Source organism: Ranitomeya variabilis, chromosome 1 (assembly GCF_051348905.1).
Source record: "Ranitomeya variabilis isolate aRanVar5 chromosome 1, aRanVar5.hap1, whole genome shotgun sequence".
NCBI lineage: Eukaryota > Metazoa > Chordata > Amphibia > Anura > Dendrobatidae > Ranitomeya > Ranitomeya variabilis.
In genome coordinates this window covers 726,349,538-726,465,946 of record NC_135232.1, presented here as the reverse complement: position 1 = coordinate 726,465,946, position 116,409 = coordinate 726,349,538, and the positions used below count along the sequence as shown (strand labels likewise).

At 47.0% G+C, this 116,409-nt stretch overlaps 2 protein-coding genes across 8 annotated transcripts; one reads left to right on the top strand and one right to left on the bottom strand.

Moving 5' to 3' along the window:
• The first annotated feature begins 8,641 nt into the window (after positions 1-8,641).
• Positions 8,642-13,810, top strand: SERPINA10 (serpin family A member 10). Its single transcript, XM_077268420.1, has 5 exons — positions 8,642-8,780; positions 9,076-9,951; positions 10,720-10,993; positions 11,437-11,584; positions 12,268-13,810. Exons 1-5 carry the CDS (start codon positions 8,774-8,776, stop codon positions 12,457-12,459), a joined length of 1,497 nt encoding a protein of 498 aa, XP_077124535.1. The 5' UTR covers positions 8,642-8,773; the 3' UTR covers positions 12,460-13,810.
• Positions 13,687-111,343, bottom strand: PPP4R4 (protein phosphatase 4 regulatory subunit 4). 7 transcript variants are annotated; one of them, XM_077268365.1, is made up of 25 exons: positions 111,129-111,343; positions 108,921-108,994; positions 66,581-66,683; positions 65,959-66,106; positions 61,346-61,419; positions 51,567-51,673; positions 51,186-51,293; positions 49,011-49,132; positions 44,969-45,091; positions 38,169-38,332; positions 27,766-27,885; positions 27,467-27,544; positions 27,123-27,203; positions 22,903-23,085; positions 22,621-22,726; positions 22,308-22,455; positions 21,991-22,135; positions 21,679-21,720; positions 20,993-21,067; positions 20,652-20,721; positions 20,352-20,432; positions 18,341-18,440; positions 18,088-18,137; positions 15,355-15,499; positions 13,687-14,359 (listed from the first exon to the last, which is right to left on the bottom strand). In XM_077268365.1, exons 1-25 carry the CDS (start codon positions 111,207-111,209, stop codon positions 14,335-14,337), a joined length of 2,553 nt encoding a protein of 850 aa, XP_077124480.1. In that variant the 5' UTR covers positions 111,210-111,343; the 3' UTR covers positions 13,687-14,334. The 7 variants fall into 7 exon arrangements, with proteins under 7 accessions (XP_077124480.1, XP_077124483.1, XP_077124518.1 ...); XM_077268368.1 differs by having other exon boundaries at positions 18,341-18,437; XM_077268403.1 differs by having other exon boundaries at positions 18,341-18,437; positions 65,959-66,087; positions 111,129-111,284.
• Between the last annotated feature and the right edge of the window lie 5,066 nt (positions 111,344-116,409).

Below are 116,409 nucleotides of genomic sequence, written 5' to 3'. Positions count from 1 at the left end.
ATAGGGCCTGAGCTGTGCATTACAACAGTGTATTTTGTGGACCCCGATTCCCCACCTATGCTGCCGAAATACGTTACCAAAGTAGTCGTTTTCGCCTGTCAATAAGGCAGGTCTGGTCAAAAGGGCGTGGTGTCTTCCCCCAGATCTTGCTTAGTTTTCCGTTGGTGGCGTAGTGGTGTGCGCATGCCCAAGGTCCCGAATCCTCTGCCAGGGGATTGAAAAGAGCGTGATGTTCGTTATTTCATTGGTGATCGGTGGGCGCGGCCATCTTCCTTTGGCCGCGCGTGCGCAGAAGCGGCGCTCTGCTGGCCGCGGCTTCAGGAAAATGGCCGCGCCCACCGATCACCAATGAAATAACGAACATCGCGCTCTTTTCAATCCCCTGGCAGAGGATTCGGGACCTTGGGCATGCGCACACCACTACGCCACCAACGGAAAACTAAGCAAGATCTGGGGGAAGACACCACGCCCTTTTGACCAGACCTGCCTTATTGACAGGCGAAAACGACTACTTTGGTAACGTATTTCGGCAGCATAGGTGGGGAATCGGGGTCCACAAAATACACTGTTGTAATGCACAGCTCAGGCCCTATTTAACAGTATTTTTACCTCATACCGAAAAAACGGGGTGACAGGTGCCCTTTAAGATAGTTGATATATAGATAGTAGATAGATAGTTGATAGATAGTAGTTATTAGATAGATGATAGAGAAATAGTTTAAGAAATAGTGTATAGATAGTTGAGAGTTGAGAGATAGATAGTAGACAATTTAACATCACCAATATTTACCAATTTTTTTCTTTGAGGTTGACGACTTCTCCATGTATCGGGGATCGAAGTGACAGATAATTTTATCCCACAACTTGCGGTTCTTCACGATGTCATGGTGGGAGCTGTCACTTTGGTCCCATATTGAGGGGTTGGCTTCCACAAGGTTGATCAGTGTCTCGTTGTGAATTGTCATCGGCTCTTCGTCAACCACAATCCTTTTTTTTGGGTCGCTGACTTGGACTATGTAAACACAAAACGTTATGTTGAAAGGTTCAATTTCACTTTATTGGTAGACTGATAGATACATAAATAGATAGATAGATAGATAGATACATAGATAGAGCGACAGATAGATACATAGATATATAGATACATAGATAGAGCGAAAGATAGAGAGAGCGAGATATAGTGGATAGATAGTTTATAGATATAGTAGATAGAAAGTGAATAGATACATTGTAGATAAATATTGGATAGAAAATTTCTCGTTTTATATTTACCACTGGCAGTTGTGGCGACGACAGACGGCGAGGAACCTTCTTTCTCTTGTGTCCTCCATGTGCCACAACCTATTGTGTATTTAAATGAAAAAAAAAAAAAATTAAATTTCTTGGATCAATACATTGATGCCTGCAAAAATAAAAATGTGTGCCATGTACCTTTGTGGGTTTTGCCTGTTTTTCTTTGGGGGGCCTAGCAGCCTCGGGCTCTGAAGACTCCTATTTGCAATAAAAACATGATTATAAACGTGCACTGGAGTTTCACACAACATTATTGTGGTTTTTTAAAGTGCAAGCCTACCGATTGAGAAGAAAAAAACGCAGACACGATGCTGCTGCTGCTTCCTTCACTAGCCGACATCTGCAACAAAGCAATACATTTTTAGTACACACACATCCGACGGACAATACAGACTCCCATGATGTATACAGAGATATATAATATACAGAAATGTACTTACATTTCCTGTGATCTCTTGCAAGACACTTTCTCTCTCAGGTGCAGCAGGCCTCAGGAAAAATGTGTGCTATGGACATTCATCCTTTAATGGCCGAAATCGTATTTCCTGTCACATGACCACATGGACCACCCTCAAACGCTATTAAAACGTATGGTTCTATTTGGAAATTTTTCATGATTTGCGTCTGGCTGCATTTGCCATAGCCTTCAATGGCAGAATTAACGCTTCTGTTAGTATTGCATTAGCTTGGCCGAACCCGAAAACGCTGCAAGCCGCGTTCCAAGGTCCGTCAGAAAAAAACGTTATGTGACAAACGCATGCCAATTTTGGCATGCGTCACGATGCGTCAGCAATACAAGTCTATGGGCGCGTTAGTATGTGCGTTATATTGCGTTTTCAGTACTTAAAAACGTGTCCGTTAGACGGACTCACCTAGCACAATGTGAACCTAGCCTAACACCTGCACAGACTCATGCTGTAAGTCTGCAGCAGGGCTCTTGACATTATCACTGACCTAAACATTTAAACGAGATTTTGCACCTTTTTTTTTTTCCTTGGTCATGGATCCGCCGCATGCTTTATCTGAGCAAGTGAATAACATCATTCAAAATATGCAAAAACTATCTGTGGAGCATTGAACCATGGCTCAGTCACATCAACAGGTTCAGAGGGAGGTTGCTGACATCATGCGGGGTTCTTCGCCTTCTGGGGGTCGGGGTGAGGGTGCCACAGATGTTTCCCTAATCTCCCCAGAATCACCTGACACCTTTTCTGGGGATAAAAAATTATTCAGGGTGTTCAAAGAGGGGTGTAAATTGTTTTTCTCTCTGCGTCCGCATGCGTCTGGGAATGAAAGCCAGAGAGTGGGAATTATTATTTCTTTATTAAGGGGCTCAACAGGCTTGGGCTTTTTCTCTCTCTCCCTCCGCTCCAGAACTTATGTCTGTGGATTTTTTTTTGAGGCTCTAGGACACATTTATGATGAGCCTGATAGAGTGCCCTGGCTGAGGATATGGTGATGTGACACAGGGGAAGCACTCAGCAGAGTGGTTTTGTTCCTAGTTCAGACTTTGGGCAGCTGAGATATCCTTGAATGATGCCGCCTTAAGAGGGCTGTTCCACAGAGGCCCGTCCAACCATTTTCAGGATGCTTTGGACTTGTCCGTATGGACCGTAGGCTCTGTGCCAGAGCGGTGATGCAGCAGGAAACCCCTTTAATACTCCAGCACAGGGGACACCACTTCGCCAACAGAATCGAGGTGGGAGTCATCTCGGTCAAAGAGACAATGCAGAAATAATCAGCTGTGCTTTTACTGCGGAGCCTCGGACACTGGAAAAAGGACTGTCCTTCCTGTCCCTCCTCATCTAAGATGTAGTAAAACGCATAAGTCTGGGTAATGATCGAGGAGGTTGCCCAGACTCCCAGGTACAATTTTCCTCATTTGCTACAATCCTCCTCCAGGTGGAGTTGGAGATTGTTGGTGGTCCCGATTTGACTACTGCTTTCGTGGACTGTGGATCCACCATAAGTTTAATTGACTCATCTTGTGACTCTTTATAAGATAGGGACAATAAGGGTATGTGTCCACGGTCAGGTTTGCTTCAGGCTTTGGTCAGGATTTTATGCAGGTAAAATCCTGACCAAAAATGCACCTGAGGTCACTGGCAGGTCACCTGCGGTGTTCCTGCGTGTTTTGCTCATTGTAGCAACATGCTGCGTTCTGAAAAAACGTACCGCATGTGCGTTTTTGCGGGAAAAACGCATGCGTTTTTTAATGCACAGTGGAGATGGGATTTCATTAAATCCCCTCCACTATGCTGTAACATCTGGACGCTGCATTTTAGACGCTGCGGCTCAGCGCTGCGTCAAAAACACAGCGTTTCCTGAACGTGGACACATACCCTTAGGCTTGAATCCCCCGTCAAGGTGGTGGCTATCAACTCCTCTCCTGTCACCCGAGAGGGAATCTATTTTGTGTCTGAGTTTTTTTTCACTAAGAGTGGGTCCTGCTCATGTGGAAAACATAAGCTGTTTTGAATAATTTGCCTGCGGGTCTAGTTCTAGGTATGCCTTGGCTTCAACGCCATAACCCCGTTACTGATTGGGTATCTGGGGAAATTGTCCAATGGGGGCCAATTGTACCAGTCTGTGTTGCAATTCTGTGCCAATGTCCACCCCTTTAAAATCTTTATCTGTGTCGTCTGTCGGTCTGGAGGGTATTCCGGAGTACCTAAAAGACTTTGAAGACGTGTTTTCCGAAAGCGAGGCTGAGGCGCTACCACCACATAGACCTAAGTGCCATTGACTTAGTTCCTGGGGCTAAACTTCCCAAGGCTCATTTGTTTAATCTGTCCGGGCCCGAGCGCCAGTCCATGAAGGAGTATATTACGGAGAGTCTCCGCAAAGGATATATTCGCCCTTCTGTCTCACCTGTAGCTGCTGGGGTTTTTTTTTTGTTAATAAAAAAGATGGTGGTTTGTGGCCGTGCTTCGACTTTCAGGAACTCAACAAGACTACTGAGAGAAACACATATCCACTCCCCCTCTTTCCGGATCTGTGTAACCAACTCTTGGGGGCCAAATGATTTTCCAAGCTTGATTTACAGGGGGACCTATAACCTGCTAAGAGTCCGTGAAGGGGATGAGTGGAAAACAGCGTTTCTCACGTTTGAAGGACTGTTTGAGAACCTGGTCATGCCCTTTGGTCTGACTAACGCTCCTGCGGTCTTTTAAAAAATTTTTATCATTTTTTCTGATCTAGTTGAGCATTTTGTGGTCATTTATCTTGTTGACATTTTAGTGTACTCACCTGATAGTCAATCCCACTTGTACCACCTGCGAACTGTTATTCTTAGACTTAGGGTACCGTCACACAGTGCCATTTTCATCGCTACGACGGCACGATTCGTGACGTTCTAGCGATATCGTTACGATATCGTTGTGTCTGACACGCTACTGCGATCAGACATCACGCTGAGAATCGTACGTCGTAGCAGATCGTTTGGAACTTTCTTTCGACGCTTGATCACCCGCTGACATCGCTGGATCGTTGTGTGTGACACCGATCCAGCGATGTGTTCGCTTGTAACCAGGGTAAACATCGGGTAACTAAGCGCAGGGCCGCGCTTAGTAATCCAATGTTTACCCTGGTTACCAGCGTAAACGTAAAAAAAACAAACAGTACATACTTACATTCCGGTGTCTGTCCTCCGGCGTCTCAGCTTCTCTGCACTGTGAGCGCCTGCCGGCCGCAAAGTGAGCACAGCGGTGACGTCACCGCTCTGCTTTCCGGCTATGGTGCTTACACAGTGCAGAGAAGCAGAACGCCGGGGGACAGACACCGGAATGTGAGTATGTACTGTTTGGTTTTTTTACGTTTACGCTGGTAACCAGGGTAAACATCGGGTTACTAAGCGCGGCCCTGCGCTTAGTAACCCGATGTTTACCCTGGTTACCCGGGGACTTCGGCATCGTTCCAGCGCCGTGATTGCAAAGTGTGACCGGCGACTGCAGTTTACGACGCTGGAGCGATAATCATACGACGCTGCGACGTCATGGATCGTGCCGTTGTAGCGATGAAAATGGCACTGTGTGACGGTACCCTTAAAGAAAACCATTTGTATGCTAAGTTGGAGAAGTGTTCATTCGTTGTACAAGAATTGTCTTTTTTGGGTTTGATTATTTCTTGTGAGGGATTTCGCATGGATCCGAAAAAAGTCCAGGCTATTACTGATTGGGTTCAACCTCATGATTTAAAGGGTTTGCAACGCTTTCTGGGCTTTACAAACTACTATCGAAAGTTTATTAAGGGTTTTTCGCAGGTGGTTAAGCCCCTGACTGATCTTACACTCAAGGGGGCTGATGTGAAGAATTGGTCAACTTCTGCGAAAAATTATTTTCTGACTTTAAAAGTGTTTTATTTCTGCCCCAGTGTTGATCCAGCCAGACCCGTCTAGACCTTTTATTGTGGAGGTCGACACTTCTGAGGTGAGAGTGGGGGCAGAGTTGTCCCAGGGTCCCGGTACTCTGACCAACCTCAAACCTTGCGCCTTCTTTTCCAGAAAGTTCTCGTCTGCCGAGAGAAATTACGATGTGGGTAATAGGGAACTTCTGGCGGTCAAGTTGGCCTTTGAAGAATGGAGGCATTTTTTGGACGGGGCTGGTCATCCGGTCACTGTGATTACCGATCACAAAAATTTAGCTTATATCGAATCTGTCAAAAGATTGACCCCCAGACAGGCCTGCTGGTCGCTTTTTTTTCCCGATTTCAATTTTCCATCACCTTCCTTCCAGGGTCTAAGAATGTTAAGGCAGATGCATTGTCCCGAAGCTTTGATTCAGTGTCTCCTCCCGTCCTCCATTCTTCAGCCCGGGGTGATGGTGGCCGAAACCTCCTCTGATTTGGAGAGAGAAATTTTTGAGGCCCAGGCTTTGGCTCCCAATAAAACCTGTGGGGAAATTGTTTGTACAGGAACAATTCCGTCTTAGACTCCTGCAGGAGGAGTTTCATGAGTCTGTATTGAGTGCTCATACTGGGATTTTGGCCACCTGGAAGGCAGTTGCTAGGGTTTTCTGGTGGCCCTCTTTGGTCGCGGATGTTAAAAGGTTTGTGTCTGCTTGTGATGTTTGTGCCCGTTCTAAAAATTCTCATTGCCGGCCGGGGAATTGGTGCCTTTACCAATTCCAGATAGACTATGGACACATTTGTCCATGGATTTAATCACTAATCTCCCTCCATCCAGGGTTAACTCCATTGTGTGGGTGGTGGTGGATAGAGTTTCCAAACAGGCTTATTTTGTACCACTTTACCGTCTACTGAAAACCTCGGCCAGGTTGTTTGTGCTGCATGTGGTCTGTCTGCATGGTGTGCCTACTAATGTGGTGTCTGACAGAGGTGTGCAGTTTGTGGCCAAGTTTTGGAGGGCTTTTTGTAAGAAGTTGGGAATCACTCTGTCTTTTTCCTCTGCCTATCATCTGGAGTCTAATGGGCAAACCGAACGCGCTAACCAGTCGTTGGAGCAAATTATGAGATGTTTGGCATCTTCCAGACAGGATGACTGGTGTGATACGTTACCCGTGGCAGAGTCTGCTTTCAACGGTCGCGTGAGTCAGTCCACGGGAATGTCTCCCTTCCTGGTCAACTATGGGTTTAACCCGCATTTTGGAGAGTTTTCCTCGCATGGACTCAGGTTGTCTGGGGGTGGAGTGTACTGAGCAACGCTTAAAAGCCCTGTGAGTGGAGGTTCAGCAAAACATCAACAAGGCCCAGGGAAGGTATACATTTTTTGCGGGCAAGAGGAGGGGGTCAGGTCCTGCGTTCCGAGTGGGCGAGAAGGTGTGGTTATCTACCCGCAATATTAAGCTTAAGGTCCCCTCGGCCAAACTGGGTCCTAAAGTTCATTGGCCCATATAAAATTATTGAGGTTGTCAAACCGGTGGCCTACAGGTTACAGCTTCCCGCCTCCTTCAAAATATCCAATGTTTTTCACAGGTCCCTTTTGAAACCATTCAGAGCGGTCGATTGAGTGTCCTCCCTTATTGAAAGTTTTTTGAGCCTCGTTTTCGCTGTTCCCTGTATTTATTGCTTTATCAGAGTGGATGTGTATTAATCACATGAACCCCCTTTGTTGTTGGACCCACCCCACTTGACACGCGACTTGTCAGGTGAGGGAAGGGCTACCTAGTTTAAACTGCCTGGATTCCTGATTACTTTTTATATCTTCTCATAAGTGAGAACAATAGCAATTATTATTTTTGAGGCCTTCTCCATTGTTAATTGATTGGTGGTGTTTTTCCATATGAGAAAACTTTCCCAGAAAGTCCAAATAGTTTCCAGGAAAAAAAATTTGGGGTCTGCAGTTTTCATAAATGAGATTTTGCTTAGACTGAAGCTTAGACTGGGTTCCGTATATATTGAGGGTCTGCTCTATTGCCTCTGTATTATTTCATTATTTAAAGGGAACCTGTCAACCCCCCCCCAGGCGTTTTTTACTAAAAGAGCCACCTTGTGCAGCAGTAATGCTGCATTCTGACAAGGTGGCTCTTTTAGTTCTGGGTGCTGTAATTGCCGTAATTGACTGTCTTCAGTCAAGGAGGCAGGCCTTTCCCCCCTGCTTCAGACGCCGCACAGCCGTCAGTCATGTCTTCTTGACGCAGCCTCCTCAGCGCTGTTTTGAAATCTGCCGGCGCCTTTCTTCTGCTTTGGGCAGGCGCAGTGAGCGCTGCCCGTCTTTCCTCATATGCAGTCTCGGTGACTGCGCCTGTGCGGCTGCCCTGCTTGTGAATCCCAGCCCCGCAGTGTGAATAAATCATAAGTCACTGCGGGGCTGGGATTCACAAGCAGGGCGGCCGCACAGGCAGCACTCACTGCGCCTGCCCAAAGCAGAAGAAAAGAGCGCAGGCAGATTTCAAAACAGCGGTGAAGAGGCGGCGCCCGGCGCCAAGAAGATTTGAGTGACTGCTGTGTGGCGTCTGCAGCAGGGGGGAAACGCCTGCCTCCTTGACTAAAGAAAAGGTATTTAGGACAAATTACAAAACTGATTATTTCGGCAATTACAGCACCCAGAACTAAAAGAGCCACCTCGTCAGAATGCAGCATTACTGCTGCACAAGGTGGCTCTTTTAGTTAAAAACGCCTGGGGAGGGGGGGGGGGATTGACAGGTTCCCTTTAAGCTTCATATTCTGTAAGCTGAGGTTATGACAAATTAATAGGATGGGCATAATACAAAAAATACCGCACTGCCTTGTACGCCCCTTTTCAGAGTCTTTCTGTTGTCAGTACGTTCTGATGTCACTTCCCGGATGTGGCCACAGTGTAGCGGATCTATAACATGGGAGTGATATTGTGTTACCCTTCCCACAACCAGAGGTTGGATCCACGATTACGGGAGGCTGCTGACATGGATGTGTGGGCATCAGTTAATAAGTACAGGAGCAGAAACCAGGACAGACTACACTTTGGATTGTCAAATATTGACCCTGGACACAGGACGTTGGTCTTTAGTCTCAGATTCTGGGGATTTGGGATCCGACAATTCAGATGACAGGTGAGATTTACATTTATACAGCAGAAACCTCTTTTTGGGACTGAATATGTAAAATGATTATTGACATTGGTTATTTTATGTTTATGTACATAACTGGTATCTGCTCCTTATAACGAGAAGTAACCGATGTGAATAGGTCTCCATGTATTGTTTGTAAACCATCATCTGCAGCCAACAGGAACACTACAATTCCCAACGTGACCCACTCGTATTATATGTAGAACACTACAATTCCCAGCATGCCCGACCACTGAACTTGATAAAAATAAAATGCATTTCTTGTATTTTGATTTAGGACACTCCGCGATGAGACGGGCACTGGTCTTCTTTCTTGTCGGGGTTTGCCTGGCTCATTGGGATCACAAGTCACAGAAGGACAATGAGGACTATGACAGATCACTTCGGATCACCGATCATCTTCAAAATAGAACTCCTCAGCACTTGAGTCATCTAGATAGATCTCAGAATCGCTCGGATCATCTTGATGGATCTCAGAGCCGCACAGATCATCTCGATAGATCTCAGAGCAGCACCGATCATCTCGATGGATTTCAGAGGCGCACGGATCATCTTGACAAATCTCAGAGGCACATGGATCATCTGAACAGTTCTCCTCCACGCTCAGATTATCTTCTGGACTCCTCCAATGGCACCAGTGAATTTTCTGCAATACAGATCTCAAAAATGAACAGTAACTTTGGATTCAACCTGTACCGAAAATTGGCCAACAAGCACGACCACAACATCTTCTTCTCCCCGCTCAGTGTCTCGTTCAATCTCGCTTCATTAATGGTTGGGAGTCGAGGAGATAGCTACGACGAGCTCCTGACTGGTCTGAACTGGGAAGCCCTCAAGACCAGTAAACACCCTGACCAGATACCAAACCTGCTGAAGGAGCTCAGAGATGGAATCAGGAGAAGTGATGGCTACGACCTGGAGCTGGGCAGTCTCTCCTTCGTCCACCATCTTTTTCCCCTCCATGATGAGTTCATCAATGAGACTAGGGACTATTTCGGCATGGAGTACCGGAGCCTCGACTTTCACAATGAAGATGCCAAAAACATCATCAAAGACTTCATAATCAAAAAGTCAAAGGGGAAAGTGACTGAACTCATGGACGATATCGACCCGCAGACCAAGATGATCCTTCTCGACTTCATCTCATTTAAAGGTATTGACTGATTATTTAAGTCTAGGGGTTGTTGTCCCACAGGTGGTCTGCCGGACCCTTATTAAACAAAGTCTGAAACTTTTTACCCCTTTACCCAGTAATAATGGCATTCTGAGTAGAGCATCTGGAGCCATGTTCCTCAGAGGCTTAGTGTGATTTGGAGGACACTTGCCCAAGCTAAGATCTGGTTCCTATAACAATAAGCTAGTGGACTTTGGGGCCAGAAGTGTTGTCATAGGATCATATTTATAGATTCTTATCTACATATCATTATGATTTATCAGTGATGGATGGTGCATATTAAAGCCTCTTCAGCCTTAAGGAACTTTTAACAGTAAGCTGTTCACAGACTTTCACACTATCATGGGGGGACGTTGCCACTGGCCTAGAGGGTTTCCTCTCCGTACTCCCTCCACTATGACATTATTGTGACACTGCAAAAAATATGGAGTAGGATAGTTCTGGGATAGCCCCTTTAACAACCAATAGGTCTGTCCCAATGCCTGTCACGCTAGCCATTCACTTTTCTTAAAGTGATAGTCCACAATTTAAAAAAACAAAAAAACAAAACATCTCCAGCCCTTACCCAAGGTTGTGTCTGGTATTACAGCTCCATTGAAGGTGAGGTGAGGTCCAGGCTTGGAGTTGCAAAACTTTATAATAACCTGATTTGTAGGAAGGCAGACATTTTTTTTTATTTAGCACATCCCTTTCAAATTTCTCGTTTTTTATTCCTGTTCTCAATATCGGCTTTTCTTATTTTTCCAGGTAAATGGCAGGTTCCTTTTAATCCAGACTCGACCACGACCAATTCCTTCTTTGTGAACAAATACAATTCGGTGAAAGTGCCAATGATGTACAAGACAGATAAAGTGGCCTCCATGACTGACAAGTCACTGTCCTGTACGGTGCTGAACCTCCCATACAGAGGGGGCGCTCACATGCTGGTCGTCATGCCGGTAAAGGGAGGAGACTTCGACGTATTAGAAGACAAATTATCAATGAAGCTCATTACGTCTTGGCTGGAGAAAATGAAGACCAGGTAAAGAGTGCACCCTCCATTGTGTCCAGGATGCAGAGATCTAGAGTAGGATGCTGTATAATTAAAGTGGGTTTTCCAAAGTCAACTGGTGCCACCAATACTGGGAAGGATGGTCCCTGTGCCATTGATGTAGGTGTTTAGTGGTTTCCAAGACCCTGTCCAACACTTTGGAGGATGGCTAAGCCCTATGCGAAAATTTCTAGCCAAAATCGATGACTGGGGTGTCCCTCCTTTTTAGGTAAAATGGGGCCCCAAAGGTTCACATGTCCTTCTCCTATGACCTCGTTCAACCCTTGCTGTTCAGCATGAAGACTCTACCTACAGCAGCCTATATCTGTGGCCTCCACCACGAGCCCTTGCAGTCTTCCACTTTTAGTGATGTGCCATACAGCACATCGTAGCTGATCATCTGCCAGATAATAGTATTTCTCATTTGCCACCAGGAAAACCGATGTTTTCTTTCCAAAATTCCGAATGGACCTGAAGTATAAGCTGAGGTCCACCCTGGAGGAGATGGGCATCAGGGACGTCTTTACTGGGAAGGCGAATTTCACCGGTATGACCGACGAGAGGAACCTGAAACTTTCTGAGGTATGTACCATACAACATACAAATCTGTCTAAAACTGCTACCAGCCTCACTGGATATCCCTTACCTGCTTTTAGGAATGGTATTGTACCCCACTACTCCTAATTAGTGATGAGCGAGCATGCTCCGAGTATCTTGGGCGCGCTTGGATACTATGTTTGAGTCCCTGTGGCTGCATGTCTTGCGGCTGTTAAGACAGCCCGATTGTTAGACAGCCTCAACACTTGCGGGGATTGCCTAACAGTCACAAAACATGCAGACGTGGGGACTCAAACATATTACTCCCAAGATACTTGGATAACACCTGAGCATGCTCGCTCATTACTACTGTGATTCCACCCATGTTAAACCCTCTTTGATAATAGCCCCCAATATTAATGGACCTCCTCTTTTCGTATTTTTTCTTTAGCTTTTTGAAGCCCCAAGCCATTTTCAATGACCCAAAAATAAAGTGCCATGTAGACCCTTCTGTTCCCTTGGTAAGATGTCAGGTAGGGTCCCATATCCTGGCTTGATCCTTACAAGTTCCCACTAACAGTCCTATGAACCGAAACACGACAGAGATCGCCACTGCTGTCCAGTGACGTGAAGAGCTTCAGGCTGTGGGAACAGTTGACATCACCCATAGTCATCCGCCAAACATGGTGTAAAGCAGTGTGATTGATTTCCTTTCACGTTATTTCTAGATCACCCAGAGAGCCGTGATAGATGTAGACGAGATCGGGACGGAATCTGTGGCCTTCACTGGAACGGAAATGGTGGCCTACTCCCTGCCCTACACAATCCGCGTGAACCATCCCTTCATGTTCATGATCTTCAACGAAAACTACAAATCGCTGCTGTTTATCGGAAGAGTGAACAACCCCTCCGAATCCTAACAAATGGAAGGACTCTGCCCAAAGAAAGAGAAGGCTTACTTCTTCTTAATGTTTCCTCTTAAAAGGCATGAATACTTTTGCAACCAACTTTTTCACATCTAAAATACAGAAGGAAACAACTTAGTAAATAGTTTGAATTAAAATTCACTTTTTTTTTTTTTTATCTAGAGCTCCTATGCAAAATTATGTGTATCCATGGTAACAAGCAACAAACAAGCCTTATGTAGTCTGATCCTGCAGCTAAGTAGAGGAGGCAGAGGGGGTCGACTGCACATGATCACCTACAAACAGTGAAGCGGTGAGTATAAGGGAAGAGTCAGATGGCCGTGTTGCTCAGACAGGGATAGCAACGCATTGCACGGACCGGCCGGCGGCTCTCCCGACCCGAGCATGACAGCATGTATTTCTATGGAGCTGTCACGCTCGGGTTAGGAAAGCCGACGGCCAGTCTGAGCGGTGCGATCCTCATCCAAGTCATATGGCCATCTGACTCTTCCCTAACACAGGATTGCAGGATCCGACCACACAGGGCAGGTTTGTCATCTGTAACCATTGGGACGCAGAGGAGCTGTGGACCCAAAACGGAAAAACGTTTTGTAATTATAACTGTTTGCAAAGTTGCTGCTTTTTAGGATTTTTGGAGTAAAAAATATGAAGTTAGTTGCAAAAGTGCACACACCCTTTAAGAGGAAACAATGGAAGACACTTTATTTTGTATATATCTTTAATCAGGTTTCTTTTTCCAAAGTTGCTTCATTTTATACGTGCTGCGCCATTCTTCATAGATGCAAAAGTTCTCATACCCTTTTAAGAAGCACAGTTCTGTATGGAATGGGACAGATTCTAGACTTGACATGAAATATAAGAAAACTGCCAAAATAGCAAATTCTTATTTTATTTTTTATTCTTTTCCGGTCGGCAAAACATCGATAACTCCATTAATTCTTCTAAAAATATATATTAAACCCGGGAATATTTTTTAATAGCGATTTTCTTCAAAATTTGTCCTTTATTGTACTGGATGTGGAGGAGGATGCACGAGTAGCTCGTGAGTGGAATTAGTGACCTCTAATGATACTAATGACAACTTTGTGTAGTTTTGTTTTCTCATAAATTATCCAAGACCTAAAGGTTTGTAGCAACATGTTTATTAGCAATGATGCATGCACGGCGCCGTCTCAGGAATCACTAAATCATGGACCTCGTAAAAAGCGCACATGTAAAAACATCCAGGGGCCCCGGTGACTTTTTTGTTTTCTTCTTCTTTTTTTTTTTTTATAGAATTTTCATACAATGAATAAAAATACTTCTTTGATAAATTTACATTTTCTCATCGCAAACGTAAAAGAAGCTGACAATAGCTCCATACTGTCGCAGACATCTCTCAGGGACAGGGGGTGGCGGGAATCAGTCACGGTCATAGAGGCGGAGGTGTTTGGCGCGAGGGGCGGAGCATAGTACAGTAGCGGTAGTAACGCGCAGAACTGGTGGTCACTGGGCAAAGAAAAAAAACTATTAAAATACTCTAAAATATCAACTCAAGTATTTACACCACTGGAGAACACAGGACTGTAGAAAAGGTCGCAGCGGCGGTCTGTGATTCCGCTCTCGGATCTGCCTGCAGAGGGCGATGTGGCCTCCAATACCGGTAAATAGCGCTTGGCTCCTTTAAGATAATAGGTTTGCGGGAGGCTTATAGGGAGATAAGCGGCGCCCAGGTCAGCTAATAAACGCGTCCACCGTGCAGCGATAATCTTGCGGAGCAGATGTCTTCTTCTGGATTCGGATCGGCCGGAGTATAAATACATATTTTTCAGCGCGCGGTTCACCACTTCTCTGTGACTTCTTTGGTTTATTTCTTCCTGGACCCTGGAGCTAAGATTTGGGTTTTTTGTTTTTCCTTAGTGAGAGACAAAAAAATGAAGAATTTTTAACTATTGAATATAAAGGGACAACCCCTTTAAGGTGTGGGGAGGGATAACTGTAGTATGGAGACCCCCGCCCCATTGTGTCTGGATTTCCTAGAGGATTACTCGCAGGTACAATCATCCAGGCTCAACATACAAAGTAATTATACTCAAGAGCTGCATTCATAATCCTGCCGACTTCTGTAAAGCTACGGAAACCACTATATCCAACTACTAATTCTCCAGCTACAGGCATGCTGGGAGGAGCTGTAGTTTTACAACAGCCGGTCCCTGCTCTACATAATATATTGTGGGAGATTTTATATTCTAGAGTACTTTGTGCAAACTCTACGTCTCCCACAATGCATTGCAGAAGTAAGGTCCTGCACCCTATCAAGAACCCAGGAGAACTATGAGTGCAGCTCTGACTTCAAGATCAAAATGATGAATGCCAACCACTAAAAGCCAGTCAAACACTCCATGTAAAGTTCATCCAGCGCTGTAGTCTTAGGCTGCCTTTTCACACTAGCGTTTTTGGCTGCACGTCGCAATGCGTCGTTTAGGAGAAAAAAACGCATCCTGCAAAGTTGTCTGCAGGATGCGTTTTTTCCCCATAGACCAACATTACCGACGCATTGCGACGTATTGCCACACATCGCAACCGTCGTGCGACGGTTGCGTCATGTTTTGGCGCACCGCCGCCACAAAAAAAGTTACATGTAACTTTTTTTTTGCGAGTCTAGTCCGCCATTTTCGACCGCGCATGCTCGGATGAAACTCCGCCCCCTCCTCCCGGACATTACAATGAAGCAGCGGAAGCATCTTAAGACTGCTTCCGCTGCCCACGTCGGGCATTTTTTTCACAGTATGGGTCGGTACGTCGGGTCGACGCAGCGCGACGGCCCTGTACCGACGCTAGTGTGAAAACAGCCTTAATGAGGCATGCTAGGCATTTAAAGGGCCCCGGTATCGGTGGGTGACGACTCACAGGCTAAGCTTCCTGGTTTGTGCCTCTTTGCTGCCATTACTCTTCTGGTCGCTCGTGCTCCCCGGACTTCGGGATGACGCTGCTGTGGCGGTGGAGAAGCTCACAGAGGCGCTGGCGCTGCCTGTCCTGGCTTTAAGGGAATCTTCTAAGAGAGACAGAAAGTGAAGCTGGATGAAGGATGATCAGATTGTGAGCTGACGGATTAATAAGGATGATGTGCCCTGCACATGGGGAAAGTGACATATAGCTAATTAGAAGAACTATACCGCATTTCTAATTGGAGTTATTTGCTAATATTGTTATTACACCTACTACAGATTGGGATAAGATCTTGCAGATGAGAATATCCCTGTAAATAAAGACCAGAAAAGAGTTGAAACTCAAAAGTGGCTTTTTCTCTCACTTGCTGTACTCTCCACAAACAATGTGATGCAAAGCAATCAAACTGGCATGTCTCCAAGTTCGATGAAAAAGAAGAATGGCTGGAACGGCTCACCTGGACCTGTTGAAGTGTTCAGTCACGAAACGGCTGTCGTCCACCTTTCCTCCCCCTGCACGCCTCTTTGAACCTACACGTCCACATGTCTCTTGAACACACCGTGAAGGGTGTAATAAAGGACTGAGTATTTGCATTCAAACTGGTGAGTGCCGCTGTTTTTCTTCTTTTTCATCGAACTTGGATGTATATGATTTTTTCTTCAGCTGAAGCACCATCCATTGTTTGAATATAGGCTGTGATATTTCTGTTATTAAGTGCTTGAAGCTATTGCTCTGGTGCGGTTCTGCTGTTTTCCTATGCCTGCATTTGTGAACAAATTGGCATGTCTACCTTCAAGTCCTGAATTTTTTATTGACCGCCAATATACATTTTTCTAGCACAATGACTGTTGCAAAACCAAAATGAAAAAAAACCACAAAAAAACCCCGCAGAATTGCTATTTTTATCCTTTATTGATAAATTATAATTATTATATTATTCATAATTATATTAATATTAATTGTAACACTTAATATTCAGCAGAATTAAGTATGTGGATAACCCCCTATATATCATTTGAACCCAAGTTCTGTATATCGTATGAGCCCCCCAACAACCCCTTATAAGCAGCACGAGCCCAACACAGCCTCCCCCATATACACTACATGAGCCCCACACAGCCTCCCCATATACTGCATGAGCCCCACACAGCCTCCCCCATATGCGGCATTAGCCCCACACAGCCTCCCCCATAAGTGGCATGAGCCCCACATAGCCTCCCCATATGCGGCTTGAGCGCCACACAGCCTCCCATATGCGGCTTGAGCCCCACACAGCCCCCCCAATATGCGGCATGAGCCCCACACAGCCTCCCCCATTTGTGGCATGAGCCCCACACAGCCTCCCCCATTTGCGGCATGAGCCCCACACAGTCTCCCCCATATACGGCAGAAGCCCCACACAGCCCCCCAATATGCGGCATGAGCCCCACACAGCCTCCCCCATATGCGGCATGGGCCCCACACAGCCTCCCCCATATGCGGCATGAGCCCCACACATCCTCCCCAATAAGCAGCAAGAGCTGTAAACAGCCTCCCTATATGCAGCATGAGCCTCAGAGCCTCCCCATATACAGCATGAGCCCCACACAACCTCCCTATATACACTGCATGTTGCCCCCATAGCCTCCCCAAATGCAGCATGACGCCCCCATAACATCCCCAAATGCAGCATAATGCCGCCATAGCCTTCCCATGTGCAGCATGATGCTCCCCATAGCCTCCCATGTGCAGTATGTCGCCCCCTTGCCTCCCCATGTGCAGCATGTCACCCCATAGCCTCCCATGTGCAGTATGTCACCCCATAGCCTCCCATGTGCAGTATGTCACCCCATAGCCTCCCATGTGCAGTATGTCGCCCCCTTGCCTCCCCATGTGCAGCATGTCACCCCATAGCCTCCCATGTGCAGTATGTCACCCCCTTGCCTTCCCATGAGCAGCATGTCACCCCATAGCCTCCCATGTGCAGTATGTCACCCCATAGCCTCCCATGTGCAGTATGTCACCCCATAGCCTCCCATGTGCAGTATGTCGCCCCCTTGCCTCCCCATGTGCAGCATGTCACCCCATAGCCTCCCATGTGCAGTATGTCGCCCCCCTTGCCTCCCCATGTGCAGCATGTCACCCCATAGCCTCCCATGTGCAGTATGTCGCCCCCTTGCCTCCCCATGTGCAGCATGTCACCCCATAGCCTCTCCATGACCACCCAAACATCCCATACACATGAAAGAAAAAAAAAAAAAAAGAAAAGAACACCACATATTCACCTCGGTCCTGTTCCCCGGCTCTCTGCCTACGGTGCGCTGACTTTGTCACGCCAATTGGTGAAGGAAGTGTCTGGAGGCCACTCCTCAACCAAAGACGTCAGCACAGATGGAGACAGCGATCGGACGGGCACGGTGCGGCCCGTGGACCTCGGGTTTCCAGCCCCTCGGCTGTCTCGTTCCGCACTTTGCCCAGGTCTGCTCTACATCATACGGTAAAATTAATGTGTCAATTAAAACTAGATATGTGTCCTAAAGAACAAGCCCCGACAGGGCAGTGGGGATGGAAACAAAAGTTGTATCTCGTGGAACAAGGGGAAGAAAAAAATCCGGCTCATGAAGGGGTCAAAATAAAAATAATTGGCACATCACTCAAGGGGACTTTCAACATTTTTAAGGGTCACTTTAATCTTTAGTTTGGGAAACCACCTACCGACAAACGGCAGCAGAACGTTCTTCCCGACTCCGATCACAGAATTGCTCCTGTGGAAAAAATGGAAACGCTAAATTAACTGTGTGCAGAGAAAGAGACACTTAAAGGGTTATTCCAGGATGACAGTCAGTGTATGATGGGCCAAACCCCAGGTCAATCTGCAGTGACCCTCTACTGCAGTGCCATCCATGCAGTGTGGCTGGGTCAGGTACTGCACAGAGGGGCAATGTCCATGTAAATTAAATCTTCTTACTTGCCGCCTTTCTCCAGGGAGCTGTGTTTGGGGTGGATGGCTTGGCTGCTGAAGGACTGGCTCCGGATCAATTTACTCTTCTTGCTTTCTCTGCTAACTACTGAAAACAGACAAACATCAGAACAGAAGCGACGAGGGGCAGAGGCTGTGGGTCTGTGTGTCAGGTTTAATCCAGACATATGCGCGGAAGGGTTATCCAGGGAGGGCTGCTGAGCTCACACTCGGGGGGGCAGGGTTATCCAGGGAGGGCTGCTGAGCTCACACTCGGGGGGGCAGGGTTATCCAGGGAGGGCTGCTGAGCTCACACTCGGGGGGGGGGGGGCAGGGTTATCCAGGGAGGGCTGCTGAGCTCACACTCGGGGGGGGGGGGGGGCAGGGTTATCCAGGGAGGGCTGCTGAGCTCACACTCGGGGGGGGGGGGGGCAGGGTTATCCAGGGAGGGCTGCTGAGCTCACACTCGGGGGGGGCAGGGTTATCCAGGGAGGGCTGCTGAGCTCACACTCGGGGGGGGGGGGGGGGGGCAGGGTTATCCAGGGAGGGCTGCTGAACTCACACTTGGGGGGGCAGGGTTATCCAGGGAGGGCTGGTGATGTCACACTCAGGGGGGCAGGGTTATCCAGGGAGGGCTGGTGATGTCACACTCAGGGGGGTAGGGTTATCCAGGGAGGGCTGGTGAGCTCACACTCAGGGGGGCAGGGTTATCCAGGGAGGGCTGGTGATGTCACACTCAGGGGGGCAGGGTTATCCAGGGAGGGCTGGTGATGTCACACTCAGGGGGGGCAGGGTTATCCAGGGAGGGCTGGTGAGCTCACACTCAGGGGGGCAGGGTTATCCAGGGAGGGCTGGTGAGCTCACACTCAGGGGGGCCGGGTTATCCAGGGAGGGCTGGTGAGCTCACACTCAGGGGGGCAGGGTTATCCAGGGAGGGCTGGTGATGTCACACTCAGGGGGGGCAGGGTTATCCAGGGAGGGCTGGTGAGCTCACACTCAGGGGGGCAGGGTTATCCAGGGAGGGCTGGTGATGTCACACTCAGGGGGGGCAGGGTTATCCAGGGAGGGCTGGTGAGCTCACACTCAGGGGGGGCAGGGTTATCCAGGGAGGGCTGGTGAGCTCACACTCAGGGGGGCAGGGTTATCCAGGGAGGGCTGGTGATGTCACACTCAGGGGGGCAGGGTTATCCAGGGAGGGCTGGTTAAGCTCACACTCAGGAGGGCAGGGTTATCCAGGGAGGGCTGGTTAAGCTCACACTCAGCGGGGCAGGGTTATCCAGGGAGGGCTGGTGATGTCACGCTCAGGGGGGGTAGGGTTATCCAGGGAGGGCTGGTTAAGCTCACACTCAGGGGGGCAGGGTTATCCAGGGAGGGCTGGTGATGTCACACTCAGGGGGGGCAGGGTTATCCAGGGAGGGCTGCTGAGCTCACACTCAGCGAGGCAGGGTTATCCAGGGAGGGCTGGTTAAGCTCACACTCGGGGGGGGCAGGGTTATCCAGGGAGGGCTGCTGAGCTCACACTCAGGGGGGCAGGGTTATCCAGGGAGGGCTGGTGATGTCACACTCAGGGGGGCAGGGTTATCCAGGGAGGGCTGGTGATGTCACGCTCAGGGGGGGGCAGGGTTATCCAGGGAGGGCTGGTTAGCTCACACTCAGCGAGGCAGGGTTATCCAGGGAGGGCTGCTGAGCTCACACTCAGCGGGGCAGGGTTATCCAGGGAGGGCTGGCGATCTCACATTCGGGGGGGCCGGGTTATCCAGGAAGGGCTGCTGAGCTCAAACTCGGGGGGCAGAGTTATCCAGCGAGGGCTGGTGATGTCACACTCATGGGGGCAGAGTTATCTAGTTAGGGCTGGTGAGGTCACAGGGGGGGCAGGGATATCCAGGTGGGGCTGGTGAGGTCACACTCAGGGGGGCTACCCATTCTTTATTTCTTGTCCTTGGTGATGTGGACATGAAGCCTGAACACTAGGACATGATATAATATAATATCTCCGACAGCTGCTGGCGTTATCGTTTACCTGTCTGTGTGCCGGATGAACTGCCCGAAATCACCGTGGGGAGGCTTTTTGGCAACGCTGATCCCGTTTTACTGTCCCTACCTAAGACAAAAGGTGCAAGTCAAGAACAACTGTTACATGGGCGCATGACAAATGAAAAAGGGGTCTGCCTTTCTTAAAACCATCACTACCCATCTGCACGGACAGTGCCGGTGCTACAGTTAGACCCCGTTCACTGGTCATATCGCCCACATGGCTCCTGCGATGCTATATTCAGGGACACAGAACCGTCTGGGAGGCAGAGCGGTGACCGGAACTTACGCTTCCTCTCATAGCTCTTCTCATTACTGGATCTGGATTCGCTCTGCTGCTTCTCCTTTTCAATTTGCTCCTGAAAACACAAAATCGCAGCCAAAAATTTAGAAAAGTTTTAGTATTTCAATAACTAAACTATCTGCTCTTCTCCACAGATATAGAAGGGGGCTGGCTGGCTGACAACTCATGTCAATAGCTAAGCCAGCACCCTTATATATCTCTGGAGAACGGGCTGCAATATTGATTGAAAAATCAAAACTTTTATTTTAAATTTTTGTTAACACACAGAAGTGGTCAAGTACAGAACCGAAAGATGAAGCTGCCGCGAAGAGACCCCAGCGTCTCACCATCTCCAGCAGCAGATGCTCCTCTCGCTCCTTCTCCTGGTCAAGTAAATCCTTTTCAAAGAAACGTTTCTGGAACTATGAAAAAAAAAAAGTGATTCAGTACAAATGGAGGAAAGAGACGGGGATGGAGGAAAGAGACGGGGGACGGAGACAAATGAAAGGGACTGGTGAAGGGTACGGGGAAAGAGACGGGGGACGGAGACAAATGAAAGGGACTGGTGAAGGGTACGGGGAAAGAGACGGGGGACGGAGAACGGAGGATGGAAGAAGGAGAACGGGGACGGAGGAAGGAGACGGAGAACGGAGGATAGAAGAAGGAGACAGGGGACGGAGGATGGAGACGGGGACGGAGAACAGAAGGAGACAGGGGACGGAGGAAGGAGATGGGGACGGAGGAAGGAGATGGGGACGGAGGAAGGAGATGGGTGATGGTGTGAGGCAACAGGTGACAAATGATGGTAGAAAGTGACATCAGGTCAGATGATGGTGGAAGGAAACATGACGGTGGGAGGTTACAGGCAAGAGTGGGAGGCAACAGGCGAGGGTAGAAAGTGACATCAGCACAAGTGATGTAGAAAGAAGAGCGATGGCCGGAGGTGATATCAGGACAAGTGAGGAAGGAAGAAGATGGGCGATGGTGGGAGGCGGTAGTGACAGGCGATGGTGGTAATTGCTCCAGTACTTACTGCATCCATAGACATCTCCATCCGATCCAGCTCCAGCACAGTCTGCAAACAAATAAGAGAACCCCCATGTAATATCCACCTGCAATAAATCTCTCTCCGTAGCGGGTGGCTCCTTGCTGTCAGTGAATGCAAACCTCCTGATGAGAACCCAGGACGCTGACACACTGTAACGTGTCCTGCAGCTCTGTTCAGGATGGGTTTTCAGCCACTAAATACAATCAATGAATGTGTCACTTCATTGCCAGCAAGCAGAGATCCTCTTACTGCCATGACGGATCTGACTGTGACGTCTCGCCCTATGTACCCGCTCACCCGTTTCACCACGGCCAGCACGTCCTTGTCCTTCTCCTGGCACAGCAGTTTCCGGATGCACAGCTCCAGCTGCTGCAGTAAGTGTTTGTCCGCCGGCAGCTTCAGCGTGGACTTCAGCTTTGGTAACATGTAACAAACCTTCATTCTGTGGCGGAGAACACGTATGTTCATACAGACACAGTGCTGCTACATCACAATGAGGGGTCGCCAGTGCTTACACTGCTGCAGAGTGACCGGCATTTTATTTATCCCATACACATCTCTAGTGCACCAGTGTGTGTGACGGGCATCCCCAGGGGGCACAGGCTCAGCCTTACCTGACGTTGGCCACCGGGTCACCCGTCAGCTCCAGCACCGAGAGGTAAAAATATTTACAGAAGAAAGACTTGGAGAAGAACTCCATGACGTATTCGCACGTGTCCAGGAAGCGCTGCCGGTTCCAGTAGCTCTTTCCTTGGCAGAGTTCTGGAATAGAAGATGTCAGATCTTACACAGAGAGGATCAAGACCCCAGGAAGGCTCCACACCTCTGATCGGCCCCCCCATCTCTTGTGTGGTCGGATTTCTAGGACAATCTCAGCACAATCAGGACTGTTGGCCAGTAAACTACTGAACATAACGAGGCGCTTACGTTCCACCAACTTCTGGATGATTTCGTGCCTTTGCTCTTGCTTTCGGTTATAACGCAAAAATATACAGAGGGTCCGACTCGCTGCTTTCTGGACCGGCAGAACATTCTAAAAAAACAAGACAGGTGTCAAAATTTACACCATGGCTTTTGTCCTGGCTGCGGGGCTGTATAGGTGCGGCATGTCACCACTGTGCGAGTGCTGTATACCCCTCTTCCCCCGGGCACTGTGACACCCCCCATGTAACACCATCCGTGCAGGATCCAGGGGGTGATGGGACTTACATTAGTGAGGATGATAGAAAACATTCGGTGCAGGAAGCGGTAATAGATCTGGTCGCTGGATATGATGTGCGGCAGGCAGGAGAACTTCTGCAGGATTTTCTCGTGGCTCCTCCATTTCAGCGAGTTGGCCACTCTCTGCTCGGCGGAGGTCAGAGCCGGGACCAGGTCCGGGACAATCATGAGCTGCAGTGTAAAGTAATAACTCATCAGTGCAGGAAGGACACAATGCACAGACCTGGTCGCACCACTAGAGGGAGCAACAGGCTGCATAACCTCAGATTTTAGATGCATAGGAAATAAAAAGCACGATGGGCATTAAGCCAATCCTTAATACAGCGCCTTGCAAAAGTATTTGGCCCCCTGGCACTTTTCAACCTTTTCCCACATATCATGCTTCAAACATAAAGATACCAAATGTAAATTTTTGGTGAAGAATCAACAACAAGTGGAACACAATTGTGAAGTTGAACAAAAATTATTGGTTATTTTAAATTTTTGCGGAAATTCAAAAACTGAAAAGTGGGGCGTGCAATATTATTCGGCCCCTTTAACTTAATACTTTGTTGCGCCACCTTTTGCTGCGATTACAGCTACAAGTCACTTGGGGTATGTCTCTATCAGTTTTGTACATCGAGAGACTGAAATTCTTGCCCATTCTTCCTTGGCAAGCAGCTCGAGCTCAGTGAGGTTTGATGGAGATCGTTTGTGAACAGCAGTTTTCAGCTCTTTCCACAGATTCTCGATTGGATTGAGGTCTGGACTTTGACTTGGCCATTCTAACACCTGGATACGTTTATTTGTGAACCATTCCAGTGTAGATTTTGCTTTATGTTTGGGATCATTGTCTTGTTGGAAGACAAATCTCCATCCCAGTCTCAGGTCTTTTGCAGACTCCAACAGGTTTTCTTCATCAATGGTCCTGTATTTGGCTCCATCCATCTTCCCATCAATATTAACCATCTTCCCTGTCCCTGCTGAAGAAAAGCAGGCCCAAACCATGATGCTGCCACCACCATGTTTGACAGTGGGGATGGTGTGTTCAGGGTGATGAGCTGTGTTGCCTTTACGCCAACATATTGTTTGGCATTGTTGTCAAAAAGTTCGATTTTGGTTTCATCTGACCAGAACACCTTCTTCCACATGTTTGGTGTGTCTCCCAGGTGGCTTGTTGCAAACTTTAAACAACACTTTTTATGGATATCTTTGGGAAATGGCTTTCTTCTCGCCACTCTTCCATAAAGGCCAGATTTGTGCAGTGTACGACTGATTGTTGTCCTATGGACAGACTATTCCACCTCAGCTGTAGATCTCTGCAATTCATCCAGAGTGATCATGGGCCTCTTGGCTGCATCTCTGATCAGTCTTCTCCTTGTTTGAGATGAAAGTTTAGAGGGACGGACGGGTCTTGGTAGATTTGCAGTGGTATGATACTCCTTCCATTTCAATATGATCGCTTGCACAGTGCTCCTTGGGATGTTTAAAGTTTTGGAAATTATTTTGTATCCAAATCTGGCTTTAAACTTCTCCACAACAGTATCACGGACCTGGCTGTTGTGTTCCTTGGTCTTCATGATGCTCTCTGTGCTTCAAACAGAACCCTGAGACTATCACAGAGCAGGTGCATTTATATGGAGACTTGGTTACACACAGGTGGATTATATTTATCATCATTAGGCATTTAGGACAACATTGGATCATTCAGAGATCCACAATCAACGTCTGGAGTGAGTTTGCTGCACTGAAAGTAAAGGGGCCGAATAATATTGCACACCTCACTTTTCAGTTTTTGAATTTCCACAAAAATTTTAAACCACCAATAAATTTCGTTCAACTTCACAATTGTGTTCCTCTTGTTGTTGATTCTTCACCAAAAATTTACATTTGGTATCTTTATGTTTGAAGCATGATATGTGGGAAAAGGTTGCAAAGTTCCAGGGGGCCGAATACTTTTGCAAGGCACTGTAAAGGTACCTTCCCACGAAACGACTTTGTAACGATATCGCTAGCGATCCGTGACGTTGCAGCGTCCTGACTAGTGATATCGTTGAGTGTGACGGGCAGCAGCGATCAGGATCCCGCTGTGATGTCGCTGGTCGCTGAATAAAGTTCAGAACTTTATTTGGTCGTCCGATCGCCGTGTATCGTTGTGTTTGACAGCAAAAGCAACGATACCAGCGATATTTTACACTGGTAACCAGGGTAAACATCGGGTTACTAAGCGCAGGGCCGCGCTTAGTAACCCGATGTTTACCTTGGTTACCAGCGTAAAATGTAAAAAAAACAAACAGTACATACTTACATGCGTCCCCCGGCATCTGCTTCCCACACTGACTGAGCGCCGCAAAGTGAAAGTGAAAGCTCAGCACAGCGGTGACGTCACCGCTGTGCCCTGCTACTGCCGGCGCTCACACAGTGCAGGAAGCGGACGCCGGGGGACGCATGTAAGTATGTACTGTTTGTTTTTTTTACTTTTTACGCTGGTAACCAGGGTAAACATCGGGTTACTAAGCGCGGCCCTGCGCTTAGCAACCCGATGTTTACCCTGGTTACCCGGGGACCTCGGCATCGTTGGTCGCTGGAGAGCGGTCTGTGTGACAGCTCCCCAGCGATCAAACAGCGACGCTGCAGCGATCGGCATCGTTGTCGCTATCGCTGCAGCGTCGCTTCGTGTGAAGGCACTGTAAGTCTGATTATAATTGAACTCATCTAACAAAGGCGGCTACATGAACACTCCATGTAGAGATGCAATAGGCAGATGTAAAACACTTGCGATTGCCTCTGATGAAGCCGCATTGGTAGCGGCGATACGCTTGGGGAAGTCTCCTATACACATTTTATTTCCGATAGGATCCCTATTGTTGATATCCCTCTCAAAACATCTTGGTCATACTGGTATTGTATATGTATTTGAGGAATAGGTCGTACATAGTTCTACACTATATAATGGCACTGCGAGTGTTTTATATCTGCCTATTGCATCTATACATGGAGTGTTCACATAGCCGCCATTGTTAGATAAGGTCCATTAAAAACAGACTTGTTAGAGATTGGCTTAATGCACTCCTTGCTTTTTATGTCCTATGCATCTTAAATCTGAGGTTCTGACAATTCTGTTTACTATATGTCCATATTTTGAGGTTACAGCTGCACATTGCACTTAATTTTGTGTATCCAGTGCACTTAATGGTAATATACCAAATTGATTAGCCATGTATTAATACTTTGTTTTTTATCTGAAACCACAGGATAGGATCACGTGTCCAATACCTACACCAGATTGGGCGTTTGTGTACATATTGCCATCTTCTGAGCTTTTTAAATATTTTTAGAGATTCTTTGTGGCTTATTGTTATTGATAAATAAATGACAAAAAATTCTGAGATGATCACCATGGTCTACATATATACTTTGGTTTCCCTTTTTTCCAGCAGATATAGGCAGAGCAAGCCTCCGACAACTCCTACTGACTACAGACCCTAAACAGGAGGGGGGACGGGCTGTGAGATCTGGGGTCTGTAAAATGGGAGGGGTATGCAAGGGGAAAGAGCCTAGTCTGGGGTCTGTAAAGAGAAGAAGGGGACTGGTCTGGAGTCTGCAAAGGGAAGTAGCCTGGTTTGGGACCTGTAAGGAGAAGGGGCCTGGTCTGGGACCTGTAAGGAGAAGGGCCTTGGTCTGGGGTCTGTGAAAAGGAGAAGGGGCCTGGTCTGGGGTCTGCAAAGGGAAGTGGCCTGGTCTGGGACCTGTAAGGAGAAGGGGCCTGGTCTAGGGTCTCGGCGAAAATGAGAAGGGGTCTAATCTGGGGCCTGCAAGGAGAAGGGACCTGGTCTGGGGTCTATAAGGAGGAGAGATATGGTCCGAGGTCTGTGAAAAGCATGAGGTGTCTGGTTTGGGGTTTCTAAGTGGGATGTGTCTGATTTGGGGTCTGTATATTGGGGCCTACTGTGCATTTCTTAGGTGGTTAGGACATCTATAATTTCTAGGAGTCTGTTCTGTGGTCAGATGTATTTAGGAGGTTTGATCTTGGGTCTAAGTTTATTCAGGACTTTTTACAGTCGTATTGCAGAACCTGTATACATTTGCAGGTGTGTATTTGAGTAGGGCTCTGGCCTGGCCCCGTATTCATTTTGGGGTGATCATATGTCCTATTTGCTTGGGACATGACCTGTGTACAATGGGCGGGTGATAGAGCCTGCACCTTTAGCGAATGGCGCCATTCACACCTTGTTTTCCAGCCCGGAGTCCCCTCCGCTTGTCATCAGCTCCAGCGTTTCCGGGAGGTGATCTAACAGCGCGTCCACCACCTGTAAGCGGAGAGGAGATCGTCTGTCAGATAACATTGACCTGAACAAAAAGCTGCTGGCCTCCCGTCCTGAGCTCTGTTCATTTCAGTGTTGTCATAGGGACACATTTCGAGTCTGAATCTCGGTCCACATCGACATCTTAGGTTCTGCTATTGAAGTCATTGATGCAAATGGGGATTTATCATTTGTGCAAAAAAACTCAAAGCTGAATTGCCAGAGCTCAGGACAGGGAGTGTTGTCATGGGGGCATTGCAGCTTCTCACCTCTAGAGAGTCGTCCTGAAGTAAAGCGACCAGCTCCTTGTGTATTAAATACACATTAGACCCCAAGAGCTTACAGACCTGAAAAAAAAAAAAAGAAGCTGATGACGTCAGCCCAACAGTCTGGAAATTCCACTAATCCGACAACAGGTGCACATTCACTAGCGGGAGATCTGCGGATTAATCAGAATCATTAAGAGTTAACAATGTGCACAGAAATATCATTCGGCAGCTGCCGCCTTGCTTGTTGATGGTTTTCAGAAACATTAAGATGAGGCAGATATACACTGGTCCATACTTACTTCACAGAAGCCAAGAGCTATGGAGTATCGGACGGGCACATCAGGGTCGTGGCACAGGCAGAAGAACGTGGCATAAAGGTCGATGTGGAAGTTTTTTGCTGCCACAAATACAACCATGGCCTGAAGGATGAAAACATACATGAGAAATGGAGAGGTAGACACAGAGAGAGAGATGGAGAGACAGAGAGGGAGAGAGACAGAGACGGAGAGAGGGAAAGGGATGGAGAGGGAAAGGGATGGAGAGGGAAAGGGATGGAGAGGGAAAGGGATGGAGAGGGAAAGGGATGGAGAGGGAAAGGGATGGAGAGGGAAAGGGATGGAGAGGGAAAGGGATGGAGAGGGAAAGGGATGGAGAGGGAAAGGGATGGAGAGGGGAAGGGATGGAGAGGGGAAAGGATGGAGAGGGAAAGGGATGGAGAGGGAAAGGGATGGAGACGGAAAGGGGATGGAGAGGGAGAGCGAGGGAGGGAGAGGGAGCGTGAGGGGGAGGGAGCGCGAGGGGGATGGGGAGCAAAAGAGATGGGGAGAGAGAGACACAGAGAGATGGAGAGAGATAAAGAGATGGAGACAGGGAGAGAGAGAGCGAGACACAGAGAGAGAGATGGAGAGAGATAAAGAGAAATGGAGATAGAGACGGAGAGACAGAGAGTGACAGATGGAGGGACAGAGAGAGATGGAGAGACAAAGAGATAGAGAGACAGATATATAGATAGAGGAAAATAAGTATTTGATCCACTGCTGATTTTGCAAGTTTTCCCACCTACAGAGAATGGAGAGGTCTGTAATTTTTCTCGTAGTTACACTTCACCTGTGAGAGACAGAATGTATAAATAAAATCCAGAAAATCACATTGTATGATTTTTACATAATTAATTTGCATTTTATTGCAGGAAATAAGTATTTGATCACCGACCAACCAGCAAGAATTCTGACTCTCACAGACCTGTTAGTTTTTCTGTAAGAAGCCTCGTACGCTACACTCGTTACCTGTACTAGGCTATGTGCGCACGTTGCAGATTTGTTTGTGTAAAAATCTGCACGGTTTCTGCCTCTCTTGATAGAAAAAGCAGTTGAAAATCCACACTGTCTTTATGCGGATTTGATGCCTTTTTGTAACTCCACAGAGCTAAATAAAGATATATTATTAAAAAAAAATAATAATTGTGATGTAATTTCCTTGTTCAACCTCTTCAGCCAGACACCCTCATTAATATTAAATAAAGACACACACACACCAGCCTATGTAGGAGCATTAACAGAATTAACCTACTGCTGTAACCAAAAAGCAACTGTCAGAAATCTGTGTGAAACGCATTATCTGTTTATTTTTTAAAAATTAAAAAAAAATTGCCTGGGCTCCCGCATAATTTTAATAACCAGCAGAGGGAAAGCTGACGGCTGAGGGCAAATGTTAATATTCTGGGAAGGAGCCAATAGACATAAAGGTTCCCAGGTTATTAATATCAGCTCACAGCTGTTTGCTTAGCCTGGCTAGTTTACAGGGGAACCCCAGAAAAAATTTTAAATGGTGTCCACCTGTTGAGGGCAGAGCAAAGTACTGCAGTGCGCAGGCGACGGGAAAGGTCAGAGAGGCCCAGCGCCTGCGCACTGCAGTACTTTGCTCTGCCCTCAACAGGGCAGATAAAGAATGCCTACGCAGGAGCCACGGCAAGAAGAAAAGAAGAGGACGTCATCGTATGAAGATGGGAGGCGCCGGACCCGGAACGCACCTGGGTGAGTATAATATAACCTGTTTTTCTTATCTTTCAGGTGACATCGGGGGCTTATCTACAGAATTACAGAATGCTGCAGATAAGCCCCTGATGTCGGTGGTCTTAGCTTATAGGCGAATTTTGGAGTGACAGATTCCCTTTAAATGGACTATGGCAGAAAGGTGAGTATACGTTGGTTTATTATTTTTGATTGCTTGCAGGAGATGAGGGCGTCGGGGATTAGGTGTTCAGTGAGTATGTATATTGTGCAATTATGAAAATATTTTAATTTTTTTTTACAATTGAACACAGGTGCCCAGGTGCCGGATGATGGGACTACTATCCCATCATCGGCTCATGCTGTCACTGTTACATGTGGCACTAGACCTAGCCGGATGGGAGTAGCAGCCCCATCAGACGATGCCTGGGTACACACACATGCACAACACACGCAGACACCCGCAGACAGACACAGACAGACACTGACTTATTCTCCGCCCCACACACATTCTCCGCCCACACACTCTTCCTCCTTCAGACATAATTTCCTTTCTGCAGCGTTCAGCTCCTCCTCTGCTGTATACACCCTCGTGCTGGCTCCCAAAGAACCAGTTCAGTGCAAAAGCAGTAGGAACAAACAGTAACAACATAGAAGAGTACAACATAGCAACTAAAAAGAACAGGCAAAAGCCATATAAGCCATTAGGCTAACAGGGTGGGTGCTGTCTCCCCCAATGAGTGGCTCGGAGAAAAGGATTTTACGGTTAGTACACAAAAATCCCTGTTTCTCCTTCGCCTCATTGGGGGACACAGACCATGAGACATCCCAAAGCAGTCCCTGGGTGGGAAAACAACACAAAGTATTAGGCTTCATGCAACAACTGCCTAAATGTGCGAACAGAGCATCTGTTCTTCTGAAGGACGCCATCCTTGAGACGTACCTTCGCAGAGCTCTGACCAATTCCAGAGTGAAGAGAAATCTTTCAACCCTGTGAATAGGGGCCATACAAAAGGAAGGAAGTACAATGTCCTCGTTAAGATGGAAAGACGAAACGACCTTTGGCAAAAAGGACAGCGACGGCCTGAGGACAACCTTGTCCTGATGGAAATTAAGGAAAGGTGCCCGGCAGGATAAGGTGGCTAATTCCAAAACTGTTCTGATCGATGTGATCGCCACAAGGAAGGCAACCTTCCAGGACAGAAAAACCAACAAAATGTCCTGAAGCGGTTCAAAGGGAGGTACCTGAAAGGCACTTAGCAGCAAGTTGAGGTCCCAAGGCTCTAAAGGCATGCAATAGGGAGGAGCGACGTGTGACACCCCTTAAAGAAAGGTCTTAACCAGAAGTTTTGACGCGTTGCATCTCTGAAATAAGACCGATAAAGCGGAGATTTGGCCCTTGAGAGAGCTAAGTGCCAGGCCAGAGTCCAGACCGGCTTGTAGGTACTCTAAAATGGTGGGAACTGAGAAGAAGAAAGGGGAAAGACTGCGATCCTTGCACCAAGCAAAAAATGTCTTCCAGGTACGGTGATAGATACGGACCGATGTGGGTTTACGGGCATTAACCATAGTGGAAATGACCTGTTGAGAAAACCCAGCCTGGGTCAAGACCCAGGATTCATCGGCCACGCCGTTAAACACAGGGACCCTGAGTTCTGGAGGTAGATCGGAAGAGCCCTGGAAGAGCAGATCTGGCCGATCCAGCAGCCTCTAGGTTATGTCGGCGACGAGGAGTACCAACTCTGCGAACCATGAACGGCGTAGCAAATCGGAATCGGCCAGGATCACTGGGACTCCGGATTACTCTGGGGAGTAACGGTAAAGGGGAAAATGTACGGAAGCAGAATTAGCGCCACGAAAGAACCAGAGCATCCACTCCGATTGCTCTTGGATCTCGAGACCTCGCTATAAACTGGGGAACCTTGGCATTCAGTCTGGACACCATGAGGTCCACATCTGGGGTCCCCCAGCGAAGACAGATCTGGTTGAAGACTTCCAGATAAAGCTTCCACTCCCCCGAGGTGAGACCCTGACGGCTGAGGAAGTCCACCGTCAGTTTTCCATCCTGGAATGTGAATCGATGAGATCACCGAGTGGTTGTTCTCTGCCCATCGAAGGATGCAAGTTAAATCGGACATGGCCGCCCTGCTGTGGGTACCCCCTTGATGATTGATGTATGCCACAGCCGTGGCATTGTCTGATTGAATACAGATGGGGGTGACCCGTTAGAAGATGATGGAACTGTTGCAGGGCCAGCCGAATAGCACGGATCTCCAGAACGTTGATTGGTAGCTTCGATTCGTGAACTGACCAGTGGTCTTGAGCAGTGTGGTGGCGGAAGACTGCTCCCCAGAGGAAAGACTGGCATTGGTAGTCACTACCAGCCATTGAACGGGTAGGAAAGACTTCCCCCGGCTGAGGGAAGTGTTCAACGTCCGCCACCTGAGAGCCTGTCTGACCTGCAGGGACAAGTGGCACCTGCGGTCGAGAGAGAATGGGTTTCTGTCCCAAACTGCCAGAAGGGCATGTTGTAGGGGACGAAGGTGCAGTTGGGCAAAAGGGACAGCTTCCATTGCGGCCACCATCTTTCCTAGTACCCTCATTGCAAACTGGATGGAGTGAGGGGAACACTGACGAAGCGCTTAGGCTCCTTGTTGAAAGGCTAAGACCTTGTCTGGAGGGAGAATTACCAACCCCGGAGACAAGTCCAGGGACAGTCCTAGAAAGGAAATCTGTTGGGCTGGAACAGGAGAGGATTTGCTTAAGTTGGTCAGCCAGCCCAGGCGAGAAAGGTCATCCAAATAGGGCAGAACGATCACGCCCCAAGAGTGCAGGATGGACATGACAGCCGCCATGATCTTTGTGAATACTCTGGAGGCCGAAAGCAAGGCCGAAGGGCAGGGCCGTGAATTGAAAATGCTGGTCGTGTATGGCAAAGCGCTGGAATCTCTGGTGAGGGGGAAAAAAAAAAATCAGAATATGTAAGTAAGCGTGTCACGGGGCAATAATGGGAAAACAGGAGATGAGGAATCTGGGTCCCTGAACTGCCCCTCAGGCTAGGGGGAGCCCTGTTTTTCCTTAAATTGGGGGTACCCTTGAAGGTAGGGAGGCCCAAGTCATCTACCTGTCCCTATCTCCTGTTAAACCCGGAGCTAAACCCCCAACCCCCACCCAAGAGGTGAACAATGTAAACAGCACCACAAAGCAAATAAACAGGACAGTGAGGGGAACACAACACCAAAAGGGGAATGCACAAACAACAAAGGGACAAGGTAACAAAAACTCAGCACACCGATTCTAAGGCTACTTTCACACTAGCGTTATCAGGAGTACGTTGCAATGCGTCGTTTTGGAGAAAAAACACATCCTGCAAAGTTGCCCGCAGGATGCGTTTTTTCTCCATACACTTGCATTAGCGACGCATTGCGACGGATTGCCACACGTCGCATCCGTCGTGTGACGGATGCGTCATGTTTTGGCGGACCGTCGGCACAAAAAAACGTTACATGTAACTTTTTTTTTGTGCGTAACATCCGCCATTTTTGACCGCGCATGCGCGGCCGAAACTCCGCCCCCTCCTCCCCGGACATTACAATGGGGCAGCAGATGCGTTGAAAAACTGCATCCGCTGCCCCGTTGTGCATTTATTTCACAGCATGCGTCGGTACGTCGGGCCGACGCATGGCGATGGCCCCGTACCGACGCTAGTGTGAAAGTAGCCTAAACTCCACACAACAGATAGCAGAGCAACAAGACTCCAAACACCAGACTTGGCTGACACCAGGGAGCTGCTCCTGCTAGGTTGGTGTCAGAAAGGACCTGTATCACTAACAGTCAGCTGATGCACCAGGTGACCTTTTACAGGATGTGGGAGTGGTCACCAGCAACATCAGCTGACCCAGAAACACTGCAGTAACACCAGGTTGCCAGCGGGGAAATACTGCATTTAACCCCAATATTAAAACACATTCTCCCTCAAATAGGGAGAAAAAACGAGGTATCCACAAGATAATAAAATGTACAAAATTTCTTAGAAAAACTATATGAACATGAAATTTAGCAATGGATTCAAACAATACAGAGGAATCTCAATTAAAAACAAGCGGCAATGGGCAAAAATGAAAACGCAAACATTTCATAGCACCTGAAGTATACGGCTATTCCAATACACTCATGACCTTCAATATCCTAAAATTATTGCTGTAAACCTGTAATGACCTAAGAAACATGTGAACTAACAGCAACATGGAATTGACTAAGGGATCAGGAAAAAAGCCGACAAGACTGCAATCCAATGTGTAAACAAAAATTGTACAAAAACCGCAAAAAAAGTGCAATGTGCTAAAGATCAATTGTCATATTAGATCAAATGATCACTCTTTGGAGTGGAAGGTGTATTTATTATAGGTACGCACCTTTCCGCTCATGAAGGTCATGAGTGTGTTGGAATAGCCGTATACTTCAGGTGCTATGAAATGTTTGCGTTTTCATTTTTGCCCATTGCCGCTTGTTTTTAATTGAGATTCCTCTGTATTGTTTGAATCCATTGCTAAATTTCATGTTCATATAGTTTTTCTAATAAATTTTGTACATTTTATTATCTTGTGGATACCTCGTTTTTTCTCCCTATCTGAGGGAGAATGTGTTTTAATATAGTTGTTATTGAGGTGTATATACATTAGTGTTGGATATTTGTTATTCATATTTAACCCCAATAGCCTGAAAGGAAAAAAGTTTTAATTTGTCTGGAACCAGAGCTGCCTCAAATCCAAAAATGGATCGTGGCAAAGCGTCTCGGATGTCGATTGAGGCCAAGAATTCTCCATCTTCCAGGGAAGTGATAACTGTAACTGAGCGCAGAGATTCCATGCGGAAATGACAGACCTTGACAAACTTGTTTAGAAGTTTGAGGTCTAGTATGGGTCTTAACTTTCCGTCCTTCTTTGGGATGATGAAAAGGTTCGAATAGAAACCCTGAAACCTTTCGCTTTCTGGAACGGGGAAAATGACGCCATCGTGACGCAATGCGTCTATGGCCTAGGAGAAAAAGTTTTCCCTTGCCTCTGAAGAGGGAGGACGGGAGGGAAAGAAACGTGAAGGGGGACGTGTAACAAAGTCGATTTTGCATCCGGACGACACCAGATCTTTGACCCACTCGTTGGAGACGACGGAAAGCCAGACCTGGCGAAAGAAAAGTAGGCAGCCGCATACCCTGCCGGTGTCGTCCGGATAGCACTGATATTCAGCGTGAGGAAAATCTCTGCAACCTAAGTCCTTTAGGCCTCGACTGTTTGGGTCAGGACTTCCAATGCTGGCTAGGTCTGTACGAGACCCGAGTTCCTCCATCCCTTTGTGGAGAATGTCCTGAACCGGACAAAGTAGTGGTAGTGGCCCAGCCTGGAGTGGAGTGAAAGGAACGGAAACGCATTTGTTGCTGTCTCCGAAAGGGATGCCTAAGTCTCTGTTGGGGAAGGAATTTACTCTTTCATCCTGTAGCATCGGAAATAAGCTGATCCAGTTTTTCTCCAAATAAGCGACTGCTTTGATAAGCAAAGGAGGCGAGAGACTTTTTTGATGCAGAGTCCGCCTTTCACTCTCTGAGCCATAGTGTCCTTCTGATAGTGATGGCATTGGCTGCTGACTGAGCAGCACAGCCAGGCGTATCCAAGGATGTATGTACCAGGTAATCGCCTGACCGGGAAATTTGGTTGGCAAGGTGCCCCGCCTCTAGGGGAAGGTTACTGCTTCGAAGTGAATAAGCTAAGGTGTCTGACTAGAAAACCATTGCTTCAGCTACCCATGCTGCGGCAAAGGATGGATAGAGAGCCGAACCTGAGGCCTCAAAGACAGAGCGAGCCAAACTTTCTACCTGATGGTCTGTGGGATTTTTGATGGATGAGCCATCCGGCACAGACAGGAGAGTTTTGGACGCTAGGCGGGATACTGGGGGATCTACCACCGGAGATTCAGCTCAATTTTTTTTCAGATCAGCTGAAAAAGGATACTTTGCTTCAAGAGTCCTTTGTCCTGTGAAGTGTTTATCTGGGCGTTCTCTGTGCCTATTAACTATGGCTCTAAATTCAGGATGAATAGCAAATGCCTTATGAGAGCGTTTAGTCCTCTTAAAGGACACGGTTTGATCTGGAGCAGAGCCGGAATCTTCCTCAACCTTTAATGCCTGGTTGACAGCCTCAATCAGTGAATCCACTGTTTTCTGAAAATCTGGTGAATCCGGATCTAAGGAATCATCAGATTCGCAGTCAGATTCACGTTCGCTACTGACCTCTGGAGAGGGAGAGCGAGAAACAGAGCTCTGAGGTGACAAGGCACGTGTCTGCTCAGGAGACATGCTACGGATCCGTTTTCTAGGTGCCTGACGGCTTCTAGAGTGCTTTCAGCCCCTGCTAACAGACTGCTTCCAGCTTGGGAAGGATCTGTCAACATCAGTCCTGCAAATGCTCCGGTAACCTGAAGGATCAGGGAGGGATTCAATCGCTTTGGCCAGCGAAGCCATGGATTGAGACAGTGACGAAGCCCACTCAGGGGGACTAGGTACACTGGGCTCGGTGGCAGAGGAGGGTTCCTGAGTGCAGATGGGGTCACAGGCATTGCAGAGAGGCGAACTCTGAGCCTTAGGAAACGCAGACTTGCAGGAGGAGCATGAAGTAAAAAATATAGCCATAGTCTTGTTAGACTGCCTTAGGCTGGGACATGATGTACCCTTCTATGTGGCCCTATAATAATAGGGGTTGCTGAGAAGGGATACTGCTAAGAAAAAGGGTTACAGCAGGGAGGAGGATGTATAATGCAGCGCTGCCTTACCTAGGTCTGTGTCCCCGATCCTCCTGCGTTTCTCCAACTGCCTGGCCCCTGCCTTGAGAACACTAGCTGCGGGTCCTGATGGCAGTTAGTGTGTCCTGAGGAGGTCTGGGGGGAGAAAGATGGCCCCCATGATCTCAGAGGCACTTCTCGTGCTGTGCGAGAAGCACCAGGACCGGTGGGCGGAGCCTCCGCATCGCATCATCGCATGGGCGGAGATACGGGTTTTGGCCTAGTACAGGGCTGAAGCCGGGGACTAAACTTGCGGCGCCAATGCAGGAAGGGGCCGAATGCGTGCCCCCGCAGTCAAAATCGTTCCCCCTTAACCAGAGCAGCCCCAGACTGCTTGAAAGGAGCCCTCCAGCCCCGGCACTTACCCGGAGAAGCTGCCGGGTGGCAGGTAAGGCAGCTGTGCTGCTGCTGGTTTGGACGGTGCAGGGATAAAGGGGAAAACTCTCAATCCACCATCCCTTTAGAAGGGAGGTGGAGAGGGACCATCCGCCTCCTTGTACCATCCTCTTTAATAGTGGTGGTGCAGTGGGGGCTGCTCGGACGCCAAAAGAGGGGCCACTGTACATCTAAGGGGTTAAATCCTAGGATGGGACAGGGCTAAATATCCGGCATTAGGCCTGGCTGTGGAAGAGGATACGTGGAGGCGACACTCCATGTGCTCGTCCGTTAGGGGTGTGGGGAGATCGGTGCCCTAGAAGGGACCAGTCGCCCAAAAAAATTCAGCCCAGGCTTGGCATTCCACATCGCAGGAGAGGATAAGAGAGGCAACACACTCTGTGCTCACCTGTTGATGGTTCGGCGAGATCAGAACCTTGAAAGGATCCGTCGCCCCTTCATTCCACTTGGAAAAATGTAAAAATTGATAAAAATGTAAAAATAAAATAATAAAGAGCTTTTGGTCTGAAGACCAGACACTTGTGCCTCCTACGGACACTAAGCAAGAACTGGTTCTCTGGGAGCCAGCAGGAGGGTGCATACTGCAGGGGAGGAGCTAACTTTTTTTGTGTTAACTCAGTGTCAGCCTCCTAGTGGCAAGCAGCATACACCCACGGTCTGTGTCCCCCAATGAGGTGAAGGAGAAAATAGAACTTGTGGTGTTAACTCCACTCGCTGTGTTTGGAAGAAGAAGGAGGAGTTTAACCCCAAGAACACCGTCCCAACCGTGAAGAATGGTGGGGGAAACATCATACTTTGGGGGTGCTTTTCTGCAAAGGAGACAGGATGACTGCACCGTATTGAAGGGAGGATAGATGGGGTCATGTATAGTGAGATTTTGGCCAACAACCTCCTTCCCTCAGTAAGAGCATTGAAGATGGGTCATGGCTGAGTCTTCCAGCATGACACTGCCCCAAAACACACAGCCAGGGCAACTAAGGAATGGCTCCATAAGAAACATTTCAAGGTCCCGGGGTGGCCTAGCCATTCTCCAGACCTGAACCCAATGGAAAATTTTTGGAAGGAGCTGAAACTCGATGCTGCCCAGCGACAGCCCCAAAACCTGAAAGATCTGAAGATGTAAGGAGGAGTAGACCAAAATCCCCGCATCAGTGTGTGCAAACTAGGTCAAGAACTACAAGAAACATCTGACCTCTGTAATTACAAACAAAGGTTCCTGTACCAAATATTAAGTTTTGTTTTTCTATTGTGTCAAATACTTATTTCATGCAATAATATGCAAATTAATTATGGAAAAATTTTTAATACAATTTGATTTTCTGGATTTTATTTTCAGGTGAAGTGCACTTACCATAACAATAACAGACCTCTCCATTCTTTGCAAATGGGAAAACTTGCAAAATCGGCAGTGGATGAAATACTTATTTTCCCCACTGTAGATAGATAATAGACAGATGGCCGCTGACCGGGAAGTTGTAGGCGCAGTTTTTCCTGACGGCGGAATACTTCTTCTCCAGCTCCATGGTCTCCATCGGGCCGTCGTTGTGGCCGTTCTCTTGGTGGAGCCCCAGCCTGCAGAGCTTCTTGTAGAAGTCCAGGAACCACATGTGTTGCTCTGGGGTGAAGAGGCCTAGAAGATAGCACAGAGTCAGGACGCTCGCCTCCTCCGGCCGTACGCAGAGACGCCCAATAGTAGCAGTACATCGCCTTCAGCAAGTGATAGTTAAGTGAAATCATGGCGCAGTAATCACCGGAGCTTCGTTACACATTGAAGCTTAAAACAAAGGAAATTACAGCAAAACACTACTAATAATGGGAGGTAACATCAGGTAGCGCTAAAGAATAAGGGGTGACTCATGCCGGGTGAGAGAAGAATGAGCTCGGGGTCACCATCAGAAAATGACATACACAAAGCTACCGGACAACCTGCAGCTCCTGAGCGCACACTACTCATATGCTCTGCAAGGCCTGCTAGGAGTTGTAATTTTTCAATGGAGAGCAGCCGCTGTGCTATAGGATTCAGTGTCAATTGTCAGCTCAACTATGGATCCCCAGCTATAGAAACAATAGGGGGTAGCTCTATGTCCCCCAATAAGAGAGAGGTTCTACGTTCCCCTCGAGGAGAGCGGGGGCGGGTAAAAGTCCCCCTCCAGGACTCCAGGAGAGTCGGCCTACGTCCCCCCTACAGGAGAGAGGGTCCACATCCCCACATCCCCCTCTAGAACATCCGGGCTACGTCCTTCCCCAGGAGCGCAGGGGCGGGCCAAAGTCCCCATCCGGGACAGCGGGCCGACGTACGTCCCCCCCGGCACAACGGGTGCCTAAGTCGTCCCCCCCCCCCCCCGGGACAACGGGGGCCTACGTCCCCCTCCGGGACAGCGGGGGCCTACGTCCCCCTTCGGGACAGCGGGTGCCTACGTCCCCCTTCGGGACAGCGGGTGCCTACGTGCTCCTCCAGGACAGCGGGCCTACGTGCCCCTACAGGAGAGGGGGCCCACGTGCTCCTCCAGAGAGCAGGACTACATGCCCCTACAGAGAGCGGGCCTACATGCCCCTCCAGGACAGCGGGCCTACGTGCCCCTACAGGACAGCGGGCCTATGTACCCCTCCAGGAGAGCGGGTCTACGTCCCCCTACAGGAGATCGGGGGCATGTCTACATCCCGATACAGGACCAGGGGTGGGTCTACGTCCCCATTCAGGAGTAGGGCCGGGTCTACATCCCCCTCAAGGAGCAGGAGTGGGTCTACGTCCCCCTACAGGAGAGCGGAGGCGGGTCTACGGCCCCCTGAAGGAGAGCAGGGGCGGGTCTACGTCTTACTCTTTTTGACACGGTGTACCGGACCTTCAGAGAGGCAGGCATTTATAGTTTTAGAAAAGCCATTATCAGTTAAGGAGCAATGCATTTTGGGAAAAGAAGGAAGGAAAAATGTTGAAGAAAAACAGTCAACTTAAAACCAGCGGATAGCATGAAACACGGGTATTACTTACCTGGTAATGTGTTTTTTCATAACCCATGACAGCACCACGAGAGAGGGCATCCGCCCTTCAAGGACAGGAAACCTTCAAGATAAAAAGGACGGCTCCTATCTCCGCATCAGTTGCTTTCCAGAGCATGAGAGGAAGTCCGCCGATTAGTGTACACTCAAAATAACTTATACAACTATATATTCAAATCAATATTATCCACGCCAAGGGGAATATCTAACAACTAAAATTCACCGAACAAAAAGGAGTGATTAGGAAAGGAGGGAATATAAGGGTGCCGTCATGGGTTACGAAAAAAACACATTAAAAGTTAAGTAATACCCGTGTTTTTCAGTCACCCATGACGGCACCACGAGAGAATTTCAGAGATCTAGATTCTTAGGGAGGGATCACAGCTTGCAGAACCCTTCTCCCAAACGTGAGGTCTGAGGAGGCAGACAGGTCTAACCTATAGTGCTTGAAAAAAGCAGAAGATGACAATGTGGCGGCCTTTCAAATCTGGTCGATGGAGGCATCTGCTCTTTCTGCCCAGCACGTCACCATGGCTTTCGTAGAATGTGCCTTCAGACCTTCAGGAATAGCCCTGCCTGTACTAACATAAGTTAGCTTTATGGCGTCCCTCACCCACCTAGTTATAGTTTGCTTGGACACTTTAAGGCCCTTCCTGGACGCCTGAAAGGACACAAACAGGGCTCTCTGTTTCCCCCAAGGTTCTGTCATCTCTAAATAATGTACAAGTCACCTCTTAACATCTAGAGTATGCAGCTTTTCTTCCTTCTGGTTGTTTGGGTTAGGGCAGAAGGATGGTAGGATTATTTCCTGAGCTCTGTGGAATTTTGTTACCACCTTAGGGAGGTAAAAAGGGTCCAATTTTAACCCTACCCTATATACTCCATGACCTGAGTGTAGGGAGGGTCTGCAGATAAAGCATGTAAATCACTTATTCTTCAGGCCGAAGTAAGTGCTACTAACAAAGCTGTCTTCAGTGAAATCATCTTTTCAGAGACTGAGTCTAGCGGCTCAAAGGGACTCTCTGCCATTTGCGACAATACCAGATTGAGATCCCATGGAGGAGGCCTAGGAGATGGAACTGAGCTGGATCTGGAACAGGCTCTAATGAACCTCGCCTATTATTCGCCAGGTGACAATTATTATTATTATTATTTATTATGATAGCGCCATTTATTCCATGGCGCTTTATATATAAGGCCCTCAGTGCTGAAACCTGAACTTTAAGGGTACTAACTGCTAGGCTGAGCTCTGAAGAAATTCTAGTATGGATACTAACGGGACCCACCCTTCCCGAAACGGTCCTGAAAAGGATAAGAATCTTCTCCAAAACCTCCCATAACTTTTAGTAGTTACCAGTTTTCTGCTACTAAGCAGGGTGGAGACTAACCTTGCCGAGAAACCCTTCCCCTCTAAAAGTGACGTCTCAAATTCCGGGCTGTTAAATGCAACCCGGACATCTGAGGCCATATGGAGACAGGGTCCCTGGGATAGGAGATCCTGGTCTTCTGAAAGAACCCATGGATCAGTTACGGACATTGCTTTCAGCCAGTAGAACAAAGGCCTCTTTGGCCAGAACAGGACTATCAGAATTACGTTGGCTTTGTCCTCCCTGATCTTTCTCAACACTGATCGTATGAGGCACATTGGAGGAAAGGCATAGAGGAGCCCTGGTGCCCATTCTATCCTGAAAGCATCTATCGCCACAGATCGTCTGCTAGATTTAGGGAACATAATCTCTTCTGCTACCGCCATTAGAGGACGTGAGCAAGTACCCCCATGGTGGTTTATGTAGGCTACTGTGGCTCGATTGTCCGATAACACTCTCACGTGGTGACCTTGTAGATGAGGTAAGAGCCCCTCAACGCTGTTTCGACTGCTAGGAGCTCCCAATTGTTTGACGAAAGATCCCTTTCTGGATGACCCTGCAGAACCAGCTCGCTCTCCAGCACACACCACTGAAGATCTCTTGTGGGGAACTGTGCCCACTTCACCACTGGTATACAGGCAGTTAGTGACCCCAAAAACGGCTCATCTCAGGGAGAAAGACATTTTAGTAATACCATATCTGGATGACTTTTTGATAGTGGGGAATTCTCTTCTCCACTGTCGGGAGCAAGTCACATTGGTCAGAGGCGCCTTGCAGACTCTGGGGTAGCATTTGAACCTGCAGAAATCAAGACTGGAGCCAGTGACTGTACAAGTTTTCTTGGGTCTGATAATAGACTCAGTAAGACAGGAATGTCGTCTGCCGGAGGAAAAGGAGAGAAAGATCAAGGAGCTAGTTTCATCAGCAATGGTGAATCCCAGAATGACCCACAGGAGAGTAATGTCGCATTTGGGGTCACTAACTGCCTGTATACCAGTGGTGAAGTGGGCACAGTTCCCCACAAGAGATCTTCAGTGGTGTGTGCTGGAGAGCGAGCTGGTTCTGCAGGGTCATTCAGATATGGTATTACTAAAATGTCTTTCTCCCTGAGATGAGCTGTTACTTCCGCAACCAGCTTTGTGAATACCCGGGAGGCTACTGCTACCCCGAAGGGGAGAGCACAGTATTGAAATTGATATAATTGAACTCTTAATTGTACCGCTACCCTAAGGAACCTCCGATCTTGCTTGCGGATGGGGACATGACAGTAAGCGTCTTTGAGGTCCAGGACCGTCATGTAACAATGTGGGAAGAGGACTTTTATCGCCATTCTTATTGACTCCATCTTGAACGAAGGGATTACTAAAACTTGTTGAGGCGCTTCAAGTTTAATAGTCCTCCAAGAACTGTCTGGCTTTTTTGTATCAGAAATAGGGGGGAATAGAAGCCCTTTTCCCTTTCTTCTATGGGAACCTCTTCCAGAACGTGCTTCTCTAGCAATGATTATCTCGTCCTCCAGGGCTTGTTTTTGCTGAGTAGGTTGTACCGATGTCTTTACGAAGGCTTGTGGTGGGAGATGATGGAAATTTAGCTTCAGACCTGACGCCACAATCAGGATCCAGGTACATGAAGAAATTCTCTCCCAGGCGGAGAGGAAGTAAGCGAGCCTCCATCCCATCTGGGAAAAGAAGTAATTGGGGAGGTTTTTTGGACTCTCTGGAAGGCTTCCCAAAAAGGAAATGTCTCCCTCCTTTGGACTGTTTGTCTGGTCTGTCCCTTTCTCTGAATGTCTGTCTCTTGTACCTGTGACCCGTCCGAAAGGATCGCTGAAAGGATGGAAAGGGGGGGCTTCGGAAACCCTTTCTTCTTATCCCCTGCTTTCTCTAATATCTCATCCAGTGCTGGCCCAAATAAAAAATTTCCATAGCAAGAAGAGAACAGAGCTTGGCCTTAGCTTGCATATCACCATGCCAACATTTCAACCACACTGTGCGATGTCCAGCATTAGCTAGAGCCGCTGATCTGGCCGCTAACCTTGCTGAGTCCTCTGAAGCTTCCGCCAAAAATGTTGCTGCAGCCTTAATGGTGGGGATTGCGGCTAGTATTGTCTCTCTTGGGACTCGCTGCTCTACCTGGTCTTCGAGGTTATCCAGCCAGACCTTCAACATTCTAGCCACACATGTAGCCGCAATGGCTGGCCTAAGTGCCCCTGCCGAGGATTCCCAAGCCACCTTAAGGAAACTGTCCATTTTTCTATCTAAAGGCTCTTTCAATGACCTCAGGTCTTCAAAACGGGAGAGAAAACTTCCTTGAGATTTTAGAAATTGCAACGTCCAACTTGGGGGCTTTGTCCCAGGAGGAGGATGATTCCTCATCAAAAGGGTATTTTCTCTTAAGGGATGTAACCCCCTGTACTCTTCTGTCAGGCCTCTCCCATTCCCTCTTAATGAGACCCTGCAACTGTTCATTCACAGGAAAGTTTCTATGTTTTTTTCTTTTGTAGATCCCCAAACATAAGGTCCTGTGCCGAGTTTTTTCATCCACTAGACCCATAGCGGACCGTACTGCCTTTATCAGTCTATCCGTAGCCTCTATTGGAAAACCAAACTCCTCTTCTGAGCTGCTAAAGGATAAGTCCGACTGATCCGAGTATCCTGGCTCTGATGCTGAGGACTCAACATGTGATGAAGGTGATGGGCTGGATTTATTCCTTCCCCTACTGCCACTGTCAGGGCCTGCATCATGCTAACATTTTACTATTTTTAGGGACCCCCTACTCTCCATCCCAAAAATAATAAGGAGAGAGAGAAAGAGCGGGAGAGAGAGACAGGAAAGGAGAAAGAAACAGACATTAGCATACTGCACTTTCTCGTAGGTCACTCACCACTTGGATGCTTTATATGGGTACCGAATCCGAAGGATGAACGACGTCAGAAATGTCTCCTCCAGAGACTATGGCTCTCTCCTTCCTTGCACCATGATGGTCCGCCTGTATACTGCCCGAGTGGCCCTTGCTGCTGTTGGGGGCGACTGCTGGGGATCGTGACTCCTCTTATCCTGTGGCCGAGAATGACGCTTCTGGGGCGCGACTTCCGGTACGGACTCTCCGACACCACGCGTCCCCGGAAAGCTACTGCTTGCGCGCCTCACACCGATGCAAGGACAGCCGGGGGGAGCCACAAGGCTAAAAAGGTGAGATCTCCGTCCCCGTCATCTTCTACCACTGGGCCTGCCCGCAGGCGACCAACAGGCAGGGGGGAAAAACATGTCAGTGGCACTGGGAGAAGAGCGTACACCAGAGACCGGCCTCCAAACGCACAGGGAGGGCAAGATATTCTGCCCTCCGTGGCACTACCGAAACTATAGCAGCGACCGCAGCAGACCAGGTCAGCCCAAAAAAACGGCCGCCCCAGGCCCGGGCATCCTTATAATTTTTCCACCCGGGCACCGATATACTCCTGGGTGTCATGGCATGGCATGGCAAAAAAGGCATACCCACGCTTCGCTCAGGGAGGGCACGATATAGTGGCCTCCGAGGCGCTACCGGTACCAGGCGACGGCCGCAGCAGACCCAGATCTGCCAAACCCAGGTCATCCACGGCCCAGGTAACCAGGTATCCTCTTCTATCTTCCTGATCTTTATCCATCAAAGACAGGAAACCAACTGATGCGGAGAGAGGAGCTGCCCTTTTTATATTGAAGGTCTCCTGTCCTTGAAGGGGCGGATCCCCTCTCTCGTGGTGTCGTCAGAGGTGACTGAAAAAAATCGGAATCAATCTCTGCCTGAATGCGACATTTAAAAGTTTTCGGGACTCTTAGAATACAGATCCCATGTATCAGCCCATCATAGCAAATCCGGTGCATTAATATTAAAGGTAAACATCCCTTTAAGAGTGACCCACCTTGTAACCCATGGCAGAGCTTCCCGAGATGCAAGGACAGAGAAGTGAGGACGGATTCATCGGCTTTGAAAGATTTCTCGCAGAATGACTTGACCAGAGGAAGAACGATCTGACTTCTGTCGTCTGTAAGGGAGAAATATTCATATGATAGACATATTACATTGTATCGCTGCTTCGTGATATCATTAAATTGTATCATTGTCATCATTACATTTTATCATTACATTGCTGCATTCTATCATATGGCTACATTGTATCATTATATAGCTGCATTGTATCTTTGTGTCATTTTATAGCTGCATTGTGCCATTATATAGCTGCAGTGTGTCATTATATCGCTGTATTGTGTCATTATATCGCTGCATTGTATCATCATATCACTGCATTGTCATTATATAGCTGCATTGTGTCATTATATCGCTGCATTGTATCATCATATCGCTACATTGTCATTATATCACGTTGTGTCATTATATCACTACATTGCATCATCATATCGCTGCATTGTGTTATTATATCGCTGCATTGTGTGATTATATCGCTACCAATGTAGCTACCAATACATTCTATCATTATATCGCTGCATTGCATCATTAAATCGCTACATTGTATCATTATATTGATGCACTGTATCATTGTTGTCCCTCAATCCCAGCCCTCTTCCCTTTTCTGAACGTGGAGGACTCAAATAGCTTCTATTCTGCTTCTCCCCATGAATCTCTGTGATACTGATCATGGTAACCTTACTACTGACAGTGCCTTGCGAAAGTATTTGGCCCCTGGAACTTTTCAACCTTTTCCCACATATAATGCTTCAAACATAAAAAATACCAAATGTAAATTTTTGGTGAAAAAGTGGAACACAATTTTGAAGTTGAACGAAATATATTGGTTATTTAAAATTTTTGTGGAAATTCAAAAACTGAAAAGTGGGGCGTGCAATATTATTCGGCCCCTTTACTTTCAGTGCAGCAAACTGACTTCAGAAGTTCACTGTGGATATCTGAAAGATCCAATGTTGTCCTAAATGCCTAATGATGATAAATATAATCCACCTGTGTGTAATCAAGTCTCCGTGTAAATGCACCTGCTCTGTGATAGTCTCAGGGTTCTGTTTGAATCACAGAGAGCATTATGAAGACCAAGGAACACAACAGGCAGGTCTGTGATACTGTTGTGAAGTTTAAAGCCGGATTTGGATACAAAATGATTTCCAAAACTTTAAACATCCCAAGGAGCACTGTGCAAGCGATCATATTGAAATGGAAGGAGTATCATACTGCTGCAGATCTACCAAGGCCTGGCCGTCCCTCTAAACTTTCATCTCAAACAAGGAGAAGACTGATCAGAGATGCAGCCAAGAGGCCCATGATCACTCTGGATGAACTGCAGAGATCTACAGCTGAGGTGGGACAGTCTGTCCATAGGACAACAATCAGTCGTACACTGCACAAATATGGCCTTTATGGAAGAGGGGCAAGAAGAAAGCCATTTCTCAAAGATATCCATAAAAAGTGTTGTTTAAAGTTTGCAACAAGCCACCTGGGAGACACACCAAACATATGGAAGAAGGTGCTCTGGTCAGATGAAACCAAAATCGAACTTTTTGGCAACAATGCCAAACAATATGTTTGGCGTAAAGGCAACACAGCTCATCACCCTGAACACACCATCCCCACTGTCAAACGTGGTGGTGGCAGCATCATGGTTTGGGCCTGCTTTTCTTCAGCAGGGACAGGGAAGATGGTTAAAATTGATGGGAAGATGGATGGAGCCAAATACAGGACCATTCTTGAAGAAAACCTGTTTGAGTCTGCAAAAGACCTGAGACTGGGACAGAGATCTGTCTTCCAGCAAGACAATGATCCCAAACATAAAGCAAAATCTACACTGTGTTCCAAATTATTATGCAAATTGGATTTAAGTGTCATAAAGATTTAATTGTTTTGTTTTTCAAATAAACTCATGGATGGTATTGTGTCTCAGGGCTCAATGGATCACTGAAATCAATCTTAAACACATGTGATAATTGGTTTTCCAGGTGATTCTAATTAAAGGAAAACTACTTAAAAATGATGTTCCACATTATTAAGCAGGTCACAGGTTTCAAGTAACATGGGAAAGAAACAGGATCTCTCTGCTGCTGAAAAGCATCAAATAGTGCAATGCCTTGGTGAAGGGATGAAAACATTAGAAATTTTCCAAAAACATAAGCGTGATCATCGTACTGTTAAGAGATTTGTGGCTGTATCTGAGCACAAATGTGTTTGTGCTGATAAAGGCATAATGAGGAAGATTTCTGCCAGGCAAGTTCATCGGATTAAGAGAGCAGCTGCTAAAAAGCCATTACAAAGCAGCAAACAGATATTTGAAGCTGCTGGTGCCTCTGGAGTCCCTCGAACCTCAAGGTGTAGGCTCCTTCAAAGGCTTGTTGTGATGCATAAACCTACTATTCGGCCACCGTTAAACCGTGTTCACAAGCAGAAATGGTTGTATTGGGCCCACACATACATGAAGACTAATTTCCAAACAGTCATGTTTACTGATAAGTGTTGAGCAACCCTGGATGGTCCAGATGGATGGAGTAGTGGATGGTTGGTGGATGGCCACCATGTCCCAACAAGGCTGCAACGTCAGCGAGGAGGTGGAGGAGTCATGTTTTGAGCCAGAATCATGGGAAACAGCTGGTAAGGCCCTTTAAGGTTCCTGAAGGTGTGAAAATGACCTCTGCAAAGTATATAGAGTTTCTGACTGACAACTTTCTTCTATGGTCTAAAAAGCAGAAACGTGCCTTCAGGAGCAAAATCATCTTCATGCTGACAATGCCCCATCTCATGCTGCAAAGAATACCTCTGAGTCATTGGCTGCTATGGGCATAAAAGGAGATAAACTCATGGTGTGGCCACCATCTTCCTCTGACCTCAACCCTATAGAGAACCTTTAGAGGATCATCAAGCAAAAGATCTATGAGAGGGTGGGAGGCAGTTCACATCCAAACAGCAGCTCTGGGAGGCTATTCCAACTTCATGCAAAGAAATACAAGCAGAAAATCTCCAAAAACTCACAAGTTCAATGGATGCAAGAATTGTGAAGGTGACATCAAAGAAGGGTCCTATGTTACCATGTAACTTGGCCTGTTGGGATGTTTTGGCGTTAAATAGCTTTTTTGTTCAGTGAATGTGACCTCCTAACGCTGCAAATTCCACAAATGAGCATTTTCAGTTCTTTAAAACATATCAAGTGTTTAGAAATTCTACTGTGCATAATAATTTGGAACAGTGCATTTTGAGTTTTTATTCATTTTGGAGATTATACTGTTATCATTGGGAGGTTTCTTCAATAAAATTTGATGTATAATCTAACGGGTGATGACTTTTATTAGACTGACTGTCATTTGCACCGACCATTTAGGAAAATCTGATAAAAATGTAATTTGCATAATAATTTGGAACATAGTGTACAATGGAATGGTTCACAAATAAACGTATCCAGGTGTTAAAATAGCCAAGTCAAAGTCCAGACCTCAATCCAATCGAGATTCTGTGGAAAGAGCTGAAACCTGCTGTTCACAAACGATCTCCATCAAACCTCACTGAGCTCGAGCTGTTTGCCAAGGAAGAATGTGCAAGAATTTCAGTCTCTCGATGTACAAAACTGATAGACACATACCCCAAGCGACTTGCAGCTGTAATCGCAGCAAAAGGTGGCGCAACAAAGTATTAAGTTAAAAGGGCTGAATAATATTGCACGCCCCACTTTTCAGTTTTTGAATTTCCACAAAAATGTAAAATAACCAATAAATTTCATTCAACTTCACAATTGTGTTCCACTTGTTGTTGATTCTTCAAAAAAAATTTACATTTGGTATCTTTATGTTTGAAGCATATGTGGGAAAAGGTTGAAAAGTTCAAGGGGGCCGAATACTTTCGCAAGACACTGTATATACCAGTCACACCCAGAGCTGAATTCTGAATTCTGCTTCCTCTTTAAGCTGACATCCGCATCGTTCTTATTGGTGATCATGTGATTTTCAGGAACGTACCGTGATCGAACATAGATAACAAGTTCACTAGGGTCTCGAAGGCGGCGAGTCGCACGGTGCTCCCTTCATCTCGGGCCAGCTCAATAAGCTCTGGGAGAATGGCGGCTTTGGTTAATTCTGCCCTACAACAAAAAGAAAGTCGATTAACACTCAGAAATCATCACTACCACCACATGCCGATGCTGTACATGCTCCTATACAATGAACCCTGGTTTGCCCTAGCATTGCTGCAGAATGTAAATTGAGTCATTGTGCCCTATGTACGGGGGCAGCATTGATGGCAGTGACATACGCCGGCCTATGGCCTCTGATATACCGGTATACAGCTCTGCTCTACTGGGCTCTGTATATAAGGGAGCACAGCTTCTAGGGGGGACCATCCCTGTAGACACAGCCCCCCAGGCAGCCCCTACATCAGCACATGGAGGCTGTACACACTGCGTACTCAGGGCTCAGTCGAGTACATGGAGACACCACGCAAGCTGCAGGAACAGAGACACATGAGTCATCCATCGGCGGCAGTCATCACTGCATCGTTTTCTGCAGTCCTCATCTTTTGTTTCATCCCTTTCAGCCATTACTGGGCCAAGGAGACTCCCCCACAAGATCTACAAAGGACACGTTCACAGCCCACTCAGAGGGGGCTGCAGGAATGTGAGGACGCCCCCCGTACCTACCGGGAAATCATTCTCACCAAGCCCCCACATAGGAGGGAAGCTTAGAATAGAGGGATTCAAGTGGAGCCGCACCTGCACTAAACTACACTGCATATCAGGGAGGCACGACCATCAAACACCCCATCATTCCCATACACGTCCTCCCTCTTCATATTGCGGAATGAATGATGAATTCAGACTCTTATCCTGGAGAAAGGCATCTATTAATGATGAAAACGTGATTGCAAACATTCCACAAGAGACTACAGTAATTAGAGAAAGTGGTGCAGAAAACCAGAGCATTGCCCTGAATAACCCAAAATATCACTGCTCTACAGCGCTGGGACCAACGTCTGACATCGGGAGGTTTATAGTATATAAGGGTCCTCCAACAACAGGAGTCACTGTGCACATACATCACTTTCCTTGTATTATACCCCAGAGCTGAGCTCACTATTCTGCTGGTGCAGTCACTGTGTACATACATTACATTACTGATCCTGTACTGATCCTGAGTTACATCCTGTATTATACTCCAGAGCTGCACTCACTATTCTGCTGGTGCAGTCACTGTGTACATACATTACTGATCCTGAGTTACATCCTATATTATACCCAAGAGCTGAACTCACTATTCTGCTGGTGCAGTCACTGTGGACATACATTACATTACTGATCCTGATTTACATTTTGTATTTTACTCCAGAGCCGCACTCATTATTCTGCTGGTGCAGTCACTGTGTACATACATTACTGATCCTGAGTTACATTCTGTATTATACTCCAGAGCTGCACTCACTATTCTGCTGGTGCAGTCACTGTGTACATACATTACTGATCCCGAGTTATATCCTGTATTATACCCCAGAGCTGCACTCACTATTCTGCTGATGCAGTCACTGTGTACATACATTACTGATCCTGAGTTACATTCTGTATTAAACTCCAGAGCTGCACTCACTATTCTGCTGGTGCAGTCACTATGTACATACATTACATTACTGATCCTGAGTTACATCCTCTATTATACCCCAGAGCTGCACTCACTATTCTGCTGATGCAGTCACTGTGTACATACATTACTGATCCTGAGTTACATTCTGTATTAAACTCCAGAGCTGCACTCACTATTCTGCTGGTGCAGTCACTATGTACATACATTACTGATCCTGAGTTACATCCTCTATTATACCCCAGAGCTGCACTCACTATTCTGCTGGTGCAGTCACTATGTACATACATTACTGATCCCGAGTTACACACTGTATTATACCCCAGAGCTGCACTCACTATTCTGCTGGTGCAGTCATTATGTACATACATTACTGATCCCGAGTTACATCCTGTATTATATCCCACAGCTGCACTCACTATTCTGCTGGTGCAGTCACTATGTACATACAATACATTACTGATCCTGAGTTTGAGTTACATTCTGTATTATACTCCAGAGCTGCACTCACTATTCTGCTGGTGCAGTCACTATGTACAGACATTATTGAGGTGACGCATTACTCACCCTATACCTTGCCCAATAAACTCCAGTTGGCGACACATACAAGAGCGGACTTCATACTCCACGTCCTGACACAAGGATTCCACTAGGGGCAGTATGTCACGTTTCACTCTGTAACACAGATGGGGAAGTTTTAGTGAAGATGTCTACAGCTCTCAGTAATGATGAAACTTGACAAGTAAGTGCACCCTGGGTTCACGCAGATGCCTTGTCACAATGAGCCCAACACAGCAGCATCAAAGATCTTACGCAGGTCCTGCACTGTATGGAGCTCATTCTGACCTACAATGATACATTGTAACGAGTATCAGCAGTGTGACCAGGACTAGGGCACAATAGTTTTTCAAACTGTACATAAAAAGCAGATTTACCCCTGTGACTTACATGTGAGCTTCAAACTTGTTAGCAAGTTTCCCTAGGATCCTGCATCTGGTAAGTCGTGACTGTAACGTCTGAGACAGCTGAGCTTTGGATACAAGAGGATTGAGGATCTGTAGGAGGAGAAAGAGAGAAAAGTGAGTGACATGTATATAAGAGACATCCCCTGTATATAAGAGACATCCCCTACATATGAGAGACATCCCCTACATATAAGAGACATCCCCTGCGTATAAGAGACATCCCCTGTATATAAGAGACATCCGATACATATAAGAGACATCCCCTACATATAAGAGACATCCCCTGTGTATAAGAGACATCCCCTGTGTATAAGAGACATCCCCTGTGTATAAGAGACATCCGATACATATAAGAGACATCCCCTGCGTATAAGATACATCCCCTGTGTATAAGAGACATCCCCTACATATAAGAGACATCCCCTACATATAAGAGACATCCGATACATATAAGAGACATCCCCTGTATATAAGAGACATCCCCTGTATATAAGAGACATCCCCTGTATATAAGAGACATCTCCTGTGTATAAGAGACATCCCCTGTGTATAAGAGACATCCCCTATGTATAAGAGACATCCCTTATGTATAAGAGACATCCCCTGTGTATAAGAGACATCTCCTGTGTATAAGAGACATCCCCTACATATAAGAGACATCTCCTGTGCATAAGAGACATCCCCTGTGTATAAGAGACATCCCCTACATATAAGAGATATCCCGTGTATAAGAGACATCCCCTGCGTATAAGAGACATCCCGTGTATAAGAGACATCCCCTGTGTATAAGAGACATCTCCTACGTATAAGAGACATCCCCTGTATATAGGAGACATCCCCTAGGTATAAGAGACATCCCCTGTGTATAAGAGACATTTCCTGTGTATAAGAGACATCCCCTACATATAAGAGACAGCCTCTGTGTATAAGAGACATCCAATACATATAAGAGACATCCCCTGTATATAAGAGACATCCCCAGTGTATAAGAGACATCCCCAGTGTATAAGAGACATCCCCAGTGTATAAGAGACATCCGATACATATAAGAGACATCCCCTGCGTATAAGAGATATCCCCTGTGTATAAGAGACATCCCCTGTGTATAAGAGACATCCCCTGTGTATAAGAGACATCTCCTGCGTATAAGAGACATCCGCTGTGTATAAGAGACATCCCCTACATATAAGAGACATCCCCTACGCATAAGAGACATCCCCTGTGTATAAGAGACATCCCCTGCGTATAAGAGATATCCCCTGTGTATAAGAGACATCCCCTGCGTATAAGACATCCCGTGTATAAGAGACATCCCCTGTGTATAAGAGACGTCCCCTACATATAAGAGACATCCCCTGTATATAGGAGACATCCCCTACGTATAAGAGACATCCCCTGTGTATAAGAGACATTTCCTGTGTATAAGAGACATCCCCTACATATAAGAGACATCCCCTGTGTATAAGAGACATCTCCTAAATATAAAAGACATCCCCTGTGTATAAGAGACATCCCCTACATATAAGAGACATCCCCTACATATGAGACATACCCTGTGTATAAGAGACATCCCCTACATATAAGAGACATCCCCTGTGTATAAGAGACATCCCCTGCGTATAAGAGACATCTCCTGTATATAAGAGACCTCCCCTCTATAAAAGACATCTCTTGTGTATAAGAGACATCTCCTGTATATAAGAGACATCTCCTGTATATAAGAGACATCTCCTGTATATAAGACTTCCCCTGTGTATAAGAGGCATCCCCTGTGAATAAGAGACATCCCCTGTATGTAAGAGACATCTCCTGAATATAAGAGATATCTCCCATATATATATATAAGAGACATCTCCTGTATATAAGAGACATCTCCTGTGTATAAGAGATATCCTCTGTGTATAAGAGACATCCCCTGTATATAAGAGACACTCACGCTATATACAGTACCTTTCCTATGTGTGTGGCGGCTCATGGAGCAGTTCATAATCAAGGCCAGGAGGCGGCACTGTTACAGCCATTTATGGTGCACTCCATACAATGCAGCAGGAGTTTTTCCTACATCACATGATTGTAAACTGATTCATGAAAGCAACTTCTATACAGACACTGAAAAAACAGAGGTTGGGAAATTCAAACCCTGAAGAATGCAGAATAGCGAGTGCGTCTCTGGAGTATAATACAGGATGTTACTCAGGATCAGTAATGTAATGTATGTACACAGTGACTGCACCAGCAGAATAGTGAGTGCAGCTCTGGAGTATAATACAGGATGGAACTCAGGATCAGTACAGGATCAGTAATGTAATGTATGTACACAGTGACTGCACCAGCAGAATAGTGAGTACAGCTTTGGGGTATAATACAGGAAGTAACTCAAGATCAGTAATGTAATGTATGTACACAGTGACTGCACCAGCAGAATAGGGAGTGCAGCTCTGGAGTATAATACAGGATGGAACTCAGGATCAGTACAGGATCAGTAATGTAATGTATGTACACAGTGACTGCACCAGCAGAATAGTGAGTACAGCTTTGGGGTATAATACAGGAAGTAACTCAAGATCAGTAATGTAATGTATGTACACAGTGACTGCACCAGCAGAATAGGGAGTGCAGCTCTGGAGTATAACACAGGATGTAACTCAGGATCAGTAATGTAATGTATGTACACAGTGACTGCACCAGCAGAATAGTGAGTGCAGCTCTGGAGTATAATACAGGATATAACTCAGGATAAGTACAGGATCAGTAATGTAATGATTGTACACAGTGACTGCCCCAGCAGCATAGTGAGTGCAGCTCTGGGGTATAATACAGGATGTAACTCAGGATCAGTAATGTAATGTATGTACACAGTGACTGAACCAGCAGAATAGCGAGTGCAGCTCTGGGGTATAATACAGGATGTAATGTAACTCAGGATCAGTAATGTAATGTATGTACACAGTGACTGAACCAGCAGAATAGCGAGTGCAGCTCTGGGGTATAATACAGGATGTAACGCAGTATCAGTACAGTTTGCACACATTATTATCGCTGTCCCCGATGGGGCTCTAAATACCCTATCAGTATGTCTTTGGAATGTGGGAGGAAACCGGAGTGCCCGGAGGAAACCCACGCAAACACGGAAAGAACATACAAACTCTTTGCAGATGTTGTCCTTGGTGGGGTTTGAACCCAGGACTCCAGCGCTGCAAGGCTGCAGTGCTATCCACTGAGCCACCGTGCTGCCCATTAATGTATGTACACAGTGACTGCCCCAGCAGGATAGTGAGTGCAGCTCTGGGATATAATACAGGATGTTACTCAGGATCAGCTTTTTTTTTTTGTAGCATGTCAATTCTTTTTACGGATCTGCACCCATTGACTTCTATTGTGTCAGGCCAATCCGCAGCAAAACCGCAGGTTTAAAAAAGATCTGCGGATTTGCTGCGGATGTGCCTGCGAGAAATGCTGCAGATCAGGAAGGGGAGAGTGTGTAGGCAGAGACTATGTGTGTGGGCGGAGACTGTGTGTGTGCGGAGATGTGTGTGTCTGTGTGCGGGGCTGTGTGTGTGTGCAGGGCTATATGTGTGTGTGCGCCCATGTGTGTGTATATACTTATATACTATATATACTATATACTTATATACTATATATATATATATATATATATATATACATATACTGTATGTGTGTGTGCATGTGTGTGGGCAGGCATCGTCCAATGGGACTGCTAGTCCCATCCGGCTATGCCTGCTACAGTGATAGGTAGCCGGATGATGGGACAGTAGTAGTCCCATCATCCGGCTCCTGTGTTAAAGTGTTAAAAAAACAACATACACACATACACATACAGTACATACAACATACAACACATACTCACCATACAGCTAATCCCCGAAGCCCTCGATCCCCTGTAATAAATTAAAAAATAATAAAAAAAACAGTATACTCCCTGATCCAATGTAATCCATTTAATAGCGAGTGTCCGACGACAATCTCCTGTGGAGAGCTGTCACATCGGCAGATGCGACCGCTCTCCAAGGACTACAGTGTTACAATGACGGAAGGTATCCTTCCGCACTGTATCCCTCCGCCGCTGTGAGTGCAGAGTTCATACTATCACTTACGGCATCGCTGTGTGGAAAAAATCTCACGCAGCAGTGCCGTAAAGCGAGAGGCCAGTGAACCCTCAGTGATAACACTGCAGGAGCCATTGTCTCCTGTCAGTGTGTCACTTGAGGTCCTGTAGAACGGTCACATCTCCTGATGTGACAGCTCTATAGGGGAGATCGTCGTGGGACACTCGTTACTAATTGAACTGCGTCGGACCAGGGAGTATATTGTTGGTTTATTATTTTTAATTTTTTGCAGGTGATCGATGGCTTTGGGTAATTAGGCGTTGTTGTAAGTATGGTGAAATTAGGTATATTAAGATATTTTTTTGTGGCTGTGTCTTTATTTAACTCTCACTACTATAGGATTAGTAATGGATAAGTGTCTTATTGATGCCTCTCTATTACTAACCGGGCTTAATGTCACCTTACAATCAAAGGTGCCATTAACCCCTTATTACCCCATATGCCACCGCTACAGGGCAGTGGGAAGAGGGGCGCTAAGTGCCGGAATTAGCGCATCTTACAGATGCGCCATTTCTGGGGCGCCTGAGAGCTGGTATTTGTAGCCGGGGGGGGGAGCGGCAATATCCATGGTCCCTTCCTAGGCTATGAAAATCAGCCCGCCGCAGTCTGAATAGCCTTTTCTGGCTATTAATTACAGGGGGACCCCACGTCATTTTTTTTTGAGGGGTCCCCTATTTTAATAGCCAGTAAAGGCTAAATATACAGCTGCGGGCTGATATTCATAGCCTGCGAAGCTCCATAGGTATTAACCCCTCTCCCAGGCTAGAAATATAGGCCCCCAGCCAACGGCTTTCCCTCTCTGGTGCAGAAAATTGCGCGGGAGACCACATTTTTTTTCCTTTTTTTTTTTAAATTAAAGATATTGCGTGCAGGTTTTGTGGGTGTGTCTTTATTTAACTATTTAAGTACCATTTTATTAGGTTCATTACAAGTGATGAGCGAATATACTCGTTACTCGAGATTTCCCGAGCACGCTCGGGTGCCCTCCGAGTATTTTTTAGTGCTCGGAGATTTAGTTGTTTTCGCCGCAGCTGTATGATTTACAGCTATTAGCCAGCTTGATTCCATGTGGGGATTCCCTAGCAACCAGGCAACCCCCACATGTACTTATGCTGGCTAATAGATGTAAATCATTCAGCTGCAGTGATGAAAACTAAATCTCCGAGCACTAAAAAATACTCGGAGGACCCCCGAGCGTGCTGGGGAAATCTCGAGTAATGAGTATATTCGCTCATCACTATTCATTACTAAACATCGGCCTTGGAATTATTTATCTATCTATTATCTATCTATCGATCTATCTGTTATCTATCTATCTATCATCTATCTATTTATTATCTATCATCTATCTGTCTGTCTATATCGGTCTGTCTGTCTGTGTGTGTGTGTAAATATTATTCTTCAATGGAGTATGTAAATGCAGAGGTTGGACAGAGAAATTACATCACAAGTATTTTTTTTTGTTAAATAATAGATCTTTATTTAGGTTACAAAAACGCAAATCCGTGTAAAAAAAACCTGCGTTTTCTGCCAAGAGATGCAGATTCTGTGCAGAAAATTCTACAGACAAATCTGCAACGTGTGCACATACCCTAATACAGGATGTAACCCAGGATCAGTAATGTAATGTATGTACACATTGACTGCAACAGCAGAATAGTGAGTGCAGCTCTGGAGTATAATACAGGATGTAACTCAGGATCAGTAATGTAATGTTTGTACACAGTGACTGCACCAGCAGAATAGTGAGTGGAGCTCTGGAGTATAATACAGGATGTAACTCAGGATCAGTAATGTAATGTATGTACACAGTGACTGCACCAGCAAATTAGTGAGTGGAGCTCTGGAGTATAATACAGGATGTAAATCAGGATCAGTAATGTAATGTATGTACACAGTGACTGCACCAGCAGAATAGGGAGTGCAGCTCTGGAGTATAATACAAGATTTAACTCAGGATCAGTAATGTATTGTTTGTACACAGTGACTGCACTAGCAGATTAGTGAGTGCAGCTCTGGAGTATAATACAGGATGTAAATCAGGATCAGTACAGGATCAGTAATGTAATGTATGTACACAGTGACTCCACCAACAGAATAGTGAGTGCAGCTCTCAGGCATAATACAGGAGGTAACTCAGGATCAGTAATGTATGTACACAGTGACTGCACCAGCAGAATAGGGATTACAGCTCTGGAGTACAAAACAGATCATTTTGTGTGCTTTCTCATGCCCTTGGTGTTTACCATGTATAATATTATACACTGCTCAAAAAAATAAAGGAAGCACTAAAATCCCACATCCTAGATATCACTGAATGAAATATTCCAGTTTTAAATCTTTATTGATTACATAGTGGAATGTGTTGAGAACACTAAAACCTAAAAAATATCAACGTAAATCACAACTAATATCCCACGGAGGTCTGGAGTTGGAATGATGTTCAAAAAAAAAAAAAGGAAAATAAAGCTACAGGCTGATCCAACTTCAGTGGAAATGCTTCAAGACAGGGAAATGATGCTCAGTAGTGTGTGAGGCCTCCATGTGCCTGTATGACCTCCCTACAATGCCTGGGCATGCTCCTGATGAGGAGGTGGATGGTCTCCTGAGGGATCTCCTCCCAGACCTGGACTAAAATATCCCTCAACTCCTAGACAGTCTGTGGTGCAACATGACGTTGGTGGATGGTGCGAGACATGATGTCCCAGATGTGTTCAATCGGATTCAGGTTTGGGGAACGGGCGGGCCAGTCCATAGCTTTAATGCATTCATCTTGCAGGAACTGCTGACACACTCCAGCCACATGAGGTCTGGCATTGTCCTGCATTAGGAGGAACCCAGGGTCAACCGCACCAGCATATGGTCTCACAAGGGGTCTGAGGATCTCATCTCTGTACCTAATGGCAGTCAGGCTACCTCTGGCGAGCACATGGAGGGGCTGTGCGGCCCTCCAAAGAAACGCCACCCCACACCATTACTGACCCACTGCCAAACCAGTTTTGCTGAAGGATGTTGCAGGCAACAGATCGCTCTCCATGGCATCTCCAGACTCTGTCACATCTGTCACATGTGCTCATTGTGAACCTGCTTTCATCTGTGAAGAGCACAGGGCACCAGTCGCGAATTTGCCAACCCTGGTGTTATGCGGCAAATGCCAAGCGTCCTGCACGGTGTTGGGCTGTGAGCACAACCACCATCTGTGGACGTCGGGCACTCAGACCATCCTCATGGAGTCAGTTTCTAACCATTTGTGCAGACACATGCACATTTGTGGCCTGCTGGAGGTCATTTTGCAGGGCTCTGGCAGTGCTCCTCTTGTTCCTCCTTGCACAAAAGCTGAGGTAGTGGTCCTGCTGCTGGGTTGTTGCCCTCCTACGGTTCCCTCCACGTCTCCTGGTGCACTGGCCTGTGTCCTGGTAGCGCCTCCAGCCTCTGGACACTACACTGACAGACAAAGCAAACTTTCTTGCCATAGCTCGCATTGATGTGCCATCCTGGATGAGCTGCACTACCTGAGCCACTCGTGTGGGTTGTAGAGTCCGTCTCATGCTACCACGAGTGTGAAAGAAGAACCAACATTCAAGTGACCAAAACATCAGCCAGAAAGCATTGATACTGAGATGTGGTCTGTGGTCCCCACCTACAGAACCACTCCTTTATTGAGTGTGTATTGATAATTGCCAATAATTTCAATTTGTTGTCTATTCAATTTGCACAACAGCATGTGAAATTGATTGTCAAACAGTGTTCCTTCCTAAGTGGACAGTTTAATTTCACAGAAGTTTGATTTACTTGGAGTTATATTCTGTTTAAGTGTTCCCTTTATTTTTTTGAGCAGTATATAACAGTTTATATTGCTCGCTCCTCGATGCTTGCAGGGACCTTCTTGGTTACTTTTACCCTTTTGTTATTTGCTCTGCACATACTTTGTAATGTACCAGGCAGTTACCCAGCAGCGAGCGGCGCGGATACCGGGACATTCTGGCTAATTTATCCACATAAATCTCTTTGCTTTGGAGGAAACTTCATGTTTAGTGCGAAGAGTCACAGTGATTGGGGGCTTGTCTATTACTGGAGGGGATCTTGTGAACTTTAAAGAAACAAAGTCATGGCCAAAAGTGTTAGCAGCCTTGAAATTGTTCCAAAAAATGCAATATTTCTCCTAGAAAATTCTTGAAATTCACCATGTTTTGTTATACACAGGTCTATTTCATTCGTGTTTACTGGAACAACTTAAAAAAAACAGAGGCATAATTTCACTCAAAACCCCCAAAATGATCCGGACAGAATTGTTGGCACCCTCATCTTAATATTTAGCTGCACCCTTTGGTATAAATAACTGCAGTCTGTCGCCTTCTATAACCATCCACAAGCTTCTTACTCCTCTCAGCTGGATTTTGGGCGACTCTTCTTACAAGCTGCTCCCGGTCTCATATTTCGTCTTCCACAAACAGCAATTGTAAGATCTCTCCACAGGTGATCAATGGGATTTAGATCTGGACTCATTGCTGCCACTTCAGAACTCTCCAGCACTTTGTTTCCATCCATTTCTGGGGGCTTACTGAAGCATCTTTGGGGTCATTGTCTGGCTGGAAGAACTTACGATGCAAGCCCAGCTTTCTGACACTGGACACTACATTGCAACCCAAAATCCTTTGGTAATTTTCAGATTTCATGATGCCTTGCACACAGTCAAGGCACTCAGTGCCAGAGGCAGCAAATCAACCCTAAAACATCTGTGACCCTCCACCATATTTGACTGTAGGTACTGTGCTCATTTTTTATTTGTAGGCCTTGAATTTCTTTGGACCTTGATTGGGGCTGCTTATCTACCATTCGGACTATCCTGCATTGCAATTACAATCTTTCAACAACTTTTCTCCGCCGTCCAGGAAGATTAGCAACAGTGCCATGGGTTGTAAACTTCTTGTTTATGTTGTGCACCATGGACAAAGGCACATCAAGATCTCGGGAGATGGATTTTAACCTTGAGATTGTTGATATTGTTCAACAGTTTTTCTTCTTAAGTCATCAGACAGTTCTCTTCTCCATGCTTAGTGTGGCACACACAGACACACAATGCAAATATTGCAACTTGTCCGCTTTTTATCTGGTATTAGGTGTAATTTTAATATTGCCCACACCTGTTCCTTGCCACAGGTGAGTGTGAACGAGCATCACATGCTTGAAACAAAGTTCTTTAACCACAATTTTTGAAAGGTGCCAACAATTATGTCTGGCCCACTTTGGGATTTGTGTGTAAAGTTATGTCCCATTTGCCTTTTTTTTTTCCTCTGTTTTTTTATGTTGTTCCAATACACACAAAAGGAAACAAACGTATGTAATTGCAATAATTTTCTGGAACAATCTGAAGGGTGCAAACACTTTCGGACAGGACTGTATTTACTAAAAACCACACAATCTGGACCTCATTTTCATGCTTGGTGTTAATATCCAGATTAGACTATCATGAAGCAGAGCACAGTTTGTGATGTAACTGCTGGAGTAGAGTAACCTGCAGTCCTATGTAAAACCTCAACACAACAAGCTGAGCTCTGCTACATCCTTGCTTTCATATCATGGAGCCGCTGATGTTAGGCTACACTAGGGGAGGTGGGGACAGCTGCCATGTTACCTCGTGTCGGATGGTCTCCTTTGGCAGGACGTCTATCACCGCGAGCAGAGTATCCAGCCAGGCGTTACTCACACCTGCCAAAGAGAAAACAGTCAGTGGCTCTGTAGAACATTGCACCTGCTCACCGCAGAGTTTTACTGTACAGGCTGTGACAGTGTGTCTGCTCCACACCCCCAGAGCTTCATCACGGTGTCTCCCGTCTGTCAGGTCTCTGCAGCCCTCCGGTCAGATAACAGCATTCCCTCCTGCATTTAACGGATATCTGACTGATAAAGCTGGCGATCAGTAGAATGAAAGGATCACCCTGGCAAGATGCCGACTCTCCCTCAGGCTGGAGGACCCCTTTAAGTGCTGAGTCTATACTGACTGTATTCCTAGTAAAGGTGACAGAAAAGACTGTATCTACAGGAGACGTCTCATCATCCAGAATAACAACATCACAAATCCCCAACCCCAGCACTCATGTAATTACTCCATCAAATTAGAATCAAACGGCAAAATGTCTGCAGCCACAAAGCTCAGAGGATCTGGAGAGTGCTCAACACATCCATCACGTGTCTCAGGGGCCCCACAACTCCCAACGGGGCCATTCAGCAGCTAAAAAGCACCAAAGTGGTCTCAGTCATGTGACTATAGAGAAAACTAACAGCAACTGAAATAAAGATACAAAAAAATAATACTGCAGCGAGGTAGAACAGAGGAAAAAAAACTGCCCACCAGCCAGTATTATAACCATTATATTCTCGTAAATAAGGGCAGTATTATAGTAGTTATATTCTTGTACATAGAAGCAGTATTATAGTAGTTATATTCTTGTACATAGAGGGAGTATTATAGTAGTTATATTCTTGTACATAGAGTGCAGTATTATAGTAGTTATATTCTTGTACATAGGGGCAGTATTATAGTAGTTATATTCTTGTACATAGAAGCAGTATTATAGTAGTTATATTCTTGTACATAGAGGGAGTATTATAGTAGTTATATTATTGTACATAGGGAGCAGTATTATAGTAGTTATATTCTTGTACATAGGAGCAGTATTATAGTAGTTATATTCTTGTACATAGGAGCAGTATTATAGTAGTTATATTCTTGTACATAGGAGCAGTATTATAGTAGTTATATTCTTGTACATAGGAGCAGTATTATAGTAGTTATAGTCTTGTACATAGGAGCAGTATTATAGTCGTTATATTCTTGTACATAGGGGGCAGTATTATAGTAGTTATATTCTTGTACATAGGAGCAGTATTATATTAGTTATATTCTTGTACATAGGAGCAGTATTATAGTAGTTATAGTCTTGTACATAGGAGCAGTATTATAGTCGTTATATTCTTGTACATAGGGGGTAGTATTATAGTAGTTATATTCTTGTACATAGGGAGCAGTATTATAGTAGTTATATTCTTGTACATAGGAGCAGTATTATAGTAGTTATATTCTTGTACATAGGAGCAGTATTATAGTAGTTATATTCTTGTACATAGGAGCAGTATAATAGTAGTTATATTCTTGTACATAGGAGCAGTATTATAGTAGTTATATTCTTATATATACTGTAGGAGCAGTATTATAGTAAATATAGGAAAACTGACTGAACAGCAATCTAGTCTGAACTGGTGCATAACCAAAAAAAAATTATGGTATTATAGTAGTTATATTTTTGCATATAGGGAGCAGTATTAGAGTAGTTATATTCTTGTACATAAGAGCAGTATTATAGTAGTTATATTCTTGTACATAGGAAGCAGTATTATAGTAGTTATAGTCTTGTATATAGGGGACAGTATATAGTAGTTATATTCTTGTACATAGGGGCAGTGTTATAGTAGTTATATTCTTGTACATAGGAGCAGTATTATAGTCTTTATATTCATGTACATAGGAGCAGTATTATAGTAGTTATATTATTTATGGGAATTGACAGGATTGGTGCACCTAGGAGGGGAGGGAATTGGGACCAGATGCTCTTACAGTGCGAAACAAGGTGGATTTTTCGCCTAAAGACGCAAACACCGAGAGGCCTTAATGAAATATTGACATATAATTGTTTTTTGGAAGGTTAAATAAAATGATATGAGATAAACTCTTTTCGTCCTTCTGCCTGCTTCCTTCATTAGGGCATATAGGGACCATTAATAGGGCTAGCCGTCGTGGAATGGGGGCGCCATTCTTGCGTTACCTGTCCTAGGGTGCCAACCTCCATATGCTAGGTAGGTGTAAGAGAATAGGAGCATGTGTAGGGTCAGTTCTGAGTAAGGCACATAATACTATCCCTCTAACTGATTATATCGGTGCACCAGTCCGTAAGTGTAGGTTCCTATAATGTCTCCTCCCTATATTCTGGGCCCTCGCAGTTGTCTCCTAAATGTCCTTGATCTATGGTCCAACATGGCCTTATCAACTTATACATCTCTGCTTTCTAGATTTGGGTAAATTTTGGCCTATAACAACGCCTTAATTTTAGCAGGGATATAGTGCTATGCAGGATTTTCTACTATTATCCCTATTTTTTGTGTTTGGAGGCCTCATCCTCCTCTTGATTCATTTTCCTCCCCCTCGTTGTTTTTAACTTGCATGTGTCCTATATTTAGATTCCCCCTCCGGTTTTGGAGGTTTAGGTAGAATCCTTATTTGATAGAAATGCCCTTGTAATATTGAGCATGGAGAGGCACATATTTGTATTATTTTCCGTTGATTCAAGGGTTAATACATTTCTTGTATAATGGCGCAGCCGCGGGGTTCTTTTACTTCACCTACGGCAGCGTCATATTTGGACTCCAGAAGTCACCTTAGCAACAGAGACGCCCAGACCAGTAGTATGTAGGATGGTCATGCGGCGCGTTGCCATGGAAGCAAACACTGCGTCACCGGAAGTGACGTGTATGGTCCAGCGTGGAATCACATGCTGGGCGCACAGGAAATGACGTGAGCTCGGGAGCGCAGGTATGAGCTCGGCGGGCTATTTAATAGCAGCAATTACCGCGTGGTGGTAATCTCTGTACCCCGTAGTGAAACCCTCCTAGAAAGTTGGGGAGGTTATTTTGCATCCAACCTGATGAGTTGGCACACGAAACGCGTAGGGAAAATGCATGGTCTATTTTGGGGTTGATTGTTTCATTGGCAGCGTGGGGTAGTGTGTGTCGAAAATTGCCCCCCCCTCGGATACAGTGCCAATGCCAGGTGATCTCATCCTTACTGAAGGAAGAAAGAAAGAGGTGAGATCGTTCCAATTTATATTCCGGTCGCGATTCCTGCAACTTGAACATATTGTTGATATGGAATATAGGACTGAAGGGTACTATATACCTAAAGATCTCGTGTGGTAAGAGATCTGACCCCCCAGAGACAGATATCATTGGGTCTTTATCTCTGGGGTATGTGTTTTATATAGGCATTCCTATGGATGTTTTTTCTTGTGAGTCCTTTTTTGTTTGGTTGCTAATGGTTACCATTTTTTAACTAATATTTATTAAAAGTTAATTTTTATTGAATTCATAATCACACCCTGCTTTGATAATTCTATCCTTTTGATTGGTGGTACTGATATACCTTAGTAGTTATATTGCTGTAAAAAAAAAGGGGGAGAAGCCAGCGCTGCTTGTGGTTAGAAACATAAAGTGCACATGCACATATTGATTTCTAACTGAGTTTCAAAAATGAGACATTTAGCAAACAATTGATCAATTCTTTGAGCCACCCCGCCACTTCACGGCATTCTCATAATGGGGCAGTCCTACTCTATGTTTTTTATATTCGCTGTGCCATTACGGCCTCTAAAAAGCAAGACCACATTAAATGCAAGCTGTACCTGCGTTCTGATCATAAGCAGTGTTGGCTTCTCCCCTCTTTTGCTTTTACATTGGTATGTGGCTGACCACCACTGTTGCCGCGCACGCTGGGTTAGGTACGCCTTTCTTTCTGTGTTCACTGTGATTGATAGGCTGCTGTTCACACATACAGCAGCCCTGCCCTAGGCCCTGTTTAATTGTGCACCTGTGTCTCAGCCTGTCTCACCCTTCACCTGTGGTGCTGGTTAGGCAGAGTGGAGGTTGGACCTGAAATGTCTATGTCCAGACCTGGTCAACCTTTATCTGCGCTTGCTCTTTCTGGTGCCATGGGAGTGATTCAGAAATGCTTCAGGTACAGCTTGCATTTAATGTGGTCTTGCTTTTTAGGAGGCCTTTATAGCACAGCGAATATAAAAAACGTAGAGTAGGACTGCCCCATTATGAGAATGCCGTGATGTGGCGGGGTGGCTCAAAGAATTGATCAATTGTTTGCTAAATGTCTCATTTTGAAATACAGTTAGAAATTAGTATGTGCATGTGCACTTTATGTATTGCGTTCTGACCATAAGCAGTGCTGGCTTCTCCCCTCTTTTGCAGTTATATTGCTGTACATAGGGGCAGTATTATAGTAAAAAAAAAAAAATTCAGCTAAAGGAGAAAATTCATAAAAAGTTGAAGTTTATTGAAAAATCCACAAATCCATAAAAACTTGTAGTGAACCGCAGACACGTTTCAGACGTAGTCCTTATTCATTGCTACATAGAGGACAGTATTATAATAGTTTAAATACATATGACCTGAGCTGACATTTCTCACCTATATCTCTGTGCTCCAGATTCTGTAGGATGATCTGCAGGAAGGACAGACAATATGAATGGACTGGGACAGACTCCTCTTGTAGGATCGTCAGGAATGAATACGCGGCCGTCAGCTGCATTTCTAATCCTGCAACATGGAGAACCTCCTGTCAGCAAGGGGACATAGGAGGAGCGTTAGACAATGTGGCCGCTTGTGTCACAACTCAGCACATTATTGCTCTGCATTCGCCCAGTTCATTGTGATGGTCCCTATTTTGTGATACATTAACCAGTTGTTGCCAATATCAAACAGTGTAACCACAGAATTAGGGTCCCCAGTAAGACCCCACTTACTCGCCCCCTCGTTACTGGACACATCCAACAGGAAGAACTTGTCATAATTATCTGTCTCTTATAATAAATGATGGTTTGATCTCTTCCTGTCTCTATATACGTATCTAAAATAATTTGTCTGTTACTATGGCGACCACACCGAGGCTCAATTAAAAATCCTCATCTAGGAAGAGAACATTGTGGCATCAGTCACCGAAAGGAGCAGCGGTGAGGGCGATACCGTCACATTATACACACCGCCGTCCTCTCTGCTGGCACCATGGGCTGAATACAATCACGTTACTCACTCTGATTTTTGGCACCACCCTCCTGAGCGTTTCTGAAGGATTCTGCCGGATCAGCACGGGCAGGTTGGCCACAACGCTCGTTCCTTGGATATCTTGGCCGGAGCTAAATGAAACAAAGCGGAAATAAATCTTTATCTTCAGCAACGGAATAATAATAATAATAACAACAATAATAAAACTTATAACCTTCTGCTGAGATTACAGAGAATGTAGCAATCACCACAATGTGTGGGATATTACACCGCACACCCTCCTCCGGACATTGCACTGCACGTCCACCAGGCATTGCACCGCACGTCCACCAGACATTGCACCGCACGTCCACCAGACATTGCACCGCACGTCCACCAGACATTGCACCGCACGTCCACCAGACATTGCACCGCACGCCCACCAGACATTGCACCGCACGCCCACCAGACATTGCACCGCACGCCCACCAGACATTGCACCGCACACCCTCCTCCGGACATTGCACTGCACGTCCACCAGACATTGCACCACACACCCACCAGACATTGCAAAGCACACCCACCAGACATTGCACCGCACACCCACCAGACATTGCACCGCACACCCTCCTCCGGACATTGCACCGCATGTCCACCAGACATTGCACTGCACACCCTCCTCCGGACATTGCACCGCACGCCCACCAGACATTGCACCGCACACCCTCCTCCGGACTTTGCACCGCACGCCCACCAGACATTGCACCGCACACCCTCCTCCGGACATTGCACCGCACACCTTCCTCCGGACATTGCACCGCACGTCCACCAGACATTGCACCGCACGCCCACCAGACATTGCACTGCACACCCTCCTCCGGACACTGCACTGCACGCCCACCAGACATTGCACCACACACCCTCCGCCAGACATTGCACCGCGCGCCCACCAGACACTGCACCGCACACCCTCCTCCGGGCATTGCACCGCACGCCCACCAGACATTGCACCGCACACCCTCCTCCGGACATTGCACCGCACACCAACCAGACATTGCACCGCACACCCTCCTCCGGACATTGCACCGCACGCCCACCAGACATTGCACCCCACACCCTCCTCCAGACATTGCACTGCACACCCACCAGACATTGCACCGCACACCCACCAGACATTGCACCGCACACCCTAATCCGGACATTTGACCGCACGCCCACCAGACAATGCACCACACACCCTCCTCCAGACATTGCACCGCACACCCACCAGACATTGCACCGCACACCCTCCTCCGGACATTGCACCGCACGCCCATCCAGACAATGCACCACACACCCTCCTCCAGACATTGCACCGCACACCCACCAGACATTGCACCGCACACCCTCCTCCGGACATTGCACCGCACACCCTAATCCGGACATTGCACCGCACACCCACCAGACATTGCACCACACACCCTCCTCCGGACATTGCACTGCACACCCACCAGACATTGCACCGCACACCCTCCTCTGGACATTGCACCGCACGCCCACCAGACATTGCACCACACACCCTCCAGACATTGCACCGCACACCCTCCTCTGGACATTGCACCGCACACCCACCAGACATTGCACCCCACACCCTCCTCCAGACATTGCACCGCACGCCCACCAGACAATGCACCACAAACCCTCCTCCAGACATTGCACCGCTCACCCTCCTCCGGACATTACACCACGCGCCCATGAGACATTGCACCGCACACCCTCCTCCGGACATTGCACCACACTGCATGCTAGTGACACATTGCACAGCACGCTCGCCACACATTGCACCGCACACCCTGCTCTGGACATTGCACCACACCGCACGCTAGTGACACATTGCACTGTACGCTCGCTAGAAACTGCACCGCCTGCCGAACATTGCACGACACCGCACGCTAGTGACACATTGCACCGCATGCCCACCAGACATTGCACCGCACACCCTCCTCTGGACATTGCACCACACCGCATGCTAGTGACACACTGCACTGTACGCTAGCTAGAAACTGCACCGCCTGCCAGACATTGCACCGCATGCCTGAGCGCTAGCGACACATTGCACCGCAAACCCGCTGGACACCGCACTGCACACTAGTGACCTATTACATGGCCCCCCCGCCGGACATTGCACCGCACGGTAGAGACACATTGCACAGCATGCTAGAGACACATTTCACCACACGCACGCTGGACATTGCACCGCACTGCACACTAGTGACATATTACATCGCACGCCCGCCGGACATTGCACCGCACGCTAGAGACACATTGCACAGCATGCTAGAGACACATTGCACCGCACACCCTCCAGACATTGCACCACACCGCACGCTAGTGACACATTGCACCATAAGTCTGCCAGACATTGCACCGCACGCCCGCCTGCCCGCTAGTGACACATTGCACCGCACACCCTCCGGACATTACACCACACCGCACGCTAGTGACACATTGCACCGTACGCCCGCCAGACATTGCACCGCACACCCGAACACTAGTGACACATTGCACCGCACACCCGCCGAATACTGCACCGCATGCAAGCCAGAGATTGCACCACACCACACGTTAGTAACATATTGCATCGCACGCCTGCCGGACATTGCACCGCACACTAGAGACACTGCACCACATGTCCGCCAGACAATGCACCACACGCCCGAAGGACAGATCCTTTCACTGCAGGGATTTTTTTCATATCATGACCTTTTCTATATAATCTTCTACCTTTATTAACCACTAAATAGTAAAGCCTGACATTTGGCTTTAAAACTGAACCCAAATTAGTTTGTTACTGGTGGGTGTCAGACAGCAGGGTTGTCAGGCTGCGCCCTTGCTCCGCTCCACACATGGAAGCAATCCTACAATTTTGGAAACTTCCCTATCAAATCTGAACAGATCACAAAACAAAAAGAGGTGAAGCTTAAATAAGTAAATAGATTTGCTTTTTTAACTAGTATCTGATCACTTAGGGACCATTTTTCTAAGGATGGAAAGATAGGGGGCAGCGAGCAAGACATAAGGATCTATGGCAGCCGCCCCGAGGGAAGAAGGATGATGGTCCATGACAATATACGCCATCATTGTTTTACTTTTTGTAGCTGTAGTTTTCCCTAAAGGGATTGTCCCAGATACAGGATTTACCACCTATCCACAGCACAGAAGATAAATGTGTGATTGCAGGAGGTCCGGCTTCTGAGACCCCCACTAATCCTGAGAAGGCAGTGAGCATGTGCAACCACCTCTCCTAGAGTGGATGGAATTGTGGTCGTACGTGCTCACTACTGACTGCTCTGCTGCTCCATTCACACAGAGTCAGACCCCCAGCGATGATAGATGCTGTTTATGGAACAACCCCTTTAAGGATACACAGGAACTAATGCTGAATCTGCCCATGAAAGAAGGTGGGGTGACATTCACCAGGGGATGACTATGTCGTATCTGCGAGTGTCCCCCACATCTCCGCACACTGCGCCCAGTGGCACTGAAATACTACGCTCCGCTGTCATTGAGCCTCCATTGTCTGAGATCGTGACGGCCTCGGCCCCATGCGGCGGCGGCGCCTTGCACCCCGGTGAATCACAGGCGGCACTAAAGGAACCTTTATTAACCCCTCGTTCACCGGCGAGTAGTCAAGTAGGGGGTCAATAGATTTTCCGTCCCAGAGGTATACAGCTATTAGAACGGCTTCTGTAGTCTGACCCAGCACCTGCAGAAGTATATTAACCCCAAATCAACCACAGTGTAATTCCCCTTTATCATGAATGGTTACATTAGCGGCCGCTGCGGACCCAATGAGGCAGAATCTACGGCTGAGAATTATTGCAGAAGGGAAAATTAACCTAGAAGTGAGAGGTTTGCTTCAGATGGAGCATCTAGGGCGCGTTCAGAGGAGAACATTGTATGACTGTGCGAGTCCCAGAACAAGTCAGGCGGCACGAGGACCAATGAAATCCATCAGGGTTGATCAGCTGAGGGTCCGGGCAAAAAACGTGGCGGCATGCATGGTTCTCTTCAGTACGTGGGACGATACTCGCCATTTTGTGGCAGCAAATCTACTGCAGCTCTAAGCTTAGATGACATCCGGCCACGGCCCACAGCCCATGTGTCACTCAGACTAAGGGGCCGGGCACCAAACATCCAGCGCCAGGACCAGGACAAAAACCAGTGCGATGACGTCACCCGATCCAAGGGTTAATATCAGTGCGAAGAAAGCAAAAAACACAAGAGCATCCCAAGAAAGGTGCAACTGGGACATCCCTGGGGGCTTCAGTCTGGGACGAGATGTGACATCACAAATCAATTGTACTCAGCAAGATATTTCGTCTTACCAAGCTAGTATCAGTCAGATACCCCGTTATGACATCACAGCATGACTCTGACATCACATATCACATTATCCAAATAGTAAGCTGTGACATCACAAACTAGTTACACAGACAAAGGTTTAGTAAAATTAAATGGAAATATCTACAAACCAGTCCATGAATATACTGGTGAGCACTGGGAACGTCAGGATTGTCTCCCTTCATACATTGGCTGAACAAGTTTAGAAATCCACCTAAGTCCTGTATGTAATGTCTTAAGACAGGAGAAGCGTAAATACATGTCAATGAGATTACACATTCAGAAACTACTAAAAATACAACTTCAACAGCAATCATGAGGCCGATCAGTGCACCACTACTCCCAGCATGCCCAACCCTGAACCCCATCACTCAGGTCATATACAGATACAATGCATACAGTCCCAAACAAAAACTGATTAACCTTACTCATCCTATATAATGCACAGGACAGGATCAGTAATGTAATATATGTACACAGTGACTGCACCAGCAGAATAGTGAGTGCAGCTCTGGAGTATAATACAGGATGTAACTCAGGATCAGTAATGTCATGTATGTATACAGTGGCTGCACCAGCAGAATAGTGAGTGCAGCTCTGGGGTATAATACAGGATATAACTCAGGATCAGTAATGTAATGTATGTACACAGTGACTGCACCAGCAGAATAGTGAGTGCAGCTCTGGAGTATAATACAGGATGTAGCTCAGGATCAGTAATGTAATGTATGTACAGCGTGACGGCACCAGCAGAATAGTGAGTGCAGCTCTGGAGTATAATACAGGATGTAACTCAGGATCAGTACAGGATCAGTAATGTATGTACATAGTGACTGCACCAGCAGAATAGTGAGTGCTGCACTGGAGTATAATACAAGATGTAACTCAGGATTAGTAATGTAATGTATGTACACAATGACTGCACCAGCAGAATAGGGAGTGCAGCTCTGGGGTATAATACAGGATGTAACTCAGGCGACATTGACATCTGGGCGCAGTTCTGCCGGTTCTGGGGATGACAGTGACAACAGCAGCCAGGGTGGGGCGCTAATGGTGGAGATTAAGCTCCTGGAGTCCCCAGTGTGCCTTCAGAAAATCCTTTTTGTTGATGATTTACTAGAGGAGGCACCTGGGGGCCAGAAGAAAAAGGCAAAGAAGGCCACCAAGCCACGGCTGCAGGAAGCGATAAGCTACATTTGCCCCCCTCCCTGTACCCCCTGAGTCGGCTGCAGGGTCAGCTCGCCGTATAAGCCCCATTGCTCAGCCCAGGTTCTGATGTGAATCCGGTGCAAAGGTGCGGGGAGATTAAGAGCATGGTAGTGAGACACAGAGCTCTGTGTCTGCTTGTAGCTGCGGACACATAGCAGGAGGTGCATCAGACGAGAGGCTGGACAATGTCGGCCCAGCAGCGGGCAAACGGACAGGCCACAATACTGCGGTGCGCTACTCAGTGGGAGGGGGGAGCGACGCAGTGTCGGGGGGGTGGGGGAGTGGGGCAGCTCCGGTAAACACCCCTGAATGCTGTTGCCGCTGATCACTTCATTGAGAAGCAGCAGCAGTGTGAGGGAGTTGTCAAGGCTAGGGAGTTCCGGTCCTCCCAAAGTCTTATTCTGTGTTGGCGCGCTGGTCAACAAGATACTGATATAAAGGATCAATGGTGCCTCACAGCAGCAAAAGATCAGCGGTGTCTGGTATCAACTGTGAAACAGCAGAAATAACCAACTGATGATGTGGAGGGCACACGTAAGACCAGGGGTTAGGTCACCTCCAGTTCTGTGGAGGAGACTGAGCATCTTGTGCCTGATGATGCGGAGGTCAAAATGTCATCCCCTTTTGTCACTGGTCCAGCAGGAGTGAATGTGGTGGTGGGTATGGATGAGGAAAATTCTTTTTCTAGTGGTGTGGTTGCTGGTTTGGCGGAGGGTGGGGGGTCATGGAGGTGGGTAATAGCGATATTGTTGGTGTTGATGTGGTCACTGGGCCGGTTGCCCCCCCGGTGGTGGCAGCACCTGTCAGTAGATATACCACTGTCACCTACAGTGGAAATAGGGTGTCCTCCTCATCTCCGGGTTCTGGGGACGGAATGTTGCAGCGGTGTTTCCTGAAGGCTCTAAAGAAGGGGGAGAGATCACTAATGGTAGAGGGTCTAGAGGATGATCTCTTCTGGATAGAGGCATGGCCTCGGGGCCCTCGGAGAGCAAAAAGAGGGGGATGAAGTGTGCTCCCTTCCCAACAGCTGGGCCGGGTAGTGTGTGTAGGAATGTGGTAGGAATGTAGACCGTCTTCGGTGTTGGGGCAGTGATACATGTCCTTCAAGGTCTAAGGTTGTGGAGCTCTTGCTTAGGATGAACTTCAAGGCGATTGACATCTATGCCTTGATATATCCCTATTCCACGCCTGAGTTTGAGGTCAGCTTTGTTCGGCCTAGAGGAGCTTGAGTTCTTCAGGTCGCATTATGAGTTGGCAAAAAATAAGCCCGGCTGGCGAGACTTGGCCATTCAGGCAGTGCCTCGCCAAAACCAAGTCAAGAAAGTGACCATGATGACTTTTAACAAGTCGCTTTCTTGTTATGTCATCGTGAAGTGGCTTGGCCGGTATGGAGAGGTGGTGGAGATGCCAAAGAAAAACCATGACGAATTTGGTATCTGGTCAGGGGCCTGGACGTTTATGGTAAATGGTATCGCTCAGGTGGTACGGTTGCCCATATTCCATCATCTGCTTTCCAGGGCAGGGATCATATCCTGGTTGTCTACCAGGGGCAAACGAAGCTCTGTCACAGGTGCGGCGATCCCACACACTTCAGAGCAAACTGCACTGTGCAGAAATGTGCATTGTGTGGGGATATCGGCCATCTTGGGGCATCTTGTGCGGAGATTAGGTGCCACCTGTATGGTGAGTTAGGTTCACCCATTCAGCCGTTGTCCTCGCTCCTTCGCTAATGCAGTCGTGACCATGGTGGGAGAAAGCCATGAGGTTGATTCTGCAGGGGAATGGACTATCATGGGTGAGGGAGCTGAGGGGCCAAGGAGAAAAAGCAATATAAAGCCGTCTGACCAGCTGAGGCGTCCAGACAAGTGCAGACGAGAGGGAGCTGGGCAAGCCCCGGGCAACTGGGGCGGCCCCTGTCCTAAACACCAGTCTTGCTACTGAGGCCTCAAGGGATGATGATTTGGAGGAGGATATCAGGAGGATACACAGGGAGGAAAGCGCCATTTCCTCATAATCCTCCCTTTATGAAAGTATGGATGAGGATAATAGGCAGTGGCTAGAGGACAAGAGTAAGCTCAGCACCAAAAAGAAGAGAAAGAAGGGAGATAAAACATCTCCCACTCTGACCAAGGTACCTAAGGAAGGAAAAACTGACCCCCCTCTGGTTGGTCTTTCTAACTGGTTCCAAGCCCATGAGAACATCTCTTCCTCTGAGAAGGAAGTTGAGGGTGAAGTATCGGCTTTAGTGAGGCTTACAGGGGGTCCAGAGTCTCTTTCTTCTGGGGAGGTAAGGTCGTAAGAGGGAGGGACTGGCTCAGAGCCAGGAGACGAGGACGATAAAAAGAAAAAACACGTGGGAATGGACACCTCTGTGTCATTAAAGAGGGGGAAGGATTCCTCCTTGGAGGCAGAGGATAAGGGGAGTGGGAAGAAGAAAGCCATTTAGCTCAATCACCAATGATGGCAGTACCCATCCCGTTGATGCTGACATTCATTAATGTTGCCAGCATAAAGTCAAATACAGCCTGATTTGAGGCCTTTGATTTTCTCAGACGTATTGAAGCTGACATTTTCTTTTTGCAAGTGACCAAGCTGTCAAACATGGCAGATGTGTTTAATGCTAAGAGGGAGTGGAGACTTGGGCCCTCCTATTGGTCTCTTGCGGCCGAGCCGTATGGCGCAGTGGTGGTCCTTTTTACTGCACCGGTGGAATGCCGACGGGTTATTGAGTTAGAAAAGGGGATGTGCCTGATCTTAGATGTCCTCATGAAGGGACAAGAGCTCAGGCTCATTTACATCTATGGTCCCCAATCTAAGTGGGACTGGAAGTGTCTCTTTATGAGGATCAAGCCCTACCTTTTAACAAGTTGGCAGGTTATCTTTGGAGGGAACTTAGATACTGTCACAAAGCCCCGAGAGATAGAGGAGGTTCCAGAGACAAGCTGACTTATGATAGAGTCATCCTTAATAGTAAAGCTAGTGAGGCTCGCCTGCTGGATATCCACATCTGGCACACCCCAGGCCACGAGGGGTTCACCTATCATAGAGGTAACTGTAGGTCCAGAATAGATAGGTTTTATTTGAAGGAGGAAGCTGTCTCTTCAGCAGTGTCTGTTGTTGAGGTGGAGTTCTCCGACCACTGTTTAATTTTGTTTTCTCTGAATGTTACAGAGACCCTCCGGATGGGAAGAGGGTTTTGGAGGCTCAATTCATCTCTCTAGGAAGAAGCGGGGATAAGACAGTCCTTTGAGGATTTTCTTCAGAGCCAGGTACCCTTACTGGATTTTTGTAGTAGTAAGTCAGAGTGGTGGGAGATGTTCAAGAAAAGGGTGGCGAGATTCTTCCGCCAGCTCTTGAGCCTCACGAGTGAGAAGGTACCGCTTGTATCAGGGTCTAAGGAGGAAACTCGAGCATCTTGTCTCAATTGGAGGTAGCCGTGAGATCTCCAGAGTGAAATCTCCGCTTATGAGGTGTCAGTACGATAGACAAGCATCTTTTGTTTCGATCGTTCGACCCTTACAGAAACTGCAAGATGTCAGTGAACAGTAAAGTAGTTATAGGACTGGTCAATACTACGGGGTCCCTGAGGCGATCCAGATCAGGGATCCTGGAGGTTGTCAGATCCTTCTATTCGCACCTCTTGGGGAAGAGGGATCTTGATTGGGATGAAATGTCAGCTTTCCTGACTGAAGCTGTCCCCGAACCAGGGGTAGACGCCTCTCTTGACATTTTGACAGAGATGACCAGGGAAGAGGAAGTTAAGTTGCCCCCCCAAAAAAAATCACCTGGTCCAGATGGCTTAACTTCTGAATTCTATAAGACCTTTAAGGACCCTTTGATTCGCCTCTTGACCGAGGTATTCAATGGGTGTCTTCCCTCGGGCGCGCTGCCAAAGTCAATGAGGAGGTCTGCCCTGATCATCTTGTCAATGGGCAAGGACCTATCTTGCATTGAGAATTGGCATCCTACAGCGCTTCTCAATGCACACAGGAAGGTTCTGGCGAAGGTGCTGTTTAATTGGCTGGTGAAATTTTCACCCCGACTCCTTTCGGAGGCCCAGCATTGCTCTGTTCCAGGCCGCAGCACATTTAGTGCTGTGCTCTGTGTCCGAGAGGCACTGGAGCAGGGTGGGGCTGGTCACTGGAAGGGGTACATGCTGTCACTGGACCAGGCAAAAGCATTTGATCGGGTTAATCACGAGTACATCTGGTCTGTCCTTCTGAGATATGGCCTTCCGGGGGGGTTTGCTGATTGACTTAAGACCTTGTACAGTGGGGCAGAGAGTTTCCCGCTTGTGAACGGTTGGATTGGCAGCCCTTTTGAGGTTGAGTCTGGTGTTCGCCAGGGTTATCCCTTGAGCCCACTGCTGTATGTGTTTGCGATTGACCCATTTCTTAGGAGGGTGGAATATGGACCATTGGCCGGGATCTGGATGGACTGGGCAGCATCGGAAGCCACTCTGAGGGTGGTGGTGTATACCGATGATGTTTTTGTTTCCTCTCACTAGGAGGCAGGGTGGTTGATGTCAGAGGTAGAGCACTACTCTGAGGCATCCGGGTCCAAGATCAACTGGGATAAGTGTGAGAGTCTCTGGCTGGGAGGAGGAGATCCCGGTTTTGATCTCCCGAACACCCTTCCAGGACCCAAAGTCTCTGCAAAAGTCCTTGGCATCAAATTTGGCCAGGGGGATTACCACAAACAAAATTGGGACAGCAGGCTAGAGATCTCCACTCAGAAGGTGAACCAATGGAAGGGTTGGTGTCTTTGACTCTAAGGGAAAAGGTAAACCTGATCAAAACTTACCTGCTCCCTTTACTGATTTATCTGGGCAGTGTGTGCATCTTGAAGGAGTCTCTCTGGACTTGGATCTACAGTTTTTTTCTTCCAACTGTTATGGGGGAATAGACGGAATCTGGTCAAGAGGGAGGTTACTTACCGTACAAGGAGACTAGGAGTGTTGGGTATGGTCAACCCTGTGTTATCCTTGTGGGTACCTTCTTTAAGATCAATATTGCAAACCTCTGGACAGAGAGGGTTTCTCCATGGGTATTCTCCTGCAGGGGATGGTTTCAGCCTTTCTTCCAGGAATGGGAGACAGGAGGGCAAGTGAAGGATGTTAGCACACGGCATGGACATCTTCCGGCTTACGCAACCTTGGTTCTCAAGGTAATTCGCCGATGGGGTCTGGGAATGTGGGAGATCAGGACTCTGTCAAGGAAACTCCTTGACAATAGGGTTCTGTTGACCTATTTCCTGAGGACTCTGGCGCTCAGGGATTGCCCAAGTCGGGATCTTGGGGTGGGTTTGCGTCTTTTGAATTCTATCAGGATTCCCTCAAAGTTTTGGGACTTGACTTGGTGCGGCTTCCATGGGAAACTGTATGTGAGGGACAATCTGAAGTGTAGGAGCTCTGAGGACAGGAACTGTCCTCGGCAGCATGGTGGTACCGTGCTGGCAAGCATGGACCACTTCCTGCTTAGTTGTCCCTTCAACACAGAGGTGTACAACAGGGTGGGCGCCTCCATTGGCTGGTCTCAGCTAGCCGGTCTCTCCTATGCGGAATGGGCCTATGGAGCATTCAGAGACCTTGGTGGTTTGGATAGCTCCACCTTATTTCTAGTTAGCGTAGTGGTTAGGTATCACACGTGGAACGCACAGTGCTTAGTATCGACGCAACGAAAAATCCTCCCAGTGGACGATGTGTTTAGGACCAAATTCGGTGACCTGGTGAAGGTGCGCTCTCTGGAGTATGAGAGACTGGGCACACGTAGGGCCGCTCTCCTCTGGAGGGGCTTTTCTTTTAGTGTGCCCTAGTCTGATCGCCTCCTTTCCTGGTGGTGGCCTGCTGCTGACACTGTAGATTTTTGTTTTGTTTGATCCGTATACAGTGATGTAGGCCTGCAGGCGCCGAACATATGCTTTGTTAGCGGTTATTGTAGTGTTTGTTTCTGTATATATTGTATATAGGGATCTAGATTTGGGTGTAGGTGTTAGGTTGGGTGGTGGGAAAAGGGGGGAGGTGGGTTTATCTTGTGGGACTATGAGACACTGGGGTGTTTGGGGGAAAAACTGGCATTGCCTGATCTGGCCTATGGACGTTGGACATGGACCAAGGCATGAGATGCAGGACCAGCTCTCAGGTCAGTGCGGGTGTTGGGAATGGTGGGCTTGAGTGTGGGGTGGTGGTTAGCTTAGTATTGTATATATTTGTATAGTTTGTGGTTATTTTATTTAAAAAATAAATTTATATACAGTTTTTGTTTGCTATTGTTTATGTGTGTATTATTTTGTTTGGTAACCAGACCAAGGTATAAGTACTTAATATTAGTTATTATTCTGTGTATATGTATAATATGTGTGAGAGGAGAGAATGAGCGGCTGGACCAGTGTTCATTATACTGATTTTTCGGGCTGATATTTCTGTTTTGTTTCTGTTATTACAGTTATATGAAAAAGTTTGGGCACCCCTATTAATCTTAAGCTTAATGTTTGATAAAAATTGGTTTTTTTGCAACAGCTATTTCAGTTTCATATATCTAATAACTGTTGGACACAGTAATGTTTCTGCCTTGAAATGAGGTTTATTGTACTAACAGAAAATGTGCAATCTGCATTCAAACAAAATTTGACAGGTGCATAAGTATGGGCACCTCACCAAAAAAGCAACATCAATATTTAGTAGATCCTCCTTTTGCAAAAATAACAGCCTCTAGTCGCTTCCTGTAACTTTTAATGAGTTCCTGGATCCTGGATGAAGGTATTTTTGACCATTCCTCTTTACAAAACAATTCCAGTTCAGTTAAGTTTGATGGTCGCCGAGCATGGACAGCCCTCTTCAAATGATCCCACAGATGTTCAATGATATTCAGGTCTGGGGACTGGGATGGCCATTCCAGAACAGTGTAATTGTTCCTCTGCATGAATGCCTGAGTAGATTTGGAGCGGTGTTTTGGATCATTGTCTTTCTGAAAGATCCATCCCCTGCGTAACTTCAACTTTGTCACTGATTCATGAACATTATTGTCAAGAATCTGCTGATACTGAATCCATGCGTCCCTCAACTTTAACAAGATTCCCGGTGCTGGCATTGGCCACACAGCCCCAAAGCGTGATGGAACCTCCACCAAATTGTACTGTGGGTAGCAAGTGTTTTTCTTGGAATGCTGTGTTTTTTGGCCGCCATGCATAACGCCTTTTTGTATGACCAAACAACTCCACATCAGTCCACAGGACCTTCTTCCAAAAAGAAATTGGCTTCTCCAAATGTGCTTTTGCATACCTCAGCCGACTCTGTTGGTGGCGTGCTTGCAGAAAAGGCTTCTTTCGCATCACTCTCCCATACAGCTTCTCCTTGTGCAAAGTGTGTTGTATAGTTGACCGATGCACAGTGACACCATCTGCAGCAAGTTGATGCTGCAGCTCTCTGGAGGTGGTCTGAGGATTGTCCTTGACGGATGTCACCATTCTTCTTCTCTGCCTTTCTGATGTTTTTCTTGGCCAGTCACTTCTGGCCTTAACAACAACTGTACCTGTGTTCTTCCATTTCCTTACTATGTTCATCACAGTGGAAATTGACAGGTTAAATCTCTGAGACAGCTTTTTGTATCCTTCCCCTGATCAACTATGTTGAATAATCTTTGTTTTCAGATCATTTGACAGTTGTTTTGAGAAGCCCATGATGCCACTCTACAGAGGAGATTCAAACAGGAGAACAACTTGCAAGTGGCCACTTTAAGTAGCTTTTCTCATGATTGCATACACCTGGCTATGAAGTTCAAAGCTCAATGAGGTTACAAAACCAAAAAAAGGGCTTTAATAAGTCAGTAAAAAGTAGGTAGGAGTATTTAAAACAAGAAAATGATAAGGGTGCCCATACTTATGCACCTGTCAAATTTTGTTTGAATGCAGATTGCACATTTTCTGTTAGTACAATAAACCTAATTTCAAGGCAGAAACATTACTGTGTCCAACAGTTATTAGATATATGAAACTGAAATAGCTGTTGCAAAAAAACCCAATTTTTATCAAACATTAAGCTTAAGATTAATAGGGGTGCCCAAACTTTTTCATATATGGTAACTGTATTATTGTTATGTTTTTCATTTTTATAATAAAGGATCTACAGGATGTAACTCAGGATCAGTACAGGCTCATAAAGAACATCTGTATGGACCACGGGAGAAGACTTTATCTTATTGATTTGGTTTGATATTAGAGAAAAATAATTGTGGCCAATTCTTCCCATACACTTGGCATTAATAAGAACTTCTTGCAGGTTCCTTCTGTTCTCTCCCGCTTCCCTCCAAGTTTCATTATTTTTTTCCGTCTGATATGGAGCAAATAGTTCTATGTGCTCTCTGGATGTGAAGCTGAGTAATTTCATTTATATTTCTCCTACAATTCACTATCACTTGTTCAGAAACAGAGAAGAGAGCAATAAACCGGTCTCACATCACAATATACCCCTAAGAGTCTGCAGGGGATCACCTCAACAATACATGCACCCAATATAATCTGCTGTCAGCTGACGATAAGGCTATGTGCACACGCTGCGGAATGGTGTACGGATTTTTCAGCACTGATTTTGCTAAATCCGCAGGGCAAAAACACTGCGTTTTTCCTGTGGATTTACTGCAGATTTACCACGGTTTTTGTGCGGATTCTACTGTGGTTTTACACCTGCGGTTTTCTAATATGGAGCAGGTGTAAAACCGCTGCGGAATCCGCACAAAGAATTGACATGCTGCGGAAAATAAACCGCTGCGTTTCCGCACGGTTTTTTTCGCAGCATGTGCACAGCGGTTTTTGTTTTCCATAGGTTTACATGGTACTGTACACTGCATGGAAAACTGCTGGGGATCCGCAGCGTCAAAAACGCTGCGGATCCGTAGTTAAAACCGCAACGTGTGAACATGGCCTAAAGGGCACATAGAGAACTCAAATATTACCCATATTTGCAAAAAAAAAGGGAGCAGTATTATAGTAGGAAAAGCAGAAGTCCAGCGTGGGTGATGTCCATAAAAAATACCTTTTATTCCATTTTTGTTAAAAGCACATAAATCCAAAGTCCATCTTCATATCCATGAGTATCCATCACAATGAGTAAGTCGGCACAACCGTTGAAACGCGTTTGATTTTAATTGCACTTTAAGCCTGTGACTGTCACTGGTATGAATCACCCGTTTTTGTGTCTATGGATATGAAGATGGACTTTGGATTTATGTGCTTTTAACGAAAATGGAATAAAAGGTATTTTTTATGGACATCACCCACGCTGGACTTCTGCTTTTCCTTCATACTACTTGCAGCACTGCATGATCCGTGCGCTGGGACTGAGAGGAGGTGAGCTGATCTTCGTTGCTTTTTCTTTTCCAGTATTATAGTAGTTATATTCTTGATTCTTGTACATAGGAGCATTATTATCTACTATATAATTGTCTAAGGGTCACTTCCTTCTTTCTGTCTGTCTGTCGGTCACGGAAATCCCAAGTCGCTGATTGGTCGTGGCTGTTTTGCCGCGACCAATCAGCAACGGGCACAGTCTGGCGGCAAAATGGCCGCTCCTTACTCCCCTCCAGTCAGCGCCCGCTCCATACTCCCCTCCAGTCAGCGCTCACACAGGGTTAATGGCAGCGCTAACGGACCGCGTTATGCCGCGGTGTAAAGCACTCCGTTAACGCTGCTATTAACCCTGTGTGACCAACTTTTTACTATTGATGCTGCCTATGCAGCATCAATAGTAAAAAGATCTAATGTTAAAAATAATAATAATAAAAAAAAAATAGTTATATTCTCACCGTCCGTCGGCCCCTCGGATCCAGAACAGGCCTTTCCCGCTCCTCGCGACGCTCTGGTGACTGCTCCATGCATTGCGATCTCGCGAGATGATGACGTAGCGGTCTCGCGAGACCGCTACATCATCATCTCGCGAGAACGAAATGCACTCTTGGGACTGGAGCACGCTAGGAGGATCGGTAAACGCTTCGCCTGGATCCGGGGGCCAACGGAAGGTGAGTATATAACTATTTTTTTATTTTAATTCCTTTTTTTAACAGGGATATGAAACACACATTGCTATACACTACGTGGGCTGTGCAATATACTATGTGGGCTGTGCAATATACCATATATACTCGAGTATAAGCCGAGATTTTCAGCCCAAAAAAATGGGCTGAAAGTGCCCCTCTCGGCTTATACTCGAGTCATGGAAGGTGGGAGGGGGGTCGGTGGGTGAGGGGGAGCGATGCCTGTCAAATACTCACCTGCTCCTGGCGCGGTCCCTGCATGTCCCACGGTCTTCGGCACGGCAGCTTCTTCCCCTGTTCACTGATACCACTCATTAAAGTTATGAATATGGACTCCACTCCCATAGGGGTGGAGCTGCATATTCATTACTGTAATGAGCGGTACCATGTGACCACACACTACAGGAAGAAGCTGCCGCTCCCGGAGACGTGGGACATGCATGGACCACACCAGGAGCGCCGGGAGCAGGTGAGTATGCCATATTCACCTTCCCTCGTTCCACCGCCGCTCTGTCTTCCGCGTCCTCTGCAGTGACTGTTCAAGTCAGAGGGCGTGATGACGTGCTAGTGTGCGCGCCGCCCTCTGCCTGAACAATCAGTGAGGAGAGACGGGATGCTGAGGAGCAGCGGCGAGGGGTGAGTATGTCATTTTTTTTTTTTAGTGCAGCAGCAGCATTACATGTGGCACATTGTTATGGAGCGTCTATGGGGCCATAAAGAACTGCATGGAGCATTATATGGGGCATCTATGGGGCCATAACTGCCTGGAGCATTATATGGGGTATCTATGGGGCCATAACTGCATGGAGCATTATATGGGGTATCTATGGGGCCATAAAGAACTGCATTGAGCATTACATGGGGCATCTATGGGGCCATAAAGAACTGCATGGAGGATTATATGGGGCATCTATGGGGCCATAAAGAACTGCATGGAGCATTATATGGGGCATCTATGGGGCCAGAATGAACTGCATGGAGCATTATATGGAGCATTACATGGGCCATAAAGAACAGCATGGAGCATTATATGGAGCATCTATGGGGCCATAAAGAACTGCATGGAGCATTATATGGGGCATCTATGGGGCCATAAAGAACTGCATGGAGCATTATATGGGGCATTTATGGGGCCATAAAGAACTGAATGGAGCATTATATGGGGCATCTTATGGGGCCATAAAGAACTGTATGGAGCATTATATGGGGCATATTTGTATATGGAGCATCTTATGGGGCCATAATGAACTGTATGGAGCATTATATGGGGCCTATTTTGTATGGAGCATCTTATGGGGCCTGTGGTGTAGTGACCCCTGTGGCAGCTAGGGGGCGCTGTGTGTGCTCCTTGAGATATGCATATGCATGGAGGCATATTTGTCATTATAATCGTTGTGAAACAGTGACTGGCAGTGTTGTGAATGGCCGATATGTGTCGCAGAGGGAGTCTGCGTGGTAAGTCTGATGCAATGTTGTTGTTCTGGGACCTGTAGTCCCTCAAGAGTTTGTATAGTGGTAAGGGAGACTTACTAGGCTAGTTGTTTGAGATGGGCGGGACAAACTAGCCACACATCCACGCTCCCACCTGTGGGAGTGGTTAGTACTATATAATGTGACTGAGGGATGGTCACATGGTCTTGGAGTGTGGACCTGAATGGTCTATGCCGGAAGGTCCTGGAAGCCTGTGTTGGAAGTCCTGGAGAATAGGATTCCTGAAGAGCACATGGCAGGGCTCTGGACCTAGCACATGCCAGTGTGTGGGACGGATGGAGATCCGTGTTGTACTGACCGGGGTCAGAGTGAGAAACGTCTGAAGGATACCTCTGTGGAGGAGAGGTATCAGAGAAACCTGTGCGGCACCAACAGGTAACAAAAAAGGGATCCGTGTTATGCTAACCGGGGTTAGAAGAGAGAGACATTGTGTATGGGGCACCTCTGAGGCCAAGAGGTGTCCAGGAACCCGTAAAGGTTGCCAACGGGTAACGGTCTGAAAACCGTGTGTTATGCTGACCGGGGTCAGAGACGAACTGTTGTGAAGTTGAATACGTCCAGATGGTGTTCAAACTGTTACTAAGTTCCTGAGGATGTGGTTTATGTTGTGAGAAATAAACCTAAAAGACATGAACTGTATCGAGCATTATATGGGGCTCCTGATTCAATATGGATATTCAAAAACACTTAACCTACTGATGTCTCAATTAATTTTACTTGTATTGGTATCTATTTTTATTTTTGACATTTACCGGTAGCTGCTGCATTTTCCACCCTAGGCTTATACTCGAGTCAATAGGTTTTCCCAGCTTTTTTGTTGCAAAATTAGGGGGGGTCGGCTTATACTCGGGTCGGCTTATACTTAAGTATACACGGACCTATGTGGGCTGTGCAATATACTACGTGTGCTGTGCAATATACTAAGTGGGCTGTGCTATATACTACGTGGGCTGTGCTATATACTACGTGGGCTGTGCAATATACTACGTGGCTGTGCCATATACTACGTGGCTGTGCTATATACTACGTGGGCTGTGCTATATACTATGGGCTGTGTTATACACTACTTGGGCTGTTATATACTACGTGGCTGTGCTATATACTCCGCTGTGCTATATACTACGTGGCTGTGCAATATACTACGTGGCCGTGTTATACACTGCGTGCGTGGGCTATTATACACTCCGTGAGCTGTGCTATATACTATGTGGCTGTGCTATACACTCCGTGGTCTGTTATATACTACTTGGCTGTGCTATATACTCCGCTGTGCTATATACTACGTGGCTGTGCAATATACTACGTGGCCGGCCGTGAACAATCAGCGACAGGCGCAGTCCGGCCACGAATTGGCGCAGGATTTGAACCACGCTTCGCTAATTAGTCGCGGCCGGCCGAATCCTGTATATCTATATATATAAGAGGCATCGTGATCACTCGCTAATCCCGCCCCCTGCACAGTAGCTCCGCCCCACCACATCACCACACATAATCCTGCCCCCACCCCATTACCACACACAATCCCGCCCCCACCACATCACCACACATAATCCCGCCCCTTCAACACATCACAACACATAATCCCGTCCCCCACCCCATTACCACACATAATCCCGCCCCCCCACTACATCACCACACATAATCCGGCCACCCCATCACACTACTACACATAATCCTGCCCCCACTACATTCCCACAGATAATCTCGCCCCCCCACCACACTACCACACATAATCCCGCCCCCCCACCACATTACCACACATAATCCCGCACCCACCACATTACCACACATAATCCCGCCCCCCACCACATTACCACACATAATCCCGCCCCCCACCACATTACCACACATAATCCCGCCCCCCACATTACCATACATAATCCCGCCCCCCACCACATTACCACACATAATTCCACCCCCACATCACCACACATAATCCCACCCCCCACCACACTGCCACACACAATCCCGCCCCCCACCACATTACCACACATAATCCCGCCCCCTCACCCCATCACCACACATAATCCCGCCCCCTCACCCCATCACCACACTTAATCCCGCCTCCCACCACATCACCACATAATCCCGCCCCCCACATCACCACACCTAATCCCGCCCCCCCACCACATTACCACACATAATCCTGCCCCCCACCACATCACCACACATAATCCCGACCCCAACACATCACCACACTATTGTTATTAACTTCATTTTAAGTTAATTTACCACCTGCGTAAGCGCTATTGAATGTTGTCATTATTTACTTTAGTTTATTCACCAGCAGCGTTAATTAGATGGCAATGAGCGTGCCGAGCGTTAGCTGGCTGGAAACATCTAGTTCAATATATTATTCTAAAATCTTCATAAATAAACTACATACATATTCTAGAATACCTGATGCATTAGAATCGGGCTACCATCTAGTAGTAGTTATATTCTTGTACATAGGACCAGTATTATAGTACAGTAGTTACTAGATGGTGGCCCGATTCTAACGCATCGGGTATTCTAGAATATGTATGTATGTATGTATGTATGTATGTATGTATGTATGTATGTATGTATGTACGTCGCGCTTAGCACAGCCACGTAGTATATAACACAGCCACGTAGTATATAGCAGCCACAAAGTATATAGCACAGCCACGTAGTATATAGCACAGCCACGTAGTATATAGCAGCCACATAATATATAGCACAGCCCACGTAACACAGACAGCCACGTAGTGTATAGGAGCCACGTAGCATATAGCACAGCCCACGCAATATATAGCACAGCCCACGCAGTATATAACACAGCCCACGCAGTATATAACACAGCCCACGCAGTATATAACACAGCCCACGCAGTATATAACACAGCCCACGCAGTATATAACACAGCCCACGCAGTATATAACACAGCCCACGCAGTATATAACACAGCCCACGCAGTATATAACACAGCCCACGCAGTATATAACACAGCCCACGCAGTATATAACACAGCCCACGCAGTATATAACACAGCCCACGCAGTATATAACACAGCCCACGCAGTATATAACACAGCCCACGTCGTATATAACACAGCCCACGTAGTATATAACACAGCCCACGTAGTTTATAGCAGTGTGGGCACCATATCTCTGTTAAAAAATAAAATAAAATAAAAAATAGTTATATACTCACCCTCCGGCGTCCAGCGCAGCTGTGCCGATGCACGAGACCGCTAAGTCATCTGGGTAATTTCGCAATGCATCTCTGGGAACGGAAGCTGCCGGCCGCATCGCGAGGATCGGGAAAGCTGCGGAGGCGACGGAAGGTGAGAATAGCATGATTTTAAAAAATTTTTTATTATTTTTAACATTATATCTTTTTACTATTGATGCTGCATAGCCAGCATCAATAGTAAAAAGTTGGTCCGGGATGGGGGTGACACACTGGCGCTGACTGGAGGGGAGTAGGGAGGGGCCAATTCAGGCCGTGACCAATCAGCAACGCGGGATTTCCGTTACGGAAGTTGCAGACAGACAGACAAACAGACAGAAGTACCCCTTAGCCAATTATATATATATATATTCTTATACATAGGGGCAGTATTATAGTAGTTATATTGTTGAACAAAGGGGTGTATTATAGTAGTTATATTTTTGCACATAGGTGTAGTATTATAGCAGTTATATTCTTGTACATAGGGGTAGTATTATAGTAGATATATTATTGTACATAGGGGGCAGTATTATAGTAGTTATATTCTTGTACATAGGGGTAGTATTATAGTAGTTATATTCTTGTACATAGGGGCAGTATTATAGTAGTTATATTCTTGTACATGGGGGCAGTATTATAACAATTATATTCTTATATATATTTTGAAACCTCCTTTCAAATAAAGGTGCTCTTTTTTTGGACACCATCTGACAATAATAATCTGCGAATAACACACAATTATAAAATAGCAGAAGATAGTCTGATTGTCGTATGTGGAGTCGGGAAGGAATTTTTTTCCCCAGTGTGGAGCTTACTCTTTGCCACATGGGTTTTTTTTGCCTTCCTTTGGATCAACATGTTAGGGCATGTTAGGAAGGCTACTTTCACACATCCGTCTTTTTGTTTCAGGCTAAATCCGGCTCTTTAGAGAAAAAACGGAACCTGAAAACATAAAAACCGGAACCGGTTTTTCCCCCATTGACTTGTATTAGCGCCGGATCGCGCCGCATGGCCTAACGTTCCTTCCGGTTTTTTCCTGATCCGGCTAAAATTCCGATTCCGGCGTCTGGAAAAAACGTCTACTGCAACGTTTTTTGTCTCTGGCGAAAAAGCCTGAAGCGCCGGATCCAGCGCTTCCGGCTGTTTGCTACAATAAAAGCCTATGGGAGCCGGAAGGTGCCGGATCTGGAAAAAGGCAGATCCGGCGGCCTGATCCGGTTTTTTAAACTGAGCATGCTCCAAATTTTTTTTAACCAATAATCTAGATAGGCTAGCCAGATCCATCAAAAAAATGGATCTGTCGCATCAGTTTTTCACAATCTGCGCCGGATCCAGTTTTTCCAACATTCGCCGGATTTAGACTGACACTGAAAACCTGATGTGTGAAAGTAGCCTTAGGCTATGGGTTGACCTAGATGGACTTAAAGTCTTCCTTCAACCTTAATAACTATGTTAATATGTTACCAAATGTAACATTTTAAACAGTTTTCTTTTTATCTGGAATAAAAGAAAGATTGCTGATTTGTCTTCAAATATAAATACTCAATATGGAAAATAGTTTTGTGCTGTCAGATCTTACACAGCGACTCAGTACTCTGCTCTTCAGTCCAGCAGCTTCTACCAAACCCTCGATTGGGAAATCTCCCAAAAATACAGTCTCCTGTTCTGTGGAGCAGATTTATAGGAGCAGATGTCAGTGTCAGTAAGCAGAGCAAAAAGTTTGCTTTACTCAAATGAACTAATCCGCAGTCACATTACGGCGTAAGCTCCTTTCACAATAGAGATTTTACAGGTAATTTCCAGAGAAAGATTCTAAAATGCTAAGGAGCTTTAACAATGGGCCATGATGGTAGTATTGTTGCATGACGGCGGTATTGCTCGAAGGCCGTGTGTCACAGGGTTTCCGCAAAAGTGTGGAGCCAGAAGACTGCAGCGTCTTATTGCTCCTACTCCGGCACTGTGAAGAAGCACTTCCACTTCATTTTAAATGTGTTTATTTCTTCTGGCAGAACTGGGGTTACTCAGCCATGTTGCAAATCCCTGTGCTCACAGCTGTGCTCCTAGTCACTCCTTTTCCCTTTATAATCTGGGCTCTGATAATAATGCTTGTCAGAGCTAGCATTTGCTGCATGGCTAATGGTGGGAGAGGCGCACATATGAGAAGGAGAGTTGGAGGAGTTATTAGTGAGTGTTAATTGGTTTGTATGTGTGGTAATTCCTTATCCTTCTCTATTTTGGTTTATTCCCCTACCTTCACACCCTGGTGCATTCCTCTGTTATATGTGAGTGAATATTTTGTATGCCTGGAGCTTTCTGTTAACCCTTGTCCATGTTGCCTTGTTTGTCGGGTTGGTGTACTGCGGTACACAGTAGCTCCCCCTCTTCCCTGGGTGGGGGAGGAGAACAGATGGAGGGCTAACTCAGGAGATAAGGCAAGGGCGGAGGACCCGGCATCTTCGTCATCTGAAGTATCCTGGGGAGCAGGGCAAGCTAGGGTGCCCCCTAGTGTTAGGGACAGAGAAGGAGCCCCTGGTCCCGGGTCACCCGACAGCTGTGTCGTCATACCGTATTATTGCATGATGGCCATATTACTGCACAATGGCCGTATTGCACGCTGGCCGCATTGCACGATCGCTGTATTACATGACACCAAAAGAGGCTGGAGGATCAGTCCTTACAAATCAAAGCCTCGTCTGTTCTCCACTCTGAGAGATATGCAATCTGATATTACAACTAATGGCTGCATCATAAAACATCTAAGGTAATAGGAATTCGCTCCTGGAAATGGGACACAAAAGATTTCCATGATGTAATACAGCAGTGATGACATCACAATGCAGGAGATATATGTATTCACCAGAACAGGAGGGTAATCCTGGCCAGAACCCAGCACCGGAAAGCCCCCACCTCCAGGTCCCCCCAATTTTTGGATCTCCTTCTCCCTGAGGTCTCTGCAATATACAGGCAGTCCACAAATTACAATGTGTAATACTATTCTTCACCTGTGGTGGCGCTGTAGGAAAGCAATACACTACCCAACTTCTTCCACAGACCTTATAATAAAAATAAAACATTTATTTGGACCACCCCTGTAAATGTTTTCCCCATCCATTGATGAGCCCAGGTCTCTACGACCTCAGTCTCTAGATTATTTCATGGTACCACTGCGTCTCTACACAGGAGCAAGAGGGTCCAGATCAGACCCCCAAAAACTGCAGACAAGGTGAACAATTAAAGAGAATGGCAAAGACTACAATATTGACAACTGATCCTTAGAACAGGTCTTCAATATCAAATTGTGGGGTCCAACTACCTCCTGATCAGCAGCAACCAGATCCCACAGCCGCTGAAATCACAGAACCAGAACAGCACGGCACCGTGATCACAGTGAATGTAATCTGAGCTGCAGTACCTAAAACGAGCACTACAGAGTGAGGGGAGCTGGCTCATTGTGTACAGCTGATCGCAAGGGTACTGGACCCCCACCAATCTGATACTGGATAGACTATCATTAGATGAATCCTGGAAAGACACTTAAACATTGCTAAAGAGTCTGGAGGAAAGAAGCACGAGTACAATGGAAATGGCCGACTTCATTAGATGCCGCATTACAGAGCCTTATGGGAGAAGATCTGCAATGTGGCGGGATATATACCTATACATCTGCAATGTGATGGCATACACACCTAAACTGTGGCTATATATACACCTATACAACTGCAACATGGCGACATATACACTTGCAACGTGGTGGTATATTACACCTGTACTGTGGCAGCATATTACATCTGCAATGTGGCGGCATATGCACCTGCACTGTGGCAGCATATACAGCTATAAACCTGCAAGATGGTGGTATATTACACCTGTAATATGGCTGCATATTACACTTGTATTGTGATGGCATATAAACTTGCAACGTGGCGGCATATGCACCTACAACGTGGCGGCATGTGCACCTGCAACGTGGCGGCATATGCACCTATACAACTGCAATGTGTCAGCATATACACCTGCAACGTGGTGGCATATTACACCTGCACTGTGGCGGCATATACACCTGCAAGATGGTGGTATATTACAGCTGTAATGTGGCTGTATATTACACCTGTAACGTGGCGGCATATGCACCTATACAACTGCAATGTGGCGACATATTAGACCTGAACTGTGGTGACACATACACCAATACACCTGCAACATAGATGTATATTACACCTGTAAGGTGGCGATATACACACCTACAACGTGGCGGTATACACACCTGTAACGTAGCGGCTTATACACCTGCAATGTGGCGGCATATACATCTGCAATATAGAGGTGTATTACACTTGCACTGTGGAGGCACATACACCTATACACCTACAACACGGCGGTATATTACACCTGTAATGTGGCTGCATAGTGTTTACACACCTGCAACATGGCGGTATATACACATGCAACATGGCTTCATATTACACCTGCAACGTGACGGCATATACACCTGCAACGTGGCGGCATATACACCTGCAACGTGGCGGCATATACACCTGCAACGTGGCGGCATATACACCTGCAACGTGGCGGCATATACACCTGCAACGTGGCGGCATATACACCTGCAATATAGCGGTATATACACCTACAACGTGGCGGCATATACACCTGCAACGTGGCGGAATATACACCTGGAACGTGGCGGCATATACACCTGCAATATAGCGGTATATACACCTACAATGTGGCGGCATATACCTGGTGGTGTATACCAAAATGTGTCGGTATACACCTGAAATATGGTGGTACAATGGTTGTCTGGCTGCTGTGCTGCAGAGATGCGTTATGACTGAATCGTTCTCCTCTGCACCCTAGGGAGCGAGCTGTAACTTCTCATTTCCTCCTGGGGGACACAATAACGAGCCGCCTTCTCCTAGGTAACCAGAACACGGCATCGCTGCATCTCCCGGCGCCGTGTGTGCCACTCGGGCAGGTCCAGCCACCAACTCCTCACTCTCAGCCCAGAATCTCTGTCCATCAGGATTGCAGATCTTACTGCCACAGAAACACAGCAGCAGACCCCCAGCTGCGGAGAGTAGAAAATCTGGATGACTTAAGTCTCTGGCTTTTTGTGGGTTTGTTCACTTTTAGCGCTTTTGATGCGTTTTTTGCATGAAAAAAAAAATTCAGTCTCCTTCACACAGTAATTGTATCAATTCTCTCAGCATTTTTATTGCAGTTTTTTCCCCATTGAGATCAAAACGGCTGAGCACCAAAAACATAAAACACGTGATTCACTACCAATACAGTTTCTCATTTAGAAAAAAATGCATCAAAAAAAGCTGTGAGCACACCCTCAGCAGCGGCCCCACATTTGCTGTGACTATGCAAAATCAGCAATGTCCAGGTCAGAAAAGGGATGGAGATATATGTAAATCGTACATAAAGGTGGGAGATACAGCGGCCAGTTCTGGAGTTTGTAGGGGGTCTTGGGAGTGGGACTTAGAGGGGACAAAGAATTGAACAGATAAGAGTATTGGAAAGCTGCAGTTTTTCAGTACGCCAAGACCCCGTTACACAGCACCCCACTTACAAACAGTTTTCTGAGAAAGATACCATTGGGGCGAGCCCCTTTTATAGCCCACAAGTCTTTATTTGCAGTTTATGTCCCCCAGACTCAAACAGTACTAATCGATTTACCCCACTCGAGAAATTCTAGTCCTGGAGTTTGAACCAGTGCCTACAGCACATGCCATACGCGGGGACCCCCATACTGATGTCACATGGTGCACCATAGGGGGCTGTAAGTGCTGCATAATAAAGTGCATGTGCGGACCCTATACCTGCCTGGTCCCCCCCCCCCATATGTCTGATGCCCGTGACCGGTGATTCTGGGCTGCGCTTGGTATTCAGCCGGTGAAACAGTTAAAGCGGACGATAATTGGCTGCTCAATAAATATGCAGAGTGACCCTTATTGTATCGCCCCGATCACTCTCGGAACAGCGGGTTGCCATGGCATTCTGCGCAGAGCCGTGGAAAGTGAGCCTTGTAATTTTGGAATCAGTAGGCGGAATCTGAAGCCCTGATTCACTTCTCCTGCGGAAAAGCTCACACTTTGCATCTGAAAATAAGTGACAGGCGGCGACTAATCCGCAATCAGAGGTAACAAAAAGTAAAATAGACGGCAAGTGCCGCGACAGATGTGCGAGCGGGAAAGACAGATGATCCCCCATCAGCACACAGCCGGATACTGCGAGATCGGGTGACGGGGGGATCACTATGTGTGTTCACTTATTTGGGGGGGTCCCCTTGCTGGGAACCCCCATTCAGAAATCATTGGTGCCAAGTAGTCATTTCTTCCCAAGCAAATGTAACTCTTTAATTCCTGTCAATAATGCAGCAAGATTCTCACCTTGTATTTGGTTACCAACGAATGGATATTTAATGACTGACAGCCGCAGACAATCGCGGCGTAAATCACTTCTGACAGAGATAAATGGCCTCTAACAGCAGGCGGCCAAATTGCATGACATGGGGAGGGGACAGAGGGGTGGACGAGCGTCTCACATTTAGCAGTGCCCGGCGACTCCTGGGGAACACAATCCTCTGCAGCAATGGCCGCGCTGGGGGTCAATTATCAGTAGTAGTAATTGTTGTGCCAGTTTACCGGGGCACATACTATTGGGGTACGCTTGTGGAGAAATACACAAGCTCTAAAGTGCATGAAATGTAATATTTTCCATGCAGATACTGGCTGGTGAGGCCACTTTTTTGCGGCTTTCTTCCAACTGATAGCTGCAGCTAATCACAAGCAGCAGCGGTCACACGTGACAACATCACTGGAGGCCAGGTGTACAGAGACTGGCTTAGAACAAGTTAACATAACTTTCTTAGCACCAGCGAAGCGGGTACCCAGCACCAAATCTGTCCAAAAACAGCCTCTGCATTTCCCAGCAGCTTCATGCTAAATTTCTGCAGAAAATCAGACACATGTGAACATGCCCTTTAAGGCATTGTCCAAAACCCTATCAGAAGGCAGCTAAGAGAACAGCCACTACATAGTGTGCAGCGCTGTGCATAGCCAACAAACATCTGATGGGTGGTGGTGTCAGACTTCCCCTGACCTTATACTGATCTAAATGATGGACTATCCCTGTAAACATCATCATCATCATCATCATCATCATCATCATCATCATCAAGATACCAACACCTCGCAGGGAGTGATTTAAGCAGCTCATCCTCCTCTCCCCACAATCAACTCTGCTGTCTTTTGTTTCTTCTTTGGTTACTTTTCCTTTCTTGTTTTATTCTTTACATTTTATTTATTCACAGTTTTTATCCCGTAATTTGTGAAGTTAAACAGCCAGTTGCTCCAGAAGCTTTCAATAGAGGAGCGGCCCACAGAGAGCAGCCCATCCCACAGAGAGCAGCCCATCCCACAGAGAGCAGCCCATCCCACAGAGAGCAGCCCATCCCACAGAGAGCAGCCCATCCCACAGAGAGCAGCCCATCCCACAGAGAGCAGCCCATCCCACAGAGAGCAGCCCATCCCACAGAGAGCAGCCCATCCCACAGAGAGCGGCCCATCCCACAGAGAGCGGCCCATCCCACGGAGAGCGGCCCATCCCACGAAGAGCGGCCCATCCCACGAAGAGCGGCCCATCCCACGAAGAGCGGCCCATCCCACAAAGAGCGGCCCATCCCACAAAGAGCGGCCCATCCCACAAAGAGCGGCCCATCCCACGAAGAGCGGCCCATCCCACGAAGAGCGGCCCATCCCACGAAGAGCGGCCCATCCCACGAAGAGCGGCCCATCCCACGAAGAGCGGCCCATCCCACGAAGAGCGGCCCATCCCACGAAGAGCGGCCCATCCCACGAAGAGCGGCCCATCCCACGAAGAGCGGCCCATCCCACGAAGAGCGGCCCATCCCACGGAGAGCGGCCCATCCCACGGAGAGCGGCCCATCCCACGGAGAGCGGCCCATCCCACGGAGAGCGGCCCATCCCACGGAGAGCGGCCCATCCCACGGAGAGCGGCCCATCCCACGGAGAGCGGCCCATCCCACGGAGAGCGGCCCATCCCACGGAGAGCGGCCCATCCCACGGAGAGCGGCCCATCCCACGGAGAGCGGCCCATCCCACGGAGAGCGGCCCATCCCACGGAGAGCGGCCCATCCCACGGAGAGCGGCCCATCCCACGGAGAGCGGCCCATCCCACGGAGAGCGGCCCATCCCACGGAGAGCGGCCCATCCCACGGAGAGCGGCCCATCCCACGGAGAGCGGCCCATCCCACGGAGAGCGGCCCATCCCACGGAGAGCGGCCCATCCCAAGGAGAGCGGCCCATCCCAAGGAGAGCGGACCATCCCAAGGAGAGCGGCCCATCCCACAGGTGCAGCATGATTTAAAATTATATATCAAATAGTAATCCCCTTACAAAGTATATAAGGATCCCCTCAAACCAAAATATCACACACCAATAAAGATTTAGAAGGAACAGCACGATCAAGAATGATAAAATATATCAATTTTATTAAATATTGATAGTAAAAACATATTTTACATTTAAATACTGAAATAAAGAATAACCTAATGAAGTGAAGACGGGGTACTGGGTTCCGTCACACATGGAACATATACAGTGACAGAACAATAGAGCACCAGACCATCATATTCACAATAAATAAATGCTTGAATGGCACTATGAACAGCATGGAAACATGGAACAATAGATATCAATTATCAATGCTGGGAAAATGTTCATAGGTTGATGTATAGGCTCACAGTAAAAACTGCAAGTACACAGATATCGGAAGTGATGGTGAGATAGTTATAATAAACTGGCACATTCAATCAAAAACCCTATAGGATAAACAGTAAATTACCTGTGGCCATGATGTAGAGAATATGTGGTCTGTGATCGCACCTCGACGCACGTTTTACCTCCTCTGCAGTTTCGTCAGGAATAAAACTGATATATTTTATCATTCTTGACTGTGCTGCTCCTTCTATATAGCTATTGTTTAAAATTATGATTATGTTAAACTTACCAAAAATGCATTTATTTTTTGCATTTTCCTTATCACTAAATAAAACAATGAAATACAATCCCAAAAGAATGCAATAAGCATAATATTAGACTGATACATCCCGCTCTGTAGAAATCCCTTCCCAGCAAACTCATTATCATCACAGGCAGGATTATAATGAAAGATATCATGGATATAAGGAACACAGGATCCACCATTCACAATAGGTGATGTCACAGCTCACCTCCTCCTCATGTACAATGACTAATATCACCTCAATATACATTAGATAACACAGGATCCACCATTCACAATATGTGATGTCACAGCTCACCTCCTCCTCCTCCTGTACAATGACTGATAACACCTCTATATACAATAGATAACACAGGATCCACCATTCACAATATGTGATGTCACAGCTCACCTCCTCCTCCTCCTGTACAATGACTGATAACACCTCTATATACAATAGATAACACAGGATCCACCATTCACAATAGATGATGTCACAGCTCACCTCCTCCTCCTGTACAATGACTGATAACACCTCTATATACAGTAGATAACACAGGATCCTCCATTCACAATAGGTAATGTCACCCTTCACCTCCTCCTCCTGTACAATGACTGATAACATCTCTATATACAGCAGATAACACAGGATCTTCCATTCACAATAGGTGATGTCACAGCTCACCTCCTCCTCATGTACAATGACTAATATCAGCTCAATATACATTAGATAACACAGGATCCACCATTCACAATATGTGATGTCACAGCTCACCTCCTCCTCCTCCTGTACAATGACTGATAACACCTCTATATACAGTATATAACACAGGATCCATAATTCTCAATAGGTGATGTCACAGCTCACCTCCTCCTCCTGTACAATGACTAATATCACCTCTATATACATTAGATAACACAGGATCCATCATTCACAATATGTGATGTCACAGCTCACCTCCTCCTCCTGTACAATGACTAATATCACCTCAATATACATTAGATAACACAGGATCCATCATTCACAATATGTGATGTCACAGCTCACCTCCTCCTCCTGTACAATGACTAATATCACCTCTATATACATTAGATAACACAGGATCCATCATTCACAATATGTGATGTCACAGCTCACCTCCTCCTCCTGTACAATGACTAATATCACCTCTATATACATTAGATAACACAGGATCCATCATTCACAATATGTGATGTCACAGCTCACCTCCTCCTCCTGTACAATGACTGATAACACCTCTATATACAGCAGATAACACAGGATCCACCATTCACAATAGGTGATGTCACAGCTCACCTCCTCCTCATGTACAATGACTACTATCACCTCAATATACATTAGATAACACAGGATCCACCATTCACAATATGTGATGTCACATCTCACCTCCTCCTCTTCGTAAAATGAGCTCTGCAGAGGTCACGAAGTATGTCACACATATCCCCATCTATCTATCGGTCTATCGCTGTTTATGGTTAATGTCGCTGTTGTAAAGCAGATCTATAAATGCTGCTAACAGTAGCTCAGCCAAGATGGCCGCTTCCTCATAATCATGTACCAACAAAATTTGTCATCAGAAACAAAAACACAAAAGTCTTCTGTATCATCACCTTCATCACCTGGTCTTAATTCACCTGTCTATGTAAAGCAAAACAGGAGAGAGACAGTGAGTGAGAGCCCCTTGTATCAGCTATGTGATCGGGCTGATTGCTGAGGGGCTAAGACCCTTAACTTTCTAAGCATTAAAACAATAGGCCATGCCATGTCTAATCAGAGAGCACTATGTGGTCAACAGTCTTCCATACACATCCATTGTGGTGAGGCTGAGCAGTCGGTATGTGCCACCTCTGCATCCCTGGCTCAATCACAAAATGGCTATGTGTCTGAATTAGATTCCTGCTCCTTGGCTCCTGCTCAAGAGGGACACAGAGAAATATGAGACTTCAATTAACCAAGTTGATCTCAGTAAATAAGGTTACTATGAATACAGAGCCGCCATGGCCGCACACCTGAATACATAGGTCTCCTAATCCCAGACAAAAGCAGAAGAGTATCCTCACTGACAAGAGAGAAGCAGGAAGAGAAGGAAGAGCTCAGAAACCTCAAGTGGCCCAATAAATGCAGAGATAGGGGACAGTATTACAGTAGTTATATTCCTGTACATAGGAGCAGTATTATAGTAGTTATATTCTTGTATATAGGGGCAGTATTATAGTAGTTATATGCTTGTACATAGGAGCAGTATTATAGTAGTTACATTCTTGTATATGGGGGCAGTATTACAGTAGTTATTCTTGTACATAGGGGGCAGTATTATAGTAGTTATATTCTTGTACATAGGGGACAGTATTATAGTAGTTACATTCTTGTATATGGGGGCAGTATTACAGTAGTTATTCTTGTACATAGGGGCAGTATTATAGTAGTTATATTCTTGTACATGGGGACAGTATTATAGTAGTTACATTCTTGTACATAGGGGCAGTATTACAGTAGTTATATTCTTGTACATAGGGGCAGTATTATAGTAGTTATATTCTTGTACATAGGGGGCAGTATTATAGTAGTTATATTCTTGTACATAGGGGCAGTATTATAGTAGTTACATTCTTGTACATAGGGGCAGTATTACAGTAGTTATATTCTTGTACATAGGGGCAGTATTATAGTAGTTACATTCTTGTACATAGGGGCAGTATTATAGTAGTTATATTCTTGTACATAGGGGCAGTATTATAGTAGTTACATTCTTGTACATAGGGGCAGTATTATAGTAGTTATATTCTTGTACATAGGGGCAGTATTACAGTAGTTATATTCTTGTACATAGGGGCAGTATTATAGTAGTTATATTCTTGTATATAGGGGCAGTATTACAGTAGTTATATTCTTGTACATAGGGGCAGTATTATAGTAGTTACATTCTTGTACATAGGGGCAGTATTACAGTAGTTATATTCTTGTACATAGGGGCAGTATTATAGTAGTTACATTCTTGTACATAGGGGGCAGTATTATAGTAGTTATATTCTTGTACATAGGGGACAGTATTATAGTAGTTACATTCTTGTACATAGGGGCAGTATTATAGTAGTTATATTCTTGTACATAGTGACAGTATTATAGTAGTTATATTCTTGTATATAGGGGGCAGTATTATAGTAGTTATATTCTTGTACATAGGAGCAGTATTACAGTAGTTATATGCTTGTACATAGGGGACAGTATTATATTAGTTATATGCTTGTACATAGCTATGATGCGTCTTGGGTACATGTCCAGAGTATCTAACCTTACAATACTGTCAGACTATCCTTCCATCTTCCTGGTATGACAGCATGTTTTCTCCCCTTTGTCTGTGGACAATGCTTTTTCAGGCTGAACTTCTGTGACTTGGAGGGTGTTTTCTGCCTTTTGTAGATGACATTGAGGAATCTTTAATACTTTTTTGACATTTGTTCCTATTGCAGGTTCGCTCTGTGGGTCAGTGACTAGGACGTGGCCTGTATGTCGGCTCCAGTCCCATCACTGATCTGGAGTACAAACTCAGTCAAACATTAGCAGCCTTGGCCCATGACTGCTCCATATAACCTGACTGGTGGGGGCGGCTTCAGGCACGCAGGTCACTATAATGACAAGTTGTGTGTGCACGCGGCCGAAGAACAAAGCCAAGGATAGAAGGATCTTTATAGCAGGTGGAGGATTAGGGGAGTGGGAGAAAAGGAATAATTAAATGAGTTGTCCGTCTTGTAGATCTTGTTGGGGGACAGAAGTTTGCCAGACAGGTCGTACAGGAGATTGAGCGGGCGTATAATTACCTGGACATACAGACATGAAGGCTTTACTATGCCCAACAGGGCGATCAGTATGAGCACTGATGTGTATGACACCCACCAGGACCTACGAGGGGCGCTGCAGCTCATCGCCAAAAGTGCGTCCTGACTGCAAAGCCATAACACCGCTGGTATACGTCTCCCCTGCAGAGGAGTTGTCTTCTTAGCATTTGCCTACACAGCCATTGGTCGTACTCCATCCTCACCATCAGGGGCGCTATGTCGGGGTAGTAAGAGAGTTCAGGTCTATGTCTTAGCACCGGCTATTAATGCTGAACCCATCATTGCAGCGCAGAGACCTCTACAACCTCACAACTATACATAATGTCACTTACAGTAACATTTTTGTTCGGTTTCTCCCTAGAAATCCCAAGGGTTCATGAATCAGGGACAAGTCGTTTTTTTAGAGTTTAGAGCTAAAGAACTTTGCACGATCTGTTATGTTTGGCGACTTTTTTCTGTTTAGATCCATTACTGTAGTTTCCTTGACCTCTTCAGGAGCCAGTTTGCAGCTTTTTTTTTTAAATTGCAATTGAAAAATCTATTTAAAAAACACATCTGGAAAGTATAACCTGGTCCAGTGAGTGCGATAACCGGCAGATGAGGCGAAGAGGGACGGAGATGTATGGCAAGGGATTCATTCATTTGGCACGCGCCATAAAAAGCACAAAAAGCCCTGTTTTACTATAAATAATTGGATTAAAAGTACCCCAATATGTTTTGGGTCCCAAAGTCGTCACCTATGTGCAGGAGCGAGCTCGGACAAGGTGTTGGAGCTGCTGGAGAAAGTCGGGAGCAGCGCTCAGCAGCCCTATAGAGAATGACTGGGGCAACGGTCGGGCGGGGGCACCGCTTCGCTATTCTAACGGGGATACTGGTTACCACCAATCCTGTTTTCACAGGACAACCCCTTTAATGCATTTCCAAGTTGTCTTTCTTGCTGTTATAGGAGTTTTACACCATCAGAAAACCCCTTTGTTTAGGAAAAAAAAGGGCCATACTTACCCTCCCGAGGTCCACCATCACTTCAACATCACTACAGCGAATAACGGCTCACTAGTTCAGTTGGAGCCTCTGAGCTCAGTGATTGGCTGCAGCGCTGTAGACCTGACATTAGTGCTGGACCTGGGAATGGTGAGTAAAGATTTTATTGTTATAAAAACTAACTGCAACCGGGGTCAGGGGTTTTACTCTTTATAAATAGCGTGGGAGATGGCGATACTGAATCTTGACGTCCTTGTCCAATTATTTTCTTACTGGAGTGATCCTACAGAGAGTGGAGCTGCTCCGGCGGCTGTCATTTATGAAGGATGGATCGCCGTGCCCACCGCAGACCCCAGGATGTCAGTCACAGAGGAGAGACGCTAAAAAGAAGCTAGCACTCGCAGTTAGCAGCCTCCCTAATTGGCAGATAATGTGCATCATTGAGGACGTGGCTGCGATGAAGTGATGGGGTTGAGCTGCAATACCAGACACAACCTGCAGACAGGGGGTGGCGCTCTTTATGGAGGGGGAACAGCCATGTTTTTCTAATCCTGGACAACTCCTTTAACGGTTTTGGATGCACAACATGGAAGACCCACCCATAGGATCAGTCTGCTAATACTAACACGGGTCCCTTGCTACAATGGTTTGGGGACTACGGCGAGGGTGGCTGGGGCCAGACGGACGACTGCCAGAAGCGACCATATCGGAGCATTTGTAGCTTAAAGTGGACATCAGAAACTCCAAATCTGTATGACTGGTCAGCAGTACTAGATGGCCAGGCCGCCAACAATCAACTGTTTAAAGGGGGATGCGGCGGTCTCTTGATGTGATCCCAGGCAGGACCACTAGTAAAAGTATGGCGCTGTGCCTGGCAGACCGTGCAGGAGCCCCTCCATATGGTGAGGAGTGAGGTGCTCAGTGTCGGACCCCCGTCTTCAGTCTTAGATACAACGTTATACTTCTGGTGTTACCGTCCCAGCACTCCAGACTGATACATTGTAACAAACCGTCAGCAGACATTGCGCTGCTGCGTCCCCCTGACACACTGTAATGGAGCCTCAGCTGTTTCCCTAATCACTGACATGAAGCAGAGAGGATACCAGAAAGTGATTAACCCTTCACACGCCCACAGGGTTCAGTCCCACCGGCTCGGGGTGTGAGAGGCGGCACATGAGGACACGGGGACAATAGCAGGGAAGCCGTCCATTCACACAGTGCGGGGACTCCGGCCGCTGACGACGGCGGACTTATTATGTGCGGGAACAATGGGGCGGGAGGAAGCCGCGCCGGCCACTGTGTGTACACTGTGCGGTCGCCGTGGTAACGGGCACGCTCCACGCTGACCTCCACGTGAGGCCACCACACCGACAACACAATGTCACAGACATGAGCAGGAAAGTCACAGCAGTCAGCCTCGGGCCGGCGGAGCTCAACAAGGGGTTAAAGATTCCCATTTCACCAAGATATCAGCAACTGGGAAAGCTGGGTGACCACCAGTATGGCCGCCACTAAAGCCCCGGGGGCAAAGCCAACCCTGCCAGACGGGGGTGAGGCGATGTGCGAGATCGGTCAAGGAAGCCACAGAGTGGCACCCAGCTTTCCCAGGGACAGATGTAATGGGAAAAATGGCTCAGATTTTAGGAGGCTGAGGGTTGTACTTTGCCCTCAGTAGTCATAAATCACCACAAAACGCAGTTATATCCCATAAAATATCACTTTTATTAATATCCACTAAAATCATTACACATACATAGGCATAAAGGACAGAGGTAGGGATGGTGGAACACTGATCAACAGTACACTGTACACACAAAGGGGCCTTAGGTACCACCCATAGCTAACACACACTATGTAAAATTACATTCGGATGCAGCGGTTGCTGCTGGCGGCGGTGTCCTCGCTGCTGCCTGGTGCCGGGTCACGTGGACTTCGCGTGTTTCCGGTTCCGGCGGGCGGCGATGGCGCCGTGGCTGGCGGCGATCACAGGTGATGCGCTATTGCGGGGGTGATTACCCTGTGTTTTGGCCGCGTATTTAAAGATGGCTGCTGTATCAGGTCCCCCACGCCCCCTGAGGAAGGAGCAGCGTTGGCGCTCCGAAACGCGCGTCGGGGTGGGCCTTGGGTTCCCCTTTTGCTGCACACGGCAGGTATGACATCTCTGTCTACACCTATTGAGGTGTTGGATATCGGGCCTGTTTTACTATTATTATTTATGGTAATTTATCTATATGGTCTGGCATCCGAATGTAATTTTACATAGTGTGTGTTAGCTATGGGTGGTACCTCAGGCCCCTTTGTGTGTACAGTGTACTGTTGATCAGTGTTCCACCATCCCTACCTCTGTCCTTTGTCCCTATGTATGTGTAATGATTTTAGTGGATATTAATAAAAGTGATATTTTATGGGATATAACTGCGTTTTGTGGTGATTAGGACATCTGTTGTTTGCAGTTGTCCCTAGTTAGTCCGTAGCATACATATATGGGGTATTATATTAGTTACATTTATATACTAGGTGTAATATACCATGATTTTCCCCGTATGTATTATGCATGCTACAACTTTATGTTTTGCCCTCAGTTGTCAGCAGAGGCCCGGGGCCTGGCAGAGAGACGACTCCATCATGGAGCAATGAGGTGTGCAACTGTCACCTGACCGCCGCACAATGGCCACTAATGAGTGAGCAACGACATCCCTGTAATGATGAGGCTCATGTGAGGGGGAAGGGAGACACCAAATACCCAAACCCAATCTCCAGCCCCTCCCCCCACAAGGACCATATCCTACAAAGTGCAAAGCATGAAGGAGGGACAGAGCAGCAACAAGAGAGTCTAATGAATGGAGTAGCATAATACACAGCCCTGCGGCACCTCACAACACGGCTCAGCCCCCGCGGCACCTCACTACACAGCTCAGCCCCCGCGGCACCTCACTACACAGCCCAGCCCCAGTGGCACCTCACTACACAGCCCAGCCCCCGCAGCACGTCACAACACAGCTCAGCCCCTGCGGCACCTCACTACACAGCTCAGCCCCCGCGGCACCTCACTACACAGCTCAGCCCCCGCGGCACCTCACTACACAGCCCAGCCCCCGCAGCACGTCACAACACAGCTCAGCCCCTGCGGCACCTCACAACACAGCTCTCCTCTACGTACCATACGCCCCTGTTCCCTGTGGTCAGTATCGGACCCTGTCTACGTACGCCCGTTCCCAGTGATCAGTGTCAGACCTTCTCCTCTACATACGCACCTGTTCCCCATGGTCAGTGTTGGACCCTCTCCTCTACATACACAACTGTTCCCCGTGGTCAGTTTCGGGCCCTCTTCTCTACATACGCCCCTGTTCCCCGTGGTCAGCGATGTACCCTCTCTTCTACGGTCGCTCCTGTTCGATGTGGTCAGTGGTGGCCCCTCTACATGCACCCCTGTTCAATGTGGTCAGTGTCGGACCCTCTCTTCTACATACGCCCTTGTTCCCCATGATCATTGGTGACCTCTCCTCTACGTACAGCCCTGTTCCCCGTGGTCAGTGTTGGACCCCCTCCTCTATGTATGCCTGATCTCCGTGGTCATTGTCAGGCCTTCTCTAAGTACACCCCTATTCCCCATGGTCAGTGTGAGGCTCTCTCCTCTACATACGCCCCTATTCTCCGTGGTCAGTGTCTGACTCTCTCCTCCATGTATGCCTCTGTACCCCATGGTCAGTGTCGGACCTTCCCTACATACGCACCTGTTCCCCGTGGTCAGTGTCGGACCCTCTCCTCTACATACACAACTTTTCCCCGTGGTTAGTGTCAGACCCTCTTCTCAACACATGCCCCTGTTCCATGTGGTCAGTGGTGGCCCCTCTACGTGCACCCCTGTTCATTGTGATCAGTGACGTACCCTCTCCTCTATGTACGCTCCTGTTCCCCATGGTCAGTGTCAGGCCCTCTCCTCTACACACGCACCTGTTCCCCGTGGTCAGTGTCGGACACTCTCCTAAACTTACGCTCCTGCTCCAAATGGTCAGTGGTGGCCCCTCTACGTACACCCCTGTTCCTTGTGGTTAGTGTCGGACCCTCTCTTCTACATACGCCCTTGTTCAACATGGTCAATTGTGGCCCCTCTTCTACGTACAGCCCTCTTCCCCATGGTCAGTGTCGGACCCTCTCCTCTGCATATGACCGTTCCCCGTGGTCAGTGTCAGGCCTTCTCTAAGCACACCCCTGTTCCCCATGGTCAGTGTCGGATCTTCTTCTCTATGTACGCTCCTGTTCCCATTGGTCAGTGTCGAACCCTCTCTTCTACGTACACTCCTGTCCTCCGTGGTCAGCAGTAAACCCTCACAGCTGATCACAGTGGCCAACCCAATGATGAAGAGGTCAATAAGGAGTCAATGGCTGAGATTAATGAAAGCAGCGCCGCCTGCTGAGCACGGAATGGTGATGTCACTGTGCTGCGTCACTCACCGCCCTGCACATGGTACACCCCCCATGCCCAATGTCAAAATGTACAATAAAGGGGTGCAGACTTTCTCAACTGATCCGTTCCTGCACACAATGATTCTAAAATAAAGCAGGAGAACCTCAGTAAACTTCATTGTATGCACAGCTCCTATACAAAGCTATGCATCTCCAAGGTTACAGACTACAAGCAAGCACTGTGTAGTCAGACGCAGCAGTTACTGGAGGATTAGGCTGCACCCCCGGGAGATGCATAGGTCTGCATGTCAGCTGCAGACACAAAACGGCAGGTCTGAATTGAATTGGTAGCAAAAAAAAAAAAAAAAAAAGTCTTCACACCCAGATTTCCGATTCTTCGGGACGGAAAAGAATAGCCCACAGTCTGAGAACACCGCAAGGTGCTGTACGCCGTGCCAGGCAAATCTGCAGCAAAAGGTGAATGTTGCTGCATTTGCCCCTGATGGAGCCGAATTGGTGGCGGCGATAGGTGTGGGGGGCATGTCTATCTGTGTGCCCCCTCCACAGCGGTCTATACCCTTCGCAGAACTTCATTGGTCTTGCTGGTATAGTCTATTCATGTAGACACTATATCATGTCACATGAGCTTAGACTTTGATCTGTGTGTGGATCACACCCGCATATATGTTGTGTGGGAACTTTCATAGTATATTTGCCAGCTGAGGTCACATTTATTGTACACAATCTGGCCCACCTATAACCTCGGATGCCCCATTGGTGATATATTTGGGATACGAGTCTTTGCCATTGGAGAAGGTTATATCTAATAATGCAAGTCCTGATAATTAACATTGACACATGAAAGTGACAATTGTGCCCTATACCTTCAGAGAATCTAGTGCATTTTACATTTTACCAAATTACTGATATATCAGGCACACATCGATAACTGTTGGTTGTGAGCAGCATGATACACCTGGTCTGTATATAGAACTTTCTGGGGTTTGTTGTATTACAGCTAATTCTGTGCTTTTTAAAAACAATCTTTTGTGGTTTTGTTTTACGTTGTGATCAATAAAAATATTGTAAGGGGATCACTACCGTCTACATATCGCTTTTTTATTTTCTTTTGCAATGATGCTATACTTGATACGTAGTTGATCTCACGTTGGTATCTAGGTGGTATATACATGGAATATAAGTGGAATAAACAGGTGCTTCTCACAAAATTAGAATATTGTGCAAAAAGTCAATTTATTTCAGTTCTTCAATACAAAAAAAGTGAAACGCATATATTGTATAGAGTCATTACAAACAGAGTGATCTATTTCAAGTGTTTATTTCTGGCAATGTAGATGATTATGGCTTACAGCCAATGAAAACCCAAAAGTCATTATCTCAGTAAATTAGACTAATTAACAAAAAAAAAAACACCCGTAAAGGCTTCCTAAGTGTTTAAAAAGGTCCCTTAGTCTGTTTCAGTAGCTCCACAATCATGGGGAAGACTGCTGACTTGACCGATGTCCAGAGGGCAGTCATTGACACACTCCACAAGGAGGGTAAGCCACAAAAGGTCATTGCTAAAGAAGCTGGCTGTTCACACAGTGCTGTATCCAAGCATATTAATGGAACGTTGAGTGGAAGGAAAGTGTGGTAGAAAAAGGTGCACAAGTAACCGGGATAACCGCAGCCTTGAAAGGCGCATCCAGGGCATGGGCTACAAGTGTCGCATTTCTTCGTCAAGCCACTCATGACCAATAGACAATGCCAGAAGCGTCTTACCTGGGCCAAGGAGAAAAAGAGCTGGACTGTTGCTCAGTGGTCCAAGGTGTTGTTTTCAGATGAAAGTAAATGTAGCTTTTCATTTAGAAATCAAGGTCTCAGAGTCTGGAGGAAGAGTGGAGAGGCCACAATCCAAGCTGCTTGAGGTCTAGTGTGAAGTTTCCACAATCAGTGATGGTTTGGGGATCCATGTCATCTGCTGGTGTAGGTCAACTGTGTTTTATCAAGACCAAAGTCAGCGCAGTCGTCTACCAGGAAATTTTAGAGCACTTCATGGTTCCCTCTGCCGACAAGCTTTTTGGAGATGGAAATGTCATTCTCCAGCAGGACTTGGTACCTGTCCACACTGCCAAAAGTACCAATACCTGGTTTACAAACAACAGTATCACTGGGCTTGATTGGCCAGCAAACTCGCCTGACCTTAACCCCATAGAGAATCTATGGAGTATTGTCAAGAGGAAGATGAGAGACACCAGACCCAACAATGCAGACGAGCTGAAGGCTGCTATCAAAGCAACCATAAATCCTCAGCAATGCCACAGGCTGATCGCCTCCATGCCACGCCGCATTGATGCAGTAATTGATGCAAAAGGAGCCCCGACCAAGTACTGAGTGCATTTACTGAACATACATTTCAGTAGGCAAACATTTTGGATTTTAAAATCATTTTTCAATCTGGTGTTATAAAGTATTCTAATTTACGGAGATAATGACTTTTGGGTTTTCATTGGCTGTAAGCCATAATCATCAACATTAACAGAAATAAACACGTGAAATAGATCACTCTATATAATAATATGAGATTCACTTTTTGTATTGAAGAACTGAAATAAATTAAAGTGAACCTGTTTTGACTGATAAAAGATACGGCCACCGCCTTTCAGGGCTGATATACAGCATTCTATAATGCTGTAGACAAGCCCCCGGTCCGACCGGTAAGATAAGAAAAATAAGTTTTATTATGCTCACCTGCTGGGCAGTCCGGGTCCGGCGCCTCCCATCTTCTTGCGATGCCGCTGCGATTCCTGCGCAGGCGCACTGATTTGTCCTGTTGAGGGTACAGTAAAGTACTACAGTGCACCGGTGCTGGGCCTCTCTGACCATTCCCAGTGCCTGCGCACTGCAGTACTTTGCTCTTTACAAACACCCAGCAGGTGAGTATAATAAAACTTATCTTTCAGGTCATATCGGGGGCTTATCTACAGCATTATAGAGCACTGTATATCAGCCCTAAAAAGCGGTGGGCGCATCTTATATCGGCCAAACCTGGTGACGGGTTCCCTTTAACTTTTTGATGATATTCTAGTTTTGTGAGAAGCACTTGTATATAAGTGGTATATAAGTATTATATAGGTGATGCCCGCCTAACAAAACCATATCTGGTGACATCCATACATCAGAGTTACCATGGCAACCCCAGTGCTCCAACACGGGAGTAACGTTATCCCGGGAACATCACATGTGGCACATTATATCCGGTACATCAGGTCAGTGCATTATAACCACAGCGCCATGTGCCCCCCTCCACAGTGCTGAACGCCCGGACAAATGTAACCCCCAAAGAGCAGTCACCCCTTCAGGAAAAACACAGAAGGGCACGCATACCGGTAGGAAGGGGAAACAAGGCCCTGGGGGAGGGGTAAAAAAGGGTGTATAGACACTAGACGGGGTCCAGAATAAAGAGGGTACAGACATTGGGGGACAGTAAAAAAGGAAGTGTAAAAAAAGGGGGTCAGACAATGGAGGGCCATAAAAAGGGGATACAAACATTAGTTCGGGGTTCTGTACTTAAAGGGTAAAGAAATTAGGCAGGTGGGGTGCGCAGAGGCACAGACCGCAGTGAGAGGGCACATATACTGGGTGATGGGGTACAGACAGCGGGGGAGGACGTGGCAATACGAGGGCACAGACGTCATTAAGGCAGCCCCTTATATCACATGATAAGAACATTATAAATCCACATAACAATCATCACGATGACGGTAGCTTCATACGACGCAGAGACCGCGGGGGAGGGGCGCCTACCTGAGCAGGTACACCGCCCTCTCGATGTCATTCAGATCCTCGTCCACCGTCAGACGCTCAATCTCTTCAGGACTCTGTAAAAAAAATGGCAACAGGTTGGTGAAAATGACATCACCTCTCCCCGTATCCTGATATATTATATTATGTACCTGGAGGTTATAAAGAAGGGAGCGGAGCCGAAGCCCCCTGGGGCGAGCACCCCCACTCATGTACGGTACATCTTATAATGGGTGCGGCCCCGTAGAGACCGTACACTGACATAATGTGACGTCAGATCAGACAGCAGGCGGCAGCTCTCTGCTGTACAGCGATGATGTCAGAGGAGGGTGATGACATCATACCACAATGACGAGCAGATGACGGAGGACAGATGTTATATGGGGAGGTCATGATATACCTGAGGGCGACACCAGGGTCCGGGACCCCAATAACAGGACTCTCAATAGCCGAAATGCCACGATGTCAGTGTCTCATGAAATCACAAGTCATTGGGGGAGAGAAATAAATCCAATATTATAGTGGAGTACGGAGCACGGAAGTGGAAGGGAGAGGAATAAGGGGGATGATGCAAGTGGACCTTCATACATGGAGAATAAGAAGGATGATGCGTGGGGATTCCTAAACATTGGCAATATGGGGGATGATACGTGGGGACCCCCATACATGGAGAATAAGGCGGATGATACGTGGGGACCCCCATACATGGAGAATAAGGAGGATGATACGTGGGGACCCCCATACATGAGGATAAGGAGGATGATACGTGGGGACCCCCATACATGAGGATAAGGAGGATGATACGTGGGGACCCCCATACATGATAAGGAGAATGATACGTGGGGACCCCCATACATGGAGAATAAGGAGGAAGATACGTGGGGACCCCCATACATGGAGGATAAGGAGGATGATACGTGGGGACCCCCATACATGATTAGGAGAATGATACGTGGGGACCCCCATACATGGAGAATAAGGAGGATGATACGTGGGGACCCCCATACATGAGGATAAGGAGGATGATACGTGGGGACCCCCATACATGAGGATAAGGAGGATGATACGTGGGGACCCCCATACATGATAAGGAGAATGATACGTGGGGACCTCCATACATGGGGAATAAGGAGGATGATACGTGGGGACCCCCATACATGATAAGGAGAATGATACGTGGGGACCCCCATACATGGAGAATAAGGAGGATGATACGTGGGGACCCGCATACATGGGGAATAAGGAGGATGATACGTGGGGACCCCCATACATGATAAGGAGAATGATACGTGGGGACCCCCATACATGGAGAATAAGGAGGATGATACGTGGGGACCCGCATACATGGGGAATAAGGAGGATGATACGTGGGGACCCCCATACATGAGGATAAGGCGGATGATACGTGGGGACCCCCATACATGAGGATAAGGAGGATGATACGTGGGGACCCCCATACATGATAAGGAGAATGATACGTGGGGACCTCCATACATGGGGAATAAGGAGGATGATACGTGGGGACCCCCATACATGATAAGGAGAATGATACGTGGGGACCCCCATACATGGAGAATAAGGAGGATGATACGTGGGGACCCGCATACATGGGGAATAAGGAGGATGATACGTGGGGACCCCCATACATGATAAGGAGAATGATACGTGGGGACCCCCATACATGGAGAATAAGGAGGATGATACGTGGGGACCCGCATACATGGGGAATAAGGAGGATGATACGTGGGGACCCCCATACATGAGGATAAGGAGGATGATACGTGGGGACCCCCATACATGATAAGGAGAATGATACGTGGGGACCCCCATACATGGAGAATAAGGAGGATGATACGTGGGGACCCGCATACATGGGGAATAAGGAGGATGATACGTGGGGACCCCCATACATGGAGGATAAGGAGGATGATACGTGGGGACCCCCATACATGGAGAATAAGGAGGATGATACTGGGGACCCCCATACATGAGGATAAGGAGGATGATACGTGGGGACCCCCATACATGAGGAATGAGGGGGGAGTGGCACTGGGGACCCTCATGTGATATCGGGGTGTAATGAAATCAGTGGGTGCCGTCTTTGGGGGTCTCCTAGTTCTCCTCACACCACAGACGTGTCGCCCCCTCCCAGAGGTTCCCGGGGCCCCGGTGACGTCACGTGTCGGGGTGCGGGCGCTGACGTCACTGTACCTTCAGACTGCGGCGCACCGGCCGCTCGATGATCGCCAGCTCCTGCAGGTCCTCGATGTACCCGAACAGGCTGAGCTCCATGCTGGACCGGATCAGGCGGCCGCTGCTCCCCGCATCCTGCACCGGAGCTTCACATGGCAGCCGGAGATCCTGAGTGCGGGGGCGGCGGCGGGGGAGGACCGGGGCGGAGTCTGCGATCACCGGGGACGCTGGGACCGGACCCGGGGGATGAGTGGGGCTCGTGGAGCAGCCGGTACTGGGAGCCGCGGGGGCGCTGACACCGGAACTCTACCGAGGCGGGAGATTACGGGGCACGGCGGAGCTGCAGACTGCCCGACACCGGGGGCTCATGGTGTCACAGACTCCAGGACGTGCGCGGTGTCCGGGCTGTGAGGAGGCGGCTGCGAGCAGTGCGGCGGCCGGTCTCCATAGTAACGGAGCGCTGTGACGTCACTGCCCAGAGCTGGCACCGAACTGGCCACTAATAGGTCATGTGGCCACACACCACAAATTCGGGTCACGAGTCCTCACACCACAGATACAGTCACGTGTCCTCACTTCACAAATTCGGGTCATTTGTCCTAACACCATAATTAAGGCTATGTGCACACGTTGCGGATTTGGCTGCGGATGTGCAGCAGTTTTCCATGCAGTGTACAGTACCATGTCAATTTATGGAAAATCAAATCCGCACTGGACATGCTGTGGAAATTTCTGCTCAGAAACACAGCGGTTTATTTTCCACAGCATGTCAATTCTTTGCACGGATTCCGCAGCGTTTTTTACACCTATTCCATTTTAGGACTCCGCAGGTGTAAAACGCAGGCGAAATCTGCACAAAATCCGAAAAAAACCCACAGGTAAAACGCAGGTCATTTTACCTGCGGATACGCCACATACATGGGTCACGTGTCCTCACACCACAAATTCGTGTCGCGAGTCCTCACACCACAAATAGGGGTCACGAGTCCTTACACCACAAAAACGGGTCATGTGTCCTCACACCACAAATACAGTCACGTGTCCTCACTTCACAAATTCGGGTCATGTGTCCTCACACCACAAATACAGGTCATGTGTCCTCACACCACAAATACGGGTCATGTGTCCTCACACCACAAGTAAGTGTTACGTGTCCTCACACCACCAATACGGGTCACGAGTCCTCACACCACAAATACGGTTCATGTGTCCTCACACCACAAATAAGGTCACGTGTCCTCACTCCACAAATTCGGGTCATGTGTCCTCACACCACAAATTCGGGTCACGTATCCTCACACCACAAATACGGGTCACGAGTCTTCATGCCACAAATACGGGTCATATGTCCTCACACCACAAATACGGATCACGTGTCCTCAAATCACAAACACAGGTCTTGTATCCTCACACCACCAATACGGGTCACGAGTCCTCACACCACAAATACGGTTCATGTGTCCTCACACCACAAATACGGTCACGTGTCCTCACTCCACAAATTCGGGTCATGTGTCCTCACACCACAAATTCGGGTCACGTATCCTCACACCACAAATACGGGTCACGAGTCTTCATGCCACAAATACGGGTCATATGTCCTCACACCACAAATACGGATCACGTGTCCTCAAATCACAAACACAGGTCTTGTATCCTCACACCACAAATACGGGTCATGAGTCCTCACTCCACAAATTCGGGTCATGTGTCCTCACACCACAAGTAATTGTCACGTGTCCTCACACCACCAATACGAGTCATGAGTCCTCACACCACAAATACGGGTCTTTTGTCCTCACACCACAAATACGGTCACGTGACCTCACACCACAAATTCGGGTCATGTGTCCTCACACCACAAATTCGGGTCACGTATCCTCACACCACAAATACGGGTCATGAGTCCTCACACCACAAATACGGGTCACAAGTCCTAACACCACAAATACGGTCACGTGACCTCACACCACAAATTCGGGTCATGTGTCCTCACACCACAAATTCGGGTCACGTATCCTCACACCACAAATACAGGTCATGAGTCCTCACACCACAAATACGGGTCACAAGTCCTAACACCACAGATACGGTCACGTGTCCTCACTCCACAAATTCGGGTCATGTGCCTTCACACCACAAATACGGATCACGTGTCCTCAAATCACAAACACGGGTCATGTGTCCTCACACCATAAATACGGGTCACGAGTCCTCACACCACAAATATGGGTGACAAGTCCTTACACTACAAATACGGGTCTGGTGTTCTCACACCACAAATACGGTTCATGTGTCCTCACACCACAAATACGGGTCATGTGTCCTCACACCACAAGTAAGTGTCACGTTTCCTCACACCACCAATACAGGTCACGAGTCCTAACACCACAAATACGGTCCCATGTCCTCACTCCACAAATTCGGGTCATGTGTCCTCACACCACAAATTCGGGTCACGTGTCCTCACTCCACAATTTCGGGTCATGTGTCCTCACACCACAAATACGGATCACGTGTCCTCAAATCACAAATACGGGTCATGTGTTCTTACAGCACAATACGGGTCACAAGTCCTCACACCACAAATAAAAGTCATGTGTCCTCACATTACAAATACTGTTACGTGTCCTCACACCACAAATACAGGTCACGTGGCCGCATGCCATAAATACGGGTCACGAGTCCTCAGCACAAATACGGGACATTGTCCTCACACCACGAATACAGGTCACGTATGCTCACACCACCAATACGGGTCATGAGTCCTCACACCACAAATACGGGTCTAGTGTCCTCACACCACAAATACGGTCACGTGTCCTCACTCCACAAATTCGGGTCATGTGTCCTCACACCACAAATTCGGGTCACGTATCCTCACGCCACAAATACGGGTCATGAGTCCTCACACCACAAATACGGGTCACAAGTCCTAACACCACAAATACGGTCACATGTCCTCACTCCACAAATTCGGGTCATGTGTCCTCACACCACAAATACGGATCACGTGTCCTCAAATCACAAACACGGGTCATGTGTCCTCACACCACAAATACGGGTCCCGAGTCCTCACACCAGAAATATGGGTGACAAGTCCTTATAACACAAATACGGGTCTGGTGTTCTCAAACCACAAATATGGTTCATGTGTCCTCACACCACAAATACGGGTCACGAGTCCTCACTCCACAAATTCGGGTCATGTGTCCTCACCACAAGTAAGTGTCACGTTTCCTCACACCACCAATATGGGTCACGAGTCCTCACACCACAAATACGGGTCACGAGTCCTCACACCACAAATACGGTTCATGTGTCCTCACACCACAAATACGGTCACGTGTCCTCACTCCACAAATTCGGGTCATGTGTCCTCACACCACAAATTCGGGTCACGTATCCTCACACCACAAATACGGGTCACGAGTCTTCATGCCACAAATACGGGTCATATGTCCTCACACCACAAATACGGATCACGTGTCCTCAAATCACAAACACAGGTCTTGTATCCTCACACCACAAATACGGGTCATGAGTCCTCACTCCACAAATTCGGGTCATGTGTCCTCACACCACAAGTAATTGTCACGTGTCCTCACACCACCAATACGAGTCATGAGTCCTCACACCACAAATACGGGTCTTTTGTCCTCACACCACAAATACGGTCACGTGACCTCACACCACAAATTCGGATCATGTGTCCTCACACCACAAATTCGGGTCACGTATCCTCACACCACAAATACGGGTCATGAGTCCTCACACCACAAATACGGGTCACAAGTCCTAACACCACAGATACGGTCACGTGTCCTCACTCCACAAATTCGGGTCATGTGCCTTCACACCACAAATACGGATCACGTGTCCTCAAATCACAAACACGGGTCATGTGTCCTCACACCATAAATACGGGTCACGAGTCCTCACACCACAAATATGGGTGACAAGTCCTTACACTACAAATACGGGTCTGGTGTTCTCACACCACAAATACGGTTCATGTGTCCTCACACCACAAATACGGGTCATGTGTCCTCACACCACAAGTAAGTGTCACGTTTCCTCACACCACCAATACAGGTCACGAGTCCTAACACCACAAATACGGTCCCATGTCCTCACTCCACAAATTCGGGTCATGTGTCCTCACACCACAAATTCGGGTCACGTGTCCTCACTCCACAATTTCGGTTCATGTGTCCTCACACCACAAATACGGATCACGTGTCCTCAAATCACAAATACGGGTCATGTGTCCTCACACCACAAATATGGGTCACGAGTCCTCACACCACAAATATGGGTGACAAGTCCTCACACCACAAATACAGGTCATGTGTCATCACACCACAAATACGGGTCATGTGTTCTTACAGCACAATACGGGTCACAAGTCCTCACACCACAAATAAAAGTCATGTGTCCTCACATTACAAATACTGTTACGTGTCCTCACACCACAAATACAGGTCACGTGGCCGCATGCCATAAATACGGGTCACGAGTCCTCAGCACAAATACGGGACATTGTCCTCACACCACGAATACAGGTCACGTATCCTCACACCACCAATACGGGTCATGAGTCCTCACACCACAAATACGGGTCTAGTGTCCTCACACCACAAATACGGTCACGTGTCCTCACTCCACAAATTTGGGTCATGTGTCCTCACACCACAAATTCGGGTCACGTATCCTCACGCCACAAATACGGGTCATGAGTCCTCACACCACAAATACGGGTCACAAGTCCTAACACCACAAATACGGTCACGTGTCCTCACTCCACAAATTTGGGTCATGTGTCCTCACACCACAAATACGGATCACGTGTCCTCAAATCACAAACACGGGTCATGTGTCCTCACACCACAAATACGGGTCCCGAGTCCTCACACCAGAAATATGGGTGACAAGTCCTTATAACACAAATACGGGTCTGGTGTTCTCAAACCACAAATATGGTTCATGTGTCCTCACACCACAAATACGGGTCACGAGTCCTCACTCCACAAATTCGGGTCATGTGTCCTCACCACAAGTAAGTGTCACGTTTCCTCACACCACCAATATGGGTCACGAGTCCTCACACCACAAATACGGGTCACGAGTCCTAACACCACAAATACGGTCACGTGTCCTCCACAAATTCGGGTCACGTATCCTCACACCAGAAATGCGGGTCACGAGTTCTAACACCACAAATACGGTCACGTGTCCTCACTCCACAATTTCGGGTCATGTGTCCTCACACCACAAATACGGATCACGTGTCCTCAAA

Excerpts from the sequence above, each read along its gene's own strand:
- SERPINA10 (XM_077268420.1), top strand. Across the intron at positions 9,952-10,719 it reads CGACTTCATCTCATTTAAAG|GTAAATGGCAGGTTCCTTTT; the intron begins GTATTGACTGAT and ends TTATTTTTCCAG. Across the intron at positions 11,585-12,267 it reads GGAACCTGAAACTTTCTGAG|ATCACCCAGAGAGCCGTGAT; the intron begins GTATGTACCATA and ends CGTTATTTCTAG.
- PPP4R4 (XM_077268365.1), bottom strand. The coding sequence starts at position 111,209 with ATGGAGCTCAGCCTGTTCGGGTACATCGAGGACCTGCAGGAGCTGGCG. Across the intron at positions 21,721-21,990 it reads TGCTGGCCGTGGTGAAACGG|ACTGTGCTGGAGCTGGATCG; the intron begins GTGAGCGGGTAC and ends ATTTGTTTGCAG. Across the intron at positions 21,068-21,678 it reads TGGAGATGTCTATGGATGCA|TTCCAGAAACGTTTCTTTGA; the intron begins GTAAGTACTGGA and ends TTTTTTTCATAG.